General features: G+C 40.5%; 1 protein-coding gene across 2 annotated transcripts; it reads left to right on the top strand.

Moving 5' to 3' along the window:
* The first annotated feature begins 29,067 nt into the window (after positions 1-29,067).
* On the top strand, positions 29,068-90,026 carry EMC2 (ER membrane protein complex subunit 2). 2 transcript variants are annotated; one of them, XM_032800317.2, is made up of 11 exons: positions 29,068-29,166; positions 44,271-44,384; positions 48,080-48,144; positions 53,917-54,002; positions 58,121-58,178; positions 76,303-76,388; positions 76,550-76,609; positions 79,317-79,398; positions 80,437-80,547; positions 82,318-82,422; positions 89,614-90,026. In XM_032800317.2, exons 1-11 carry the CDS (start codon positions 29,127-29,129, stop codon positions 89,698-89,700), a joined length of 894 nt encoding a protein of 297 aa, XP_032656208.1. In that variant the 5' UTR covers positions 29,068-29,126; the 3' UTR covers positions 89,701-90,026. The 2 variants fall into 2 exon arrangements, with proteins under 2 accessions (XP_032656208.1, XP_032656209.1); XM_032800318.2 differs by lacking the exon at positions 80,437-80,547.
* The last annotated feature ends 25,132 nt before the right edge of the window (positions 90,027-115,158 follow it).

Genomic DNA, 115,158 nt, shown 5'->3' on the forward strand with positions numbered 1-115,158 from the left:
ATTGACCTCACTAATTTGACATGTTAGGAAATGGTCCATGTAATTGTCCCGGTGAGGTTGTTGTGGGGTGGGTGTTGAGTATGTGATTCCAGCGTCTCGTCATGGGTCGGATGTAGTCTCAGTTGTGGTCGGTTGCGAAGTGGCGTGTGTGGCGGAGCTGAGGAGGTTTTGTCCAGTCGGCATAGGTGTTGGTTATGGGGCTGAGAGTGCATAGCGTGCCATGTTCTGGAGATATTATTGTCATCAATCTGATGTTGTGTGGGGATCAGGCCGGTCTCGGCGTTGTGCGTTGGCCTCTTCGGATCTGTTCGTGACAGCTTTTTCTTTTGTGTGGCTGTTTGTGTGGGCCTTAATCGGTGGCCTTGGATGGTGTTTTCTGAGGTGTTCATGCATGTGTTTCTAGGATCGTGGTGTCATGGAGTGTGGGAGTGCTGGTGGCATGGGTTGGTAGGGTCCATATTTCAAGGGGGGACAGGTTTTCCCCTTCGGTGAGGTTCCAGATGCCTAAGGGCTGGGCGGTCCAGGTTCTGGGTTTGGATTTGCTGTAGTTAGATGGATACCTTGTTTCGGTGTGCTCTCGGGTCTGGTGATTTTGTATCTTGTGTAGGAGTGTCCTGTTCGTGGTGCGTTTCGTAGTGTTTTCCTGTGATCTGAGGGAAGTTGGGTGATGCATTGTTCTCGTTGGGAGTGTCTGGGCTCTTTTAGGTAATCCGACCTGTATGATGCGCATCCTTTCGCTCTTGTGATATGTTAGGGTGGTTTTTGGGTGTGGATGGTTGCTTCTGCATGATTTAGGTTGTGAGGCAGTGCCCTCTGGCCACTTTAGCAGCCTTCAGGTGGCTCTTGCCCCAGCAACCACTTCAGGACCGAGATTCAAGAGACATGTTGAGGTTCCCAGTTTCTGCAATTGACACTCTCGGATTTAACCAGGATGTGTGGGTTGCCAACTAAACCGTTTCTCCTCCCTTGGTTTTCACACTACTGCTGTAGCACGGGCTACTTCTGGCGTCTCTTTTGCTCTGTTGCTTGCTTTCTGCCCTGGACTTTATACTTGCATTTGCGATGGTTACCGGAGCGCGCGGCTCAACCGTCTGTTGTCTAGAGGTGCCAAAGGTTCTTTGCTGCTTTTAATTTTTTTAACTATCGCGTGCAGTCAAAGGGTATATTGCCCTGCAATTCTATTTCGGAGTGCCGACGACTGATTGCGGCACTTAGGCGAAGAGATACACATTGTTGGTCTGGCAGCTTAGCCCACCCCAGTTTGTTTTTTATGTGCTGTGTGTCGGGGGAATTTGCTTGGGCCCCCCATGTGCCGCACTGCCTTGGCTCATCCCGTGTTTTTCAGCGTTCCCATTGTCTGCGATGTGGTTGGTGGGTGAGCGTCACTGCATGTTGCCCAGCTTGAGAGGTACTGATGGGGTCGCAAGCTGTGGTATTAGTTCGTAATGTTCAAAGCCTCCCTTTCTGCGTATGGTTTGCTCCTTCTGGGTCCCTGCTTCCTGATGTTCCATCCACTCGGAGGTATTCGGCGAAAGGTTAGTGATCGCACTGTCATGTCCTTGAGATCTTTGTTGGTCTTTGGTTTTCTTGCTTTTGTTCATTTTTTAATCACGTTCACTTTTTAACTTTTTTTGGTGTTATAGGAATGGAAATGATTCTTCTATATGTTTATTTATTGGTGATTCTTATGTTTGGGTTGTTCATTGTTCGGTAGTATTTACACTTGATGTTTAAGGTTTTTTTAGGCATCTCAGGCGACGCTGCTCGCTAAAATAGGTTATGTGGTTTTGGCAAGCGTAGGTATAGAAAGAGGTATTAGGATCTGGTCGTGATGAGATATTTATTTCCTCGGGTGTGTGGCAGCCAGCAGGACGTGCTTTCTCTCCGAAGTGGATGACACAATCCGTGGAATGGTTTGTTGTGATTCTCCATCTCTTAGTATGGGCGATCTTTTACACCAATGATCTTGTTTTTTTTCCAGTTTGCGTGTTTATTTGTTTTAAGTGGTAGTTCTTGTGACCTTAGGATGTTATGTTATTATTTTGTGTGACCGTTTCTCTTCTTGGTGTCTGGGTTTGGGTTTGTTTCTCTCCGTGATCTCCCTTGTGGGCCCGTCTAGGTCATCTCTTGTGTCGTGATGCAGGAGTTGAGGGGAACCCCCCCCCCCGGCCGCTCACGTCTACTCAGGTTCCAGCCGGGCGCCTGTGGTTACGCTGTTAAAAGTGCTCCTGTACGGCCGCTGTACATCCTGGGTCTTCCCCTGGCCTCCTCCACTTTTTTTCTCACCACCGGCTTCCTCCTGGGTGTTGATATGCTTGGTCCTCCTCTCTCCGCCGTACATCTTCCTCTAGTTCTTGCTTTGTGCTCAGCTCCTCACACCCCTGCTTTTCTTAGTCTCCGTGCCTGTGGGGCAGCTCTTTTTAAACCGGTGCTGTTAGCCTGCCTTGATTGGGCTGCGGTTTTCTAATTAATGTAGGCTACTTCATGCTTCATCGAAGGTCTTAATTGGCTCCAGGTGCCTTGATTAACCTGGAACAACTGCCATTTGGTTACCGGGGTACTAGGGATTTGTTTAGCCTGGGGCTAACATACCTGTTTCTCAGTACTTTACTGTAGCCATCTGGCCTTGCCCCATCAGAATTGTAACTGACCTCAGTGCAGTCAGTGACTGTTGTAATACACCAGATCTTTTAGATGTATGGTAGCATGTTCTGCATTGCAGTTTGGAGGCATGCATAGCTACTCTAAGCAAGACTTTACAGGCTCTAGCCCTTGTTCTTAGAGTTCTGTTATATACTCGCACACCTCTGATAAACAAAGGAGAATTCTTCCTTAAGGCTAACAGATATGAAAGGGTGCAAATACCCTACCTAAAAACCTTAGAGAAGGGTCAGGACACCTCAGGGGGTCGTGAGCTGTTAGCCTCCACCTCAAACCCCGCTTTGTCTCCAGCATTTATAATGGTGTTAAATATATAAAAAAGTGTTTTTAATGTATAAGGGGGGTCTCACTGAGAGGCTTGCAGTGTGAAAGGGGTCACCAGTACAAAAGTCTGAGAACCCCTGCCTTAGAGTTTAGCAATTACAGACAAAGGTAAAGAACAGTTCTATATTAGGTCCCAAGAGGCAGGCCAAAAGGAAGGCAAAAGTAAATATTATAAATAAATAAATAGGCAAACATAGTGATATCTGAATAGCAATAGCTTGAAATTATGTGGGTTAGCCAACATCCTTCCTCCTTGGCTCAAATGGGTCTTGTGAGGCATAATTAGCTATTGCTCATACAGTGCTTTGGGTTCCTCCCATCAAAGACACTGAGCAAAGTATATTATTCCACTTTTTAATTACAGTGATACATTGGGATCAGATAGGTTCAGTCATGAAAAACAGAGTAAGTCAATGGCAGAGCTAGGAATAGAATCCAGGAGTTCTGGTATAACCTTTGCACAATGATATCTTTCATAATGTAACAGCAGTTTCTGTAGGAACAAAGAGTTGGTGCAGAACATTAAAGTCAATGGAGCAATGCTTACTTATACCAGCACAGGATCTTGTCCATCTACATGTAAATGATGAATGTTTTCTATAAAATTCCTTAGTTGAATCCAGTATTTGACCATCTTTAAGAAATACAACAAAACCTTCTGCTTTGAAAAAGCAATTCTGTTATAAGAATGACAAGGTGGGTGAGGTTAACGTTGTAGTTATGTTCCTGAAAAATACTACTTTAAGTGAAACAATGTTAAGCGAATCCAATTTCCCCATAAGATTTAATGTAAATGGGGGGGTTAGGTTCCAGGGAAATTTTTTTTGCCAGACAAAAGGCATTATATACATTTTAAACGATTTTAAACAAGCAATTTAATACAGGTATAAATTTTAAACAATTTTTAACCAAGCAATTTATTATTGCGCTGCGGGGAGGGCAGTGTGTATGTACTGTGTGTTTACAAACATACTGTACATACAGTACTATAGTTGGGAGGTGCCCCTGCCTTACCCTATGCAGGCACAGCCCACTGGCACTGGAGATGAAGCAGGTAAGGAGGCTGAAGGTGCTGTAGGCTAGGAGAAGCACCTTGCACAGCAGCGGCAGCTTCTCCTACTTTGCAAGCAACAGGGGCGGGAGGGGGCTCAACTCTCAGCCCGCCCACTCCCCCTTTTCCCCCAAGCCTTGACCTGCCTCTTCTCTCCCCCCCGACCGCCTCCCCCTTTACTTCCCATGCTGAGCCCTGGCTCCTCCTCACTCCCTCCCCTCCCTTCTAAATGCTGCAAACTGATTGCCCTGGGCAGGCGGCAGGAGGAGCCCACACCCTGAGTCCTCACTCCTCCCCGCTCCCTCTTGCCTGGAGCAATCAGCTGGCTTGCGGTGTTTAGGGGGCAGGAGGGAGGGGGGAAGAGCGAGGACTTGGCACGCAGGCACCCCCTCCCTCTCCCTGCCTCCTGCCCAGGGCAATCAGCTGGTTTGCAGCGTTCGGGAGGCGGGGAGAGAGGGGAAGCTGCACGCTGAGTCCTCGCTCCTCCCCCTTCCCTCCTACCCCCAAAATGCCACTGTCGGAGCCCAACGGCTTCTGGCCTAAGATGGCGGCCTGCAGGGCCTTAAGATGGCATCTGTATGGCCAATTGTAGGTCATCCAAAGGTCACACTAGCACTGTGTGTTACCTTGAGGGCCGTGTGCAGATTCCCGCTCTTTTTGCCTGGTCACCTAGAGGTTAGGTAGGCGGTGTGCAGTGCCGCGTTTCTGTTCTTTGCTCGCGTGGGGGGTTTCGTGCGGTGTGGTTACCCTAAGTGCTTGCAATAAGCCAGGTCTACCAATTTATACCGTTCCAAGGTCAGCTAGGGTTGTGTGACCTGGTGTGTGCTTGTGTGCCTCTTCTGCCTCTTGTGTGCGTCTGGCAATCTGCCGGTAGGGGGCAAGCTCGGCCTGGAGGGTGGGAGTAGGGACTTCAATCATTGTGATTGTGTCTCGTCCTGAAACTAGTGCCTAGCGAGGTCTGTTGGGGTGTCCGTAATGACTGAGGATGCTCAACCCTTAGATGGGGCGGTCCCCGGTTATGCCGGTGGGAGTTGGTGTTTATTGTTCTGTGTTCTTGCCTGCTACTTATTTTTTTCTGTAGGTTTGCCCATGTGCTTGATCTTTCTTGGGTTTCCATGGTTTATTGATTTTGAAGCGGTATTTTTCTACGTATTGTTTGCTACGGATTACTTATTATTTCCCGATCCACTATGCGTTGCTGTCTGCTCTGTGGTCGCTGTTGGTAATATGGTCCTTGTGTGTCATGTTTGTGCTACGTTTGCTTTGCCTATTTCCCTGTCTTTTCCTTAATTTGGTATACCACATGTACTGCTGTCTTGTACCAATGCTGTTCGAGTTGTGTTTTGTTCATAGGCTCTGTGTATCTGCTGTTGTGTAAAGGTTTTGTGTGTTTGTCTGTCATAAAGTTTATGTATTGGTGCAATGCTGTGATTTTTGAATGTGTATTAAGTTCAGCATTTACTGTCTGTAGTAATCTGTTATGGTTCGTGCGCCATATTATTTTGGGTATTCGTTATTTTCAAAAGATTGATTTGGTGTTAATAGACGTAAATAGTTTATCCTAGGATTGTGTACAGTTTTCTCATATTCATAGTGCTGTTAGTTGGCTATGAAGTATTCAGTTGTGTGTTTCTGCATGTAAATAACTTGTTTCTGTTAGTTGGTAAAAGTGCTCCTCCTCAGCCCCAGTTGTGTTCTTATCCCAGTCAATAAAGATCACTTATTGTTTAAGTTTACCAGTTTGTCTGGTCTCGTGGGTTTTTCCTCACTGGATCAAAAAGAACTTAACTGAACCCAACCTTTTTCAGGTCCGGATAGCCACAAGTCAACTGATTGCCGCGGGCAGGGGAGGGAGAAGATGCTGATCCGCAGGGTCTGCCGGTGGGTGGGAGGTGCTGTGTGTGTGTGTGTGGTGGGGAGGGGACATAGGGAGGCTGCCAGGCCCAGCTGTGGAGAAATCAGGCAGCCAAACAACGTAAGAGTGGAGTATTGCACAACTTTAAATGAATATGTTCCCTAATTGATCAGCAATGTAACAACAAAACAACGTTAACCGGGACGACTTAAAGTGAGGAGTTACTGTAGTATCTTTTATTGAACAACTTCTGTTGGTGAGAGAGACACTTCACACAGAGCTCTTCTTGTCCAGTAAAAGATATTACCTCACTTACCTTGTCTTTCTAAAATCCTGGGACCGATATGGCCACAACTACACTGCATATCATAAGAATGACACTCTCAACATGGATACCCCCTTCTATCCAAAAAACCTCAACGAACCATAGATGCTGAGATCATGGGTGCTTGGGGGCGGGAACACCCATGAAAAAAAACTAGTGGGTGCTTAGCACCCTCCAGTACCTCCCTCTCACTGCAATCAGCTGTTCAGCAGCATTCAGGAGGCGCTGGGGGTGAGGAGGAGAAGCCAGGGGATGGTGTACTTGGGGAGTGGGGAGGGTGGGGACATAATGGGGGTGGGAAGAGGAGGGATGGGGTGGGGGCTTGGAGGAAGGAGTGGCGAGGGGGCGGGGCCTCATGCGGAGTGGGATGTTGAGCACCCTCTGGCAGCTCTCAAAGATGGTGCCTATGCAACCAACCCTATTAAAAGGTATCCAGAAACAAATCAACCACCAAAATCCCAAACCTTCCTCCAGCAGAGTTTTGATCCCAAAAAGAGAGAAGTGCGAGAGACTATATGAAGTGTACTAGGAACTTCACTATGGCTATACATTTTACATGGAAGGTGGTCAGATTCTATGGTGACTGGGCAGCAGTACAAAACCCTAATGTAGATAGATGGATGATAATGTTGTACAGGTTAAAGGTTTGGTCCAATGTTGTGCTCTGTTTGATCAGTGAGGGGTGGGAGAAGAGAGTTTCCAGGGAGAGGCAGAAAGTTCCCATGCTGATGTATATGCTGATTCTGAGCAGTCACTCACTATCATGGAATGTATATTAGGTTTATTTGCAAATCTCATGGTCTCTGCCAGCGATGTTACTATTTTTACTGTGATTTATTATAAAAGACCATTAGAAATTGGCATCCTGCTTTTTCTTCCTTCTGATTGGTAATTCATATGTGGACATTCATTTTCATCTCTGATGTACATTGACCTTCCTGAAACAATGAGCAATAGATGATATCTTTGAAAAGAAAGATAAGCTTTTCGGAACTAGTAGTTTGTTTATGCCTGGTGGTTTCTATAAATCCATTTTATGTTATGATGTTGCCATGTCATTCATTGCCCATCAGAAAGCTACAACCAGGAGGGGCCTGAATTTACAAGGAGGCTTAAGAGAGCAGGTTTCGGGGAGCATAAGAATGGGAGTTCAGTGTTCATGAAGGTATGTGATAAAATCTCAGAAGCTGTCTAGGTTTTTGATTTTGAAACAGATTCATCCACCTGGGAGGGCTCTGCAGTGTGAGAGAAGCCACAATGGGAGAACCAGGCACCAGTTGCATGGGGGTTGGGAAGATGTTTGCACTCACTGAGGAATGAAAGGAAATCAGAACTTTATTGAGAATTGAAATGTATTCTTTCACTTTTGAGAGCTTGGTCTTTGTTTACTTAGCATAATACTATGTTGAATTCTTTGTAGGTGCAATCATATGTTTCCTACACATAATTAGCTTAGTCCTTTTTTAATGAGCTTATGGCGAAGGGTTTCATAGATTCTGACATATTCTAACTACTAATAAACAAGGAAAATGCTTGTCAAATCTGGAAATATTAACTTTAAAATGGCAACTTTCTGTTCTTCTGTGGAAAAAAATCTTGTAAAGTGAAGGTTTACACAGAACTCAAAGAATTTATTTTGTCTAATTATTCAAACAGGGGGCTGGGACTCAGGACTGCTGGGGACAGTCGGAACATCAGTTGGTATAAATTGCCATAGCTCCATTGACATTAGTGACAATTTACACTAGCTGAGCATCTGCCCATTGGGTTCCACTTCCAGCTGTGCAACTGACTTGCTATGTGATGTTGGGTAAATGCTTTCTCCTCAGTTTACCCGTTTGTGAAATGGATATAATAATATTGATCAACTCACAACAGTGATGGGGTAATTAATTAACAGTTTACAAAGCACTTTGCCATCCTGATGAGTGTAAAGTACTAGTATATTAAGGGAGGTTTTGTATGGTTCTAAAAATTATCCTGTTTATACTTTTCTTTCAAATCAGTTCTTACAGTTATAATGAGAGGAATCAGAATTAACCTCCTTCCCTTTGAGGACAATCAAATGCATTCACCTTTATTTGAAGCAAAACACATGAAACAGTTTATAGTAATTGTCATTAAATTACAGTCTAGACTCAGTGATTTATTTTAACAACATCCAATATCAAACCCATATGAAAACATTATTGTAATCTGCTGTTGCTAAATGTCTGCAAGCTTATTGTTCCAGGGACAAAGTATCACTGCAGCCAAGTAATTACTTAGTTTTAATGCAGAATTTGTAACAGGAAAAGAGTATTCACTGGGTCGTTTGTAATAGTCTGTTTTTACTTTTTAACTGACATCTTTAGATGATGCAGCTGGGTCATCATTGTCAGACAGAGAGAAATGCAGCTTGTAATAGCTCGATAAGGTTATTTGCGATTGGTTAATACCAATGCAGACCTTCTGAAAAGAAAATGAAACTGAAGGTAGAGCTTCATTTAATTTTTAATGCTTTTTGTGGTTGTTTGATTATATCGTTGTAATTCATGGAAATGAAAACGTTTTGTGGATTCCCTCAAAACAGCAACTGTGGAAGGCAGAGAGGATTATCTGCAGGATTTGCCCACAGCAGAACCCAACGTACTTCTGTGATAGGACACATAAGATCTTTCAAGGCAAGTGGTGCCAGCTAGCCAAACTAACACACACTAAGCATTGTTCACTTACAAATCTGTGATCATTTCCAGTGAAAATAAAATGTGTCTGCAACCTCAATTTTTCCTGAGCAGACTATTTGGGAAACTCAATTTGTATTCATTACAAAGCTCGTTGGTAATACTAGCCAAGATTTTTGGAAAGAGAAGCCCAAATACGGGGACACCTTTTTGTTCTGTGTTTGTACAGTGCCTTGCACAATGCGGTCCTGGTGCATGACTGAGGCTTCTAGGTATTGTTGCTATACAAATAATACTTAATAGGCACCTAAATATGGACTCACGCCTGCAAGGTGATGAGCGTGCCAGCCCAGTTTAGCAAAGCACTTAAGCAAATGAGTAGTTGCATGATTTGTGTGCAGTACACGTGGTCTTATTTTCAAAAGAGCTGAACACTCACCCAACAACTGAATGGGACCTCGATGGGAACTATTAGGAGTTCAGCACATTGGAAAATCATGCACTTATTAAGTGCTTAACTTTAGGGTCCTATTTTTGAAAATTGTGGCCATGGTCTTTCCTTGAAAATTACCAGTGGTTTTGGTTTTGATTCATATATTGTTAATGAAAAGTGCTTAATTGCCACCCTAGGAGATTGAAGTCCTGTATTTGTCCACAGAAAAGATATACCACTGGCATCAGCAGTGCAAGATTCCCCCTCACTTGGACCACCAATTGGCTTGACTTTCAAAGATGCTGACCACTTGCAGCTCCCACTGACTTCAATGGAATTTCTGGGTGCTCGGCACTTAATCAAGTTAAATGTGCCTTAACCCTGACCTGGAATGGTGATTCTAGGAATGGGAGAGTAAGTCAGTCTCCATGTTCATTCAGTTCTTTTTCTCCTTGCTGAAATTGTCAGAAAGAATACTGCTCTGTGCCTACTGTGGTGGTGGGTTCTGTGCCACGAACACCTGCCCGAAATAGGCAATTTAGAAAATTTTACTCTTCATTAAATTGCTTTGGGGCCGTAACTATCATTTAAAGTTAATGGAACATAGGGTCCTAAATGCCTAAATAGCTTATGAAACTATAACTTAGGGAACTTACCCTCTTAAATCACATGGCATATCAATTCATTTAACAGAGGCCACTCAACAGTGATTAGATTATAATGACTTGCAGCAACCAGTCACCTGTTCCATAATTGAACCACTCCTTTCCAGTGCTCTTTATAAGTTAATTGTGAAGTTATCACTAAATGCAAATAGGCAAATAAGTTAAAGTGCTTCCTACCTCTATTCACCTGGTCTGATATTATTCTTGTGTTCAATTCTTGACCTGATGTAGACCCCAGTTCAGCAAAGCACTTAATTTCAAGCACACTTTCAAGTCTCATTGACTACAATTTGACTTCAATGGGACTAAAGAACATGTTTAAAGTTAAGTGAAAAACTTTTGATTTTTTTTTCAAAAAGGGACGACAGATTGTTTATTTTAGCCTTTCTCCCTTTCATCTCCCTTCCTATTCCTCCTAACTGTCCTTCCTCTCTCTCTCTCTCTGTCTCTCTCTCTGTTCTCCTTTTCACACTTCTTTTCCTTCTCTACTGCTCTGCAAGGTTCTTCTACCCACACAAATGATTATATATTTAGATAGCGGGGAAAACTTTCTAACTATAATGATAGTTAAGCACTGGAACAGATTACTTAGAGAGGTGGTGGAATGCCCATCACTAGTGGTTTTTAAATGTAGGTGAGACAAACACCAGTCAGAAATGGTCCCAGTATACTTAATCTGGCCTCAGTGAGGGAGGTGGACTAGAGAACCTCTCAAGGTCCATTCTAGCCCTATATTTCTATTCATCTGGTTAGAATTTGTTTCAAAACTAAACTGGAATGGAGTATCTGGGATTCTACCAATGGAAAACTGAATATATATTGTTGAACAAAAGCCTTCCGGGGCTATAATGAATGAAGAATGATGAGATGGTGGAGCAGAGATATATGAGGAAGGGCACAATTATACTGTCACTGAAGTCAGTGACAAAACTCCATTGACTTCAACAGAAGTTGCATCAGGCCTGAAGCATGAAAATAAGCCAAACAGGTTTAAAAGTATCTTTAAAGCATTTTCCCTTTCAGTAGTTTGACAGCCTTGCTTCTTTCATTTTGTTTCCCTTTTATTCAGCCAAATGGAATGAAAACCTCAACATTCTGATTACTGGAGCCAATCCTAGCAGAGAGAATAGAATAGCTAATCACAGCTGAAAGATTTTCATAGTCCCCATAAGATATTAAGAGTGAATACTTGACAGTTTTTAATTATCTCCTCTCCTCACAAAACCACCTTCCTTTTCATAAGTTTCTGGTCCTTTCAGACATATTAAACTTGCTTTCTTGTGTGCAAACAAAATGAGGAGCTGTACAATATTCCAAATTTAAGTCCCAGTCCTGCAAACTCTTATGGAGGTGCTTATGTCTATGAACATAATGAAACCCATTGTCTTCAATAGGGCTGATGGCTACAAGCATCAAATTAAGCTTCTGTGAAAGCTGGAATTGTCTGCTGGGCCACAAAATGCTGGTGAAAGGACAGCTGGGCAATCTGGAAATCAGGTGGTGGGAAGAAAGATCCAAATAGTCTCGGAGAGAGTGAAAGTGTAGGAAAAAAAACAATATTGCTATGATAGGGAACTGCTACAAAGTACAAATATCCAGTAAATATTTCATAAAACCTATAACTGAAGTGAATAAATAACTGCAAAAAACTACAGCAATGCAACATTAAGATGGAACAGTTGAAATTGAAAAAAGAAATGGAAAAGTGAATGTTCCTACCACACTATTAACATTGTCATGCATTTTGTTTCAGTTTTTCTTGTAAAATGAGTAACCTGATATATTTGTTTATTGATGTTGTTACATTTATATAATAAAATATACAGCATTTGCAATGAGGCTAAGTTAAAACAGAGATGTAGGAATATTATCGCTTGCACTGACCTTTTAAAATGTTGACTGTACCCTCAGTGTTTTATTAATATTGTATTTAGCTCCTGTGATTTTTTCTCCTCTCCCTGATAAGGCTAGGTTACTTTTCTGCAGATTTTGTTGTATGGTTTTAATGAGGCATTTACAATCTTCTTCATGCAGACATTTCCCGACAGCAGCCTAAGAGCAGCAGTCCTGGACCTGTCGGCTGAGCAGAAAGAAAACGTTTGGCTATCAGTGAGGGGGGGCTTCATTGGACTCTGCATAGAAGTCCTCACAGACGCCCAGTAAGCATGCCCAGAAAGGATGTTCAGCCACATGTAACTTATTTTTAATCCCCTGCCCACCCACACTTAGCAAGGGCATCTCAACTTTCTGGTTTGCTATAATTGTGACTAAAAAAGGCATGACTAGAATTTAATAAAAGGGGAAGCATGTTCTTCTTAGCTGAAATTACTTAATTAGAATTTCCTCAAATAAAGAAGACAAAGGAGAAGAAATGGAAATCAATCACTTTTGGGCTAGAACCAAGCAATGAAAAGTTCAGCCCCAATGGGGATAGAGGGGGAATGATAAAGTTACATTCAGCTGAAAACAGGGACTTATAATGGACAAAAATTTCAGCTGTCACTACGGTCCAAATCCTGAAGTCTTTACTCAAAAATTTAATAGACACTTCGACACAACTTCTGTTAGACATGAGTTGGACTTTTGTACTACTCTAGTGGTACACAGACTTTTGGGCAGGCCCTGCCAACACAAATGAATGTAATTCATATAAGGAATAAAGATGCAAAATAGGGACATCGGAAAGTAAAACAGACAATAGTGAAACATAAATTTCTATTCTTAAGTATTTATTCCAAAGCAAAAACTCAGTTCAGTTTCAGTTAAGTTTGCTAATAGCAGTTCAAGAGAAGATGAATCATTGAATGCATCCATAAAATGCAAACATTAAAAGCTATGGAAATTGCAAAGGAAGCGCTACACAAACAATTCTGACTCAAACAAGGCACTCACAGTTTCATGCGTTGATTTTCTTTTTTACTGACATCAAGCAATGTGCCATGACACTGATGTAATTAAGCACATGTCCACTTTACGGCATGTTGGGCCATTTGATGCTGTGTGCACTACTTGCAAATAGCTGAATGCACCATTCCCTTCTTTTACTGGTGCGTGAAATGTTTTTGATATATCAGACTCACCTCTGAGCAAAATGTGAAAATCCTCTGAATGATCCTTTGAAACAATTCTAACAAATCAATCATGCTAGTGTACACCAGGCTCTCTCTTCATACCAAAAATGTGCAATATAAATGTTCTGTGACATAGAAAGGATGTACTGTCACTCCAAATGACTGAATGTTAAAAGTTTCAAAAAGATAAGTCCTGCTTTTAATTTACTGACAAAATATATATTTTACTCTGCTTGCATTTAAACATTGTGTATACTAGCAGAAAATAGAAACTGAGCATTATTTAACACCAGGATCAAATTGACTGAATTCAAAACAAGCCAAACCCTACATGTGTTATCTGTGGATCTTTTCAATACATCAGTGAATATCAACTATTTCATGAGATCATCTTTATTAGATTTGTCATCAGATTGTAAAACATTTTAACCTCAACTGTCAGTAAGCCTTAAACCAAAATAAACACATCAAAGAGTAAAATGAAAGATAATATTAAAGCTGATGATAAATTCCCTTCACCAGCAGAAACACTTTCTTTCATTCTTATTTCCAGAGATCAAAAATTTTCCTTGCGAACCACCGGCTGAGTTGCTCAGCACAGAATAAATGATTCAGTTACCCCATACTTTGTATGGTGAGGTAAGAGTAGCTACTTTTTTGACAGCTTATGCAGATTTTTACTCCGGAAATTGTTTGCGGTTCATGCAGTAAAATAAGCTCTTGTTCTTTTTCCATTTAATGCCTTTTTTTTACAGTGATACCTTAAAAAATAATGTTGTGGTTGAAACTTCAATTTGCTGTAATAATGCTGTGCTGCTTCTCATTGTACGACTACTCTGCAATTGAGGGGAAGATATAACAGCTATTAATCTGAGCAGCCATCTTGTGGTGCTGATGGCTAAAGATTCTGTTACACATGTAAAGGGACCAGATCCTGTCTGCCTTTTTCAATACAAACACCCCTTGATTTCACTGGGAGTTCTGAGTGGACTGTAAGATTACATCCACTGAGGACAACCTTCTCCCACCCTTACTCACCTTGAGTAGTGCTTTACTCTGTGATTACCCCAATTAAAATCAAAAAGACTATTCACAGAGTAAGGTACTACTCACTGTAAGGAAGGATGGTAGAATCTGGCCCTGAATTTACAACGTGTTGGTGTACGCAATATTTAAATTACAACAGCCAAAACAAAATTTTAAAAAACAGTTAAAGTTTCTATGTGGCAGCATTGTAATTATGTCTCACACTAGGCAGGACCCTGGGCTGGTGTCAATCAGTGTAATTCTATTGACTTCAATGGAATATGCCAGGTTACACCAGCTCATGATCTTGTCCATTTTTCTTATCAGGTATAAAGAAATGCATATTACTTCACAACACAACACCTTAGCTCTGACCAAGGTAAATGATTCTGTCACCAGGAGTCTCAGGATCTAAGATACAGCACTGTGCTGGAATTATATTGCCAGGGTGTGTGGGGGGTCATACAGGTGGTAGGAAAGCATAGGCAGTAATAGTGACTTCCCACATCCTCACTGAGTGCCCTGGCACCCCACTGTTGACATGGGATCTGTACAGATCCCTGGGGATCTTCCAAGTTTGGGGTCAGGCCTAGGGACTGATTCCACTGGGGTGATCTCCATAAAAGGATATGTTTTTCCCCTTAGCTCCTACCACAGGCTCTGTTGCTATGGGGCATGATCCAGCCCTCTGTTATCACTTCCAGTTACTGCTAGTCAAAATTTTTCAAAAATTCAACAAAAACCCAAGAATTTTTCAAGACGTTTTACACAATTTTATTTGCCATTGTTCAACCATCTTTAGTCTCATAACTGTGGAATGCTTTGTCAAAACCTAAAAAGGATGTTTTTTAATGTGTTCCTTTGACCTTATTTGCCCTTCCTTATAATTCTTTTTCCTTGTTTTTAAAATACATCTCTACCATGCAGGGAAAGTGTGAATGCAATAATGTCTCTAAGTACTGGTTAATGTTTAAGGACCCAACTGTGAGAACTGATCAATGACTCTTAGTATCAGCTCTATGAGAAGTTGCATTTTAGCATGGTGTACATCAGTCATGTGACCAAAATTCTTCATGAATGGGAAATCTTCAGTGTTGACCACTAGCTAACTGTCCCCCTACTCAACATTTGTGTTCATATCTACCATTGTAACACCACCTGCAGGCTGGATTAACTTTCGTCTGGGCCCGTGGCTATTAGATTTTGTGGGGCCCCTGTATACAAGTACTTTTCCTAATTTAAAACAAAATGATCACAATTATGGCATCGAGGCTATTAACGCTGTACTAAACTTGCGTTTTAATTAACATAAAACCATTCTGTGGTTACATTTCAGTCTTAAAACATGTAGAATATAGTTAAGTTAATTCAAAATAGTCTACTTCTTACCTTAGAACAGCTGTTATATTAGCTTATTTCTGGGAGGGAGTTTGGGTGCAGGAGGGGGCTCCAGGCTGGGGCCAAGTGTTGAGATGCATGAGAGGGTGAGGAATGTGGGTTCTGGGAGGGAGTTTGGGTGCAGGAGAGAATTCTGACTTGGGGTCGGGGGTTGGGGTGCAGGAGGGGGTGTGAGGTGTCAGCTCTGACCAGGAGGCACTTACTACAGGCGGCTCCTGGCTGGCAGTGCAGCAGGGCTGCAGCAGGGCTCTGGCAGGCTGCCTGCCTGCCTGCCATAACACCACACCACTCCCAGAAGCGGCCGGCTGCTAGCACATCTTTGCGCATCCCTGAGGGGAGGGGGACAGTGTGTCGCCATGTGATGCCAGCAAGTGCCGCCCCCACATCTCCCATTGGCTGGGAACGGGTCAATGGGAGCTCTAGGGGTGGGGGTAGCATGTGGAGCTGCCTTGCCAGTTGCCACCTGCCAGGGGCTGCAGAGATATAACAGCAACTAGCCGCTTCCGTGAGTGGCATGGGGTCATGGCATGCAGGCAGCCTACCTGAGCCTTGCTGCACCAGGGCCCCCTTAGGCCAGGACCCTGGACTGCAGCCCCTAAAGTCTCTGCGTTAATCCAGCCCTAACTGCCTGATTTAGCTGTATCTGTACATACTCCATAATTAGAGCAGACTTCTTCCCCGTTTACAAGGGAAACCAAAAGAAAAAGACTACCTCTTACAAAGGAATTAATGTTTTTAGTTAGCACACAAGTAAATCAAAGCCGCATTAAAATTTAATTTGTTCACAGTATACAATGCCACTGCCACATTCCTCCTTACTCTACAGCTATATCAGAGCTGTTTCCTGTACCCTATCTCTCTCATCTCCCTTGTCAATGACACAGTCACTAATACAAAAATGATCACATTAGGATACTAAAGCAGGTGCTTAATCCTGATAGGTGATGAACATGCACAGCTCTCAATGGAACACTCAGCATCAGGCAGCATGGTCGCTTGCTTGGGTTTATTGGTAAGTTGTAATTAAGACAGCAGTACTTGAACTCGCCCTCCTTGGTATGCGTCATTTCTCTGATCTCTAATTCTGACTGAATTATTATCCAGAGGCTGCTAAGTCAGAGTCTCCTGACAAAAAGCATTTATAATGAAAAACAGAATCATTTGTAATGAGATTTTTGTGCATGATTTTTCATTTATTTTCATTTGGTAACTGTTAGAATTAATGGTGGTGACTACAAAAAGCTTAAAGCGAGCTTCATTCAGTTTTTAAGAGTCATTCATAACAGCAAACAACTTGTAGCTAGGGTCATGGGTAAGTGCTGATAAGATTAATGTTTTGTGTTTACAAAAGAACATACAACAGCAAAACCCAGAAACCAAATTTTACAATGGCAGTAGCATTTCTAGAACAATATTTTAAACTGTTGTCAACAATCCAGTTTAAAACTAAAAAGGAAAAGGTAGCTGACAGAACTGCTCAGCCTTAGTGAGCAATTCCTTAATGGTTTTACTTTCCAAGAAGAAAAAGGACATAAAACATATGTCTGTGTTTCCAACTATGACAACGGTTATCTCCTACACCTGGATATTGTTATCAATAAAGATTTGGAATTCCCTGCTCAGTATGAGTGTGCTTCTGTGACACAGATTCTCTCTTCCACAGTAAGGAAGTAGGAAAACAGAGGAAGGATTGGTTCAAGTTCCAGCGTTACCACAGAATTTTCATGTGACTTTGGGCAAGTTATTTAAACATTCTGTGCTTCAATTCCCTCTCTGTAAAAATGGACAATACTTCTCTACCTCACAGGAGTTCTTTGAGGATAAATCCATGAATGTTGTTGCAGTGCTCAGATAACTATGGATATTGAGGACATAAAAACACCTGGAAAGATGGATCTGCTGTACCAGACCAGACCAATAGCCCTTCTAATTCAGTATCCTATCTCCTGTCAGTGTCTTCAGAGGAAGGTATATAACCCTATTGGAGAAGTGCAGGTATGGTATGTAGATGCTTTCACCTTCAGGCCATCAGTTTCAATTCTAGTTCAGGTCCATTAGTGGCCAAAATCCTGACCATCTAATTTCTGTTTGACAGACTGTGTAAAAACAATTGGTGGTCTCAGTCCAGTTCAGAATGGACAACATAATTTGTACTGAGTAAAATAAAATTTGGCAATAACTGGTAAATATATTGACAGAGACTGAGGCTTGATCTGGAGGATAGACCCTGAAATATCTACTAATTTCTGGAGATCTCTTCAGGTCAGTGTTGAGGAATAATTGTGAGACAGTGTTAGGAAGCTTATACTTCTGTGTGGCATTTTCAACAAATCAGGCTCCTTGAAGGTGTCTCAAATTGTACACCAAAAATCACTAGTCATTTCTGAAAATCTTAATCATGGACTTTTAAGATGATAATGCCTCTTTAAGCTCTGCTATTATTATTATTTCTTATTTGCATTACAATAGTGCCTGGAGGCCCTAACCAAAATTGGGACCCCATTGTGCTAGGTGCTGCACTCACACATGGTGAGAGACAGTCTGTGCCCTGAAGAGCTTACAATCTAAAGAGATAAGATAGAAGAAAGGTGAGACATGAAAGAGGCAAAATCACTTGCCCAAGATCACATAGTAGACCAGGAAATAGAACCCAGCTCTCCTGAGTGACGGTCCAGTACCCCACCAATGCTACTGTAACTCAGATCAACTAACATAGGCCAAATCAACCTGAAACTGAAAAAAAAAGGATGAAATCCTGACCCATTCAAGTCAATGGCAAAACTCCCACTGACATCAACAGGATTAGAATGTTGCACTTGAAGTGTTTACGTGAAGTTTAACCAACAGGGCTGTCAATGTTTGTGATATGAATGTGAATGTCACCATGAATGTCAGGATCCTATGACAAGCAGAGTTAGATAATCCAAGGGTTAAAACAGCAGGGATTGCTCTGCAGTAGAGCTTTCACCTTTGCTACTACCGGTGGAGTTGCAATGTCCTACTGCAATAGTGGAAGATTTTAAGACAAATGCTTTTGTAGGCCTGACCTTTGAGAAGTTGCAGATCTTACCACAATCTCCTCTCTCTGATCTCTCTGCTTTTATCTTAGTCACAGGCAGTTCATATGTAAGGATGCTTGGATGACAGAGTCACACTGGTGATGGGCTAAAGCAGAATGCCTAATACTAAATGAGGAAACTAGATTAGTAGGTACCTCTTAATCTGTACACATTTAATGAGTAAAACCAGATCTTTCTAACTGAGTTTAGGTCAAGTAGGCCAAACTGGAAAAGTCAATGATTTCTCCTCTCTCACCATAGCTATTTCATTCTTGAAGCAAAGCAGAGACATCTGATAGGAACTTATCAGACTTTCACTTTTTTCTTTTCAATTATCCAGACCTGACCAGTCTCATTTAGTTGTGGATTCATTTTAAAGCAGTTTTAAAGACTTCACCCGCAAATCAAATTTGTGTCTGTGAGAGATTTTGCATATGTGTGTAAACTAGAAGTACACTCTACAGTTGTGTGAGTGTGGTTTTTTTTCAGTGTGTTTTTTTGCATTGTTATTATGCAAAGCAATGGGATGATTTGGCCTGAGGTGTATGTGTGATTTTTCAGGGAAGTTGGGATGATATTGTAGGGCTTTGTGTGTGTGATTGTGAAGAGGTGAGGTATGTATGATGGTGCAAGGTGGTTGGGGGACATTTTACATGAGGGGCTGTGAGTGTGACTGTGTTATGTGTATAATTGTACAGGGAGCTGGCTGTGTGGTTGTGCAGGGGGCTGGGTGTGGGTGTGTGGTTGTACGGGGGGCAGAGTACTGCTGGTGTGGATTTGTGATTGTGTCACATCTAATTTTCAATAATCCCCACCCCTTCCCATTTCCTAGAGCAGCTCTGAACCCCAAGCCCAGTGTCATGACTGGGCAGCCCACCTGTTGGTCCACATGGACCCTGCCTAGCACTATCTCCAATAAGAGCTATCCCAGTCCCTTTCTCCCCAGGACCAGGAATAACATGAGATGGGCTGTTATAAGCCGGCACAATTTGCTGCTGGTAGCAGTTATTGACACCTAGGAATTCTCTTTTGCTGCTTAGTCATAATTTGCTCATAGACTTCAAGGTCAGAAGGGACTATCATGATCATCTAGTCTGATCTCTTGCATGTCATAGGCCACAGAACCTCTCTCACCCACTCATGTAATACACCTATAACCTCTGTCTGAGTTAATGAAATTTTCAAATCACAATTTAAAGACTTCAAGTTACAGAGAATCCATCATTTACTCTCAGTCAAACCAGCAAGTGATCCGTGCCCCCTACTGCAGAGGAAGGTAAAAAAAAATCCCAGGATCAATCTGACCTGGGGGAAAATTCCTTCCAGATCCCAGATATGGTGATCATTTAGCCCCTGAGCATGTCAGCAGGACCCACCAGCCAGACACCTGGGAAAGAATTCTGTGTAGTAACTCAGAGCCCTCCCCATCTAGTGTCCCATCTCCAGCCACTGGAGATACTTGCTAACAGTAGTTGCGGATGGTCCATATGCCATTGTAGGGAATCTCATCATACCAGTCTCTCCATAAACTTATCAAGCTCAGTCTTAAAACAAGTTAGGTATTTTGCACCTTACTACTCCACCTGGAAGGCTGTTCCAGAACTTCATTCCTCTGATGGTTAGAAACCTGTGCCTAATTTCAAGCCTAAACCTATTAATGACCAGTTTATATCCAGTTAGTCTTGGGCCAGCATTGGTCTTTAACTTAAAAAACTCCTCTTCCTTCCTGGTATTTATCCCTCTGATGTATTGATAAAGAACAATATCTCCCCATATCCATCATTTTGTTAAGCTAAACAAGCCAAGCTTCCTTAAGTCTCCTCTGGTAAGGTAGTTTCTCTATTCTTCTGATCATCCCAGTTGTCTTCTTTGCCCCGTTCTAGTTTGAAGTCAACTTTCTTAAACATGGGTGGCAAGAACTGTACACAGATTCCAGATGATGTCTCGCCAGTGTCTTGTATAATGGTAATAACACTCCCTATCTTCAATCCTAGTATGCATCAAGCGAGACATCTGAAAATACCTCACTTGATGCATTTTAGGATTGTGTTAGGTTTTTCACAACCACATTACATGGTAGCTCATAATCATCCTGTGATTGACCAAGACACCCAGGTCTTTCTATTCCTCTGTTGCTTAGAACTGATACATCAACAGCTAATAGCAAAAATTTTGTTTAGTCCCTAAGTGCATGACTTTGCACTTTGCACTATTACAGTCATCCCATTTCTATTACTCTAGTTTTTCAGGTCATCTAAAATCTCTTGTATGATATTCTGGCCCTCCTCTTGGCAATATCTCCCAACTTTGTGTCATCTGCAAATTTTATGAGCACACTCCCACCTTTTTGTGCCAAGGTCAGTAATGAAAATGTTAAATAAGACTGGTCCCAAGACTGATCCTTGACGAACTTCACTAGTAACTTCCTTCCAGCCTCACACCTTTCAGCATGACCTATTGTAGTCTGCCCTTTAATCAGTTCCTTACCTACCTTTCAATTCTCATATTAATTCCCATCTTCTCCAATGTAACTAATAATTTCCCATGTGGAACTGTATCAAAACTTTACTGAAATCCAGGTAGATTAAATCTACTACATTTCCTTTGTCTAGAAAATCAGTTATCATCTCAAAGAGAGAGATCAGGTTGGTCTGGCATGATTTACCTTTTGTAAAAACATGTTGTATTTTATCCCAATTGCTGTTACCACTATGTCATTCATGACTACTTCTTTCTATATTTGTTCTAAGACCTTGCATACAACTGAGGTCAAACCAATGGGCCTGTAGTTTCCTGGATCACTTTTTTTCTCTTTCTTAAAAATAGATACTATATTTGCAGTTCTCCAGTCATCAGGTATGACCCCAAAATTTAGAGATTAAAGATCATTGTTATTGTGCCTGCAATTTCATGTGCCATTTCCTTTAATATTCTTGGACAGAGATTATCCGGACCCTTCAATTTGTTCCCAGTAAGCTGTTTGAGCTTGGCTACCACCTTGGCTGTGGTAATTTCTATTTCCATATCATTGTTCCCAAACCCTGCCACTTACCTTTATTAAAAACCGAGGCAAAGTATTAATTTAGGTGTTGGACCAGACCTAGGTTATCTTTACTCTCCACTCTATCCTAAGTGCTCACTGTCTTTACCATTCCACATTCTCTGGGCCAGGGGGCAGCAATTTGTGATGAATGGGGGGAACTACCATCACAATTGGCTACCATTGTGAAAACTCTATCTTAAATTTGGACACAAATAAAGGTTCTTTTGTAATTTGGAATAAGAATTCTACAGTGTTTAAACCTCAGGGCTATGGTATGTAAAATCCATCACAAAGGTGTTATTTTTTTATTCGTATCTTTCTAGTATAGATTAGGCCATACAGTTTCTATATGAAACAAACATTTAAAACACAGAAAATAGTGTAAACCATTGTAAAGAGTATTTGGAATACTTATTAAACATAAGCTAGTATGCAGAAAAATCTACCACTGTTCCTTATGCAGTCTTCTCCCATGGTCACTGTTGTACATACTAAACAAGTTTTCAATACAAAATTTGCACTTCTGTACTTTGGCACACATGTGAGTGCATCGTTCTCTGATCTTATTTCAGAGACATTTTCTCTGGCCTTTCCCTCACTGTTACCACTAAAGTTCTCTGTTCTCACTGCGTTTTTACCTTACAATAGGCAATAGCTCATGCACCTGAGTTATCCTGGGGTGGTAAAAAAAAATAATAAAACCTTCCCCCCCAACCTTTTTTAGCAGTAAGCAAAATGCCCAAGGGCTAGATTCACAAAGGCACTTAGGCATTGAGATGTTGAGTGTTGCAGCACCTAACTTTTAGGTGTCTAGAAAGCACAGCAACAACACTTGCAATTCACAAATCTTGAGTTATGCATGCATCTGACGAAGTGGGTATTCACTCACGAAAGCTCATGCTCCAATACGTCTGTTAGTCTATAAGCTGCCACAGGACTCTTTGCTGCTTTTACAGATCCAGACTAACACAGCTACCCCTCTGATACTTACATCTTGAGTTAGGCATCTATGATCCCTATTCACTGAACGGAGAGAACTAGATGCCTAAGATTAGATTCATAAAAGCCAGCACTCTAGTGGGAGCCACTTAAGCTAGACAATGGTGGGAGATGCTGATGATGGGGTATGTCCTAAGCCCACCCCTTTGACAATTAGGTGCAGAGTTCTCAAGTCACCACCAGGCTTGAGAACCCAAGCTCCAGCCTAATCTGCAACCTCAAAACAATGTCTACACAGCTATTTTTGGTGCACTAGTGCAAGCCGTGCTACCACCAGTCTGTGGACCCAGGCTCAGAGGCTTGCTTCCACTTGTAATATAGACATACCTTATAATGTGCTAAAATATGTAGTGGATGCACCTGGCTTCTCCAGATCTTGATAAGGATGTTAGCATCCTCCTTCTTTTCAAAACACTTTTCAATGTTGTCACCAAACCATCCCTCAGAGCAGATGTGCTTGCTCTTGCATTGATCAGTCACTGATGTCACATGGCTGCCTTAAAGTTGTATTTATAACATTTTCCTCATTGAGGACTGATTGACTCATCTATCAGGTGAATAAACATGGAGTGGTCTGCCAGGCAGCTTACCTACAATGAAAACATCCCATACTGCTTCTGAGTGAAATATAGAATATGTCTAATAGCTGCCACACCCTATTTCTGGGTCAGGTGATCTTACACCCTATTTCTGGATGTTTCTGGGCCAGGTGATCAGCCCTGCACTCAGCACCTGTGCTGAGACACAACAGCACAATGTTCTAAGAAACGTGAAAATGTTTCTGTTGCAGCCTATAGGACGTGTCCTCACACCTTTGTGAATATCGCAATGGTGGACTCATTAATATTACCATCAAAAGGTAAGAAAAGAGTAAGAGAGAATGTGGTGTTTGCAAATTAAATTTTCTTGGAGGCACATAGTTAGTAAAAAATAAGGTTTACATCATGTATGGTTAGTGTACAGGTAGAAGCTAAGATCAAAGAGGACACTTTATAGTTTACATCACCAAAAATGTAGACCAATTGGTTAATTCGAATGGAAAAAAGTGCCATCAATTCTATACATTACTTATAGTGGGATCACTGTACAAGTAGGCCAACATCCTCTATAAACACATCAGGATATACCACAACACTGTCAGACCTTCATTCTCCTGATCATGAAAGATGTCCTGACCAGCACAGGGTAGAGAGAAGCCGTGAGATCACCTTAAATTTGAACCTTAAACCGTGTGTTGAACGTTTGCCAGGCCAAAACTGACACCTGTGAAATAGTGTAAAGATGTTTCTACAGAGGGTAACTCTCAGGAAAGTTAAGATGAGTGCTCCACTGCTTCTCTCCTTTTTGGACTTAGAGAACAATCAAACGTGGGCTACACCTGGACTATACAACATTTTTAAAATGTTCAAGATAGGTAAAGGGTCTGATGATTAATAGTGTTTTGGGGAAGGACTGCTGCAATCTTTTATGGTGACCCTGACTGCTGTTGTCTAAACTAAAGACACTTTTGAACGATAGTGTCCACACAGGGGATAAGGCATTGTAACTTATGGTTATTAACTTTACGCCTTCAGGGTAACCATGTAGACAAGCCCCTTAGTAAGTAATGGGGAAAGGAATAAAGGAAATTGAGGGGGGAAAGCCTTTATTAATCCCTTTAGTTTACAGATGTTTTCCATGACAACCACTCCAGTGGGGGGCTGCAGACATTCATATGCAAATACTCTGATGGCAAAAGAACGGTTATCAACATAATCAGAACTGTCAAGCCACAAACAATAATGGTGCATTAAACATCTCTGAGTCAGCATTATATTGTGTGTCCTCACTGTTAAGAAAATGTGTACTTTTTTTACTGCTGTCTAGCTAACATGCATTAGCTGTCCCTCTGTAAAACCATAGTGGAGACAAGGCACTTAAGTTTTGCCATTATGCACACCCCCCAGACCAATGCAAAGGAGTGACAGAATAATTCACTTTTAAAAATCGTTGATTTTTGGTAGTACAAAACTGTGAATTTTTCAGAATGAGAATATATCCTAACAAAATATGTAGCATAAATAAAAAGCTATAAAAGATATGCAATTAGAAATATAAACAATTTGGTAGAATAACAGCATCTATGTATGCAACAATTGAAATAATCGAAAAGTATGTACTCCAGTGTTTCAGTCACAGATTAATGCATGGGTGTGACGGATTCCCCTCAGGTGCCACCTGGAACTGGGGTACCACTGAGCCTGCCTCACCCATCAGCCTGGGCTCCCTTTCACACTGTGGTGCTGTGATAAGTTGCCAAGCTCTCCAAGCTTGCTCTTTCATCAACATGCACACAGATAGGGACACACCCAACTGCAGCTTTACACACAGATGCTGAGACCATCTGTGCATAGGAAGGCTCAGCTAAGGCACCTCCCTGTTGCCAAGGCGCACCCCCTTCTGGACTGTAAACCCAAAATTATACCATCTTGCACTGCACAGGGAACTGCACAGTGTAAGCTCATAAAATTCGCCCCCTCTCTCAATGTGGAGCAATATATGCAACAGCTTTCCACCCCAAGTTATAATTTCCACACACTGGTTTTAGACAAAACAAAAATAAGTTTATTAACTACAAAAGATAGATTTGTAAGTGATTATAAGTGATTGCAAACAGATCAAAGCAGATTACTTTAGGAAATAAACAAAACCGCAAACTGAGCTTAACACACTATTATTAGCAAATTAGCAGAATTAGCAAATTCTCACCCTGAGGGATAAACAGGCTGGCAGATTCTTAAGGCACAAGTTGCCTTGGCTTTAACAGGTTTTCATACACAGGCTAAAAATCTCTCTAGCCTGGGACCATCACTTCCCACAGTTCAGTCCTTGCCCCTCATATGTTTCCAGGTGTTGTTGTAGGGAGAGTGAAGTACCATCATGATGTCATTTTCCCCTTTAGTGGAAAGCTCTTTTGCTGTGACCTGGGTCAAACAGTTCCCATTGTGTAGTACTATCTCTGAGAGGTTTGTACTGTACACACTTCCTGAGGCAATCCTTGTTGCTTGTGTGCATTTCCTCAATAAGCCATTAACATTGTTTGGCCTCTTTACTGTTCTGCTTGAAAGGCTGCTTGTGGGTGTTTTCAACCTCATATGTTTCAGTAATACATACAAAGCCAAACTTCATAACTTCACATACGCCAGTAGCACATACAATCCAACGAGATATTACTGTTTAGCAGATCACAACTTTTAGAATGATATCACACAAGGCATATTTTGTACAAAACATATCCTAATTACATGACAATGGTGTATATTGGGGTGCCAGGGTGTCACAACTTTTGACACCCTGGCACAACTCCTCGCAGGAGTGCCAGAACCTGTGGAGAGGTGAGGGAGCCACTGGTGTCGGAATTGTGGCACCACCTCCTGCCCCTCCTCTTCCCGCTGAGGCCCCGCCTCTAGCCAGGCCAGAAGCTGGGCTGTAGCAAGAGCCACACGGGAAGCCTGGGCCACTGTGGGGAGCCCCAGACCTTCCACTTGCCCTGAGCGGGGGGTCAGGGTGCTTGAGAGCAGCCCCTGGCCTGTGTCCCTTCCCTCTGAGGCATGCCACCCGGGGCATGTGGAGAGTCCGGGACCACCTCACAGCAGCCAGGGCTCTCTGGCAGCTCTTACCACGGCCTGGCTCTGCCTTATGGCCTGGGAAGGGGGTGAGGCCTCAGGGAAAATGAGGAGCAGGAGGCACGGCACCATGGCAAGGGGGTGGCTAAGGCCCACCTCAGCCTCTCATTGGGGAGAGGCTGGCGGCACACGTATGGACTGTACTTCGTGGCATGGGAGCTGATCACCTTATCAGCTCCCCTGCCATGAAGCACAGCACTTGCTGCTGCCGTTCCTGCCCGAGGCTACTAAGTCAATGTTAAAAAATGGGGGGGCATGGCCCTCCCCACTTTTAAAAGTAAAGGGACCTTGTCTTCTTTCCCCCCCCTAGTTCTGCCATCACTTGGTCCCCAAGATATGGGGAGCCAAAATGTTCTTTGTGCACAGTGCCCAATAAATCTTAATCTGCCTCTGCAGTGTTTGCAGGATGGGTGATTACTTACAGAAATAAGGATTTTTTAATACAATTTAAATTAAAAGGGGGGGGGGTGATAAATCACATATTTCTGGAAGTCCAAAGCAGCACTGAATGTTATAGATATGTACAACCATTTTAGGTATATGGATTCTTTGGGAGCAGGGGCGGCTCTAGGTATTTTGCCACCCCAAGCACGGCAGGCAGGCTGCCTTCGGTGGCATGCCTGCAGGAGGTCCCCGGTCCCGCAGATTTGATGACACGCCTGTGGGAGGTCCGCCGAAGCCACAGGACCAGCGGACCCTCCGCAGGCATGCCACCAAAGGCAACCATCCTGCCGCCCTCACGGTGACCGGCAGAGTGTCCCCCGTGGCTTGCCGCCCCAGGCACGTGCTTGGTGTGCTGGTGCCTGGAGCCGCCCCTGTTTAGGAGAGGTAACAGTGAAAGTATGTTACTGCACCCTAAAGACTCAGAAACAAAACAACAAACTAACCATTTTAAAAAATTTCATGATTTTGGGGTAATTTTAGAATTCTTGTGGTTCAATCTGCCTTTACTATGTTTAGTGAAAAACACGTAGAAATTTGGCTTTCAGAAGGGTTTCATACAAGATAGTGCAGTGCCCTTATGGCCACATTTCTAAAGGCATTTATGTCACTGGTGGGATTTTTAAAAGCATCTAGATCAGTGGTCCCCAACGCGGTGCCCGTGGGCGCCATGGCGCCCACTGGGGGCATTTATGTGCACCCGCCCAGTGCCCAGCAGGGGAAAGAAACCGTAGCCCCACGCCTGGCGGGGACAGAATTCCAGGGCCTGCGGGTGCCGGTGTTCTCTGTCCCTGGCAGGCGCAGGGCTGCGGCTTCTCCAGGGCTGCAGACCCCGGTGTTCTCTGTCCCCGGCAGGCACAGGGCCCACCTAGTGCCCAACAGGGGAGAGAAGCCGGGGCCCTGCGTCTGCTGGGGACAGAGTACTCTGGGGCTGCAGGCTTCATTCTATGTTAAAGTAAGAATAATAAATATATTTGGACCAGCAGTTCAACAATGTTTTACTTTTTTAAAATAAATAAGATGAAAACTGTTTATGATATTTATTTTGTAAAAACTCCTTAATTTTTCTTAGAGGTAGATAAAAAAGAGCAAATTCACATGGTAAGGTGAAAGAGCAATTGCCGAATAATTTAATTCATACCTTTTTATATGTAAAATTACCCTTTTTAGCTTATGGATTCATATGTTATGTAATTTTTTCATATTATTTAATGTACAAATACAAATTAAGCCTTGAAAAATTGTTGGTGCCCGCCACACTCTTCTAGTGCTACTGACCACAAAAAGGTTGGAAACCACATATCTAGATGTTTTCAACCTTTAAAAATCTGGCCTCTAGTTAATATCTGGGAATGCAGTTCTACACACAATGGTGGCATGAAAAAGCACTAGGGTGATGGATATGGACAAAGCAACAGTTGACACAGGCAATCTCCATTGGCAGATCAAAGGAAGCTAAAGTTTTGACACTAACCCAGGAAACTAGTCAGCCTTGAAGTCATGTGATCGCAAAGAATAAATCTGTTATAAAAAAAGAATTAAAAATTGTAGATGACAATCTGCAGTAAAAACACAGGAAGAATTATTCTAGAAATATTGTCAGATGTGACTGCTGAAGCTACTAGCAACTATTAATATGTTCAAGGACGATCTAGTATTAAAATATAAGTTAAATAGCACGTCATCCAGCTGCACAGTATTAATGAAGGTAAGTGATGAAGTGCTAAGAATAAGAAGAGTAATAAAAATAATATTTTAAAAAGTAAAGAATTTAAAGGCATGAAACTACATTGACAGTGGACTACAGGAAAAAGACAGTCCAATGCAGGCAGTCAGAACAGCAGCTGAGACAAGCTACTCTGAGGCTTTATGCAGACATATTATCTAATAACCAATTATTTTAACCACTACAAATATGTACGAGCATCACAGACTTTAGGGGTGTGCGTGTACGTAAAATGTTCCACCAGATCCAGTCTCCTTCAGCAGCTCAACCCATCCTTGCAAATCGATGAGCCCGGCCTTGTCCAGGCACGGGGCTGCGCTGAGTCCGTAGCACTCAGCCCTGGGAAGCGGGTACCGTCCTGCCTGCCCAGATGGGGAAAACAGCCCCTCTGCCACCCAGCCCCTAGTTCTGCTGCCACGGGGGAGAGCGCACTCTCTTCGCAGGAACTTTGCCCGGGGTTCCCCCATCTGCCCGCGCTTCACCCCAGCTCCAGTCCCACCCCTGATTCCGCCCCGGCCTCCCCCTGCCTCCAGCTGTTTGCCGCCCCTGCGCAGCCACGTTTCCCCGATCCCGCTGCCAGTCAGCCTAACAGCCTGGAGCCCCGTCAAAGCCCGAGGCAGGGCAGAGGCTTCAGCAGACATCATTGCGCGTGCGCAGCTCACAGGCGCATGCTCAGAGAGTGATCGCGCCGAGGCGCGGAGGGGGACGTGACGCCGGCAAGATGGCGAAGGTTTCGGAGCTGTACGATGTGACCTGGGAAGGTAGCAGCTCCCGGGCTGGGGGGAATGACCTGCCTCCCTCGGGTCATTAGCACGGGCTGCCCGGCTGGGGGGCGCCGTGGTCTGGGGGTCTCCTCTGGCTGGGGCCTGCGGGGTGCGCTGAGCTCCCCGCGAGCGGCCGCCGCCTTCCCAGCTGGCAGTGGGCCTGGGAGTCCCGCGGGGCGGGCAGTGGGGAGCCTCAGCCCTTCCCCGCCTCGTACCCCGGGCTCTCCGGCCTGTGCTCCTGGCTCGTCGTAGCGCTGGCTCTGGGGTGGAGCAGCCGCCTCCCCCAGGCGGGGCTTCTGAATGCGCCGCTGGAACGCCGAGCTGTGGGGCAGGGGAGGTTCTGGTACCTGCCGGGGAGGGGATTCTGTGCCAAAAAAGCAAAAATTCTGCAAGTATTTTAAAATGCTGCAACTTTTATTTGTCAAATAAACGTGGTGGCTCCAGAATGACAGTGGGGAGCACAGGGCACTGGCTGCGTGGACGTGGGAGATCACCCTGCAGCCCCTGGAGTGCGCCCTTCCCGGGACAGGGACTCGGGGGGTGAGGCTGCACCTGACTATGACACAGCACAAGTTTCGGGCCTGCCCCAGAAGCATCTTGTGGGCTACGTGCGAGCAGGCAGGCTCAGTTTAACACGCTTCAAGTCTGGAGGGGCTTTGTGTGGGGGTGGTTCTGTGAGGGCCAATCTGGGTGCGGGGATCTGAAGGCACAGGTGCTCATTCAGGGCTTCTCAGTGCAGGGGGAATGGGACTCTGCAGGAGAGGTCCAGGTAAAGGTGGTTAGGGCTGTGCAGAGGGGATCTGGCTGTGGGAAAATGGAGCCCTGCAAGGGAGGTGGGGTCTGGGTGCAGTTGGGTGTGGCTTAGTGGGATGAGGTCCCAAATGTGGTGTGGGGAGCTTGGGGAGGTCTAGGTGTGTGGTTTGTGGGCTCATTGGAGTGGGGATTCAATAGGCGTGCTTAACAGTGGATCCCCAGCGGCTTCTGCTGAGGGGATACCACATGCAGCGTTCCTGCTCCCCTCCCCCATTGCGCTTCTCTTCCCCTCCCCACTGCTGCCTGTCCTATCCTTTTCCCCACTGTTCCCTGCCCCATCCCCGTTCCTGGCCTTTTTCTCAATATTTACGCTACTTGCTTGCCAGCTTCTCCCAAATGAGGATTGGCAGGGAAAACTTTGTTCTCTCTCCCTGGCTATAATATCACGTGTGGAACCAGGACTCCTGTTCCAAACTTCTTCCCAAACCACCTTGCACCTGTGCTCTGTTACAGAATTTCTGCTAATATGTTTAGCTTGCATTATTATTAAACCTGCAGGGTATCTAGACCTGTTGGCAGACAGCCCACTAGCCTTAATGAGAAACTACACTCTTACACTTGGAATTGTCCAATGACTCAGGACAGGTCTACACTAGAAACTTTTCCAGTAGAGGGGTGTAACTTTCTTAAAATAACATTTCTGTACTTTCAAAAAGTCCTGGTTTAGACACAGTTACACTATGTTATAGTTTATTTCATTTGGGGAATTAGTATAATCTATACCAGCAAAAGAACTCTTGTGTAAGCTTTTGTCTACACTGGCAAACTCTTTTTAGTGTAGATATGGCCTTAAAAATGGCTGAACAGATTTAACTCAGATTTTCAAATAAAAGAAAATAGATGGAAAATTTCAAGCCCCGAAGAAAACTTTACAGAAAGTTGTAGGCAACTGACACCTGTGAATGTTATCAAGAATGACAGATAATTCCCTACAGCGTCTGTGAGAATTGTGTTGGTTTTTCAAAAGCTCCTAAGTGACTTATGAGTACAAGCTGCAGTGGGACTGGTGCTTTGAAGTCATGTAGTTGCTTCTGAAAGTTTCATCCTTACACTTTCTAGGTGCATTTCATATTACAGAAAATTATTTTACTTTGAGACTTTTGTCTAAAGTCCTCAAAGTACTTTGCAACAAACAACTCATTTAATCTTGCATCCACAAATGCCATATCATTTAGCATCAGGGTGGACTTGATTTAAATCACTAGTCAGGAAGACTCGATTTAATCATGGATTGCAACATAAAGTGCATTCTTGTTGGTTGTTATAACCTTAATACATATTCTTCACAACTCAGAGATAGATGTAGGTTTCATTTTTAGAAAGTACAGACTATACTTTTTTAAAGTGATTTATTTAGAAAACTTTGGCTAGGAGGTGCATCAAATGAGCACTTTAATTGCACGTTATTAGCTTGGGACTCTATTTTCTAAAGATTTCTTCTCATCTTGGATACATTTTCAGCATTTTCTGTTATCAAGCTGCATACTAGACATTTGAATTTTTTCCCACAAGTTGTTATAGCTTTTACTGCTACTTGTAAGTATTCTGCTGTGTGTACATTTCCTGATGTATCAATTGTTTAAGGATGACATTCCCTTCTGTTGTCACACAAGCACATACCATAGGATCGTAGTCGACATTGCTCCACCCATCAAGACTCGGGTTAACAGTTTTTCCCTCTAGACCTTTTGCACAGTGCTCAATTTCTCATTTGTACACTTCATCCGGCAATTTGCCTGAGACATTTGCTCTTTTGGATGGACTGTATCCTAGTCTTAACAACTGAACCATGTTAATGAAGTGAGGTTCTCAATCATACGGAAAGAAGAGTTTGTTGCATAAACAAACCAGGCAATTTTGTCATCAGTTACCTGTTTTTGTAATCTGCTGGTTCTTATCACAAACTTATCTATGGTTGTTTCTGGATGATGGAGATTTTTTTTTTCTTTTTGCTACAGGTGATATACTGTGGCTATGTGACATATATGATGTGATTGAAGCATTGTCATTGGCAGATAACTCTGAAACTATAGAAAATGATGGTGATCTTGAAGGTGGATAATCTTCAGAATCCTGTATGTTGAGGATGGACTCTCCTAAACAAAATAAGTCAATGCAGTTATTTAATGATTATTACTACTGTCATTTCGCGTATATCCTCTGCTTCACTGCCCCTCTCGCTATCTTTTTGTATATTCCATCGCACTTAGCGTTGCACAAGGCAGCTACATATTTCTAAGCTTACTTACCAGTAGAACTGTAGCGCTGACACACCAGGTTTCAGTACCTGGTCTACTTGTTCCCCCCCCCCAGTTGCGGGGACCGACGGATCTGGGATCTTAAAGGAGTCAACACTTACCCTCCTTTGTCTCCACATTCCTCTGGGTTCGTGGGTTACTGTGTTCATTGTCAAACAGACTGGGAATTCTTTCCTCTCCTTCTCTCTCCCTATCAGAACTTTCTGAAGAGAGGAGGAGTTGTCACGAGAAAATTACCTTTTTCTTCCTTCCCTCTTTCTTCCCACTTTCCTGTGTGGATCGACTCCAGTCTGGCGGTCTCGCGAATAAACCATCAGGTTCTTAACAGGAGGGCTTTTAATTAAAGAGAGAAAAGTAGAATTACTTTGTAATTTATATGGTTAGGTACCGGGTTTTTTTCGTTACGTCCTGGAGAGCTATCCTTCAGGTAGGTGTACGAAGTATCAATTAAATCCCTTCAGCATAAAATTTTGACTCTTGGCAATGCCATTGCACTAAAGAAAACAAACATAAGCCTAACTCGCCTTATCTACCTAGTACTCACTATTCTGAACTTATAAGAGCCTGTATCGGAGGGATTGGAGAGAAACCTGGTTGCACGTCTGGTCACTCTCAGAACCCGGAGAGAACAACAACCAAATTCTAACAGCACACACAGAAACTTCCCTCTATCAAGATTTGAAAGTATCCTGTCCCCTGATTGGTCCTCTGGTCAGTGACAGCCAGGCTCACTGATCTTGTTAACCCTTTACAGGCAAAAGAGATATGACGTACTTCTTTTCTATTAACTCTTACTTATCTGTTTATGACAACTACTATAAAGATGAAATTGTAAAAGAAAGATCTGCCTATTTCAGCTATTTATTTTTTTATCACAACTGCATCTAAAATGATAGTACCATAGAGTAACAACTATATTTTTTGCTCAATGAGAATTCAAGAATAGTCCAGAAGGAAGACAGGCAGTCTTTAAGAAAGAAGTATGAAATAAAAAGGTTTACCAACCTGAAGATCCTGCATGTTCAGACACGTTCCTTTCATCATCTTCAGTGCAGCGTTCTCCTGAAAAGGAAAACTTCTCATGATGTTATTTCATTCGGGCAACGCAGGCATTGCATTTCATTGTTGCACTGTTTGCATTTTGCATGCATGCCTATCTTACCCATGGGTGGAGGAACTTCATTAAAATAGTCCCAAACTGGGTCTCTCTTACAGCCTGCTGCAATTATAGGTTTTCCCTTCTAGTGAGAGAATGGTATGGTAGAACTCGATGAAAGCTACACTCAGATAGACCTCAAGACTTCTGGAATATGCTGCTCAAATTGTTTCACTTTTGTTTCTACTGCCTGTCCCTCCTTTCTCACATTTATCTCCAGACTTCTCCTTGTCCAGATCTATTCCACCCCCAACAATCTTCTCTTCATTGAACTTTTTGACACTTTGCACTTTTAGGGGGATTGACTCTGTGTACACAAATTTGCAGAGGGACAATAGAGTGAGGTCTGTTATTTCTCACATTTATATATTTATTTATTTAAAAACATTTTAGCTGTTAACAAGCATGTTATCTCTGGAGACACAAATCCACAGTTTGAGAACTGCAAAACTAAGCATATCTGATGGTGCTCAGTCTAGAAGATACCGAGTCCCATTGGGTAGATAGAAAGATTAACCTAAATAATCTATACAGAAGTCCCTGGAACCCCATAAATTGGGTCCCTAATCCATGAACTATTGGAATTCATTTACAAAACTTTTCTTAAACATTACATGAATACATTGTCTCAGACTATAGAATTAGAATTTGTAATCCTATTCCGTGATGAGGTATCTTTGAGCTATAATGTATCTTAATTAAAAATATCTTTGCTTTTTTTTTTTCTCCTCCAAAAGCATTTTATCAAAAAATCAGTTTTTTTTTTAAAAATCATTGATTTTTATCCACCCTGGGGGTCGGCAGCTTTTCAGAAGTGGCGTGCCGAGTCTTCATTCATTCACTCTAATTTAAGGTTTCGCGTGCTGATAATACATTTTAACATTCTCAGAAGGTCTCTTTCTATAAGTCTATAATATATAACTAAACTATTTTTGTATGTAAAGTAAATACGGTTTTTAAAATGTTCAAGAAGCTTCATTTAAAATTAAATAAAATGCAGAGCACCCCAGACCGGTGGCCAGGACCCAGGCAGTGTGAGTGCTACTGAAAATCAGCTTGTGTGTCCCCTTCTGCACCTGTGCCATAGGTTGCCTACCCCTGCTGTATAGCATTATGATCTGTTGGATCCATAATCGAGTTAACTTATTATTAATGTCTGTTGTTTTGGCTCTGTAAATGAGGCCTAAAACTAGATAATATATAATAGAGAGCAATCATATATTGCCAGAGAATGACTACATGACTGGTAATTTTTTTTTTAAACCTCTGAAGAAAGGGTTGAACTTTTTGACGTAAGCAATTTTAAAAGGAGACTTATGGGAGGCATTCCCTGAACATAGATGGTGGTTCTGTTTGATTAAGTTTGAGGATGGGGGGATATTGGAAAAGGAAATAACCTGGCAATAACCTACACATTTGAAAATGGTGCCTGCTTTTATTTCATGTCTGCTGCTTCCTTTTCAATGACTCACAAGCAGAACTACTTTGACTGAATCTGAAAGGAACACTGTCAACCTGAGATCACATTTCCATCGGAAAACATTGCCTCTACAATTGTTACAAATAACACAAGATCACTATAACTGAAAGATTAGAGGAGAGGGAAGTGGGCTTTTTACTGATTTTGTTTATTTCATGCTTTTTACAGTCCTTTGTCAGTTTTGCTATTTTATTGATAATTATTTGTGCTTCCTGTCACTTGCACTAAGATAATGTCGTCATGCTTCTTTATTGCTTGGGAGGGGAAGCACATCTGTATGCTTTTATGGGGACCCTGCAAGAAGATTATTGCAGCAGCAGGAGCAAAACAGAAACAGAACAGGAGATAGACACTTGAACACAGAGAAAGGGAAGTGGAGGGATGCACTGATAGTTTTACTCTTGAACCTGGCCAAAAGACCCTTCTCAACATCATTAGGTGAGCAGAAGTCACTTATAAAATTTTAAAAAATCACACTATTTAGAGGGTTGGTGCTTTATCAGAAAACTGAATTATTTGAAATCAGTTTTTCAAAAGAAGCAAGTTGTTAGTGTCCCTTTAAATGAGCACAGTGTATTCATGAACTTGAATACAGGAAAAGGGATTCCTTAAAACAAAAGAAAACTGAAACATTCGTGCATCTATCCTGGTAGAAGTTTATAACTGTCCAGTTTGAGATACACTACTGATGGACACACTAAAAAAAAAACCAATCTCAAAATCTACAGGGATCTTTTATCAGCGAAGATAGGCCTCAGTTCTTAAAGAAGCTGCAATCACTCTTCAGTTCCTTTATCAAGTGCTTACAGCTTATATTTTAAGTGAAATGAAACAGAGAAATTATTTTTCTCCTATTATTAAACTGTCAGTAAGATACCCTAGGAGGAGAAGCATGAGCTTTGTCCAGGACCAGTAACTAGGAACACCTGAATTCTAACATAGACTTGCTATGTGATCTTTAGCAAGCCATTTAGCCTCTCATCTTGTTTTCCCACCTATAAATAGGGTTAAATACTTGCCTGCCTCATGAATATGTTCTGAGAATTAATTAGTAGGCTCTTCATAGTTTGGATCTGGACTTTTGCAGAAACAGCTTCTCTGTATTTTAACATGATATCTGAGGTCAGGTAGGAGTAGGATGCTCAAGTTGATAGTACCTAGATTTGTTTACCAAGGTGAGGTATTCTCAACAGAGGTGTCTCAACTCTGGGATTTGCTTCCACAGTTTGTTCAGCAGAGACATAATAGTTGACCTTCAAAGCCCGGTGGTAGTTACCAGGCATTAATGAGCCTGAAATTTGAGGGGAAGTATGACATTAATTGATTTTTTTTATGTTCTGGTCTTCATGCAAGTCAGGCTGACAATCTGCAGCAGTGAGTGTTGTCTCCTCTGGCTGGCAGCTGGAGGAGAGCCCTAGACAAGAACAGGACACACATGTAGAGGAGCTGATGTGGAAGGGGTGAGGTTGTTGGGTTTCTCTCCCTCTCTCTCTTTAGGATGGATGTACATAAAATATTTAAATCTTGTTTCATGCCCAGACTGCAAACTAAAGGTGGTAAAAACTAAACAGTTCCTGCAGTCTGCTGTAAAAAGGCTTTATCCAGTCCTCCTCCTCCGTTAATCAAGCTCCATGCTCCAATGGGGCTGATATAATGACACCAGCAGAGTGAATGCTGGAGGACATAGCGAAAAGAGTCCAAGGAAGTTGTAGAAAAGTTGGGTAAAGTGAACTGTATACTAAATGCTGTATCCTTGTTGTTGCTGTCAGTAGTGCCCACTGTGCTAGGTGCTTTCTATACACTTAAAAAAGGGGGACCCTGCTCCAAGGACCTTACTGTTCAATGACAAACAAACAGTTGGAGAACAGGGAAAAGAGAATAATAATAATAGGTAATTGATATACAGCAGTGGTTCCCAAACTTGTTCCGCTGCTTGTGCGGGGAAAGCCCCTGGTGGGATGGAACGGTTTGTGTACCTGCCGCGTCTGCAGGTTTGGCTGATTGTGGCTCCCACTGGCAGCAGTTAGCCGCTCCAGGCCACTGGGAGCTGCGATCAGGCAAACCTGTGGATGCGGCAGGTGCAGAAACCATCCAGTCCTGCCAGGGGCTTTCCCTGAACAAGCGGTGGAACAAGTTTGGAAACCACTAATACGTGGTTTATATACAGTTCAATGTGATTCACTGTAGGCAACAAAGTGGAAGTGGGTGTTTAAGAGGGACCTCCATGTAATAATATAATAATAGTAACTGGAGATATACCAAACTCCTAGAACTGGAAGGGACCTTGAAAGGTCATTGAGTCCAGCCCCCTGCCTTCACTAGCAGGACCAGTTTTTGCCCCAGATCCCTAAGTGCCCCCCTTGAGGATTGAACTCACAACCTTGGGTTTAGCAGACCAGTGTTCAAATCACTGAGCTATCCGTCTCCCCCCACCCCCATGGGGGGGGGAGGGGAGGGGAGGGGAGGGGCATTTTGATGAGCTCACATTTAATTGCATAGGAAGCTGCATGAAACAAGGCGTGGAAGTGACAGTGCAATTCCTGCCGCTGTTACCTCATCCTTCCTTCTACTTTTGTTTGATACATTCACTTGTTGCATCTTTTTTTTTTTTTTTTTTTTTTTAAATTAGATTCTGTAAGTTCTTGGGTCAGGCAATGAACTCGTACTTTGAGTGTTCAGTGCCTCAAAGGATCTCCAATCCTGAACACTACAGTAATGCTATTTAGGACATTCAGTTCTGTAGTTAATTTAGGTGGGCTTTTTTAGTTCTCTTTGAGTACCATCTTTTGAAGCAAATCAATAGCAGCATTCCTATGTTAATGTCAGTGTGGAGTGTGTCACATTCATGAATTTGAATTGGAGAAAATTGAATACAAAAGAGAAAAAAATTGATATTCTAAATTGAAGGTATTATAAGCACAGCCTAGTAGGTGGTCATTGCTGATGTCTAGAATAGTTCTCTCCAAAGGCAATACTCCTTTATTAATAAATTTCTCAGTTTGCCCATAAACTGTACAGATATTTTTATTGCTCTTGTCAATAATCAGTGCTTATCAAGGATATCACTTTATTGCATTTTACTTGAATTCTTCTAAATTTTTCATGCAAACTAAGTATAGGTTAGATACATCCCTGGTGTGACTCCATTTGATTTAGTTAAAGTTACTGCAGGGATGAATTTGACACACGAAAGAAAAAATAAAAATGATTTTATATAAAAGCCATATCAGGAACTGGTATTGTGCAGCAGCAATTGGACAGTGTAACAGATGTCAGTTTGAACTGTCATCAATTTGAACTGTCTATTAAAAGAATTCTTTAACTTTCTGTTTACCTTTATATTCTCCATGTACACATTAAAAGATTGTGGATATTTTTGTTATGCCCTGTAAATTGTTTGAACTTGCTTCTAAGCATCCTTCATTTGTTACTGTCATAAGACAGTGTTTGGTTTACATTTATTTTACGCGCCAAATGAAATAACTCTAAAACTGGGATTGCCACAGAGAGAAGTGAAGTTCTTAAACATTAACTTAGCTAACTGCAGATAGTGAGCTGTCACAGTTAGAGGCAACATGGGCCAATGGATAAAGCACTGGTCTTTGTTAGTAGGTGAGGGTTTTCTTTCTTGGCAAGACTGCCATTCAGACGCTTGGATACCCTGGTACAGGGCAAGGAGATAAGAATCTGAATACAACACAGTTTCTCTGCTACTTCCTAGTGTGTAACCGTGGGCAAGTTGTTTAATCTGTTGCTTTTTTACAGATAAGGGTGAAGAACTTATATATACCATTGTAAAGGGCTTTAAGAAAGCAATATAAAAATTGGTATACATCATTAAGTATACAGTTCTCCTTTTGTAGGCCCAACTGCCTAATGATTGGTTTCAGTGTAGCAGCCATGTTAGTCTGTATCCGCAAAAAAAACAGGAGTACTTGTGGCACCTTAGGGATGAACAAATTTATGAGCTTATGCTCAAATAAATTTGATCGTCCCTAAGGTGCCACAAGTACTCCTGTTCTTTTTGCCTAATGATTGGTCACAGTTAGTTAGACAGATCAAAGTAAAAGTGCAGAAAATGTGAATATCTGCTATTTGGTAATAATGCCCCTACCATTGGTTTTATTTTCTTCAATTGTGTTTTTAATGGTAAAGACTTGAAAACTATATTCCAAAATGGACACTGAACAAACAAAGAGAATTAAAATCTTAAATTACTTGGAAAAAGTAAGAATTAAGTCTAGCGACTTTATGATACCCAGAAAAAGTGAACTGAAAAGCTAGTAAAAGTTGAGTAACTACAGACTATACCTTTTTGTTTTCCAGTGTGCCCTGTGTCATTCTTCCAGACTGTAAACTCTCCATAGCAGAGATTACATTTCACTTCTTGCATAGAATGGCCCCAGTGTGCTCAGTTCTATTATAATGCACCACCTTTGTGACGAAGTGTCTGTTGCAGTGGATTTCTTACATTCCATTTATATATCCATAACTCTGGATAACCTTTTTGTTTTAAACTACATTAAAATAAACAGACCTATCAATTCTTCTAGATCCACTTATATACATAGTGACATAAATATAACTGAAATTAATCAGCCTCCCCGCAACGCTACCAGAGTCCAATACTGCTACTGCTCATCCCTGTATTAACAAGTACAGGTGTACTTGCCTTAAATATTTAAAGTATGATTGACTGACACAACCGATAAGTTTCTTAACACTCCCCAAAATGAGTCTGCTTAGGTTGTTACCAACATTTTTCATTTTTTTGCCTTCTGTTCAGAGTGCAGCACTTTATAATCTATCTAACATATCTTTCATTATATTTATGTATACTAGGACGTTTATTTTCACTTGCGTTCTCACTTTCAATGATCAAGGGATACAGCATGCTCTGTGTTTTGCTTTTTTCCATCACTGCAAAGCCTACTTTCGTGATTAATAGTTGACATGAATGTTATTAGTAGCTTAGATAGTATTACGTTTGAAAGTTATACTGGTATGGAGGCTTTAATAGTTGTCAAGTAAATGAATTGATGAAAATTGAATGACTTATTTTGTATATGTTTAGACTGTCAGTTTGCGTGATACATTTGTGTTCAGTCACATTCTTGCTGTCTAACTTTTAAATTGCCAAGGATCGTCATGTCAAGAACCATTTAATTTTACTCATGCACATGAAATGTAACCCTGTGGTGGTTTTGGTTGACTTTCAGGATACAAAATGTGACACAGTAACAGTTTTATGAGAGATCTGAGATCACTTTTGGTAGATGGAAAAGGCTCTATGTTTACTCTTAAACTGTCAAATTTTGTTAATATGTGCATTTTGAAATGCAAAGAAAACTGTCAAAATTCCCCTTTGTCGTATTTATCTCCCCCCCCCCCCAATGTGGTAAACTTAAAAATAACATTGGCAATAATTTTGCATGGTTGTTTTCATAGTAAGAAGTAGAAAACTTCTTTATGCTCCCTCCACCTTTTTCCTTTTTTTTCCCCTTTCCTTAGCTATGGGAGTGGTATCAAATTATATTGTTAGTGTTTGGTGTTTTTGAGGATAAACAAAGCCACGTCAGTAAGATAGTGAGTGCCCTCTACTCCCATTGACCTTAAAATCAGGACTTGCACCTTTTAAGATTGAGTCCATAGTAAATGCACTTTTAAAATTGAAAATCTGGTCTCCTTTCTATCTCGGATCTGAAGTGGTTTGCTTTGATAGTTTTCACATTTGGATCGCATTTACTTTTGCAGAAAGAGAGTCTTTATTCTCATGCCTCCTTTTTCATGCTGCATATTATCATAGGAACATACAGAACATTCCTAGAATGGAATTTTACAGCAGTTATTTATTTTTACTGTAAAAATATGCTTCTCATATTTATGAGTTGAGTTTTCACATTATTGCTGGTCTCTTCCAAAATCAAATTTATTCTCATAGAGCTGCTATAAATAAATAAAAAGCAGTTTTGGTGGTGGCTTGCAAATATGATAAGTATAACATCAATAAGAATTTTACTTTAAAAGCTCTCTGAGCCTGTTTTCCATGACTGAGGATGATGTCATGTTCATAAAGTTAAATTACTTATTGGGATGTCCAGAAAATCTGTCCAGTAAAAAGTCTATAAAATGTGTGCATGCATACAATGCTTTTGTCTGATTTAATTTTAGTAGTACAACTGAATTGCATCAATCTGGAATTCAGCATTTGAGTCTAGTTTTGTTAAATCACTGTATGTAATAGTTGCTACAGTAACATAAAATACTAGTTTATATTATATTTTACTATTGCAACTGAAATGTCAAATTGAAAAACAAATAGCAAGATCTATTAGCTATAGGAAAGTTATAGTTCATGGGGATGCTAAAACTTACTTTGAAAGTTACCAGATAAGGTTATGCTGAAGATACCAATCACAAGTTTGAAAATAAGAGTTCTGTTTTTCTTGTTTGTGTGGTGAAGTTTTGTATTGGTAGCTTAGAACATTTCTAAGGTGGAACTCTGCTTCTTGTTTTTGTTTTTTTTCCTTGTCCACTCTCCATGGAATATCCTTCCTTCCCAGTAATGATGAACAGTAATATTTTATTTAATAGTGCTTTCCATGCAGGAGAATCTGAGTGCTCCCCAAAGTATATCCTTGCAGCATCACTCAAATATAACTCACTCAGGGTTGGAGAGGGTGACATCCAGATGGACAAAGGTAGCCATGGTTGAGAGAGGGTAATTATGACTAAGAGCTGGTCTACACTACGCGTTTAAATCAAATTTATCAGCGTTAAACCGATTTAACCCTGCACCCGTCCACACAACGAGGTCCTTTATATCGATATGAAGGGCTCTTTAAACCGATTTCTGTACTCCTCCCCGACGAGAGGAGTAGCGCTGAAATCAGTATTGCCATGTCGGATTAGGGTTAGTGTGGCCGCAAATCGATGGTATTGGCCTCCAGGCGGTATCCCACAGTGCACCATTGTGGCCGCTCTGGAAAGCAATCTGAACTCGGATGCACTGGCCAGGTAGACAGGAAAAGCCTTGCGAACTTTTGAATTTCATTTCCTGTTTGCCCAGCGTGGAGCTCTGATCAGCACGAGTGGCGGGATTGCAGTCCCAAAATCCAAAAAAGAGCGCAGCGATGGACCGTACGGGAAATTACTGGGTCTGATCTCTGTATGGGGACCAATCTGTTCTATCACAGCCTGTTAAGAAAAGAAATTCCAACATTTGAAAAAATCTCCCAGGCTATGAATACAGATCACAGCCCAGTGCTGTGTGACAAGCGTAACGAAAGCCCAAACGAAATCAAATGACGCACATGGGGGCGAGAGGTTACTGAGGACTCCAGCTGTCCCAACAGCTCTGAAAATATTTGCCATCGTGGATGAGCTCCAATGCCTGTAGGTCAAACCACTTGTCTTGTGGTTAGGATATACTCGTCAATTTCCTCCCGCCCCCGCCCTGGAAGAAAGGGAAAAAAATAGTTCTCTTGATTTTTTCAAATTTCTATATTTCTACTGCATGCTGGCTGGTAGACGTGGTCTGCACACTGAACAGCATCATCCTCTCCTTCTCCTTCCCTCCCTCCCCTGTTGGCAGACGGTACAGTTAACAAAAAATGACTGAAGCCCGTCCTCATCATCCTGTGAGTCTTCTGGTGCTTGGTGAGGTTGGCCGGCCGCCTTGGGTAAAAATAGGAATGGCTCCCGTCATTCCCGCAGATGGTAAGAAGGCTGGTAACTGCTTCATCATAGCAACTGGGGGCTGAGCTCCATCAGCCTCCCCCCCCCCTCCCCGTCAAAGAAAAATCTGTACTCCTGGATATCATTAGCCAAGCAGGATGCTGTCTCCCTCCCGCACACCATTTAATGTCTCCTGCTGCTATCATAGAAGCTGGAGGTGCTCCCCCTCATTTATATCTCATCTAACCAGCAGGTGTTTCTATCCTGCATTCTTTAATTACTTCATCACACAAATGAGGGGGACACTGCAACGTAGCCCCAGGAGGGTTGGGGAGAGGAAAGGAATGGGGGGTTGTTGATGGGGGCACCCCGTGAATGGCAATGCAGCTCATCATTTCTGCGGGATCTGACATGGAGCGGCTTCGCTCTCTGGTAACAACCTGGTTCTCTAGACACTTGCCCATATTCTATGGCAGGACTGGACTCTAATTTTTAGATAAAACATAAAGGAGGGAAATGACCGCGGGCGAGTCATTCCAATCTTTTGTCTTTTGCAACCCCGGCCCGACCTCAGCGAAAGCCAGCCAGGAAGCACCCATGACAGCAAGCAGAACGGTATAGAACGACTGATATACCCATCATCTCATCGCCACTTTACATGGCATGGCAGATGGTTACAATAGGATGGTAACCCGTTTTCTGCTACCTTGCAAAGGCAAAATGAATGCTGCGCTCGTAGCAACTGCAGTACCACCTCTGTCAGCAGCATCCAGTACACATACGGTGACAGTGACAAAAGGCATAATGGGCTCCATGGTTGCCATACTATGGCGTCTGCCAGGGCAATCCAGGGAAAAAGGGCGCAAAATGATTGTCTGCCATTGCTTTCACGGAGGAAGGAATGAGTGATGACATTTACCCAGAAACACCCTCGACACTTTTTTGCACCATCATGCATTGGGATCTCAACCCAGAATTCCAAGGGGCGGGGGAGACTGTGGGAGCTATGGGATAGCTACGGGATAGCTACCCACTGTGCAACGCTCCAGAGATCGATGCTAACCTTGATACATAGACGCACACCGCCGAATTATTGTGCTTAGTGTGGCCTCGTGCACTTGACTTTATACAATCTGTTTTACAAAACCGGTTTATGTAAAATTGGAATAATCCTGTAGTGTAGACAAACCCTAAGAATGGCAGGATAAGCCCTTAGCAAGATTTAATAAAATCTTCAACCTTTTGCCATCCCCAGTAGGGGAGGACCTCCGTTTTTAAAGATTTTGTTTGTTTGTTTGGTTTATTTTTTTGTTGGTTTGAAGCCCTATACATATTAACAGTTTGATACTAAATTGATCTACAATGGATCATAGGGCTTGAATTGACCATGCTCAGAGCTGAATCTGTGTTCTCTGGTAGTCTTTTTCACATCTGATGTTTAGATTGTTAGCCCAATATCCTCTGAACTCACAAATTCAGTGGATTACTTCTCTCTCTCTACTCCCCCTTGCTTTTGGACAGTCTTCACAAGAGTTGCAAGATAACAATTTCAAAGTTCCAGGGATCAATCTATCCACAAATGATTTTGGTATTGGTGGAAATTACTTCTGTGGATCTCTTGTATATGTCTGAGAATAGATTATACCGCTCAAAGTCAGTTCCAGAAATAGACTTCACATTACGTTATTGCATGGAAATCTTATATTTTGTTTTTCAGAGATGCGTGATAAAATGAGGAAGTGGAGGGAAGAAAACTATCGGAACAGTGAGCAGATAGTGGAAGTTGGAGAAGAGTTAATTAATGAATATGCATCTAAGCTTGGGGATGACAGTAGGTTGAAATTATTTGAAAAGCTTTCACTGTCTGTAACTGTTAGTATATGTTAGTTTTGTTACTCTGCTATTCTCCTGTTATACTCTCCATATTATTTTTACTCTTTTGTTGTGATTCTGCATCTACTCATGTTGAGTATATACATTATTTTTTCAGTTTTCTAATTTGCCAGTATTCCAAGCCCTTAGTTTGCTTCTCAAAGATGGTGTGTAGAGGAAGTAGGTGAAAAAAAAACAAAACTTAATTGAGCGTAGGGGTGCTGGAACAGTTTTTATAATGAAGATGTTGAGAGCCATTGAACCAAACTGTAAACCCTGTATATTATGGTAACCACTTCAAGCCAGGGGGTGCTGCTGCACCCCCAGTTCCAGCACCTATGATTGGGCTTTTAGTTTGGAACACAAGGGGCAGTTATAAGAATATACTGTGAACATTTGGCAGAGATCTGTTATCTAGCTGTCACTCAACAGGTCATCTACACTTCAGAGGAATGTCAAAAAATATGAGGGGAGTTTTTTAATAAGGAGAAGGGAATGTTATTTCTTAAATTAAGCCATAAGTGATACTATATTGTAGAAATTAATATGAAAGCTGTTCTTATGATAGAATTGCATTTGTGATGCTGTAGTTTAGGGCACGTCTGGGTTTCTGCAATACATCAAATGGCTATTTTAATTACTTGACACTATGTCTCTGTGGACAGAAACTTGGCATACAGTGCTTCAGACCAGAAGGGAATTGTTCAGAAATAACAATGCAATATCACATTTATGTAAGAGCAGTAGAAAAAAACAAAATACTTCATGGCAAGAATGCTTTATGGTTTTGCATATGAATCCCATACAAGCAGGAAGGGATAAATATCCATGATTTGTTTTTAATGTTCATTCCTCTTTCTTTGGCTTTGCTTTTTATAATTTGGTTAACCTAATACAAGCAGTACATTTTCCTTTTTAATTTTTTTCATTTGCCAGCCTTTCGTTTACAGTTGCTATTGAAATTTTGCAACCGTAGTGATGAAATATATTTATTAGTTGCAGTCTGAAGAGCTTTAAAAAAGTCCCTGTTTAATTTTAATAAATTATTATTTCTTTAACAGACCAGTGATTAAAAATATGGCAAAATATATCCTGGACTAACTCTTGCACCCATTTTCTTAATATTTGACCAGAAATCTTTCAACTTGCAATGTTCCTGAAACTATAAAGTGTTTCCTTGTATCATGGTATTTCCTCCAGTTTTCTTGCAATGAGAGGGATCTTAAAATCCTAACATTACAAATAGTACATCCTCTTTAGATCATTATATGGATAATCTATACAAACAGACTTTCCTATGTGTATTATAGCACAATCTTCTTGGGACGAAGAGTCTTTAAGTGCGGATAAGAGTCTTGCATGGGCTGCCTCCCTTCTGCAACTATTATAAATGCATTGCAGGACTGCATGCATAGGTGCTGGAACTAGGGGTGCTGGAGTGCTGCTGCACCTCCTGGCTTGGAGTAGTTTCCATTGTATACAGGGTTTACAGTTGTTTCAGTGGTTCTCAGCATCCCTGACTCCATGGGTGGATTTGATAGTGGCTCCAGCAGGAAGTTGGTGGTGAAATTAACGCAGGGCGTAACAAAGAGGCTATTGCCATTTTTGTCTCTTTAAATAAACAGAAATTTGTCATGGATTAGCTTATTTTATTAGGATCTGATTAATCACTTATGAGGAGAACTACATTTTATTATGAGGTGGTGCTGGCTTTGTGGGGTGCTCTGGCTTTGTGGGGTGCCTCCCCGCCCCTTCTTTACGAGAGCCCTTGCACAGCAGGCCACTCCATTGCCCTGCATCACAGGCTGAGTCATTCCTCGTCGTGCCCTGAGTTGTCCAGTCCAATCTTCATCATTTTCAGAGTAAGACTGTAGACTGGACTGTGTCCCATAATTTGACTGTAATCAGATTTTACTATGTAAATTAGTTGCAATTGTCATTTGAATTGCTAGATTTCCAAGCAAATGTGTAAGAGGATCAAAAATTATTTGCACTTCTGATTGTATTATTGTTGGGTTCTTTTTGCTGCTTCAAGAAAGATATAGTAGAAACATAATGGGTTTATAGATGGGCAGTAAAAAAATGACCAGAGGCATGGAAATACTTCTTTATGAATGACTAAAAGATTGGGCCTTTTTGGTTTGGAGAAGAGACAGATAAGAGGAGCACAATAGAAGAATGCAAAACTATAAAATAAAACAACAAATACCCAACCCTCAAAGATGATGCTATACACACAATTTCCCTACCAACTCCCCTGGGGAGATGTAAGAGAGAATGAACCATGTGTGACATGTTTTAGCCACGTCGCTTAATGCACTGCTGGAAGGCACTATGAACCTATATGGAATAGCAATTAATGAATGCCACAGAGAGGGTTAATTGGGTATCTCTGTTTACACTGTCCCATCATACAGAGGGTATCCAATAAAACTGAAAGGAAACCATTTTCAAATTGATAAAAAGAAACCTCATTTAAAAGAACACCTTATTTATCCTGTGGAACTTGGCAAAAGCTGTTGAGTGTTTACTAGTGGTCAAAGAGGGACTGAACTTTTATATGGATGGTCAGAAAATCCAAGTCCTATTGGATGAGATTTAAAAATATATAAAAGCAGTTGGCTTCCCCCAGGGGAAGCTTATTGTATAACTGTCAGCTGCAGAGGTTCTTGTGCTAAGCATCTGGAGCTAGCTACTACTAGAGACAGGATACTAGACTAGTGGACTACGGCATGATGTGCTCCAATTAAATCTGATTTTCTTTGTAGTAACTTAGAATTTTTTTTTTAATGTAACTTTTCCTTGAATGAAATTAGAAATACCTGTACAATGAGCAATAGCCTTTATTCTGCTAGGGAAACAGGTTAACTTTATTGTTTAGATTTGTGCTTTCTTTCTTTTAAAATTCCTATTAAAAAGGTTAATTTGTTTACCCTCAGGTTCTCTGGGCTATTTGTCCTCTTTGTGGAAGATATTTGCTTCAGGCTGGATCCTGCAAGGAACTGAGCACCCTTGCTTCCCATTAACTTAATACTCAGCTCACTCGGGGGAATATGTTACATACTCCCCTCCCCTTCTCCCTGGGTTCTCTGTCTTGTTTAACAAGACTGTAAGCTAGCCCTGGCAGGGACTGGCTCTCACACTGTAAGTGCCTAGCACAGTGGGGCCTCATGTTCAGTTACCCCCTACACACTATCCTAATACAAATAACATGTTTCAATGGAATAAGCTAATTCCTGCAGAAAAGGAAAGAAGGCAGTATTGTACTTACAGTAAGGTAGTGAAACAGTTAAGGGAAAAATTGTTTTCTTTCTAGCATGTATGGCTGCTCTCCAGATCTGGTCACAGTGCATTTCATAATGGGTCTGTTTGAACAGAAAACTGTAGATACAATGTTAAGAAAAGCAAAGGAAGAGTTTTTTGCCTTTCAAGATGTCAAAAGATACTTTGTTACTGAAGCAATAAAATCGCAGAAGTGTACTTTTAATTAATTCCAGCAGTGCGTTGAAATGTCCCTGTTTCAGTAATGATGTACAGAAGTGGTAGGGAAAAATACACAAAGACGGAATTCATTAATCTTAGTTACATTTTAGGTGTTTCCCACCATTTTGAAAAATCAGTTCTCCACATTTAATCTCTCTCTCTTATGTCTAGTTTGGGTAATATATGAACAGGTGATGATTGCTGCCCTGGACTGCAGTCGGGATGACTTGGCATCGGTAAGTTGTCAAGCTGATTTTTCACTCAAACCTTAAGGTTTTGTTTTTTTTTCTTTTCACATGAACCTATTCCAGATTAGTTCTTTGGACAGTTTTATAGGATGCTAGGAACTGTGTAGCTCGGACTTGTAGAATCTCAAGAAATATACTACTGGGGAGAAACCTCCTCCACCCACCTTAATCTGTAACTCTTATTTGGGCAGATCATGTTTCTTCTAGCTGTGAAAATATTTATAGCTACTCTGATATGGGTGGAAAGTCAGGAATAATATTAAAACTGCCATATTGTCCAGAGAATATTTGTTGGAAACCTCTCAGATTGTATCACGTTTTCAAACACTTTGAGATAAAGTGTCAGTGCTGTGCATGTAAATTTATCTTCACGGTAAATGTTAACATTAACAGGAGTCATGTAGCTAAACGCTTGCGTAGTGCATTAAGAGAGCCAATATGTATGCCAATGCTTCTTGCAGCATTTTTAAAGGTGAATATTAAAACAAAAATTTTGGTTGTACCCTTTATTACTCTTTCATGATGGATAAAGAGTCATAAACTTAAAAATACTTTGTTTTTTTATACTACAAATATATTGAGTTGTTGTCTTTCCTTCCTTCCTCCCCATGCATCCTGAGGAGGAAGAATGGAGCTGAAGTTACAGCATTATTTGTCATCACGTTTCACCCCCTGAAAGCACACCAGAGTCCTCCTGCAAAGACAGAAGGGAGGACCTGATAGTCACATGAGGCTTGGTCCTACACCTTTAAAATCAGTGGGTTTTTTTTTTTTTTCCATTGGCTTGAATGAGAACAGGATTACGCCCATATAAAACAACTGGGAATGAGTGGGAGAAGTGGTTTAACAAATGTTTGATGTATCAAAGCCAAAAAACAAGTGCCCTTGCCATTGATCATTTTTTAAAGTTACTGCATTTCAGCCATAGAAGTTGGTCAGCAGTAGAAAAACTTTTTTTGCAGAATACTTCAGTATGCTTTCTTAATAGATCAGCGTTTGTGTGAATAGCCTTCTTGTTAGAAAGAGCCAGTTAAGTAAATTAAGGGAGCCTTCTTATATTTTAATTTCTTTTGTTACAGGCCACAATCAGTCTCTTAAGCTTAAAAAGCCTTTTGGATATCTCATAGACTCAACATCAGAAGGGACCACTATGGTCATCTAGTTTGACATCCTGCACAATGCAGGCCACAGAATCTCACCCACCCACTCCTGTAACAAACCCCTAACCTATGTCTGAGTTATTGAAGTTCTCAAATCGTGGTTTAAAGACCTCAAGGTGCAGAGAATCCTCCAGCAAGCGGCCCATGCCCCATGCTGCAGAGGAAGGCGAAAAACCCCCAGGGCCTCTGCCAATCTTCTCTGGAGGAAAATTCCTTCCCGACCCCAAATATGGCAGTCAGATTAACCTGAGCATGTTGGGCAAAGACTCACCAGCGCCACCCAAAGAAAGAACTCTCTGTACAGTGGTCCCCAACCTTTTGTTGGTGGCGCCGAATGAAGGACCCATGTGGTGGTGAGCACCCGCCGAAATGCGCCGAAATTCAGCGCCAACGCCTCTCGATGATACCACTTGCCGTCAACAAACGACGTCTCGAGAGGCGTCCCTGTCAAAATTCAGTAGCTACGCTCTCGATGATGTCACTTTCGACGGCAAGGGGGGTCATCGGAGGCGACCCTGCCGAAATTTGGGGTGACACCTCTCGATGACAACACTTGTTGTGACAAGCGTCGTCATGAGAGGCGTCCTACCGAAATGCCCGCGAAATTCGGTGGCATTTGGCGGTGTGCTCTCCTAGGGGCAGGACGTAGGCTCATTAAGATGCCCCCGCGGGCGCCATGTGCACCTGCGGTCACCGCGTTGAGGACCATGCTCTGTAGTAACTCAGACCCACCCCATCTAATGGCCCATCACAGACCATTGGGCATATTACCTGCTAATAATCAAATAGCCTAATTTTGGCAATTAATTGATATCCATCATACCATCCCTCCATAAACTTACAAGCTTAGTCTTGAAGCCAGATATCTCTTTTGCTCCTCTACTCTTCTTAGAAGGCTGTTCCAGAACTTCACTCCTTTATGATTAGAAACCTTGTCTAATTCAAGTCTAAACTTCCTAGTGTCCAGTTATATCCATTGTTCTTATGTCCACATTGGTCACTAAAAGCTTAAATAATTCCTCTCCCTCCCTAATATTTATCCCTCTGATATATTTATAAAGAGCAATCAGCCTTCTTTTGTTAGACTAAACAAGCCAAGCTCTTGAGTCTCCTTTCATATGACAGGTTTCCATTCCTCGATCATCCTAGTAGCCCTTCTCTGTACCTGTTCCAGTTTGAATTCATCTTTCTTAAACATGGGAGACCAGAATTGCACACAGTGTTTCCAGATGAGGTCTCACCAGTGCTTGTATAACGGTACTAACACCTCCTCATCTTACTGGAAATACCTCACCTGATGCATCCTAAAACCAACATTAGCTTTTTTAACGACCATATCACATTGCAGCTCATAGTCATCCTGCGATCAACCATACTCCAAGGTCCTTCTCCTCCTTGTTACTCCAATGATGTGTCCCCAATTTATAACCAAAATCCTTGTTTAATCCCTAAAGCTTGACCTTGCACTTTTCACTATTAAATTTCATCCTATTACTGTTACTCCAGTTACAAGGTCATCCAATCTTTCTGTATGATATCCTGATCTTCTCTGTGTTAGCAAAGCTCCCAGCTTTGTGTCATCCCAAACTTATCTTAGCACATTCCACTTTTTGTGCCAAGGTCAGTAATAAAAGATAAAATAGATTGGTCCCAAAACCATCCCTGAGGACTCCACTAGTAACCTCCTTCCAGCCTGACAGTTCACCTTTCAGTACGACCCCTTGTAGTCTCCCCTTTAACCAGTTCCTTATCCACCTTTCAATTTTCATATTGATCCCCATCTTTTCCAATTTAACTAATAATTCTCCATGTGAAACCATATTAAATGCCTTACTGAAATCGAGGTAAATTAGATCCACTGCATTTCCTTTGTCTAAAAAATCTGTTACCTTCTCAAAGAAGGAGATCAATTTGGTTTGGCACGATCTACCTTTTGTAAAACTATGTTGTATTTTGTCCCAATTACCATTTACCTCAATGTCCTTAACTACTTTCTCCTTCAATTTTTTTTCCAAGACCTTGCATACTACAGATGTCAAACTAACAGGCCTACAGTTACTTTTGGCCTTTCTCACTTTATCCCTACATGTTCTGACCTCAATAAGGTAGCTTTCCTTTCTAATTCTTCCCATCTTCCACTCCTTGTAGGTGTCTACTTTTTCTTAATCACCTCTCTGAGATGCTTGCTCATCCAGCTTGGTGCTTGCTCATCCATTTCATTCAGCCATTTGTTTTTTAAATTATTACTTAGATTCAGGGGGAGAAAGTAAGATTTTTAGCTAATAATTCTTCGCATTGTTGTGCGATTAGTGAACTAATTCTTTCTCCAGCATATTATGTCAGCGGACTGAAGACAGAGTCTATCCAGGACTCTAAGCAGCATTGCAATGGATTAAAAATGCAAACAAAAGCAAACTAATCAACTTTCCCAAAATCAGGAAAGAAAAATGACAAAAGGACCTCTGTGCACACATTTCAACCCTCTGTGCATTCTGCCTGGCCTGGGAGAAGAAACTGTGTTTTGTCGTGCCCAGAAGGTCAACAGGCCTGGGCTTCTTCAAACCAAGGAGGGAGAGAATTCCACAGTTCAGAGTCCTGCGTGGAGACTGCTGTTACAGTGCCTTGTGCACACTTATATGCCAGGGGTTCAGTTCAAGTGCCTTCACCAACCACAGCTATGGCAGTATAGAACTGGGAGAGGGTCAGTCTCTCAAATAGCCAGGATTAGAAAAGTGTAATGATCTTGAGTTCCATGTTTAGGGTTAACTTCAATATATGCAGTAACGTAATATACCATATTGCACTTTCTGCAAGCCTCATTAATTCCTCTCATAAATAAGTCTTCTCTTCCACTAAGGAAATAAATAAATAGGATGAGAGAGAAGCCTCTTTTCATACTTTTTTTTCCAGTTATTTTTTGAAGTATTTTTGATCTCTGGGTTTTTTTTTTAATAATGCTTTTGTGAAATGCTTAAATGGATCAACATGGCAAAAAAAATCAAAAGTTGCCAAATATTGTGTTTACTAATAACCCAAGTAGCAGCTTTCAGTCTGAACTACTGGCCTCTTAGTGTCCTTTGAGGAACACAGCATGATCTGAGAGTATAGCTGCTTATCCACAGCACTGAGTTTAAGTTAAAAGCTTAGTGTAAGCCTTACATCTGGGTTCGAGTTATTTTAGTTTTGTTATAGGTCCACACATTTAATTCAAACTGGCTAACATCATAGTGGCTTTTTGCTACAGCTGCAGCCAACTATGTGAATAGTCTTTGAATTCCAAGCAGTGGAGCACTTGACAGCTGTGATGCATCTTTCCTAAGGGACTGGTGTCGTCTGTTCCAAATGAGAAGTCTGAGATGGTTTTCACCTCATTTCTTCCTTTTTTGTCCTCTTATTTTCTTCATTCCCTTGCACCAAACAGCTGTTCATAACCCATGCATATACTACACGTAGCCAATTCCGTCTTTGTAACACCTGGCATTAGTGAGATCACCTACTATTGACAGACACCTGCAAAACCTGTGTCTGACATGCTCGAGTTATATTTTCTTTGCCTTTGTAGGATTAGACCAGACACTTAAGATTAAGAAACCTACCTGTTGAAGTACAGTAGAACTTCAGAGTCACGAACACCAGAGTTATGAACTGAACAGTCAACCACACACCTCATTTGGAACCAGAAGTACACAAACAGGTAGCAGCAGAGACCAAAAAAAGAAAAAGAAAAAAAAACCTTCTCCTGCCCAGCTGTTCCATTGTTTGCAGGAGTATGCAGACTGCATCTCCTGTGCCTGTAAGATTGATTGAACCCAGTGACACAAACATTATTATATATAAATGTTTACTTTGTATTGCAAACCATTATAAACAGCTTCTTTCAAAGGCAGTTTTTTTTCCATTATAATAAATACATTCATTAAACAAAAAAGTGCCACCTGAACTCTTATTGTCTTTATAGGTGAGGTGGGGTTTTTTTTTGTGTACTGATTTAGGAAGGCCTCAAAACTGAAAAGCACCTAAGAGTTTTTTAAAACAAACTTAATTTTCAAAGTTGAATAGCTGTTTCCAAGGAGCTCTGATGGTCTAGCTACTTGCATGGAAAATTCATCTTGTAATTAAGTCTTCCAGCTGACAAGGTTTCAGTTTCTGAGCTTGTCTTTATTAATACATTTTATGGCTTATCCCAGAAGTTACTGTTTTGTTTTAATCAAAACTCACATTCCAGGTTGTTGATTTAGTCAGTCAAGGACTGTTTTTTTTTCTTTTTGTTTCCATGTGTTGAATAATTATATTCACAGGGTATTGGCTGAATTCAATAGTTTAAACTCTGACAGTAATTAATTAATTTTTTTTTAAATGGCTGGCCATGATTCTTTCTTAGCTTGGAGTCTATGGTCTGTCTGCATATTCTGGAATCCTTGTGACATCACTGGACAGGAAGTAGACTTTTTCTAGGCGTTGATGTGCATTTTCTGTGATTGTGCTAGGAAATGCTGGTGACAAGTATGCCTTCTGATTCTGATTTTTTTAAAATGTGATAAGTAGTATTTGTCACTCAAAGCCGAATCACTAACTCTGAGGAATTTATTTTGTTTTGTAGTTTTGTCTTCAGGAGCTAAGGCGACAATTCCCTGGGAGCCACAGAGTTAAGCGATTAACTGGCATGAAATTTGAATACATGGAAAGGTAGTGGCTGAATTAAAAAAAATCTAATTCTTGTCTGGAAAAGGTATTTGATATCTCTTTAAAAAGGAATTCTTCCCACAGTAAAATTTAGAAAAAGGGAATGAATGCAATGCTCTTTCCTGTATAAAAATAGTACCATGTATGATGAGCTTATTGTGCTTAGGCACTTCTGTTGTATTTTGTCTAGCACAACATTACAGTACTTGTAATGTTCCATTTGGACTTGATAGATTTAAAGGGTCTTTTAGTTGCTATCATCAAACTATAGACAGTAAAACACTACACAGTTTTTGGCAAAACTAAGTCTGTTTGCCACAGCTATAAACCAACATATTCAATCGAAATGGTCCAGAATTCCAAGTAACATTCAAAACCATTGCCCTGCCCCAAATAACTGATGAATATAGCTCTTCTCCCAGTCTTGTGGATAAAACTCTAATAGGGTTTTATAGAAATGACTCCAAAAACCTGTAGAATATAGAAGAGAAAACCATAACTCTTCTGGGTGCTTTTGCTCTATCCTACTGAAGGACTATAACTCTATTACGTTTTATGTAGGTGGTTCAGACAACTTACAGATGGATTCACTGTCCATAATATATGACTTTTCCCACAAAGGTGACCCCAGAAATAGAGTAGGGCACCTCTAGTCTTTGGCTGACTTGCCCCTTTGGACACATTGTATATCAAGTTCCAATAACCTATTCCAAAGCGATCTATCTACTTGTGGTGTGGCAACTAGCAATTTTGCAGAGGACTTCTAGTAACTGTTGATGTGGAACATTGGTACCTAGCATGAAGTATTTCCTGTAACATGCTGCTTACAGTGTTGGCTTTTGAGGCCTAATGCCTGTGTGCCATCTCGGTTCCAGGACATTGGACACATACAGGGGGAAAAGCCCATTTTCATTTAACAGATGTTTCTCATCCTTTCTTTTTGTTGCAAGGAATGTTTTGAAACTGTAAACTGATATGAATCTATGAAGCCTATTGTTTGTGTTGAAATGAATGGAATGCTGGGCTCTTCTGCTGCAGCATGAGGCTAAGGTACCTAAGCAATCCTCCTTTCGCACCCATTTTTATGTAAAATGAGTTGATTTGAGATGTCTTGCTAATCCTTCCCCATAATTCTTAGCTCAGGCATGCATATTGGTGTAGCATGGTGAACAGGAATCTGGTTTTGGTTGGGGGATAGGTAGTAAAAATTGTTTCTCAAGCCTGCTCAAAAATATGAAGGTCAGCTCTGTCCAAACTAAAGATGTTGGCCTATGCCTTTGAGAAATGTATTCTAACCAGAGGCAGGCATATGTACACAAGAATGGCCATACTTGGTCAGACATTGGTCCATCTAGCTCAGTATTCTGTCTTAACAGTGGCCAGTGCCAGATCTTTCTGGCAGTTGGAGGTTTAGGGGCACATGGGATTGTCCCTGACCATCTTGGCTAATAGCCATTGATGGACCTATCCTCTAGGAACCTATCTTTTTTTTTTTTTTAAACCCGGTTATACTTTTGGCCTTCTCAGCATCCCCTGGGAATAAATTCCACAGGTTGACTGTGTGTTGTGTGAAGAAGTACTTCCTTCTATGTGTTTTTTTTTTTAACCTGCTGTCTGTTAATTTCATCGGGCGATATCCCTAGTTCTTGTGTTATGTGAAGGGCTAAACAACACTTCACTTTCTCCATCCGCTCATGATTTCATAGACCTCTATCATGTGACCCCTTACTCATTTCTTTTCTAAGATGAACAGTCCCAGTTTTTTTAATCTCTCCTTGTATGGAAGCTGTTGCATGCCCCATCTATTCCTTTCCTAATGGTTCCTAGCACTCTGTTAGCTTTTTTTAACTGTCGTTGTACATTGAGCAGATGTTTTGAGAGAATTATTTGGACTTTCAGTGACTCAAGATCTTTCTTAAGTGGCAGTAATTAATTTAGACCCAATCATTTTGTATGTATAATTGGAATTATTTTTTCCAGTGTGCATTACTTATCAACACTGAACTTCATCTGCCATTTGTGTTGCACAGTGAGGATAGTTTAAATCAGCCTCTCAAATCTCCCTGAGCATTTCACAGTCCTTGTCACCCTCTAGTCAGGTGGTCGGTAGTGTATTCCTGCTGCTATACTCTTATTGATCAAGCATGGAATTTCTATCCTTAGAGATTATATGGTACAATTTTGATTCAGTTAAAGTTTTTTACTTTGACACTCTGCTTTCTTTCATACATGGTGTCACTCCTCCACTAGTGCGACCTATTCTGTCATTCCCATATATTTTGTACCTGATATTACCTTGGTCGGGGGTTCTGTTCACTCAGGCCAGCAGCGGGACCCCAGCTGGCAAGGAGCCAGCAGCCAGGACCTCAGACCGGCAGCGGGCTGAGCGGCTCATCCTGCTGTCGGTCTGGGGTTCTGTCTGTCGGCTCCTGCCAGCCGGGGTCTTGGCCGCCGGTCCCACTCAGCCTGCTGCCTGCTGGGAGTTCAGTTCACCCAGACCGGCAGCGGGCTGAGCAGGGCCAGTGGCTAGAACCCCAGCTGGCAGCAGCGTGCCAGTAAAAATCGGCTCGCATGCCGCCAGTTGCCAATCCTTGGTATAGAACCAGCTCAGGCTATGAAATGGGCTGGATGAAATGATGAATGTTTCTCAGAGGGGGTTTAAAACATTGGAGCTATTCGTTGTAGCAACATAGGTTAACTTATTTTGTGTATATTTCTAGTAGCAGAATTATAATGGAGTGAATCTGTGTTCTTGTGATTGGAAGGGCTTAATCTCATTTTTGCAATAGACTAGGAGTATGTGGGGTACCTGAGATAGCTTCACAATCCATTATATTCTACTGTTTATACTTTACACCATCATAAGAGAAACTTTAAATCCAAAATGAGACTCTCTGGAGCTTTTGAAATACCACTGCTGTAATAGAGTGGCAAGTCTCTTGTCTTGGGTAGTCTTTAAAATGGTTGTGTTGGTGTGTGTGCGCGAGCGGTCAGAGAGAGAATAAAGGGCCTTCTAGGAACTAAAAAGGAAGAATGAAGAAACAATGAGTGTATCAAGTACCTGCCCTGTTTCTGATGCAATCTATATAATATCCCATTAAGAACTGCAATTTATTTTTCCATTTTTTTTGGTGAAACCCAATGCTGCAGTCCTTACTCAAGACTTCCTTGACAAGAGTTTTGCATGAGCAAACATTTATGTAAAGACAGTAAAATTCAGCAACTGGTACACATTTTCCTTTGCAGCTATATAAGGTTAACACTGTACCAAGTATAGAGAATGCTATAATGCTGTTACCTAATTATGGAACCTGTCATAAACAGATAATTAAGGGTTAATGCCTCTTTTACCTGTAAAGAGTTAAGAAGTTCACCTAGCCTAGCTGACACCTGACCAGAGGAACCAATGGGGGAACAAGATGTTTCAAAAGGAAGGAGGGAAGTTTCCTTTGTTTAAGCAATTTTCAGTTTCAGCCAGAGTGAAAAAGATCAAGGAACCAGCCTCTTATCAGAGTAGTAAGTTTTAGAAAAGAATAAATAGCTTTATGTTTATTTTCTTTTGTGACTTTGTCTTTGGGCAATTAGAGGAATAATCAAATTGGGGATTCTTTTGTATACTAAGTTTTTGCCCAGGGGAACATCCTCTGTTTTTGAATCTGTTGTCTGTGAGATCAGCTTGTATGCTGTCTCCCAGAGGGTTTTCTTTTACCTTTCTTTTCTTTAATTAAAAGCCTTTTTTAAGAACCTGATTGATTTTTTCCTTGTTTTTAGATCCAAGGGGATTGGCTCTGGACTCACCAGGAACTGGTGGGGAAAGGAGGGGGGATGGTTAAATTCTCCTTGTGTTACGATCCAAGGAGTGGGATCGGTGTTCACCAGGAAATTGGTGAAGAAGTCTCTCAAGACTACCTAGGAAAGGGAGTTAGTACTTCGGAGTGGTGGCAGCAAAACCAGATCTAAGCTGGTAATTCAGCTTAGAGTTTCTCATGCAGGTCTTCACATCTGTACCCTAAAGTTCAGAGTGGGGAAGGAACCTATGACAGAACCAATCAAAAACTTTTTAACCAAATAATTGAGCTGAGTCAGCATTTCCTAGCATTCACCTCTATTTCTTTAAATAGGTATGATGATGCCATCCAGCTATATGACAGAATTTTACAAGAAGATTCAACCAATACAGTAAGTTAGATGGTTTCCCTGGAAATAATATTAAATTGTTTTAATTTGTATTAAACCTTTGCTAGTGTAAGTATAGTGACATCACTGGGTAATTGATAAATCATTTTCTAAAACTTCTTAGTATCATATTCTAGCATTTAATTGTCTTCAGAATTATTTAATTTCCTTTCATCAAAAGGATTCATGGTTGCATTTTCTTTTATGTATATTGAATTTTGAGAACCTATCACTGTAAATGGTAGTCCAGTACATTGACCTGAATGGGTATGTCTACACTGTGGCTGGGAGTCAGCCTCCCTGCCTAGGTAGACAGATTCGCACTGGTGGGCCTTGAGCTAGAGTGCTAAAGCTAGCAGTGTGGACATTGTGGATTTGGCTGAGCTTGGGCTGTCAAGCAGTCCTGTACTAGATGGTAGACGGACTAAAACTAGCCTATTATGTCTCTCCTATCCCTACCTTCTGATTTTGAAAATATAATTCAATATGTTCTGGGAATGTTTGAATTGTGCAGTACTTATCTCAGTGTAATAGCTGGAAGGCTATAAACTTGCTCTTAAGTCAAACTGCAATTCATTGAACAGTGTGCCCACTTTAAAAAAAAAAAAAAAATCACTGTGTAAAGATTATGGGCATTGGCCAGGCAGATGGCGCTTGGAGTACTGCAATGCTATGTGTTCTTAAGTGTTACTTCAATGCTGGTTGTGGAATTACTTTGCAGGACTTTCTTGTTTTGAGACTTTATCTTGCCACCTGATATGCAAAATAGTTTGAAGGTGCAAATGATTAACTTTCTCCAGAGCCACGATGCTGGCTGCAGCTCATCTGTGTCACAGCTGTTGGATAAAGTTGGAAATTACCATGATATGGTAGGTGGGCTTGGATCTTTTGTGTGGCAGTTGACCGATTCCAGATTCTGTTATAATGCATTAACAAAGGTAGTCAATATGACTTTTTAATTTGGTAATGATTTCTTGTTTCTTATTATTTTTGTATTAGTAAATTTCTCTATGTATTCATAGGATTTAATTTTTTCCTGTGGTTTTGCTGGTTTTTTTAAAATCAGCATTGGTGCATGACATTTGTTTGAGCATTAGTCATAGCGCCTGTGTATGTTGTGAGCACTTAGCAAAATTTTATTTTTCAGATTTATAAAATTGCAGTTACTAGCTTCAAGCATCAACTAAATTAAACGAGTCTTTGCAAAATTCACCCATTTTCATGGACTAAGTAATGTGTGTGTTCTTTTTTTGGACAGACAAAATATCGCTAGTCCTGTCTTACTAGTAAGTCCGTCCTCAGTCATCTTGGAGGCTTTCACAGGAGTTTTGCAAAGTTGAATCAAGAACTGAAATTCTCCTAATACATAGGTTAAAGGCACTTAAAGGATATTTCTAAAATGAAATAACCCTTTCTTTTCTTTTGTGGATCCACTAAACCCAGATGCCCTGCAACTGGTGGCATCTACTCAATGGGATGCCCTAGCACAGTCTGTTGATATTTCATTCCTTAATAGATAGTCTGGAAAGCAGAGCCTGTATATTAGAAATAATATTTGTGATGTCCTTCTCCACACCACTGAATATTGTATCTTTCAACATTTATGTGGACTATAAAATAAGATATTTTATTTTTTTAAAAAATGCTAACATTTTAGGGCTTGAGGAGATCCTGGCTCGCAACATCTTTGTAGAAGGGCTTTCATCTCGAGTGCTGTTGTCTAAGGATTTGATAGCAGTATGGTGCATGCTTTGACATCATGTGGAATGGGAACTGCAGTTGCACAGGATTTGAATTTTATGAACTTGACAAAAAAGAGAGTATTTGAACAATAGCAATGTCCTGCCATGTCATTTAAGATATTTGGGACATTGCAGCATTTGAGTGCGTTTCTCCCCTCTTTCCCCATGAATATAGTTGGAAATTTCACGAGTACTACTGAATGTATATAGGGGCTTTCTAACCTACAGGTCATTATTTCATCTTCGTATTTTTCTAATGCTTAATGCAACCCTTCCTCCCTCTTCCCGTCCCCCCCCAATAGTACCCACAATGTCCTGCCATAGGCAAAGTACAAAAACAAAAGAAGGTACAGCCCTTGACCTGAACAGCTTATGCTCTTACACTGGGGACTTCTTTAGTATGAAAGGATGATGGCTAATTCATATGCAAAATGTATAGCTAGTAAAATAACACAAAAGGGCAGTGCTAAATTATATGTTGTCACATAGTCTTGGCTCCCATTGTTAGTGTATATTTAGTCACCGATCAGGCAAATACTTTTACACATAAATAATTTTACGCATAAGTCTCATTGAAGTCATTATGACTGTTTGTGTGTACATAGATACTCAAGTGCAGTGGTTCTCAGACTATTGTACTGGTGACCCCTTTCACCCAGCAAGCCTCCGAGTGCCACGCCCCTTCTAAATTAAAAACACTTTTTAATATATTTAACACCATTATAAATGCTGGTGGCAAAGCCAGGTTTGGGGTGGAGGCTGACAGCTAATGATCTCCCATGTAATAACCTTGTGAGGGGTCCCGACCCCTAGTTTGAGAACCCCTGCTCAAGTGTATTAATGTATTACTGTTTGTAGGGTTGAGATAGTAGTAACTGGATCCTGCATGCAGCGAGACTCATTGGTCTCTTGGTTTAGCATTGTACATCACTGTGTTTACATAGCCTGACTTGCATCCACTTCAGTATTATGATGCATCTGATTTCCTTCACTTCCTCTCATTCCAATGTATTTTTTCTTCCATAGGTATCAAATGAAACTGTTCTCAGTGGTAAAAAAAGCTGTTGTTTACTGATGAACAGGCAAGAGAAAAAACTTGATGGGGATCCATCTTACATAATGGTTATATATTCTTTCTCCTCTTGAATTGCAGCTAAGTCAGACAGTGTCCTTTTAACTCAATCATTTTGTCTTCATCTCTCAGGAGGCTGGTGCACACAGAGTCTTGTGTACTCTTTCTGAAGATTTTTGTTCTTTCAGTTTTTGATAGGTACTTACAGAAGTTTGATACTTTCTAGTATTCTAGACAGGCCAGAGAATTTGCAAGTCACATGTTCACCTTCAGCAATGGATTTCAAACTCCTCTAGCTTTTCTGTGATCTGCTTATTTTTCTTGGTTTCCTATTCGTGTTTGAAGGACACACGCAAACATGGGGAAACTGACTATACAGGGACAATCTGATTGAAAATAACTCTACACCAACCACTATCAAATGCACAAAGTTGAGAAAAATATATGTAAATCATTTTTGAAAGAAATGGATCTTGCATGTTATAACAAATGTAAATAAAGGATGTTCAAATAGCATGCTTCTAAATTGATGATGGCCCCATTTTGGAGTCAGATAAAACTGTGTCTTTTTGCAACAATTTCTGTCTCATGAGAACTGGGCAGAAGTCTGTCCAGTGGTTAAAAGAACAAAACTCCCCACCCCTTTTAGCTTTCTCTAGAAGTCATGCTGAAACCAAGCAAAGATGCTTCTAAAGTATAGCCACATTTTACAAGAATAGGTCAGCTAGGTGCATGTTTTGTGATCTTCTGCTGAAACCAATGGAAAATGGAGCTCCATATTTAAGATATGGGTAGACCATAAGCTTTTGAAGTATTTATTTTTGGCAGGTGCACTTTTGAGGTGTTTCCAAATGGCTAACATCATCCGAATCTGTGGGTTTGTTGGATATTTTTATTTAAAGGTATAATTTTGTTTTAATAAGGAACCGTCATGCTTGATGAAATTACCTAATTATGTTTTTCTCCATTAAAAATCCTAAATACATAAAGACATTAATAGTGAAAGGTATAAAATAATGTAAAATGAAATATTAGAACAGGTGTGTGACATCTTGATTTTCACAGATTCTGAAAATTGAGGAGGCTCTGTTCAATATAAAGCATGATGGTGGTATTTTAAAGATAACTGTAGAACAGATTGTGTCAGTCTTGCATTTGAAGAGTGAAAGTCAAATAAAAACTTTTGATAAATTGTCAGGTATTGGAATTGTCATCTACCTGTTAATTATTTCCATGCACACATGTGGCTGGCTGCTGTAGGAAAATAAATGTTTCAGGGTTTTAAAAAAGTAACCATTGCTGAGTTTGTTTTGGCACTCACTTTGCCATGTATCAGTTTTTTCTGGTGTGCTGACACATGGAGTTGCTTAGATATATTAAACATTTTTTCTTGTTTGGCAAATGCTGTAAGTGAAACAGACATTTGTTCACACAAGTCATGTAAAAATCTCATAGTGTATGGATTGACAATTTCAGACAAAAAGCTGCTTGGGAATTGTATAAAGATTAAGAAAGCATTTGTTTTTGAGATCTAGCAGATTTTTTTAATTGTGATAAATGGAATTATGAACTTAAGTTCATGAAATGCAAAAGTACATCTTCATGTCAGTTTTTGTTAGATTTAAAACTACTGAATTAAGAGAATGACCAGAAGAAGAACTCTTTGTAAGCTCGAAAGCTAGTCTCATTGGAAACCAGCAGAAACTGGTCCAGTAAAAGATATTACCTCACCTGCTTTGTCTGTAATATCTTGGGACCAACATGGCTACAACAACACTGCAAACAACTATTTTATTGAGCTATTTAAGGATGGAGGTTGAAGTAGGTGTTTAATTTTGGATAAATGTAAAAGCTCACTTAAGAACATTTCATTCTCCCTTTCAGATCTCTAGCTGGAAGAAAAGTAAGCCATTTGATATAGGAGCCATGTTAAAATTGTTTTATTTATATTACAGTAGTGAGATCGGGGTTCCACCATACTAGGCACTGAACAAACACAAAGAAAGAGAATCTCTGCCTTGAAGAGTTAACAATCTAGGGTGTGGCTAGAATGAGAGAGGGATAGGAGCCCAGGAAGGGTGATAGGAGCAGAGGGAGACACAGACAGGCTGGGGACCCAGGATTAGAAGGGGATAAAAGGGCTAAAACCCCATAATGCAGAATCACTTCTAGAACCCAAAACTGAACTTCGGAGTTCAGTCTCTGCAATCATCTGCTGTCAACATATAGCTATAAAACCCAGTGGCAAAGACTGTGTCATTCTTCTCTAGGGTGTGGTGCACACTGAGTGTAATAGCTTGCTGCTGCTATCCGTTATTGTGTTAGCTCTAGTGTTAAAGGGTCTGTTTGGTGGATAGTAATATTTGAACCCTGCTGATGACCCAAGTTAGGAGTCAGTATGATTCCAAATAGAAATTCTGTTTTTTCAGTTTAAAAAACTATTAGGAATTTGCTTTTTTTAAAAAAAACTGCAAAGTTAAGCACTCATAAGTTAGGAAATGCCAGAATTAAGGTTACCTGAGCTACCTTAAATCCAGCCCCTTGTGAGTATGCATTATGATCCAGTCTTTTGGTTTGCTAGAGAGGAGTTGTAAATTATTGATCTTTAACTGTTTCTATTGGAATTAAAAATAAATAAATAATTGAACAGCTTTATAAAATGTTTAAAAAATTTATTTTACAACAACAAGATTTGAGACCAGATTCAACTTTTGACCTTTTTATTTTATGGAGTATTTTTTATAATGTAGTTCTTAGTATTCTCAAACCTGTTAGTGGGGATACTATCACTTATGTTTTGAATGGTATTCTTGTAGAGGATTTAGTAATAAACCTATTCAGAGTAAGTAGAGCAGGGGTCGGCAACCTTTCAGAAGTGGTGGGCCGAGTCTTCATTTATTCACTCTGATTTAAGGTTTCATGTGCCAGTAATACATTTTAACATTTTTAGAAGGTCTCTTTCTATGTCTATAACATATAACTAAACTATTGTTGTATATAAAGTAAATAAGGTTTTTAAAATGTTTAAGAAGCTTCATCTAAAATTAAATTAAAATGCAGAGCCCCTCCGACCAGTGGCCAGGACCCAGGCAGCATGAGTGCCACTGAAAATCAGCTCACGTGCCCCCTTCGGCACCCGTGCCATAGGTTGCCTACCCCTGAAGTAGAGTATCTATCAGTCTGTCTCCCTTCAGTGCTTATATACCCCTAATTGCCGTAGTATGTGAGCATATCACAATCTTGAACGTGTAGATCCTGATAACACCCCTCTGAGAGACTAAGGGCTAGGCAAACTTTTTGGCCCGAGAGCTACATCTGGGTGGGGAAATTGTATGCAAGGCCATGAATGTAGGGCTGGAGCAGGGAATTGGGGTGTGGGAGGGAGTGTGGAATCTGGGAGGGGGTGTGGTGTGCAAGAAGGGCTCAGGGCAAGGGGTTGGGGTGCAGGAGGAGGCTCAGGGCATGGAGTTGGAGTGCAGGAGTGGTGCAGCAGGGGGTTGGGGGCTCAGGGCAGGGGGTTGAGGTGCAGGAGGGAGTGTGGGAGGGGGCTCAGGCAGGGGGTTGGGGTGCGGGGTGCAGGAGGGGTACGGGCACCGGCTCGTCCCTGCTTACCTCAAGCAGCTCCTGGGTAGCAGTGGCATACAGCTGGGCTAAGGCAGACTCCCTGCCTACTCTGACCCTGTGCCACTCCCAAAAGTGGCCAGCATGTCTGGCAGTGGCTCCTAGGGGTGGGGTGGGGAAGGCGACTCCACTGCATGGTGCCCTCACCTGCGGGTACCATCCCCGAAGCTCCCATTGGCCGCAGTTTCTCGTTCTCAGCCAATGGGAGCTGCAGGGGGTGGTCCTGCAGTGAAGGGCAGTGCACGGAGCCCTCTGTCCTCTCCCCTCACCTTCCCCAGGGGCTGCAGGGACGTGGTGCTGGCCGCTTCCGGGAGCGGCGTAGGGCTAGGGCAGGAAGGGAGCCTGTCTTAGTAATGCTGTGCCATGGGGCTGGCAATCCTACAAGCCAGTTTGAAAGCCCTGATGGGCCGGATCTGGCCCGCGGGCTATAGTTTGCCCGCCCCTGGGCTTAGACCATAACAGGATTTAGGCATGTAATTGCTACTTTAGGCACCTAAATAAAAAATTTAGATTCTCAAAACCCTGGCTCAGCAGCCACCTAAAGCTGTAGGTGCTTATGTTTCCACCAGTAAAGTTCCCAAGGTGTCTGAATTTCTGCTGATGAGCATATGCATAGTTGCCCTAGTTGTGATGCCATCAGGCTGCTTATCACTGTGGCTCCGGCAGTATCCTCAGAGTAAGTGTTCCTTTTCCTATCTTGCTTGCAGGCCCAATCCGCCAAGCATTCTCAGAGGCACTGTCTAAGAACATGCCTACTGGACTGGACCCCACACGAAACACAGCGGATTAGGGTGTGTTGGTGCTTCCCTTATGCCCTAGAGCCCAGTGGTAAGGGCATTCATCAAGGCTGTGGGAGATCTGGATTCAGGTCTCTGCTTGGAATCAGGTGGAGTGGGGATTTGAACCAGGATGGGTCTCCCACATCCTCCATGTGTGCTCTAATCAATGAGCTATACGGTATAAGAGGGCAAACCACCACTACCTGATCATCATCCCTTTTTTGTGAGGAAAGTGCTGACCTGGCTCAGGCACCTGACTTCAGGAGAGAATTCATAGCTGTGAATCCAGCCCAGAGTTAGCTGGGCTTATTCCCTTTCAGGGGCAGGGCTTGGGCCCCACCCCTCTCCTTCCATTTCCTATTAGCTAGCTTAGGCAGCTCCCTGCTCAGCATGCAGGCTTTTTTTTATCCTGTTCCTGGGTGCCTAACTTGGGGCTGAGGATTCCACTGGGCAGCAAGGTTCCTGAAATTAGGCATTGCAATGCTGAGCATAATTCCTCTTTGTGGATCTAGCATTAAACAGTTTGCCCAAGGTCACACAGTCTGCAATGGAGCACAGTACTGAACTTGGGTCTCTGAAGACCCTGGCTAGCACTCTGAACACTGGACCATCCTTCCACTGTAGGTACAACTTTCTTCTTATTCTTCAGCTCAGCTAATCAGAAGATTTAGATTGACAGTGGGCTGTATCTTCTAGCAACAGGTATGCTCCAGTGAAGAAGGCTGCATTTGACCAGAAGTCCAGCCTTAGCTCCTACCTAAGGGAACAGTCAGAAGTCTATGTTTGGGTAGAATTTTCACATTGTTCTTGACATTTTCTATTCTCTTTATTTGCAAATGTGTCTAACATTAAGCCTGAGTAGTTCCATTGACTTCACTGGAATTACTTGTGCACTTCGGCCCTGATTCAGCAAGGTACTTAAACAGGGAATTTACATCCAAACACGGAGTTCTGATTTGGTCCCAGACCCTCCAGGGTTCAAAAATAATCTCCACTAACAGTTTGGTTGCATGTTCATGGAAGCAGTACATGGATTTGACCATGTATGTTTACACTTGTCTGCCCCATTTTGCTGGGAGGTAGCTGAATTCTGCACAAACTGGATGTATCTGATGTTATGTGGGAACCCTGGTACTATGCTGCATCATTAGGATCTCAAGGCTATGGATAACTTGAACAGAAATCAGGTATATTGTCCTCAATAACTAGTGCAAACACAGCCTCTGCTCAGTCCTTGTATTGTCTCCCACTCCCAACAAGCACAACTACTGTCTTGTTTGTTTGGATCAGACCTGTTTCACTTTCATCCAGATCCGTACTTCTGTCAAAGACAGGGAGAGTAGTGAGACTGTGTAGAATCTGGGTGTCTAAGTAGGTCTTAGACATAGGTCTAAGTAGGGTTCCCAGTTTTGGTTGGCCATATTCCTGGAGATTTCACCCCCCCCCCCCATAGTCTTTAATTAAAGATTAACCTTTAATTCCTGGAGATTCCAGGAGAATCCTGAAGGGTTGGCAACCGTAGATTTATAGGTCATCAGCATGTTGATAATGCTGCAGCCCAAAATGCTCTCTGCCTCCCTTAGTGGCTTCACATACTTTTCAACAGGAGGAGGTCAGGTGGGATCCTGAGGGACCAGCACATTCTGGTGCCTTTGTGGAGGAACAGCAGTTGTCCAACAGTATGCTCTGAGGGAAAGGAACAAATCTACAGAAGAGCCATTCCAACCAGCTGTATGGGAGAGGGTGGCATTTAGTAACAGCTGTAAAATTCTTGTGCTCTCTTACTTCTGCCTCGTTTTTTTGCAGTTGAAAGGAAATGATCTAGTCTTTAGTTTCAGAAGGTTGCTGACCCTTTTATAAAAATGAATTTGACCATGGATAAAAACAAAAAATATTCTTGATTTTTGCTTTGAAGAATTTCATTCATTTTATGATTCACAAAATTTAATTTCTGTAACCCTGAAGCCAGTTACACAAAATGTGGAACTGTTCTTTCATGCAAGAGAGTCAGTAACTGCAAAACCATCTCCTGATAATACTCTCCTTCCGACCATAAAATTTAGAATGATCTCAGACTCTCTGTTGGTATGTTTTTACGAATGAAATGCAGAAGTTGATAAATGCTCAAATCCTCACTTCACTTTTAGTCTGTTTAATGCTAATTAAAAAGAATCATGACAAATGGAGGATTAGTTCTTGAGCCAGAGTGGGGATTATTAGTTTTTAAAAGAAATAGCTTGGAAAGGTTCATTGTTTAATAAAGAAATATGTGGCATTCTAAAGCACCTTAGCCCATATGATACTGATTGTAGTATGTGTTCTTTAAGATGACATTTCTTTCCATTAAGAATGTTGGCTTCAGAGAGTTAGCCAATAGCTGCTCCAGTGTTTTGTTTTAAACACTGAGAAATTGATAGGGGGAATTCCATGTCATAAGTTCTGCATGGTCAGGCAACATAGATATCGTTGCAATAACAGACATTTTTGCCCTGTTCCTGAAATTCTTCTTGAGCTTGAAAGGAAAAAATAGCCATTTGTATCTCAAACTTGTTCTTAAATCTTTTTTGCTGAGATATAAAGAATGTGAAGTACTTCTTCAGGTAAATTCAAACTTAGCTATAGGGTTGTCAGCTTTTATTTTTCTACTTCCACAGCTGCTCTTATTTTTAGAGCATTTTTATAGTATGTTTTTGAGATTGCATTTTAATTAAAATTTAGTTTCTCTTGGGCAGTTTTGGGTGAACATGTATTATGAAATACTGAAAACCCAAATCTGAATTAACTAAGTGAGATTTGTAAATTCATTAGTTTTCCAGCAATGTTTAACTTTCTTAAATTTATTTGGTTTTACTTTCCCTAGCTAAAATACTGCCTGAAGCATGCTAAAATGCATGATAATTATAAACCGTCTGTATAATCACTGCCATTGAGGATGGTATTCAGTTGGGTGTGTGGAACAAATAAATGTCAAGTCTTTTAGAATATAACTGCTATTTTCCCCTCGTATGCAAAAGTACAAGGAATAGCTTTTGTCTGCCAAGCTGCATCTAAATTATAAAATCTTTCAAAGTCATACATGCAGAAACAGAGAATCTTGCCAATTGTGTAAATAATAATTATTTACTTATCTGTCTTCAACCCCTTATTAACATCCTCACAACATCTTGGGAGATAAGGGAGTACAGTAACTCCTCGCTTAATGTTGTAATTATGTTACTGAAAAATGGTATTTTAAGTGAAATGATGTTAAGTGAATTGAATTCCCCAATAAGATTTAATGAAAAAGGGGGGGTGGGGTTTTAGAGCCCAGGGAAATGTTTTTCACCAGATAAGACTGTACAATATTATACATATACACAGTATAAGTTTTAAACAAACAATTTAATACTGTACACAGCAGTGATGATTGTGAAGTTTGATTGAGGTGGTGGAGTCAGAGGGTGGGATATTTCCCAGGGAATGTCTTGCTGCTAAATGACGAACTAACAGTCGGCTGAGCCCTCAAGGGTTAACATGTTGTTAATAGGTTTCAAAGTGGTAGCCGTGTTAGTCTGTATCAGCAAAAACGAGGAGTACTTGTGGCACCTTAGAGACTAACAAATTGATTTGGGCATAAGCTTTCATGTGCTAAAACTCACTTCATCAAATGCATGGAGTGGAAAATACAGTAGGCAGATGTATATACACAGTACATGAAAAGATGGGAGTTGCTTCAAGAAATAACATTCAAAAACCAGTTGGAGAACACTTCAGTCTTCTTGGACACTCAATAACAGACTTAAAAGTGGCAATTCTTCAACAAAAAAACTTCAAAAACAGACTCCAACGAGAACCTGCAGAACTGGAATTAATTTGCAAACTGGACACCATCAAATTAGACCTGAATAAAGACTGGGAGTAGAGGGTCACTACAAAAACTAAAAATTAATTTCCCCCTGCTGTTACTCACGGCGTCTTGAAATGGGCCACCCTGATTACCACTGCAAAAGTGATTTTTTGTCCTGTTGATAATAGCCCATTTCCACTTTAATTGTCTTATTAAAACTGACCCCCCCACTTGGTAAGGCAACTCCCATCTTTTCATGTACTGTGACTATATAGCTGCCTACTGTATTTTCCACTCCATGCGTCTGATGGAACTGGGTTTTAGCCCACGAAAGCTTATGCCCAAATAATTTTGTTAGTCTCTAAGGCACCACAAATACTCCTCGTTGTTTTTATTGTTGTTAATATAGCCTCACACTCTACAAGGCATGAATGGAGGGAGGAGACACAAAAGATGCATGGCAGTGGCCGCAAACATTCCCTGTGGAAACTGAACGTGATGAACCCATGCTATCCCACTGGAGTGCACCACTCCCTCCACTTTCCAAAGTGCTGGAGGGGAGGGGGAAGCGTGCATGCATGTGTGAGTGAGAGATCGTGTGTGTGTGTGTGTGAGACGCGCATTGCCCCTTTACGCTGACCCCACTCCAAGTACACTGCCTTTTTAAGTAGATCAGCAAGTTGAGACAACAGCTGCTGCCAGCAAGCTCCCTCCATCCTGAACTCTGTCGTGTTCCTCTCCCATCCGCCTGTGGAGATGGGGTACAGGAGTGGGGGGAGGGGGACACCCTGACATCAGCACCCCTCTTCCCCCCACCCCTGCACAGCAAGCAGGAGGCTCCCAGGAGCAGCTCCAAGGCAGAGAGCAAGAGCAGCACGGAGCAGTGGGGGGAGAAACACCTGAACTGCCCAGCAATTGATAACCTGCTGGGCAGTTACCACACAGGGAACTTAGGGTAGCTGATAAGGGGGCTGCCAGTCCATCCTGGTTCCAAGCTCCCCCCACCAATTAGCTCCAGTGGGTTGTTCTTCCTGCAAGCAGTGGACAAAGCAGGCGGCTGCCAAACAACGCTATAAGGGAGCATTGCACAACTTTAAACAAGCGTGTTCTCTAATTGATCAGTGACATAACAACAAAACAAGTTAACCAGGATGACATTAAGTGAGGAGTTACTGAATAATTCCCATTTCACAGATGTCCAGACTGAGGTACAGAATGACTTTCTGCTCAAGGTTGCAGCTGGAGTATAAATCAATATGAGGATTAGAACACAGTATTGCCCCAAGTCACGATTTTCACGTAAGTCTTTGTGATAGTGGTGGGTTTTTTTCTTAAGGCCCGAGCTGTTAGTCTTGTTGATTTACATGAGGATCTCAAATTTTTCTTGATAAACGTTCTAGCCCTCATTGTTGGAGCAAAGCTTGAAAACTTGACCTGAGTGCATTCTAAATGGTGTTCAAGTGGAGGACAAATAAAAATGAAAATGTATTATTTTGAATCTTTGGTTTTCTAAAAAAAATCAAATCTCATGATTTTGTGTTCTTGGTTCATGATTTTTTTTTTTAATACTTCAGGTTGGCAGTGCTGAACACATGAGTATGTGAACTCCTAGTCCAGTATTCAGAAAATTTCCCTTTTATTTTGCTGATGAGATTGAAAATCTTTAGACCTATTCATAGAAAATCTATTAAAGTCACACCCTCCTTTCAAATCCTTCCCAACAATTTTAAATAGTTTCAACAAAATCGCTTCAGTAAAATACATTAACTCACCAATTTTTTTTACTCCATGCCATTTTAAAAGCAGTTTGTTCTTCCAGGTTCTGTGCTTTCTCTGTGAAATGCCGCACAGCTCTTAAATGTCCAGAACTCTCACTTCAGCTGAGAGCTGCCATTTGTAAGTAAGACAAAGGACATTTTATTCAACATTAACCCAAAAAGGCACTTTTTGGGAGGTGATGGGTTGTTGGTTTAAAAATCTGAATTGTTTTGTTTTGGTTTTGCAGTTGTGGTTCAATGATGGGGAAAATATTAGAAACAGAAAATTAAGTGTAGTGCTCAAGAGACTTAGTGAGGCTTGGTGCAGGTAGGAGCAGGGCTTGCAGGGAAGGAATGTCTTCAAACTGCACACACAATTCATCTCAGACCTGAATGCTATGCACTGCTGATCCGAGCCTGCTCATCATTCCAGACTGTGATCTTCTGATGTGACCATGTATCCAGTAGGTGCTAGTCGCAGATGATCAGTTTATACTTGTGTCCTAAAAAAGATGTAAAGTTTCCAGAAATAGGTGACTTGGGATCTGAAAGGTCTGCGCTGTCTAGAAGAATACTGTGGTCTGTGACTAGAACTGCAACAGCTGAGAGTCTATTTCCAAACTATTCTGGAAGGGCCTGCTTAACTGAAGGAGCTTCATTCAGACGAAAAGAAACTTTTCAAGGAGAGTGAGCTGTCTGCTCTGTATGTTGTTGCCAATGAAGTTATTGAATGCATTGGTTGGCTTGTTGCATTAAACAGCTAATTTAAGTTCCCAAACAGTTTGGTTTCTGTTCAGTCTCCTGATTTGTTTGTTTGTTTGTTTTTTAGGGCATAAAATTAATACCTATTGGAGAACATTATCTAAAAGCTTTCTTTTCAAATGGGGGAATATAAGAGTGTGTTCCTTTTTCTTTTGTGGCTACAGAACTAAGTTCTGTTACTGAGTAATTATTTATTTTGCTTTAAATAGCAAATACACCTATGCAAGCATGTAGGGTCTCTGACACCTAATTAATACTATGGCAAAACCCTACCATCATTAAAATAATTATTCAGAAATGAACTCTGTCAGCGTGTCACCTACAAAAAATAGCTTCTTTCTCTGTAGGTCTTCATATGTCACAGCCAACATATTAAACTCCCCTCAGAGGGCCTTGGGCAACCAGTGCAGATCCAAAGCACTGGTATTACGATGCTTGCAGATACCCTGCTCAAGAAGCAAGCTATTGTGCTCTGCACTGGTTTCAGTCTCCAAATGGTTTAGATTAAATGTTGCATCTTGTGATACAATATTACGCAAATTATTCCTTTTGTTGCAAATATAGAGACAGTATTTCTTCCAAATGGTGGCAACATATCCTAGTCCATAGACTACTAGACTAAAACACAGCAGACCTAGGTTGCAGTCCCAGCTTTGCCACTGGCCTGCTTGTTGATGTTGAGCTAGTCACTTTCCCTCCCTGTGCCTGAGTTTCTGGATCTGTAAAATGGAGATATTGATGCTGACCTCCTTTGTAAAGTGCTTTGAGATCTACTGGTGAAAAACAGTACAGATATTATTATTTTATTTTATTAGGGAGACAGCCAAAATAAAAACAAATCTCTGCAAACTGTTGACAGTTGAGCATATTAAATGCATTGTTTTTGTCTGTTACCTTTGGTTATATTTCATCACAGATATTTTTAAATCACCTCATTATATAAATTTTAAAAACTTAGGACAGTGATGTACAGTATATTGCTGCTGTGTATAACTAATGCTAGATATTGTCAAAGCCAATTGAGGATTTAGTTGCGCAACTCCCATTAAAAGTAGAAGTATCAACATTATTACCCAAACTGTAGTTTGACCAGGAAACATGGACTAACATGACTGCTCTTGTGAGTTAGACCCAGCACACTGATCCCTCTTCACATCCCTTCGGTGGCTTCCTCTCTACCTCTGAATTAAATTTAAGTCTCAAAGCATGATGCCCTTGTTTTCAAGATCCCACATAGTTTGGCTTTTGTCATTTCGTTTCCCCTTTGTTCTGTCCTAGCAGCATGCCTCGATGTTGTCGAGTTTCCACATGACCTAACCTTCACCTAGACCTTGTTCGCAGTGCTTTCTGTTTTCCCAGTTGCTCTTCAAAACTCCTTCTATCATGATGCCATGGACCTTCGTCCTCTTGGTTAAAAAAATAAGAGTAGCAGCATTTTAAAAAAATCTTGTGGAACCTCCAAGATGTATTCGTTACTGATAGGAGTAACCACATGGCCTTAGGCAGTAAGCATTCATCCTCCCTTACCCATTTAGTCCATGTACTTGTTACCCTTACTCTTACTGATTGTATGAAAGTTAATTTTAATCTCTTCTGGGCAAGGATTTCATCTTTCATTTTTCCATTAAGTACCATGGCACCATCTACCAACTACAGCAAGAATTTTCCTGACTAGTGATGCTAAGATTTCAGTTCTGCATCATACCTGAAGTTTAATACTGAGGTCTACACTTTATTTTGATATAGTACTGATTAAGAGGAAAGAATTATACCTACTATATTACCAACAGCAGAGGAAAAATTGTGGAAAATTAGAGGTTTATTTTCTAAGTACTAGTCTAATCCAATGCTGTTGAGTTTGGGATTTGATTACTTGAGTTATCACTTCTTTTAGAGCATAATTACAGAACTTGTGTTGCTTCTTTCCAGACTTGCTCAAGTTTTCATTTAATCTTAGAGGGCCAAAGTTGTTAATAGGAAGAATAAACTTCAGTAAGTGTCAAGTTTCTTTCTAAGTATGCCATTCTCATTTTTTTTATATTCTTGAATTCTGTTACAGTGAATGTTACATGCTTGCTTCCAACCTAGAAGAAATTAAATTAGGCAAATCCTAAAAGGATGAGTATGTAGTTAGAGATTAATAAAGAATTAAGGGTAGCCAAAAATGTAGAGACTGTAGAAGACCATGCTTGACTATGTGGCTGGGATGGCGTGACACAAAGATGTGAATTTTAGAAATATGATTTCACACTGTGAAATAAACAGCTCTTTAATAAAAAAAAATGAGGCAATATTTATTGAACAACTGTTCATTTCCAGGCAACCCAAGCATCTAGATATTTTCTTTACATGGTTTACTTTTGTTACTCATTTTTCTCAAATTTTGTGTGTTCATATAGAAAAATGTATGAGCCTAGTGTTAATGGGGGGTGACTTTCTTGAGGACTCTGAAGGAGGGTTGCCCTTTTGTGACCTTTTCATAATTTAGCATTTTTTCCCTTTGCCTATACCATGAAATTTACTTTAAAAAAAAAAAGTGTGAGAAAATCATAGCTCTGTTTATGAGAGATCAGTCTGTAAAGCAGTGATCCCCAAACTTTTCATGGTCGTGTCCCTTCCACCCCTGTCTGCGCATCGCCTCACCGGGAACAGGGTCCCACCTTCTGGGAGAGCAGACACAGACAGAGGTAAGAGGGGGGACAGAAGCTGTGGGCTGTGGCTGGGAATGGAGCCACAGCCAGTGGCCTAGGCTGGGGGCGGGGCAAGGTGCGGAGCCACTGCCAGGTTGGGGATTGATGGCAGGGGCGGGAGGTGAGGCTAGAGGTGAGACCAGAGCAGAGCGGGACTGGATGGTGTGCCCTCCCAGTGCCCCACCTCTCCCAAATGTTCCTCTGCACCCCTCTAAGGGGTGCACCTCACAGTTTAGGGACCTTTGCTGTAAAGCTTCTACAGGTCCAAGATTTAATAAAGCCCATCCTGGGGCTCAGCCTAATGTAACTTGTGGGAAAAGGAGGAAGAAAAATCGTACGTTTGTTTGTTTTGTTTTGTTTTGTTTGTTTGTTTATTTTAAGGAGAGACTGGAGGGCAGGCAAAAAGCAGCTATTTAGAATGTTAGGATCTCTTTCAAAGGAGATGGACTGGGGCAGAAAGGGCAGGTGAGGCTGTCAAAAGTGCATAAGAAATACATTTATTAAATGACCTATAAAGTTACAATTAATAGCTTTATGGTACACAAAGGAACATGGGAGATGTGGTAGAGATGACACAGCCCTTAGCCAAAGTGTGCAATCTAAATTTTAGGTATGATTGGGGGAGGGAGGGTCATGAGCAACAGTAAGAGGATGGAGAGAGAAAATAAGGGATACCAAAGTTTAGTGTGGATACTGCCACCACATGGGGTAGGGGTATATGAGTGCATGCAAGGTATAGAGAAGAATGCTTCTCCGTGTCTATCTGCAGTACTTGTGATCATTCAAGGGACAATAGTTTAAGTGAATGGAGTGGAGTGTTGCTGGTAGTACATTCTTTGTGAGGTGACTATACTCTAGGACTTGCTTCCCTGCATGGTCTCTGGGGTGTTTTGTGGTATGGTATAGGGTTTTGGAGCAAATGGCTGGGGAGAGTCATAGTATTACGCCACTGGGGGGGGGTTTCTATCAATTTTTTTACCTCTTAGAATTTATGCATACCTTTACATGCTGATCCAAACCCAGTGAAGTCAATGAAAAGTCTGCCTTCCAGAATAGTGTCAGCACACCAGAAATCCATGCGTGCATATATGCTGCTCAGAATAATGAATTACTAAAATGCTGTGTAGTCTCTCTCCTTGTGAGGGGGGAAGTGTCAACTGTTACTACAATGCAATACCTCCATCTCTTGGATTTATATTGTTTCTGTTAAAATGCATTTTCCACAGAAATATGAAAAGCAAGTTAGTTTTGGAAAAGTTTTGCACATTTGTCACATGAATCATTTAAGATGAAGGGCACAAAGGCAGTAGCTATTTTTTAATTAACTTCATACTCTAAATTATTTTTTGTGCATTAAGAATGATGAAAGCTTGATTAAGAAGATACTGTAATTTTATACAACACTATTAGAAGTGACATTTAGCTCTTCATGTCAACAATCTTAAAAATTGCAGAGAGCCATTCTTAATACAGTGGCAGTCACGATGCCACTGTGGAATTCTCTAATCTCTAGTGACTGACTATCCCTAAAAACCGGATCTTATGAATGACAGGGTAGGAAAGGTTGTGTTGGATAAAGATTAGCATTATCCTGCTGCTTTGTAATTATCAGAATCTGGACAGTCACTTATTTGGATGAAATGATGCATACAATTTCTGCATCCAAAGTAAAGCATATGTAATGTGATTGATTGTAAGAGGAGTTTTCAAATCTCCCAGTAGGATGTCATAGGGTAAATTTATAAACTCCAGCTAAGCAGTTGTTCTGCATTGGAATTCCACTGGCATTGAGATAATAATTTGCACAGTCAAATTGCCTTCTTTACAAAAACCCAGGGAATTATGAGAGCCTAAGCCTTTATTAATGTCAACCCATAGGCAACAAGAAAGCGTAAGATTGCCATTCGAAAAGCCCAGGGGAAAAATGTTGAGGCCATCCGAGAGCTGAATGAGTATCTGGAACAGTGAGTGTTTTACAAGAAAAAGGATTGTGTTTTGCTATTCTGATAAATCTTTTTAATTAAAATGGAATTTGCATTTGATTTATGCCTTTGCTTCCATGCTGTTCATTTACAGAATCTCTGCACAAGCTTTTTTTATTTTTTTTAAATTTCTCCCCATCCAGATTTGTTGGGGACCAAGAAGCTTGGCATGAACTTGCAGAACTTTACATCAATGAGCATGAGTAAGTTGTTTGCTGAGTCTACATAAGAATTGCTAGGTTGAAATCTTCTCTGTGTAAATCAAAATCCATAGTGACTGTTTCTAAAGGCATGTATAAATTTATATAAAGGTATACAGTTTGGTGGCCAGTATGACAGAGAACATCATAAAGCAATTAGGAACCTGATGTGGCTAGCAAATTCTTTAACAAGGTATTTTATTTAAAAATATGAAGGATTTAACAAAGTGGGGAGGGTGGAGGGAGAATGTTGACCACATTTTGTTTAAAATGAATCCTGCTTGTGTAAAGAAGAATTGAATAATAATTTTCAGAATATCCTGTTCAGATAATGTTCTTCATTACATCTAAATTTTAAATGCTTGGAGTCTACAAAACTTATCTGTGGATAATTTAATGCTATGAGTTGATTTCTAGGAGGCTTCTGTAGAAGGACATAATACAAATCCTATTCATTTACCATTGTTCTTTTTAAAAAAAAACCAGTATTGGTCCAAAGTAGGGGCATTTGGTTGCCTGGGAACAAAACTAAGTGCAGTCAAGAATGTTGAATGTTGTAGGAACTTACTTATTGGATATTTAATGTTTTTGTTAGCTTTTTTTTATTGCTGTAGTGACAGGAGGAAATCCCAGTGTGAGAGGATTATCCCAAAGCCTTAGTGCCAGTTTTCTAATATTGCAGCATTAATTCTAACCTCCATCCAGAGGCATGTTCTTTTTTTTCTCTTTAGTTCATCACCCAGCCTGAATTATATCATATTGTTTCCTTCCTTCCTTTCCAGAAAGTGGTAAAAGAATCACATTCTCAGGGAAAAGGTGACCATTCTCATTGTGCCAGAAAAACCAGTCCCAGTTCCCACAGAAAATAAAATAAATACTCAGATCTTCTGACTCTCTCTAGATCTATAGTTTTAGTGCACAGATTTTCCATTTCTTTTGGGAAATATGCCAACAACTGTATAGAAAAACAAATAGCTCAGAAAACTTTTTTATTGCAATGTATAAAAATATATGTTACATAGTGAAGGCTACAGCTACATGATTATTTCTTTCTGCAGTTTCCTGCTTTTTGCTGACATTTTGCTTTTTTTCAAAATTTTTCTTGAGCAATAGTGTATGGAATTTATCTGAGTTCACTGAAAAATTGAACCACATTGAATGTATGCCCATGAGCATTATCAAATAAATAGTTTTCAAGAGTATTGGTTATGAAATAATGCAAATTCTTGGCCGAGAAACAGCTGAAAGCAATTTTTTTAGGAAATTATTGTGGTCGGCCTACACTTCTCAGCTATGTTATAAATTCTGTTTTGACTTTAAAGCTGGTTAAAGTTACAGATTTCGGCCCTGATTCTGCAAAGATTTATGCACATGATTATCTTCAATAACTGTAAATAGTGCTCAGTCCTGCAATCTGATCCATTAGTGAGGAATGATGTCCCTCTCCATAGCCTAAGTGAGGGGTCTTCAAGTCGTCATCCATATGTGTGTAAGCCGAAATCGGGGCCGTGATAATGTATAATGATAAATGTATATACCAAGATATTATGAGTAAATTGTGGACCAAAACTGCAAATTTTTATTTTAAAAAATACAGTCCCTATTACAAATATAAAGTGTACAGCTATAAACTTCCATAACATGGTTTATTTGCTATTATAGCTAGAGTAACTATCTGTCAATATTTACTTTATAAACCCCAGTTTTCTGGGTTTGGGCATCTTACTATTTCAAACCACATTGAACTAAGATGTCTTATATCTGGTTTAAATCCAAATTCTGAATGTTCTACAGGTAACAGTGTAAATCATTTGAACCACACTGAAATTTTATGGTTTGTATATTTAGTACACAAATAGGCCCCCAAAATGGTTTTGTGAGCTTTTTCTCTATTATTTTTTTTAAAGACTTCATTAAAGAAAAGAGTGGTAACTTCCTCTTTTGGAATGGTATAAATATTGCCATTTAAATTTGTATAGTATTTTGTATCTGTATGCAAATCTGGTATACTCGATTTAGAGGTGTTCACGTTAAGGTGTTAGGAATTAATTGCAAGGCTGAGACCTAAAGGGTAGACCTAGCGTGGGGCTGATTCCAGAATCAGAGCCTTACTCCATAATTTTCAATGGCTTATGAAGCATCAAATAACTTAAAATTCTGTCTTCAGCTGTGGAACAAAATGATGGTAGCTTGTCTTTAAAATTAATCAAATGTTTTGTAGCAGTTCGGGGTTTTTAAAGTCTTTAAAGAAGATGTCTTGTTTATTAAAGTGGTACCCATCACTGCTTAGTAGGTGTTTTAAGTGTTCACACCTTATATTAATTGTTTCTGTATGCCGCCAAGTCCATTAAAATGACACATAATATATACTCAATACTGGTCATTACACTGTTGGGTGTGGAATCCTTAAATAACTTCAATGCATAGTCCTCTGAAAGAAACATGAGTTGACAGTGATATAAGATCATTTCCACTGAGCCTATTTCAGTTCACAAGGTATTATGATTATATATATAAAAAATCATTAAATCCTCAATTCTTTAAGAAATTCTGTTTTATTATCATAAATGTCATGAAATAAGAGCACAATATACAATTATAATAAGGAGGGCCAAAATACTGAACTGTAAAGAATACAATAGCAAAGACCTACGCACACATCAAATCAGCAGTTTGTTTTATGTCACTTTCTGCTTTTGATGTTCCTCAGTTATGCAAAGGCGGCCTTCTGTTTGGAGGAGCTTATGATGGCTAATCCACACAACCACTTATATTGTCAGCAATTTGCTGAAGTAAGTATTTTCAAAAGAATCAATTGTGTTTGAATAGCTGTTCTGGTTTTGCTATTAACGGGAATAATACAAATAAAATAAAAAAAAAATCTTTTTAGTATGTTTCACCTTTGGGATTTTAAGTAAGTACAAAGAGAAGACATCAGTTTAAAACACCTGATAGAACTTTGCACGTTCATTAATGATTTTTTAAAAAAAATCCTAGGATTACTACTTTTACTAAATTATAAATAAGAATTAAACCATCATTTGTTGAATGTACAAATTCTTATTGAACTAAACTAAGCTTGTTGAAATGTTTATGCTCTTCAATGAAGTTTCAAAGCTAAATGCATGAGAAATTAAGCCTTTGTATAAATTAGTGCTTTTCTTGTGAAGTATGTTTTGCTTTTGGTACAATCAAGGGGCCAGATCTTGCAGTCCTCCTTTGTAGGATATCTTGCCTGACAGAGAATTGGGGAAAAATTATGGGATTTGGCCCAAGATATTTAGCAGTTTGCACTAAATTCCAGTTTTTAAATTTTTAAAAAATGGTGGTATTATTAGTGAGAATAGATACAATTCGTTCTGTTTACATGGATTAAATATTAGATAATTGTTCAAATTTAAGGGTCTGCTTATATCGCTTTGTGGTTCCCAGAAATCCATATTGCTAGAATACAGCATCTAATATGTATTCCTTCTCTAGCTAATGTAATAATGGGAATTAATTCATTTAATTTCTCCTTTATTCTGTCAGTGAGTGACATTTTTAAAATAGCAGTGACTTTTTTTTATAGTGAGAGCAAGTTTGTTTGTTTTTTAATTTGATTATTATTGTTAGCCTCACAGGCTAGTGCTTTGCCTTTTGTGTTTCACATGACATTCAAGATTTAGATGAGTCTTAATGGTGTTAAGAGTAGTTTCTATAATCTCTTTGATTCAGATAGATAGAAAATATCTACCTACTGTAGTTTCTGGTGCTGGAGGCATGATGAAACATGCAAGTTTTCAAAGTAGTAAAATAAAACAGATTTAATCAGTGTATAATTTTAACAGGTTAAATATACCCAAGGCGGGCTTGAAAACCTTGAACTATCAAGAAAATATTTTGCACAAGCATTGAAACTGAACAACAGAAACATGAGAGCTTTGTTTGGACTATACATGGTGAGTTTGAATGAATACTCATTGATTGTGTGTTTGTCATTTAAAATTCAGTGATCTTCCTAGTCTAATATAATAGTTTTACTGATTTGAATGAGAGTTATTAACCATCAGGAAAGAACTGTTTGTTCAGCCAACACGTAGAGGGCCTGCTTCCACACCAATTGAAATCAGTGGGACACAGGAGGACCTAAATTCTGTTCTTGCTCTACCCCTGACCTTCACATCACACTTCTGTGCCCTTAGTTCCCCATATATCAAATGAGATCATTATACATCAACCTGCGTAAAGTGCTTTGAGATGTAGTTAATGCACTGTAATGGGGTTTTGTTTTTGTTTGGGAATTTAATTGCAAAAAGTATGATTATTCTATAACCTTGTCTGTACTACAGAAACTTTGCAAAAATTTCCCCAATTTCCTACACCAGTTCAACTCCACCGGGGGTAGCAACAGAGGAAGCCTAGTGTAAATGAGTTGCCGACATTTTAAGTAATTCACCTTTTGAAAAGCAACTGGATAAAGTGAACTGTGAGGGTACTAGAATTATTATTTATTTAACCTTAACTTACCATTGACGTGCATTTTGGGGGATTGGATTATTCATGGTAACAGTATGTGCTTTTTAACAATTACAGTATATTTATTATTGTAGGACTATCTTAACCTTAAGTTAACAATGTAGTTTTACTTGGGAATAAAAAAAAATTTGTGGACAGTAGCTGTCAGTTAGACGTTTGGTAATGAATCAAACATACTATATGTACTATCTTGCCTTTCTATTTAGGGCACATTCAAGCACTGAATTGTTAAGCATTAATGAGACCAAATTAATAATAAAATAAAAACTTTTTCCTAAATCTGTGGCTTCTTCATTACTGAGTGGTGATGGGATTTGCTGCTGCGAGAGTATTTAGTGTCCCAGTGTTTCTGCAGTCACAAGTTGTATAATTAGTTTTGAGAATTTTCTGCAAGCAAGCAATTATCCCTTATGTGTTTTACGTTAATGGAAACTTCTCTAATGAAGCTATGTTCAACATTGATATTTATTTTAAGGGCAGACATGCACGACTACCTTAAAACTGTTGATCTCTAATATGTCAGTCTGGATACTAAGGGTATGTCTACACTGCAGATAGACACCAGCGACTGGCCCATGCCAGCTGATTCAGGCTCTCAAGGCTTGGGCTAAGGGGCTGTTTAACTGTAGTGTAGACATTTGGGCTCAGGATGCAACCAGAGCTATGGGACCCTACCACCTTGCAGATCCTAGAATTCAGACCAAGCCTGAACATCTCCACTGCCATTAAACAGCCCTTAGCCTGAGCCGCATAAACCTGAGTCAGCTGGCACTGCCAGCAACGGGTATTTTCTTGCAGTGTAGACATATCCCAAGACATTGGGTTTTATAGCCTCCTTGCCAGCAGATGGAGACCAAAAGCTATTTTTTGTGATAATTTCACCCCATAAATGGGAATGGACTGATAGAAAAAGAACTGGGCATATTCAATCTCCCACACAGGGATAGGAGAGAGAGACCTTCTTATGGACAACTGAACCCCAAAGTCTTTAATTTTAGTGAGATCAGTTCTCAATTCTTTGAACAGTCTAGTTTTAGACTGGAGACTGTTTATGAGCCAAGGTTTCATTTTACTTTCTTTCTTCGTTCCTTTCTGTTGGACTGTGTGTGGCGCACACCACCAGTTCCTGTGGTCCCCTCTTTTGTATATGTATACATTTTGCAATCTTACTATTTTTTGTTTTGTAATCCTAGTCTGCCAGCCATATTGCTTCCAATCCTAAAGCAAGTGCAAAAATGAAAAAGGACAATATGAAGTTTGCCAGTTGGGCAGCTAACCAAATCAATAGAGCTTACCAGGTCAGTATATTGTCTACATTTTAAAGTCTTCTCCTGGACATACTGCATATCTCCATGTTATGATAAAATGGGTTACTAAAAGGCAAGATGTCTGCATATCTTAATAGCTTTTCTGCTTCTTTTAAAATTAAAATAGGACAGATTTGCCGCTTCCATAAGTCAGCATGGCTTGATCGATTTCAGGTCACGGCAGCTGATGATCTGATTCAAATATATGCATTCTATTTCTGTGTAAAGGACTCTGATGTTTTACACGCTGTATTAATCTGTATTACCTACTGATTTTTTTTTGTCTCTATTGATTAGTTCTTCCTAGTATTAGCATAGAATGCACAGGGTAGCATTATATGAATCTCCAAGACTTGGGACTAGATATTTTGGATTGTTTCATATGTGATATATCAGTAGACAATTAAAATAGTTTTGAATTTCTATTTTAGTTGTGTTATTTACTAAAAGAAAACTAATTAAGGGTTCTTAGTATTTGCCCTTCCCTTCAGGTTTATAAAGATCAAAATAAATTATTTAACAATGTATTAGATAAGTATCCTAAAATGTGCCAAATCACTGTTGGTGCTGGTTTTCCATAGTTTATATAGGAAGTGGACATGATATATTGCACAAAATTAAACTTTGTGGGCCAGATTCAAAACGCATTCAAGATAATGGGAGTCTTTCCAATGATTTAAAGCAGGGATCGGCAGTCTTTGGCACGTGGCCCGCCAGAGTAAGCACCCTGGCTGGCCGGGCCGGTTTGTTTACCTGCCACAACTGCAGGTTCAGCTGATCACGGCTCCCACTGGCCGCGGTTCACCATCCCAGGCTAATGGGGACTGTGGGAACCGGCGCGGGCCAAGGGATGTGCTGGCTGCCGCCTCCTGTAGCCCCCCTTCGCCTGGAGCGGCAAACCACAGCCAGTGGGAACCACGATCTGCCAAACCTGCGGACATGGCAGGTAAACAAAGTAGCTTGGCCCACCAAGGGGCTTACTCGGACGGGCCGCATGCCAAAGGTTGCCAGTCCCTGATTTAAAGGGTTACGCATCAGGCTGTATGTAGGTTTAAAATAATTCTTGAATAGGAAACAGTTATTAGCATGTTGATTTCTGTTCTCACTCTGCTTTCTGAAATCATGTCCAGAACTTGGTAACTACTCAGCTTGTTTATTGTTTGTACTTGATAGGAACTGATACCACAATAAGGAATAGCACTCTTTATGCTAAGTGTTGTACAAACACACAGGAAGAAATGGTCCTTTCCCTGAGTTTACAGCCTAGTTTAAGACAAATCTCACAATGTGGATGTAACAAACAGAGGGGAATTGGGTGGAGAAGACGACACAGTGACAAGTTTTTCCTCTGAGACTATTTTTATCTGTGTAGTACAAATTGAACCAGCTCACTCACTCAGGCCAATCATTCAAGGCAGATAATACCAGATTCACTGAAGATGGCACACACAAAGAAGAGAGCCTGTCACAAGCCTGGCCTCCCTAGTAACACTTTCCCTGCTGTTGTATGTATAAGGTTGTGGTATTGCAACACAAGCCTTTCTGGTCTCTCTCACCCTCTTTTATCGAACAAAATTGATTTTATTAAGTGTGAAGAAAAGTCCACTTTTCTCTTTGCGTTGGTGTCCTTTCTGGTGTACATTGTTATTTCAGTGTCTGGGTGGAGTGTGGTATCTCATTCTCCCACAATGCCTTATTAGGATGTTTTACCTTCACGGTGCCTTACTGCTTTCTAGCTTAAGCTATTTAATGGTATAACTGATGTTCTGCAGCTGACGCTTGTGTAATTTAATTGGGCTTCTCTTCATGACATCAGGTCCTGACCACATACAGCTTTACTAAAGCAAGAAGGCACATAGGGAATAGCTTCTCTGGAAAGTGTCAATGGCAGGTGTCAACTGTGAGACTGTTTCCACTTTGCACTGTTAGTCAAGTGGTTCCTGACTCAGCACACTGATGATTTCTTCTTTGAAACAATGTGGTGTGAACCACAGTATATCCATAAAGAAAGTACTTGATAATCAAAAGGATGGCTTATGTCTCCATATTTATATGGTTAACTGCACTTCATTCCTTATGTCAATAAATCATCAGCACATTTGTTCATGACAATAAGCAGTGTGTGTGGAATGCCATTCTATCTTTTTATATATGATTTGCACAAAAATGTAAGACTCCCATTGACTTCAATATGCATTGAATTGGGCCTTATGTATCTGAAGTAAAATATTGATAGGAATCCCACAAATTGCAGGATCCACCAAAGAAACCTGGTGAGCAGAATGTGAGTTGCATTTGGTTTCTTGTAACTAAGTACAGCAGGATAGTTTTTAAAAGATGTATCTTTCAAAATTAATGCAAATACTAGTGCTGTTTTCATACAGGAATTGAGCATTGGCCTGCTAAACCCAGGGTTGTGAGTTCAATCCTTGAGGGGGCCGCTTAGGGATCTGGGGCAAAAATCAGTACTTGGTCCTGCTAGTGAAGGCAGGGGGCTGGACTTGATGACCTTTCAAGGTCCCTTCCAGTTCTAGGAGATAGGTATATCTCCAATTATTAATTATTTAAAAAAACCACAGAGATTAAAGAATTCAAGGCAAGATTTTTTTTAAAAGTGACTTGCGTGCCCAGTTTAAAACACTGGATTGGGGGACAGGTGCTCAGCACTTTCTGGAAAACAGCCTCTTTTAAGGTGTTTCAGGTTTGAATACCCAAAGTCACAAGCCCCTTTTGACAGTGCTGGCCTTAGTGAATTGGTGGCATAATCAGGATTAGTACTATGGAATCTTGAGTCCCAGGTTGGAACTTTAAAACTAGAGGTTTATTAGTAAAAATGAAAGCTTGTAGTTATTTGATTCACAGCCACTTATTCTTGTTCTTCTCATGTGGCTGTCTAACAGCTCACTATCACTCAGGAAATGTGATTTGTGTGGTTATTTTTTTTTGTTTTGTTTTTGTTTTACCCTATGGTGCAGTTAGACAGTTTTTGTGAAGTTATGTTGGAGCCAGGTTAAAATGATTGGCTCCCCTTTCTCAGTTGATGTTTACCAGAACAGATCACATTCACACAATGAAAATATATATTTAAAACAAATGTCAGAACTTCTTTGTGCCTTCATTCCTCTGTGACACACTGCAAACTTCAGATGTATTCTATAATAGTTTGGGATAAAAAGTGACAAATACCATATCTGACTAAAACTGCAGGGAGGGATTTCGATTTGTAGCATGTATCTACTCAAATTAGAATTTGGACAGCAACTGGCGTGAACAACATTCCTCTTGCCAAAAAAAAATTAAAAAATACAGCTGGACAGGACCATTTCCCAGTCTCACATTGCTTAAAATGTGAGTCTGACAAAACCGTGGTAGGGTTTGGTGACACCATATTAAAGACAGAGAAAATCCAGGTGGTACAGGAAATGGTGATGTTGCAGTAGGTGGCCATCTCCCGTCTAAGTCGATACGGAATCAGACCCCTTGCATAATATTGTGGTGTTGAAGATTGCCATTTTGGATGTAAAGATGAAACTTCAGTCACTTGTGCCAATTAACGTCCCTATGGCCTCTTTCTTGAGAGGAGATTCCATTTTGGATAATTAAATAGTCTATGAAACTCCACCCTTCTCCCACATTCCCCAAAGTTCTGTGCAAAGTGAGATCGGAGACATAAAAATCTTAGTGAGTTTATGAGTTCTGCTATGTGGACTTGCTGGCATTGTCAGCAACTCAATTTGTCCTTCAGTCATGTCTGTTCTCTTACTCCAGAGAGGTTAGATGCATTCTTCATCCTGGTTTGGCTGCCTAGCAAAGTAATGTAGATTTGTGGCTCTGAATATGGATGTTTTAACTGAAGAAGTATAGGGGTGTTGGGAGTTCTGTTGCAAAATATATGCTCTTGAGATGGCTTTTCCATGTGGATTTTAAACTTAGATTCCCACCAGTTTCATGCACAATATCATTTTGGATAACTTCCTCTGTTTTGTCAAGTTTAGGTTTACAGGTTTATTTGATAAATATTCAGTTGTTTTGTTTTTTCAGTGGATCTCTATTTTTGATAATTAAAAATGTTTCTTTAGTGGCCTACTTCTCTTCATCTGGCTTCTGGAACCTAATTTTAGTCTTTTGCTTTGTTTTTTCCCCTAAGCTTGAGTCTCTATTCAAACTATTGAATTGCTTTTGTTTCTTGTATTAAGTGGTTTTATTTTGTTTGTGAACACTCAGATGAAATTAAACAAAACAAAATTTATACAACAATTTAGGAAAACAAAATTATCCAAGATCTGTCAGACTGGAATAGGAGTTATGAATTTTTTTAGGAGTACAAATATTTCCACTTACATATTTTTTGGCAATCCATATTTATTTAAGTGTTCAATATTTGTTCATCCCTGCTAACTAGTGCGTCTCTAACTGTGCTTGGTCTAGAAGAGAAATGTCCATTTAGGAAGGGAGAATTGTCTGGTATCTGGAACTCCTGGATTCTAACCCTGACACTAAAAACAGGATTACTTCTCAGGGCATTGGGTTTAATTGTTTGTAAAAACACTGTTAACTCATCATATGAAAGCCTTTATAAAAATACCAACTATTGAAGAATAAGTGCATTTCTTTTATATTAAACACTTGAGACTGGTGGCTTGTTATCAAGATTAGGTTTTACATTGTGTGGAGGTCACACAACATCTTTTTAGGGAAATTCTGACCTGTGATATCAAAGCAAGCTCCCTACAGTTGTATATAAAATCCATTTATTTAACTATCGACATGAATCACAGAAAAAGTGAAGAATTACTTCTTTCTTTGTGTTGCTTAACATCAAAACAAAATATGGCTACCTAATGCTCTCCAATTAGATAATTGGTTTAGCATGTCCTGTGGTAGAAGCATTTCAGCAGAGGCAAGCAAGTTTGATTAATGCTCATGAAAATCTTTAATGTGATCCCACTCGTGGTAACTTTCCAGATAAATGTTTCTTAGGCCCACTGCTAAATTCCTCAGTGTTAGTGAGTCACATGTTATTTATGATTGGAGAGGTGATTCTGTTACAAACATTTTGGGAAACAGAAAATTAAATCATGATTAAAAAAAAAAAAGAAAAAGGATTCCGGCTCAATCAACTGAATTGCAGTATAATGTCAGAATAGACAAAATAATTGGTCGTCAAGGAAAATTTGAAGTGATTAGATTTCAAGCTTCTATTTGTTATGATGTGGAGTTTATTTTATTTATTCTAATTTGAAGTGCATGTCAGTATCATTAAGGCAGCCACTCGTGAAACTAACAAGTAATGTTTCTTAAGTTGACAAAATATTAATTTTCTTCTCAATGTCCTTAAAGCAGAAACAGAAGTAAAATTCTGCTCATTTTGAAATCCCCTGCCTCCCTTCTCCAATCACCCCCATCCCACCCCCCAACTATTTCTACCGTGCAGCATTACTTTTTGACCACACCTTGCACAGGCTTCTGTGCTATTACTGAAAGAATCACAGGAATCATAACATGTGCTTTTAATTTTTTTTAAAATTTTTTTAAATCAAAGCTGTTTCTCAAAGTATTGGACCTCCCCAAGTATTTGATTAGGACTGTTATTTTTTTTTGTGTGGGAAAAGAAGGGCATAGAAGAGAGGTTTTTTTCTGTTCTCTTCAAATCCAGGCAAAGGATACTTTATCAGCTGGAAAGGCAGAAAGCAATCTCTGCTGTTCCTCTAAAGCGTTATCATTATGGGCAGTTATGGGAATCTGACAATTTCAAAGGTGGATTTACATCTACTAGCACAGGCAAAATTAAATAACATCCCACTTTCAGAAAAAGCGAGGTATTTTTTAGTTAAGGGATACAGTAAACAGTTTGTCATCATAGCTACATTTTATGCTTCTAGATATTTAATTTGTAATGCCTTTTTTATTTAGCATACCAAATCTAGTTTTTTAACAACAGAAAGCTAACAGCTAGGAATTAAAGGAAACCTAATGTTAGACTGTAGCTTAAGGGGTCAAAAGCAGGTTAACAGCTCCTGCAGCTTGCTGCTGCTGTGATATTACCTGAGCTTGATCACTTAATCTTTCTCAACAGGTCATGAGAAGTTTGCTAAATTAAGTTAATTACAAGAGAGATGAGACACATCATAAATCAAGGACTAAGCATGCAGGACAGCAGTGGTATTTGAAGGAAAAAATCATTAAATTGTAAATTTATTGAATGTTTAGATGTTAACATTTAGTCAGAGAATAGGGTATTCTACTAACAGCAAATTATAGTCAGTACTTCTTTATCACCAAAATATTTAGTATGGGTATGTTTAAAAAAAAAAAAAAATTGGTGGTCGCTTTTTTTTTCCCACTTGACTGAAGCACCAACATAGCCAATAAATCTATTGTGTTTATATCAGGCTGATGAGTGATGGGAATTGTCAGTACAGTTAGAAAACTCATTTTGAGATCAGCATGGGGTAGTCAACAACTCTTCCCACCGCACCCCCCCCGGGGTAAGTCTTAACAAACAACTCCCACCGCACACCCCTCCACCTACCACGAACTCCATCGGCCCCCATCCCCTCTTCCCCCCCCGATGCTAGGCTACTAGTATAGTATGGAATTTTAATGCCAAAATGTGCAAAGGTAGTATTTGCATGGCTTCATATTCCTTCTTTACCAATATAGGCTTTATTTCAAATTCCGTCTGGAATTACGATTGTAATGGTAGATTATAATTAAATAAAAGGTTCTGACTCTCAATCACAGTTGAACTGAGAAATACATTTATGGGATCACTGCCTTGCTTTACCGTATGTTTTTGTAAGTAAACTATTCCATTCCCGTGCTGTAAATAATATGGAGGCTTATTAGTCTTTTTTATCATGTGCAGATCATTCCTCTATCAAAATATGAACATGATCTAAGTTAAATCAGTTAATAGACCAGCTTTTTTAAATGTTTGTAGCAAATCACAAAGCAGACAGTGGATACATTATCTTTTCTCTTGTTACGGTAAATGCTAACTTAAGTGGTACAATCTTATTGAAACATTTGTTTGTTTTTGCAGTAAATTGGTACACTGTGTGTTTTAAGTTATTTTTGATTAACGTTTAGAACCATAGCTTGTACAAGACTATTGCACAGCATTGTGTAGTGCATTTTCTGTCACATGACTGGTAAAAGTGAGTTTATTCTTTTCCTTAGTTTGCAGGTCGCAGTAAGAAAGAGACTAAGTACTCTCTGAAGGCAGTGGAAGACATGTTGGAAGCCCTGCAAATCACTCAATCATAAGCTGTCACAAAGAGATCTAATGTTAGATTTTACAACTCCATGTTCAACCTTTAATGATCTATGAGTTATGTTACTTTAAATGCCTAATTCCATTGTTAGTTAATGTGCTATCTTAAAGAATGTTTTTATGAAAATTTAAAATGTCTATTTATTGATGCTGTGAAGAAGACACATGAAAACTCACTGAAATGTGTAACTTATCCCAGGAAGATAACAAAGAAATTAAATGTATTGCACATCAGTCTCTTCAGATCTTGTATATACAATGACTGCTTTTTAAGCCATAACCTGACGTAGAAATAAACTTGTTAAATGATCAATTACAATTATGTATTGGGCCTGCAGACTTATACATATAGATGAATACCATATGTTAGATAAAATTATCTTAATTGAATACTTGAGTTAAAATGTGGTAAAAGGTAGACAATTACTGAGCAGTATTCATTATACAAATATGAGTCATTACTGTACCTGTGCACGTTTAATCAAGAATACATTTGATATTAAAGTTTTTAAGATATTTTCTTGTGTATAGAAATGGAAGCAATATAATCATGCCCTTAGTTTCAGTGGAAATAACTCAGATGCTTAAAGATAAGCATGTGCTTAATGCTTTGCTGGAGCCTTTGTGTATAAATGCATGAGCAAGTATCCGCTTGTCTATGCAGCTATGTGACTGGTGCATCTACCTGCACATTTTTTATTTGTGCAGTTAAGGACAGTAGGAAACCACCTCATGCTTCAAGAACTATGTGAATACAGTATTGTGTACTAGTTTTGATATTTACTGAGCAAAACAGTGCAACTCATGGTTTATGAATCTTTGGTTCAGTCAGAATTAAGCTGCTGTTATTTCATAAACTATGGCAATTTAGTCATGCAGATGTTTCTTCTGCTGAAGTTTCAGCAATCGGGCTGCAGAGTCGAAATTATATTGACTAAAAAATTCCAGTCTGAAATACTTCAACCCTTGATTTTAATGATGGATATCAACATAATTAATAGTACGGCTCATATTTTAAACTTCATGTTCTTCTATACCCAGAGCGAGGTTAAGTCAAGGGCACTATACGCCTTCTTAAGGCCCCAATTCATGTGATCATGTGATGAGATCAGAGACTTTCAGCTTTCATAGAAATAAATACAAGTTTCTGTCCCTCATGGATTCACAAAATAGCTTGAAAACATGACCCACAGGTAACTGATATCTGCCAGAGTCTGCCTACAATAGCTCAAATTGCTGTTTTGAACAATAGCTCCAAAATGTGAACTGACTTATTCATCTTAACTCTGAAACATGCTTCCACCCCAAGGAGGAGTGGGGTATGGGCAGTGGGGCCTTGGGATGTGGGTTTTGCCCTAGATTGCCTTAATGCAATCCTACTAAATGCCAAAAGGCATGTATTATAATGGGCTAGTTCACATTTCAGAAACATGGTTTACTTCGTTTGGGTCACTTCACCCCACAAAGATTTAAAACAAAACTCAATAATTTGGTTTTACAGTGAATCATTGAAACAAAGCATGAAGTGTTTCCAAACAATAGGTTGAAAATTTGGTAAAATTATTGAAAAATAGCAGGTACGTTTTCCCATAGGTACTTGTTAAACGTGAAGCCAGTGATGTATGTATTTTGGTTTTAAATGAATTGCCTTTGATTAGTCAATTCAGAATTAGCTATATTATTTATAATATTTACTATCAAGTGTAGGAATAAAAGCTAGGATTTCTTTTCTGCATTAGGAATGTTTTCAGTATTAATTGTATCAAGATTATAAAGTGGCAGTTCTCACAAACATTTTCTGTCCTTAATTATGATCTTATTCCTCATCAGTTCCACAGTCAAAGGATTTCCACCTCCAGATTACTTCTATATAAAAAGTTGCCCTGACTTATGGGATATACTTTAAATATTTAGAATTTCACTTTTATACTAATAGCTAAAAGAAATGTATGTATTCAACCAGTTCGTGAGTAAATCAAGGAGATACTTTATTACAATAAGTGATTCACAGGCCCTTTCTATTGTATATTTTTAAGATGACAATAATGTGTCAATAGAGAATATTAAGTGTGAAACTCAAAAGTAAACCTAGAGATTTCTTTGTGAATTTCCAGCCTTGTACTTTAGGAGTGCGCCATCTAGAGTTTGAAAAAACTCCATAAATTTCTTCAGCACATTCTCCAATAATTGCATCCTGCAGTTCAAAAAGAATGGGAAGCTCTAGCAATGTTTGCTGAGACACATCTGTACAAAAATAAAGTCTCTTCTTTGCCTCAGAGGTTTAGATTTTCTAAATGGGTTCGATTTGCCGTACGTTTTATATCTAATATAGTTTAGTTACTATTACTATAGCATTACAGTGTGAAACCCATTGAAACAACTGTTTTATGATGCACACGTTCATCTCTAACTTCAGTGAGTAAAGTACAAGATTCATTCTGTGAAGTTTCAGCTCCTAATATTGAGTTTAGGTTCATCACTAAAATAAAACCACAAAGATACTAAGTAGAGTAACATCCAAAGTGTTTAAACATTTTCCTGTGTGTAATTTGTCATTTTGTAATTAGGAATCATTCCTCCCCAAATTTATTTCTGCCAATTGTAATAAACGTTTGTGCAGTGTTTACCTCCCAGTGTATTAATATATAGTGCACTAGTCCCATGCATCAGACAGCTGGTGATCCTTGAAAATGAACATATAAGATGTTCTGTGTGAGACAACTTTCAGCATTACTAGCACATTGACAACTTATTTGTCAAATCTAGGCCCTTTTACTAATTCCCAAATTATCCACAAATAGATATCAGTTTTGTTCCTCCTTTGAAATTATTCAGTGATGTGTCATTTTATTGATGGCTTACAGACTATCTACTATAACTGTTGCATCAAGTATTTCCTCTTTGTGTTATGTGACTAGTCTCATGGCTTGGATGCTTCCCTAAGCTTCAGAGCTTAGAAAATGACCTAGCGAATATTTATGCAAATCCACTAGTATGAATATTTGTGAAATTTTCTTTCAACTAACACTTGCAAACAGTTGGCCAGAATGGTTATGGAAAGTGATTGCAAATACCATCAAATATAACTGAGTTTTCTATTTAGATGAAGAATTGTAAATATTTTATTGCTTTATTCCCACTTTACACAATTTTGTGTCCAAGATCTATGATAAGCTCATTCATATAGGTTGACTGTTCCGAGAATAGTAATCATTTTCGTAAAATACTATTGATGGTCTAGTGAATAGAATTTCAAACAAGGGAGTTTATTTAACTGAAAAATAAATATCACTGACTTAGGTGCTGTGACAATGACAAGCACTATGTAAGTGCTAAGCGTTTTCATCAGTGTGCAGTCTCCTCTCTCCGAAGTAATAGGCTGTCATTCCATATTGTTTCAACTGGCACCGTAGATTAGGCATCTTATGGAAGCATCACATATTGAGTTACAGCATTCTGCTTTGAGATACTGAACAGTGAAGCTGTTATTTCTTATGTTGTTTTGTGCACCTGCAGTTTGACAGCATGCATGATGGGAGGTAGGTATTTGTGTTTTGATTTGGAACAAAATGCATAGACGTATATAGCAGAATCCATGTTCTCCAGATGCAAGAATGTGTGTATTTTGTGTAGAATAGATCCTCAAACCTTTTGCAGTTTAGTGTCCGGAATATCTTACAGTTGCTTTGGGAAGTTCTGTTATTAGTCAACGGAGGGTTTCCTCTTGGCAGTGTTCTGTTTGTGATGGCACCCATGTTTGCTAGTCAGTGCATTTGCAGTGGAACTTGTGTTTCAGCCAGCTTTAGAAGGGAGGAAAAAAGGAAGGCAAATTAAACTTGATTTACTGGCATGAATTTATTAGCTTCTTGTTACTTGCACCCACATATGCCAAGAAGACCAAGCACTCAGGTTTGCCATAATTGCTCTCCATGTTGTAACTGAAGAGCTCCTATATATTTAGCTGTATGACAAAATCCATTAAAATCTAAAACATATGCAACACAGTTAAAATAATTTATGTGACTTGATGAGGCTATCCTGGAATGCAAGGCAAGGACCATTCTCCCAACCTTACTCAAATTAAGATCAGAATTTAGCAGCATTACAATGCTGCTTTAACACTTTTTTTTTTTTTGGTCCGGGTAAATGGTTTCACTTTATACACTGCTTATATTACTTGCTTTACTCAGTGCTTGAAAGAAGAGAATTCTTGGATCAGTTACTTGATTGGAGCTGTAGATATATGGATCTACATGGAGGGTAAAGTACTTTGGATTAGTCATTAGTCTTCTCTGAAATGATTCTGCACCCTCGATGAGCTGTAGCCTTTTGATAGGCACCAGCAGAAAGTTGGATTTAAACCAGAGAATGTAGTTTTCAGAAAAACAAGTTCATTAATCTGCTTGCTTCTAAAAGGAAAATGGGAAGGGGGTGGGGTGGGGGTGGGTGGAGGAGTGTGGTCCAGGTGCTGGATGTGAAGTAGTAAAGACTTTTCTCACACAGGTACATTTATTCAGTCTCTCAGGAAATCCTCCAGTTGCAAATGACAGTGCAAGCACCTCCATGCTTTCCAGCCTGTTTGGCAAGGCTTTTATTTGAGGAAGGGGCTCAGGGCAGGGAAGCTGTGCAAAGGCCTGTACAACGCTCATGCTTGGGAGGAGTGGGGCTCTGAGTTAGCCAGTGCAAAGAAGGCTAATGCAACAAGCTAAAATATGTCCCCATTGGTTCTGCATTTGGGGTCCCGTGGTTAGATACCAAGAGGAGTGTAGCTGTATGCCAGCAACAGACTGGCTATATTGAACTGGGGTTGTTAGTTCCAGCCTTCCACAATGCACCGAGGGTACAAAGCCTGAGTATCCTCTGTGTGAGATCTAGCTGAATTAGCATAAGCCAAATTAAAGCACACGGGGTTGTTTGGGGGGTTTAAGAGCAGGAGATGGTAGCATTTATATTACAAATATTAATGTAGCTATGAAAAGGAAAGCAGGAAAAATGTCTTTTGTATGGGTGCATGCTACGTACTGTAATTTATGGATCTAACAGTGAGGGCAGTCTGTGCAGAAATAACAGAGGATGGAGGAAGAGAGTATATTAACCAAAGCAAAAGGAAACACTTTGCTAAATGACAGCAAAAATGATGGGACTTAGAAGCAGCATCCCAGCCAGCTATTTAATTTTTTTTTTTAAATCCTCGCCCCAGAAGCAAAAATCCCATTGACTTCCAGAAGACCAGGAGTTCACCTCTATTGTGTGTGACCCTTTTCCCTATGCTTTGTAATTTTTCTACTGAGGCCTGAATTCTGCAGTCTGATCCATGTGGGTGTACTGTGGCCACATAAAACCTTACTGATTTCAGTGGGACTCTGTGCAGATGTAAGGGTCTATCCAGACAGATCAGATTGATGCCTTAGACCCTGATTCTGCAAAGATTTATGCACATTCTTAGCATCAAGCACACAAGTAGAACTACTCAGTTCATGGGTCTATTTGCATGCGTAAATTTAAGAACGTCTTTGCAAGACTCAGCAAAATTCAAGAGGTTGTCAACTTCTGTTATCATTTTTAGTTTTTCTAATTACATTTCTTTAAAAGTATAATCTAAAATGGCATAGAGCTAACTAGGAGGGAAAACATTTCAAACCAGAGTGAGCTTTACACTAGTGCAAGTTGCCTGTTCTACCTATAGCAATTAAGGGCCTCAGCTGGTGTAAATCAGCATAGCTCCAGTGGCTCAATTCTATGCAGCTAGCTAAATTTTTTATGTCCCTTTTGTGTTCTGATTTTGCACAGGTGTTAATGACCACACTAAGTGCAATGCTGTGGAGAATCAAGCCCTAAGGTTGTAAGTGCAAACTTACTTCTGTCTCCTTGTCTGTTTGTAGTGCAATTGTTTTCATTCAGCCCCAGTTAGTACTAGCCCAGCAGCCGTAGTGTTAAGAACAAATAAAAGAGCTATTCTAGGCTGAGCTTCTGCCAATGCAGCAGCAGGACCTAAGTTGACGCCTTCTTTAAAATGAGATACCTAGGGCAGGCACTGGGAACGCTACTTACTCCGGGGCAGTGCTTACCCAAGCAGATCTCCTCTTAATATTCAGGTGAGTTCTACCAAAAAATGAAGTTTCGTGCCCCCCAAATGTATCATAATGTTCTGTAACAAGCTTTTAGTTTTGGACATAGCATTTGGAAGTGATATTTTATACCAGGAGTTGGCAACCTTTCAGAAGTGGTGTGCCGAATCTTCATTTAGTCACTCTAATTTAAGGTTTTGCGTGCCAGTAATATATTTTAAAGTTTTTAGAAGATCTCTTTCTATAAGTCTAAAATATATAACTAAACTATTGTTGTATGTAAAGTAAATAAGGTTTTTTAAATGTTTAAGAAGCTTCATTTAAAATTAAATTAAAATGCAGAGCCCCCTGGACCGGTGGCCAGGACCCAGGCAATGTGAGTGCCACTGAAAATCAGCTTGCGTGCTGTCTTCGGCATGTGTGCCATAGGTTGCCTACCCCTGTTTTATACTATGCTGATGCGGTCCCCTGGGGAAATGACTGCAAAAATCAGCACGGAGGCAGTTTCAAAAAGTGAGCAACTAAAATTAAGCATTGTTTCTGCTGCTTTAGGTAATTCAGCCTGACACAGTGGTGTGTCTGGCAAGTTGTTTTGCATTTTTGTTCTTTCTATCTATCTATTTACATACTATACTAAATTCTCTCTCTCGCTATCTGTATTTGTGTATTTATATATAGAGAGAGAAGGAGAGAGAAATAAAAGTATGACCCTTGAAGCTGTCACTGGCAGTCTGGGAATGTTTGTTTCATTTCAAGCTTTGGAAATCATGTTAAGTGTGGATAGATCACGATGTGGGGCAGCAGTATGAGAAAACCACTCAATACAGAGTAGTATTTCCTTTTCCCTGGAAAGTTGTTGTAGCTTTTTCTGTTTAAGTCAGAATGAAAAATGAAAACCATGAAAAGTTGCTAATAGTGCTATTGAAAGTCATAGCTGCTGTATCCTCTTTTCTCTAAAGTCAATGTTGTCATTTTATTTCACTAACAGGCTACTACAAAGGACGTTGGAGCATTATTTACTTAGCTTTATTTTCAGCTAGAAATATATTTTAAAAGTTCTAAAGGAGAATGAAAATGTTGAATAAATAATCAATAGCTCAACTCCTTAGTTTGAGAATGGTACTTTCTGGACCTGCTCTAACCTGGTCCAACATATATAGTTCTGCAGAGCAGGGACTGTTCTTTTCATCATTATTTGTACAGTGCCTATTACGCTACGGTTCTGGCCTCTAGAAGCTACTGTAACACAAATAACGAAAATGCTTTAAAACGCAGAGGACTTGCCATGTGGAATGGGGTCAATGGTCTGGTGTATTATTCCTCGCTCTAGTCAATATGCATGCAAAGGTTTTAAAAAGTAAGCTCCAAACTTAGGCTTCTAGGTCCATATTTAGGTAGCAGAATATGTCTGATTTCTTAATATTGCTGTTCAAACAGCCCCCACTGACTTCGGTGGCAGTTTTCAGTTGCTCAGTGCTTTTGAAAATCAGGTTACATATTTAGATGCCTATATATGGGCTTAGGTGCCTAACTTTAGGCACCCACTTTTGAGAATGTTGTCCTTAATGTGCTGCCCTTGTTAATGAAAATGAGGACAGGATATATTTTCCAAATCTCTCATAGCTATAGTTGGAAGCTACCTTTCTGGGTACCATCACCACCTCTGCATTGAGTCTTAACGAACAAACAGCATGTGGGACTTGTATCTGAGACCATAAGATGCACATTTTGAGCCAGATCAGTGCAGAAAGTGCTTCAAAGTCATGAAAATCCTAGAAGTCAGTGATGTAAGAGATCTTTTTAAAGAAAGGACAGTGTAACCAACAAGTCATATGCTCTGCTCACCCAAGCAACCACATGATCTTATTCTTTAATTATTTTCCGTGTCTTTCCCACACAAGTGTATGCAGGATCGGAGGCTAGGTAAGATGCAAGATGTTACAGAAGGAAAGGACTAGAACTACATTGGACCAGCAGGTTTAAAAGGATAAAGTAGGAAAATGAAATAGTTTACTTGGAAAAAAGTACTTTGAAATTTTTGATGGTTGGCATGTAGGTAGATATCATCCAACATGGGCAATAAGACAAACAACCTCCAGGAAATGTTAATGAAGAGGGAGGCTAAAATGATCAAAAATTGAATAGGAAGGCCTTTCAATGAACCTTAAATACAGGCACAGAAGACCTTCATTGGATCAACTCAGCAAAGGAATATAGTGCAGGGGAGTGGAATACTAGAAGACCTCTTGAGGTCCCTTCCAGTCCTATGCTGCAATGATTCTATGACTTCTATGAAACTTGAACAGAGAGAGCTCTGTTCAGTCAAGAGGGAATCCTGGGTGCTAGAGGACGGCCAGCCTAGCTAATCTAATGTCTCTTTGCAGGATATAAAAGGAAGAGACAACTCCTCATCTGAATCATCAACAAAGAAAACACAGAGCTAGCCGCCTGTAATTCTGCCCCTCACTAACTGCAAAGGCATGATTCAGTATAGTGTCTTCAAAAATATCTCTCTACTTTATGTGTAAGTAAATAAAAACAAATGTTTTGGGCCTGATGTTGCCCACACTGAGTAACATCTTGTAACATAAGTAATTGTGAACCTATGGAAACCTGGTATCAGAGGGGTTGCTATGTTAGTCTGGATCTGTAAAAGCAGCAAAGAGTCCTGTGGCACCTTATAGACTAACAGATGCTTTCGTGGATGAATACCCACTTCTGCAAGATCGCTCATGGTATATTGCAGAGATCGGCAACCTTTGGCATGCGGCTCCCCACGGTAAGCCCCCTGCTGGACCGGGCCAGTTTGTTTACCCGCTATGTCCACAGATTCTGCCAATCATGGCTCCCACTAGCCACAGTTCACTGCTCCAGGCCAATGAGGGTGGTGGGAAACAGTGGCCAGCACATCCCTCAGCCCGTGCCACTTCCTGCAGTTCCCATTGGCCCAGAGCGGCGAACCGTGGCCAGTGGGAACCTCAATCAGCCGAACCTGTGGATGTGGCAGGTAAACAAACCAGCCCAGCCTGCCAGGGACTTACTCTGGTGGACCGCATGCCAAAAGTTGCCAATCCCTGGTATACCGTGAAGGGGGGCCCTTTGTTGTTAGAGCAAAGGTTTGTTTACTGGGGCCAATTGGGAAACCGACCTACATTTTTGTACACCATTTTTTGTGAAACTTCCATGGTTTTTCTCATTGCAATTTGGGATTTCATTGCAAAATTTCACTCACACTTTAATTTTTTTTTCAACCAGCTCCGTTGTTCATGTGTTGGGCCAGGTGTCCAGCCACTGTAAATTGGCGTAGCTGAAACTTAACATCAGTGGGGCAGTGTCACTTAACTCTAGTAGAGGAGGGTCTGGCCTTATGTGTTTATTACAAACAGCAATATAATAGAATACTCTCTCTCTCTCTCCTCTCTCTCTTTTTAACTCCTTTGGCTTAACATCCATGTGTTTTCCAGCAGCAGTCTCTTGTGGAGTATATACAGAAGATCCTATGGGGTCTGTCTTCTGCCTGGAGTAGATAGGGTAATTTTCAAAAATTGGTGTGTGAAAGTGTGCGTTTGTTTCCCAACCAGCTCTGCTTATGTGCTGACTGAGACAAGTTGACACCAGTAGCACCTGGTATGGGGGTGTGGTTCTGCCCTTACAAATCCCTTTGCAGGATCAGGGCCTACGTCTGGTAATATTGTTCAGCATATGTAACCCACACACCGCCTGGCTGTGGTGTTCTGTCCCATCTAGGGGCACCAAGACCACTGCGAGAGAGAGAGAAAATGAGTCTGCTCTACAGCCTTCGCTAAAAGCTTTTAGCTCATGCTGTAGAGGCTCATGCACTAAGCTCCAGAGGTCCCTGGTTCGATCCCACCCGCCGATGACCAGGGTCTGTCGAGGTTACACATGGAGCTGACAGAGTTATATTCCTTTTGGTTATTATGGAGCATCTTTGGCATGTAATTTCTCTTTGGTTAATATGAATTGAACATACATACAGGCTCCAGGCTTTATGCTTTCCTAGGAGCCAGAGAACCAGTTGTGACTTTAACAGAATCAGCTGCTTTAACATGAGCCTTTGCTTAGCAAGGAGGCTATTAGAATCTGGCATTGCTGAGGGAGACACGTGTCATTTCAGCAATGCCAGCACTTCAGAAAATGCTAAGTTTTTAAATTTCCCAATTGGTGCCAAGTTTTCACGTTTTTCCTACTTGGCTGTAGTCCTGGTCATGGGGGGTAGGGAGTGGGCTGAGGGAAGCATTGTTTTCCCACTATGCTGATGTTTTTGAAAAGACCTGTGTGAACATTGCCTTCCATGCTGAGTCAGTATAGCATTTGAGGTCATGAAATCCTCTACAGATTATGCACTAAGTGCTATTTCTCTGATACTGGTATTCAGAAATAGAGGAATAATAGCAAGGGAGAATGATGTTTGATTTTTTTTTTCCCTTTTCATAGGTATATTGAATCCTATATTAGGGGAGAAATACGGCAAATATATATGAGGCGGTATAGTCTTGAGATCAGCACAGAGAATTTGAAGTCAGTCACTTCTTTGGTTGTATTCTTGGCTTTCCTATGTAACTAAGGGCAAATTATACTCATGTACCCACTTTCTCCATTGGTAAAATGGGGTAATAATACTCAATTCACCTTACATATAAAACTGTTTTGTAAGTACTGCTGAGCAACCAATACAAATTTGTTTGTTTTTTATTATTATTCTTGTTACTCTGGTGGATGCTGTAAAAGATATGCTCATGACCTAGAACTTTCAAGATTGATTTTCTGCATGCAAATAGTGTGATACTAATTAAGCCCCCCGCCCCCAAACCTGCAAGCCCTGTCAAGGTTTATACTGAAGCATCTGTTTATCCTCTACTGTTTAGATTACAAAGCAAAGTTTGGTTAAGTCAGTGGTATGTGAAATTTTGGTGAGCTCAACCATGGATCAGTGGAACACAGAGTAAAGGAATTTGTGAGAAAGTATTAAAGTTACCTGGGGAGGTTGGAGGGATGGGCACAATAGATAAAACATATGTAAATATTAGAGAGATCATTGTGGTATTGGTTATTCTCTAAATTTTGATTCAAGTAATTGGGAGTCTTTATTTTTACTTTAATTGGAGCTGCATGAGGGCTTTAGAACAGCTTTTGTATTCCCTTAAAATGCTCCATTTTGCACATAAAAATGATTTTAGGTCACCATTGTGTCCAAATGTAACCTATTTTGCTATATATTGAGAATATGGCATTGTCAACTACATGATCACATATCTGTGTTCAACAGGAAAGGATGAAATAAGAAACTGATTTAAAATTTTGTTTCTTATTTTAAAAATGTTTTTCCATTATAACTCTGGAAAGCATGCACCATGAATTTTTTTAATTATCATTAGGCAGCTCTGGTATAATTTATTTTAAGAGGTTTTGGCCTGTTTACGTGTGCTGGAATTTGCCAAAATTAGTAATGTGATATTCCATCTTTAGCAAACCTATAGAGCAATAAATAATGACACATGACTGTATGCAAGTGCTATTAGTTTAAAAAAAAAAATTTTTGTGTGGTGTTTGTGAAATGCAGGGATCTTCCAACCCAAATTCTGCAGTATTAGGCAGCAAGTTGTACTCTGAACTAAACCAGATGCTGATCAGCTCTGTTCCTATTATCAACTCAGGGCTGGGACAGTAACCAGACCTTATTTGCAATGTTAACATTTGGAACAGATTAACAGCAGTTAAGCTGAAATGAGAAACCTTTACTTTACTAAAAGGTTCAAAACATGTAATGCTGTAAAATCAGAAGGTCTGTAGTATGTTAAACAGAAATAAATAAGTTAACTGAACTGTGTACCGTGCTTTCCCTATGCAGCATGTGTTGTTTCCAGTTTGAGTGCCCTTTTAAAGGATATGTTTGCGGTATATGAGGTTTAAGCCCTTTTAAACCATGTACCTCATAAGGTACATCATATTCGAGGTCACTGTTTGAGTTTCTTTCACCGTGGCATGAGTTAGTTTAGTCCTGTAGAAGTATTGTCTATGTAGGCGAATTGTCTCTATTAGGGGCAAATCCTGAATGGCCTGGTAGAGCTGCAAGTATTTATAGATTCCAAGGCCAGAAGGGCCCCTTATGAGCATCTAGTCTGACCTCCTGTATAACACAAGCCATAGAACTTCCCCAAAGTAATTCCTAGAGCAGATCTTTTAGAACAAACCCAGCGAATCCACCAAGACCCTTGGTAAATTGTTCCAGTGGTTAATTATCCTCAGTGTCGAAAATGTATGTCTTATTGCCAGCCTGAATATGTCAGCTTCAACTTCCAGCCATTGGATTGTGTTACACCTTCCGCTGCTAGTTTGAAGAGCCCGTTATTAAATATTTGTTCCCCCTTTAAGTACTTATATGCTGTAATCAAGTCGCCTATTAACCTTCTCCTTAAGTTAAATAGATTGAGCTCTTTGAATCTATCCCTATAAGGCAAGTCCTTTCTAATCCTTTAATCATTCTCATGGCTCTTCTCTGAACTCTCCAATTATCAACACTCTTCTTGAATTGTGGGCACTGCAATTGGACACAGTGTTCCAGCCAAATACAGAGGTAAAAATAACCTCTCTGCTTCTGCTCAAGATTTCCCCTGCTTATGCCTTCCAGGATTGCATTAGCTCTTTTGGCCACAGCATCACACTGGGAGCTCATGTTTAGCTGATTATCCCCCACAACCTCCAAATCTTTTTCAGAGTTACTGCTTCCCAGGATAGAGTCCCCCAGTCTGTAAGTATGGCCCACATCCTTTGTTTCCAGATATATACATTTACATTTAGCCATATTAAAACACATTATAATTTGATTTTTCCAAATACACCAAAATACCAGATTCCTCATAATACACAGAGTGGGGAGGGAAAGTTACATATCTATCTTTCAGAATGTATGTTAATCATAGGCCTCTAAAGAGTCAGTCCAAATTTGAATTTTTTGTATTCAGTGTTGTTTTAGCCATGCTGGTCCCAGGATATTAAGGACACAAGGTGGGTGAGGTAATATCTTTTACTGGACCAACATCTATTGGTGAGAAAGACAAGCTTTCAAGCTTACAAAGAGCTCTTCTTCAGTGTTGGAACCAAGCTGCCTTGTTTTCAGCTAATAGAAATATATCTAAGTTAAAACGCATATTGTTTTCTTGCACCCAGTTTGCCAAGAGATGCAGATCATTCTGTATCAGTGACCTGTCCTCTTCATTATTTACCACTCCCCCAATATTTGTGTCCTCTGCAAACTTGATCAGTAGTGATTTTGTTTTTTCCTGAACATTGATAAAAAGTTAAACAGCATAGTGCCAAGAACTGGTCCCTGAGGGACCCCACTAGGGATGCACCTGCCTGGTGATGATTCCCCATTTGCAATTACACTTTATGACCTGTTAGTTAGCCAGTTTTTAATCTATTTGTTGTGTGCCATGTTCATATATTCTAGCTTTTAATCAAAATGTCATGTGGCATCAAGAAAAATGTCTTACAGAAGTTAAGTAAATTCTGTTAACACTATTACCTTGATCAACCAAGCTTGTAATCTCATCAAAAAGGATATATAGAAAGGTTACATAATGAACACCTGACATTACTACATGATCACTGTCATGATGGAATAGCTAGGGCTGCAACCAGTTTTTTCAATAAAACCTGTTTGGCTTTGAAAATTGGCTTGGCATGAAAATTGCCAAAAGGTCACTGGACTAAGGAGTCAGTGAGGGGGAGGGTCTCAGAGCCTGGGCTTCAGTACAAGCAGGAACAGCTACACTGCTATTTTTAGCCCTGCAGCCTGAGCTCTGCAAGGCCAAATCAATTTCCCTGGCTCTAGGATTGTGCCACTAGTTTTTCTTTGCAGTGTTGACATACTCTAACTCATCCTGGTAACCAGATGAAATGGGTCTCCTTAGAATTGACTCAGCAAAAGGAAAAACTGTGTCTTCTGAAATAAGAGAGCCAGAGAGAAGGATAATACGATCTTGTCTACACAGGAAAGTTGCATTGCTATCACCTATGTGTGAAAATAAACCAATACAGGAACTCCTCACTTAAAGTCATCCCAATTAATGTTATTTCGTTGTTATGTTGCTGATCAGTTAGGGAACACACTTGTTTAAAGTTGTGCATTGCTCCCTTCTAACGTTGTTTGGCAGCCGTCTGCTTTGTCCACTGCTTGCAGGAAGAGTAGTTCATTGGAGCTAGTGGGGTGGGGCTTGGAGCCAGGGTGGACCAACAGCTCCCACTCCCCTAAGTTCCCTGTGCAGCAGCCACCCAGCAGGCTATCAATGGCTGGGCAGTTCAGCAGTCCTTCCACCCACTGCCATGTGCTGCTCCTGCCCTATGCCTTGGAGCTGCTCCCAGAGACTCCTGCTTGCTGTACAGGAGGGGAAGGAGGGGGGCTAATGGCAGAGTGCCCCCTCCCCCCTGCTCCTGCATCCCACTTACCCCTTCTCCATATAGAGCAGGGAGGGAACATGGATGGAGAGAGAGAGAGAGCTTGGGGCAGCAGCTGCTGTCTCAACTTCCTGATCCACTTAAAAAGACAATGCACTTAAGAGTGGGTCAGCTAACTTAAAGGGGCAGTGTGCATTTCTCTCTCTCGGACACACAAGGTGTGTGTCTGTCTGTGTCTGCTATGCTGTTTCCCCTCCCTGCCTTGTGTGAGAGGCTACATTAACAACATGTTAACCCTTAAGGGCTCAGCCTTTAGCAGCAAGGCATTCCCTGAGAACTATCCCTCTCTCTTCCACCCTCTGACTTCACCACCTCAACCAAGCTTCACAATCATAATAGCTGTGAACAGTATTAAATTGTTTGTTTAAAACAAATACTGTTTGTATATATATTATATATATAATTTTTTGTCTCGTGAAAAACATTTCCCTGGAACTTAACCTCCCCATTTACATTAATTCTTATGGGGAAATTGGATTCGCTTAACATCATTTTGCTTAAAGTTGCATTTTTCAGGAACATAACTACAATGTTAAGCGAGGAGTTACTGTATAGCAATACCCATCTAAACTGTGTGGATGCTCTTATTTTGGTATAGGAACAATATTTTTTCAATTCAGTTTAAGTTGGAGAGGATCCAGAGAAGAGCAACAAGAATGATTAAAGGTCTAGAGAACATGACCTATGAAGGAAGGCTGAAAGAATTGTGTTTGTTTAGTTTGGAAAAGGGAAGATTGAGCGGGGACATGATAGCAGTTTTCAGGTATCTAAAAGGGTGTCATAAGGAAGAGGGAGAAAATTTGTTCATCTTAGCCTCTAAGGATAGGACAAGAAGCAATGGGCTTAAACTGCAGCAAGGGAGGTTTAGATTGGACATTAGGAAAAAGTTCCTAACTGTCAGAGTAGTTAAACATTGGAATAAATTGCCTAGGGAGGTTGTGGAATCTCCATCTCTGGAGATATTTAAGAGTAGGTTAGATAAATGTCTATCAGGGATGGTCTAGACAGTTTTTGGTCCTGCCATTAGGGCAAGGAACTGGGCTCAAGGTCCCTTCCAGTCCTAGAGTCTATGAATCTATGCTTCACTGGCAAGGTGGTGGGAAAGGGGGGACGGTGTTATAGAACTATGAAAGCTTTCAGAGTAGTAGAGTTTTTTGGAGAATTTGAAGAGATTATTAAGTTATGGGTGCTTGTAACAGAGTATGCTGAGCCAGGAGCTAACTCAGCACCCTGTCACTCTAATACCCACCAGTACATACTAACTGGGACCTAACTGGAAGACAGGTAGTTGACAGAGGGTGCCAATTAACTGCACAGAGCTACAGCTGAAAGGCTAATTGAAGGGGAAGCAATGCCAGAGCTGGAATTATATAAATAGACAGGAAGGAAGCACTGGAGAAGAGCAGGGAGCCTGAATGAAGTAGGTAGGACTGGGATGCTGCTAGTACTGCTCCCTTCCCTAGAAATAGGTGGGGAAGCTGGCTATGGGCTATAATTACACCTCTACCCCAATATAACGCGGTCCTCAGGAGCCAAAAATCTCACCGCCTTATAGGCGAGACCGCGTTATATTGAGTTTGGTCTGGTACGGCGTACCAGCAAGAGCCAGTACGCTGTGCCGGACTGGACCGGCTTTCCTAGTGGTGATTTAAAGGGCCCAGTGCTCCAGCTGCTACGGGGAGCACTGGTCCCTTTAAATCACTGCTGGAGCTCTGGCAGCGGGGCTCAGGCAGGAATTTAAAGGGCCCAGGGCTCCCCGCAGCGGCTGGAGCCTCTGGCCCTTTAAATCACCACCCGAGCCTGGCTGCCAGAGTCCTGGCGGAGATTTAAAGGGCCCAGTGCTCCAGCTGCTTTGGGGAGCCCTGGTCCCTTTAAATCACTGCCAGAGCTCGGGCAGCGGGGCACGGATGAGGATTTAAAGGGCCTGGGGCTCCCCAGAGGAGCCAGAGCCCTGGTGAGGATTTAAAGGGCCCGGTGCTCCAGCTGCTGTACGGAGCCCTGAGCCCTTTAAATCACCACCAGAGCTCTGGCAGCAGGGCTTGGGTGGTGATTTAAAGGGCCCGGGGCTCCACATGGATTTGGATATAACGCGGTAAAGCAGCGGGGTTCTAGTGGTGCTTTAAAGGGCCTGGGGCTCCCCGCTGCTTTACCGTGTTATATCCAAATTCGTGTTAGAACACGACCTGATATATCGGGATAGAGATGTATATGTAAAGAATGCTACAGGCTGAGGTCTACAGAATACAATGAAATATGGTGGTGGTGAAGGAGACCTGGAGTGGTTCTGGTCTGTGATTAAGGCCTGAAAGACTCTCCTGGGACCAGCCTGTGACATTGCTTTAAAATTACAGTATCTAAAAGATGGTGTACACTGGGGAGCTGAAGAAGGGATTTTGGTTCCCAGCAGCAGTATGGGGAGGAAGCAGCTCTGCAGTATTAGTGGAGCATAAATGGGCCTTAAAGGAAGCTTTGAGCCATTATGCTGCTATACGGCAGCCTTGAGTGAACGGCAAGGAAGATTTCCATCTGTAAACGCAATCCTGGTGGAGTGAGGGGAGTTTGCAGTATCCTGCTGGAAGGAGCCTATGCTGAAAGACAAATAAGCAGGAGCATTTTGATACCAAAAGGCTCATGGCTCTGCCAGCTGGTGTTTGACCCCGAGATTAATGTCATCTCCTTTAAAAGACCTGTGGCAATTTCACCAAGGCAGGTTGTTGCTTAATAATGCAGGAATTCTGAAGAGAAAATCCCACAAACCTAATTATCACCTCGCTCTAAAGAACTGGAATTTTGCTCCAGTAAAGCTGTATGTGCCCAGCCCTTCGGTCTCTCCACTCACCTTTCTCTCCTCCTCCTTTTTAATCCTCTCTTGTCAAGTCTTTCTCACTGATAGATAGCAGCTATGGAATGATGCTGCACAGAACTGGTTGGGCCCTTCAGAAAGTCTCACCTCTTGACAGCGAAGGTATCAGTTATCCTCTATCTCTGTGCTTCCAAAATTTCTTCAACTCACTTATAGTTGCCTCTGGGAGTAGTGTGGTGTAAAAAGACATTCCATGTTTCTGCTTCTCTTGATTTAATCTCTCCTTAATTAAACAGTATAGAAGCTGGGGTGCTGGAACAATTTGTACAGTGGGGGTGCTCAGAGCCGTTGAACCAAACTGTAAACCTTGTGCATAATGGAAACCACTTTAAGCCAGGAGGTGCAGCAGCACCCCCAGCATCTATATGTAGAAGGGATCCATATTAGTCCCTTTATAGATGACTATTATTGTATAAGATACATTTTACTCCATTGTATATGTTCCTCCATATTGGAAGTAGTGATTGAGTTTTAACTACTGAACAGATACTCAGTAAAAACTCAGTCACTGGTTCCAATATACTTAGGGATTTAAAAGCAGCCAAAAATGTATTTGTGGGATAAAATTTGGCTATGTTCACAGCCTGGGAATTAATTTTCAGACTTGGAAGAAAAACTGCTTGGCCTGTTTTTTTCCGCTTTCTGGAACACTGTAGATATTTATTTGCTGAGTTAGTGGTTTTAAATGCTGTTTAATGAAAGATTATTCTTTGGAATAAGTGTATTTTGCAGGTGCTTAGTCCTTAGGTGCCTCTCAACTTTTGGTAGTGAAACTACTTTTATACAGCACTACTTCTTTCTAAGTGGCTCTTAGGGAGCCAAGCCTGGCACGTAGAGGAGCAGATGGGTTTGCCAGTGTGTCTGCATGCAGCTGTCCTCTGGCTGAAACCCAATCTGCCCAAGTCAGCATTTTGTCTTGCCCACTGGTATTATACGAGGTGGCGGCATATGATTTTTTAAATGTATTTGTAGGATTGCATTTCTTGTGAAGGTGGTAGAAAATGAGTTCAGCTTTTATTGACCCAACGACTAATGACTCAGCATTTGTGCCACCTGAACTCAAGTGAGATGATAACTGGACACACTACCCTGAACTGGAATTTATGGTGCAACAGAACCAGAAATTTAGCACAAAGAGGGTGTGTTCTTAGCTATCAGCAGGAGTTTGAAGGCCTGTAAAACATAGTAAGTGACAACATTCCTTAGCACAATTGCTTTTCCCTCTCGACCATGATAGGTGAAGTGTTGTTGTAGCTGTATTGGTCCCGGGTTATTAGAGAGACAAGGTGTGTGAGGTAATACCTTATATTGGACCCATTTTTGTTGGTGAAAGAGACAAGCTTTCAAGCTACACAGAGTTCACCCACCTTGTCTCTCTAATGATAGGTGAAGTAATTTTAAATAAAACAAACCAGGAGAGCAGTACTGTCAACCTCAAGCATTATGAAATCATGAGACAGATGCTTAAAGATCATGAGATTTAAAAAAAAACTAATAGTTTTGAGGTTCTTTTTTATTTGCCTTCTGGGTTTTGAGCATTTAGGGTACACTCAGGTTGTTTTCAAACTTTTGTCTCTAAGCATGAGGAACTTTTTCTTAAATGAAAACTACAATTAACCCTTTGCTTTCTGGTAACCAGATGCCATATCTTCAATAGGAACAAAGATGTGTCTAACGCAGTGTAAAATCCTAGTGTGAAATCCTGACCCCACTGAAGTCAAGGAGAGTTTTGCCATTGATTTCACTGCTACTGTAGACAAAGTGACTTTACTAATCATGTCAACCAGCACAAGCAAGATAAAACTACAACTTGCATGTCTTTACAACCTGTTAATTGTCGTGTTAGCTAGCTTGTAAAAAACACACTATTTCTCTTAGTGTAGACAGGGCCTTTGAAAGTCCCTAGCAACCCCATGCCAGTCTTTGTGGTTTTATAATCATATTTGCCTGTATTTGAATATGTATGTATTCAGGTCGACTCAGTGTGAGTGTAGACACTGCATGACCTGCGTCAACCCTAACAGTCCTCCAGCAGTTCTCCCACAATGCCCCATTCCCTACAACAGTGACCACTCTGGTCATAATTGTAAACTCCTCTGTCCAGATGTCACAGAGACCAGAAGCCGTATTGCAGTGTCACACACAGGCCTCAAACTGGCTTGGAGCCCCACTGTACTACGTGCTGTACAAACACACAAGATTATATGGTTCCTGCCCCCAAAGAATTTACAGTTCAATGTAAGGCAACATGCTACAAGCACATGGACTAAACAATATATCAGGAAAAAGGGAAGGGAGAACAAGAATAATGATCGGAACACAGGGTTACTTAGGCCATAATTTAAATGCATAAACGTATTGTTCCTAATCTTTTAGAAGTTGTTTTGCTTTTGTTTATTTTAAAATCTAAATAGAGATCAGCACTCTCCACTGGCTCTCTCCTTACCCATTAACAGGTGGTGAGTCTTCAGGAGGGATTTGAAGGATTAATTTGGGGAAGACAATTCCATGCATTAGCACTGGCTTGCACTTTAACATTACAAACTGCATTAGTACATTATATTGATAGCTATATTCTATATCATGCCAAAATATAATCTCTGCCAATTCGTTCCTGAAGCCCAACCAAAGTTTTTTAATGTGTTGAAATGATTGACAACCACAGGAAATTGTAGTTAAAGATTAGAGTTTTATATTTATTTCTCACTGCTTTTTAAAGGACAACTTATGTAGAGGAAACTCGTTAGAAAGTAGTTAAAACAGTCTTGAATAGATTCCAGATTGGGTCTTGGAAGATTTGAGATCAGGATACTGTCTTTCCTATTAACATATAATTAAGTCGCTGCTAACTTTTCTTATAACCTTTAGTCAGAGATGCATGTCACTTTTATTTTACTGCTGTCAAGAAACACTTTTTTTTTTTTTTTTTTTTTTTTAAAGTAAACTCACCAGATGTTACTAAGACTGGTGTGGTCTACACTGGATCTTTTCCAATCCTGCCTGCATATAATTTTCAAGTCCCAACAACTCTGCACGGCAAAGATAAAAACTGACCATAACTATGCCCTTTCATATTACTCATAGCTCAGTTTAATTAACTGAAATACTACCTGATAAATAGTGCAATCAGAAGAATTCCAATTTAACATTAACTACTTCCACATCACATTTTTCTAATTTGAGACAGGTTTTAGATTACTAGTTCTAAATTATGTAAACTGCCTTCAGTGATTAATGTAACAATCTAAAAAGTTGCATTTAAAAAAATAAAAAGAATCTTGACTAAAGGTATATGTTTGTCCTGGCTGTGATTTATGGGACCAAAGCCATGCTGTTTAGAGGGATTTTTCTTCATATAAAATGTCATGGTCTTTGTAACTCTCTGAACAAGACTCTTCCATAAATCTGTACCAATTTATGTCTCTGTATATTTGGTGAAGTGACGGAGGAGTGTGAAATTTGGGTCCAAGACTTGCTTGCCTAAAGCTTCATCCTAAAGGAGGGGTGGGTTTTTTTCAGAGCCACTGAGCAACCAACAACTCCTTCTGCACCCTATTCAGGAAAGCACTTATGCAGGTGACTTCAATCAGTGGGACTTAAGCATGTGTTAAGTTTAAGCACATACTTAAGTGCTTTCCTAAACAGGAGTGTTTTCCTGAAGTGAGGTCACAGAGTTCAGGGATGGACTTCAATGGAAGCTGTGTGTTCTCTGTATCTCTAAAAATCAGGCTACTTGGTTAGAAGCCTAAATAGAGGGAAGTCACAATTTATGTGGGAGTTAGGTTCTGAAGTCAGCGCGTAAGGTGAAAATCACATATAATCAAATGCTCATTGAGTGGAATGGCAGGTGGGATCACCCACACTACAGGTACAGTATTTAAATTGTTGTTTTTCTCATTTGTTTTGTTTTGCCGAGCTCATCTAGTTAAAATTGCGTACGTTAAATGCGCCTATGATGCGACTCCACTGTACAAATTTTGGCATCTCTCCTGAAACCATGTGCATAGTGCCACTTGTGTAAAGTTAAGCATGTGCCTATGTGTTTGCAGGATTGGGACTCTTTTGCCCATTCGTAGCTTGTGTGGCTTGTCTATCTTGATACTGTTTAGTCACACTTCAATTTCAGAAAGTTTTTATTTAGCCTAGATTTTCTTCCATTCAATTTCATCTCATTACCCCAGATACGCTGTACAAGAACAGCCTTGACAACTGTCTCCTACTTGGTTTTTACACAACTCGGATGTTTGTGGATGATTATCCTAAACGTCTCCATTATCTCCTAATATCTTTTCTTTTCTTATTAATGCTGATATTCAGAAACCAGTTCAATAACTCAGCTATTTTACAATAATTGTTGATTTCATCTCCATTGTCACCTATTATACCTACATCAATATCTCTTTTCCACAAATATTGCCTCAGATTTGCTGTGCTTGTATTCATTTGTTTCTTGTTTGCTCTCAGTTACTATCCCTTTAGTTTTACAGCAGGAATGCTCAAAGAAACTCAAATTTAACAAAATATTAGATGATAGTCAGAGTGAACTCTGACTTTATAAATGTGAGCACTGGGATTAGAAATCATGTAGTATTTTTCTCATTCAGTCAGGGAACAGAAACAAGATTGTGACCTGTGTGTCAAATCAAAAGCAACTGACACAGCTCTGATTCTGGATTTTTGTTCATGAGAAATTTGCTGCTGATATTAATCTGTAGATCAATAAAAAGATTTTCCAGAATGATACAATAAATGTCAAATAATAAAAGGTGTGTTAGTGGGGGGGAGGGAGTTGATCAATCTTTTTAGAAATTGAAATATTAAAAAAGAGGCAAAAAATAACCCTTTTATGCTGTCTTTCTACCTAATAAAGAAACAAAAAAGAGCCATTTTTTTTGCAGGTTTCCTTTAAACTAGTTTGTGAATTTGATCTCTAGTTTCTCAAGTGCCCTTTTCATTTTGATCGTCTCCTGTGGTATCTTCTCAATTTCTAGAGTCTCCTTTAAGAAACCAATCAGAAGAGCAAAGAGTACTACAAATTTTTCCATCTGTAGACCTTTTTAGCTTGCATTTCTAGAATACTTCTATTTGACTAATATTGTGTTCAAGCCTGTGGACAAGATCATTTACATTTGAAAGCTCACTGTGCCAGTTTCTCAAGGTTCCATATGAGCTCCTGCTCAAACTGAAAGCTTTTTAGGAAGTAAGCCTAAAAATGTCAGTCACTTAAATCTCAATGCTCTGTTTAAGAAGTTTGCATCAGATCACATCACCAAAATGGGATAGATAAAGTTGAGGTGTAAAGTATACGTAATGTGGCTTGTAGTTAAATGCAGTAATTGGAGAGCTCAGGGAGTAGATCTGGAAAGGTGATAAGGTAAGAAAAAGCTTCTTGGGAAAGATAAACTATCTGAAGAGCTGACAGTGATATGCACTGGCTGGAAGGAGCCCAAGATTGTTTTAGCCTTTAAGCATTCCAACAGATACTGAAGAATTTGAGTAATTGTGTGCTCTGGGTCCAGTCATCCTGTCGCTGATACCCGTGCGTCTCAGTTATTGATGTAATTTAAATTTGATAACCACCTAATCGATCAAATCCTGCTCTCTGTACTCATGCAAGCAGCCCCGTTGGCTTCAGTGTGAGGCATGCTCGCGTGAGTAAGGTGAGCAAAATTGGTATCCTGTGATTCACACATGTATACAGCAACGGTTCGTTTATGTGGAGAGGAGGCATTCGTTCAGAAACAGAGTGGCCTAAATTAGAGCAACATAATATACATGCACAAGTTACATATAATATTTTTATTCCCTTCCAATGTTTGCTATTTTTTCAGCAATGTAGGTGCAAAGGACTGTTCTCGAGTTTCTTTTACACAGCTCTGGTCTGCACTATAAACTTATATCTGTATAATTATGGCACTCAGGGCCCCGGTCTACACTACGAGTTGAGATCGAATTTAGCAGCGTTAGATCGATTTAACCCTGTACCCGTCCACATGACAAAGCCATTTTTGTTGACATAAAGGGCTCTTAAAATCGATTTCTGTACTCCCCCCTGGCGAGAGGTTTAGCGCTAAAACCGACCTCGCTGGGTCGAACTTGGGGTAGCGTGGACACAATTCAATGGTATTGGCCTACAGGAGCTATCCCAGAGTGCTCCATTGTGACCACTCTGGACAGCTCTCTCAACTCAGATGCACTGGCCAGGTAGACAAGAAAAGCCCTGGGAACTTTTGAATTTCATTTCCTATTTGGCCAGCGTGGCGAGCTGATCAGCACAGGTGACCATAGAGTCCCAGAATTGCAAAAGAGCTCCAGCATGGACTGAATGGGAGGTACTTGATCTGATCTCTGCATGGAGAGAAGAATTTGTGCAGACAGAACTCCATTCCAAAAGACAAAATACCAATATATATGCCAAAATCTCCAAGGGCATGATGGACAGAGGCTACAACAGGGACGCACAGCAGTGTCACATGAAAATTAAGGAAGCACAGGCAAGCCTATCAGAAAACAAAGGAGGCAAAAAGGTTGCTCTGGTCAGAGCCCCATACATGCTGCTTCTATGATGAGCTGCATGCAATTCTAGGGGGTGGCCCTACCACTACCCCACCACTGTCTGTGGATACCTGCAAGGGAGGAGTCTCACGCAATAGAGATGAGAATTTTGTGGATGAGAAAGATAAGTAGGAAGAGGAGGAGGCTGAGGATAGCGCACAGCAGGCAAGCAGAGAATCCCTTCTCCCTGCTAGCCAGGAACTGTTGTTCACCCGGGAGCCAATACCCTCCCAACCCTCCCAAGAAGGGCTCCCGCACCATGAAACTGGAGAAGGCACCTCTGCTGAGTGTACCTTTGTAAATATAATACAGGATTTAAAAGCAAGCATGTTTAATGATTAATTGCCCTGAAGACTTGGGATGCATTCATGACCAGTATAACTACTGGAAAAGTCTGTTAACGTGTCTTGGGATGGAGCAGAAATCCTCCAGGGACATGAAGCTCTCCTGGAGATACTCTAAAAGCCTTTGCAGAAGGTTTCTGGGGAGGGCTGCTTTATTCCATCCTCCATGGTAGGACACTTTACCATGCCAAGCCAGTAGCAAGTAGTCTGGAATCACTGCAGAACAAAATATTGCAGCGAATAGGCCCAGGCTTTTGTAGCATTCAAATAACATCCATTATTTATCTCTCTGTGCTAGCCTTAGGAGAGTGATGTCATTCATGGTCACGTGGTTGAAATATGGGAAATTTGTTTAAGGGGACATTCAGAGGTGCCCATTCCTGTTGGGCTGTTTGCCTTTGGCTGAAAAGAAATCATCCCTGCTGTTAGCCATGTGGTGCAGGAAGGCCCATTCATGCTGAGCTGTTCGAGATTTTCCCTCATACTAGCCACATGGTGGGGGGTGGTGGCATGAAGTGATCATCCCAGAGAATTGGGTGGGGGTTTTGGGGTTTTGGTTGTGCTGCGCATTCACCCTAAAACCGCAGCCCCTCCTTTTAAATGGCCAATCCAACGGGCTTTGCTTTGTATGGGAAAGGAGGGCGCTGCTGTTTGAAACCATTCCCACATGTTATGAAGCTGCAACACTATGCAGTCTCACCAGTCTGTGCTTTTTTCCCGGGCCCAGAATCGGCGTTCTATGGCAGGAACCTGCCCCATTACCAGCATGATGTCCAAATTGCCAGGCCCCGTACTTTGAGAGAAGTCTGTGTCCACGTTCTCATTGCTATCGTGATCGGCTGTTGTCACCTCCTCGCCTGCTTTTGCGCATTCTGCACATGCTGAAGGATAATGCATGAGGTGTTTACTATGCTCATGTCATAAACAGATAGCTAAGGGTTAATGTTTCTTTTACCTGTAAAGGGTTAACATAGGGAACCAAACACCTGACCAGAGGACCAATCAGGAAACCGGATTTTTCAAAGTGAGGGAGGGAACTTCTGGGTGTGTTTTGCCTTTGTTCTGTCTGTTTGTTTTCTCTCGGCTATGAGGGAAGAGCTTTTTTTTCTATCTCCAAGCTTCTTTCTACCCTTCTGTTCCCAA

Source organism: Chelonoidis abingdonii, chromosome 2 (genome assembly GCF_003597395.2).
Source record: "Chelonoidis abingdonii isolate Lonesome George chromosome 2, CheloAbing_2.0, whole genome shotgun sequence".
Lineage (NCBI taxonomy): Eukaryota > Metazoa > Chordata > Testudines > Testudinidae > Chelonoidis > Chelonoidis abingdonii.

Excerpts from the sequence above, each read along its gene's own strand:
- EMC2 (XM_032800317.2), top strand. The coding sequence starts at position 29,127 with ATGGCGAAGGTTTCGGAGCTGTACGATGTGACCTGGGAAG. Across the intron at positions 29,167-44,270 it reads GTACGATGTGACCTGGGAAG|AGATGCGTGATAAAATGAGG; the intron begins GTAGCAGCTCCC and ends TTTGTTTTTCAG. Across the intron at positions 54,003-58,120 it reads AAATTTGAATACATGGAAAG|GTATGATGATGCCATCCAGC; the intron begins GTAGTGGCTGAA and ends TTCTTTAAATAG.